This window comes from Hemitrygon akajei, chromosome 16 (genome assembly GCF_048418815.1).
Source record: "Hemitrygon akajei chromosome 16, sHemAka1.3, whole genome shotgun sequence".
Taxonomy (NCBI): domain Eukaryota; kingdom Metazoa; phylum Chordata; class Chondrichthyes; order Myliobatiformes; family Dasyatidae; genus Hemitrygon; species Hemitrygon akajei.
The window spans coordinates 21832955-21939570 of NC_133139.1; the positions used below are offsets into that span (position 1 = coordinate 21832955).

The following is a 106616-nucleotide window of genomic DNA, read 5'->3' on the forward strand; positions in this document are numbered from 1 at the left end:
ATCCAGTTTGGCCTCTCCTCTAGTTAGCCTATTTCTAGTTAGTCAGAAATCCTTCCTGGACACACCTGACAAACTCTGCCCCACCTGAACCTTTTTCACTAAAGAGGTTACTGAATCGCCCTATACTAGGTTAGTTAATCGCCCACGACAACTTGTTTTTGCACCTTTCCAGAATCTGTCTCTCAATCTGTACCTCAGCAGATTAGTTGTTTTTGGTGGAGGGGGGGTCTATAGAATACTGAAATACATCAGGAGCTGATGCAATTAGGAGATCTAAGGAACAAACAGCAGATTCATCAGATACAAGAACTCAAGACTCTACCATCCTCTCATGAAGTTCAGTTTGTAAAGCAGCTGTAGAATTGTACACATAAACACATGAGAATAATTTTCACTAGTTTTCTCCTGTATGAAACTGCATCTCCTGTACTGACCAATTGGGAATCAAAAGGAAAAAAAAAATCAGTCAAATATACTTTATTACCATCATATAATATTTACATTTTGTTACAATCATATCATGAACAAAAAGTCTCAAGTCAATGATGGTGGTTTTCATTCTGTGCTGCTCGTCATCTTCTTGATGTACTGCCAGCCCTTTTCAGTGTATTCATTGAATTTTGTAGGTGCAGATGATAAGAAAGATACAGTCATTTCAATTCCTGCAAAACATCATTCAAATAAAAGCTGGTTCAGTCTTTAACTATGTCCACAACAAATGACACAGGGTACCCAATTCTCCTCAATAATTACATAAACAAAGGTGGACTTGTATGACAAACATGGGTTCCAATGGAACAACAGGGGATTCTTTGAAATATAGTCGAAGTTCATGTGTGATTGTTGATCTGCAATGGGTAACCTGCATCTTCATTTTATTATCTCATCTTTATTTTTAAATCCTTCCTCACTATTCCCATTGAATCTCTTCCAGCTTTTCAAGATATCTACCCTCGTCCAATTCTGCCCTCAGGCAACCGTACCTTCAACTGCCTTGGTTCCAAGCCACTCCCTTCCTCAAACCTCTCTATCCTAATCCAGATGGTACTCCAAAACCCACCTCTGGCAAGGTTCCTGTATTGGTTGATTGGCATCAAATTTTGTTAGATAATGAGCCTACTATTCATTACAAAATGCTTGCTGCAATATATAAATGTTGTTTTAGACTCAGGGTCAACATTATACATATGCCCTTATGGTAGTTTAGTTTTCTTCAGCATGGAGTTACATTGAATGCTCCTAATGTTCACATTCTAACCTGGGTTAGAGCTTTATATAGCCGATGAAAGCTAAAATAAGAGCTATGTAGAGTTGGTAGAAACAATGTGAATCGAGGCCTTCTTGAAAGAATCATTTTCAGTGCTCAATGACTGATAGGATAATTACTGGGAGCTGCATTGACTTAATTAGCCAAATGACCACATTTGATTCATTGTACATACAATCCATGTATATAAACTATCTCACATATTTATAATTATTATGTTCTTTATCTGAATGTGTATTTTTTTCTGTGCTGCATCAGATCTGGAGTAACAATTATTTTGTTCTCCTTGACACTGGTGTACTGGAAAGGACAGTAAACAATTTTGAACCTTTCTGTACAAAACTATCCTATGATTCTAGTTTCTGTACACAATATTCCTATGCTACCAGGATTTTAAACTTTTCAGAGGTCAACAGTTCTGCTGGACATTTACAACATTTCATGCTTTTACTTTACCTTTGTCTTCAAAACCTAGTTTTCTGAATATGTCCTTCACCTGTTGCATACACTAACACTGCAAAATCTCTCACTTCATTAGAGGCTAAATGACCCATTTTGATTATACAGCAGAACTGAAGCAATGCAGAATTTCACTTCCTATATTATTTCTGTCATTTGCCCTTTAATTATACAACACTGAATTTACAGCTCAAGTGTCAGTCAGCCTCTCTGCTTCTGCAAGTTCCTTAATTGAAACAATCCTAATGAACTGTAGCCTGTTATACTCTTCCTTTTAAAACTATCATCCAGCTGCTTTAAATCATGCCATAGTCCCAATGTCACAAGCCAGTTCATGTTCAAATAATGTAGGACTGATTTGTTCCTATTGTGCCACCTACCTTTCAGCTCCACAGTCTCCCACGTTCTGCAATCAAGATTCTTATATGTAACAGTGCTTGATGCTACAAAGCTCTGGGGAAATTTCTGCTTTTACTAAAATGTACTTAAGGAAACAAACTGCAAGCTGTCCCTGGATAACAAATGGGTTTCATTTTCACACTTTTGTCCATAAGTGAGAAAACACAACAAAAATCAGTCCATAGGGTAACCATACCTCCATACTACTGTAATGAATGGCATTATAAACACAAATCATTGATAAAACAATTGCTAAAAGAGAGAGGAAACCAGTTCTGCTGTTCAAAGAAACAAAGGCAAGTATGTTGAACTTTGAAATTTAATAATATGGAAGCTTGTTCACATATACAAGAGTCTATAGGTCAGGCGTTCATGACCCAGGGTTAGCTTGTCCATTGCTTAGACTCTTTCTGTGCAAGTTAAATTTATTTGTGTTTTAATACAGACAGCTTGCTATGAATGGTGCACTCCCTTGGCTCTAACTCACAGACAACAGTGTCGATCAATAGATAAATTATCTAATTATTTAAATTGCTTCAACATACTTGGCTGCAGTTTAGGCTGCCAGAGACCCAGAGGTAAGTCTTTTTACCTCTGCTTTGGGATTTATCTTGTGGCTTGGCCCATGTACACACTTCCCTCTAAGCTATACAGGTGCGCTGCTGCACAGCAACTGAAATGCTCCCGTGAACATAGCCTTGGTTGCTGTGCAGCTGGAATTTTCTTTTATATAATGTTTTATTAAAGTGCTGTGCAGTTCTCAGGCTGTGTAAAAACCTACTGCTCACAGCCATGGGTGGTCTGTGTGGCAATATAAAAAAAAATGAGAGGGAATGTTCCCCGGTTACCAGCTTTTAGGTTACCTGTCCCAGCTGAGTGTCAAAATTTTCTCTTGTGTTCCTGTGAATCACTTTGTTGTATTAGCAGTGACACACTTAAGAGGAATTGAGGGTCAGATGAACAAAATTTAATGATATGATAAAGGAAAGGGGCATAAACACCACCTCATTGGGCCTGTAAAGAAGTTTTGAAATTAAAGGTAGCATAATTATGGATTAATTAAAATGAGAATCAGTTTTCAGGGAATAAAACTTGTTCCCAATTTAATTTCAATTCATTCAAGATTGTTTAATGTCATTTCCAATACACAAGTGTAAAGGAGAACGAAACTTCCAGTGAACACGAGGAAATGTGCAGATGCTGGAAATTCAAGCAACACACACAAAATGCTGGTGGAACACAGCTGGCCAGGCAGCATCTATAGGGAGAAGCAATGTCAACGTTTCGGGCCGAGACCCTTTGTCAGGACACTTCCAGTGAACTCGGTTTACCAAAAGTATGATGTAAAAATTAATTCTGCACACTTCCTCCCAAATATAGTGTTTTCTCTATTGACATGGATGTTGCTGAGGCAACATGTTACAAGTAGTCAAAACACTACAGAGTCTTGCCTTTATCTTTAACATGAGAGCCTTTGTCAGCAGCCGATTCAAATGTAGAGTACTTCACACACACGCCTGGCGCCAATCTTCCATCAGCCTTCTGGGGAGAGTGGTTTGATTTTTACCCTCTTTCCTAGAGCAACCTATTCATAATCCAAGGATGAGTACTGGGGCTTTCCATTAACATTGGCTCAACTCTACCCTGCGGTGTGGTTACTTAAAATCTTTCCATTAACATGTCAAAGCAGAAACCCCAAGAGGAATGTCACACAATGTTATAGTTACAACTTCCAATATTAAGTTTTCCTTGATAACTTTCCCAATGTAACAACTCCAAAATCATGACTGAAAATGCACACTGAGGTAAGAACATCAATCACAAGTTCATTGCAAAGTAGCAAATATGGTTGATGCACACACATCAGTCAGCAAATAGGCCATTTAACCCAACCAGTACATACTGATGCTTATGCCAGAGTCTCCCCCTTTCTATATTACCTTAGCCGCCTTTTCCTCTACCCTTAATTGCACCTAACTGCCTAGATAATCCAAAAGCTGGTACAAGAGAAAGAGTAGACAATCGAGGAAGAAGCAGATTTTCCACTCCTATTTAACACTGCATACTCCTGCATGCACATGAAACTACGTAGTGACACTGCTACTACTTCACAGTCCAAGTGTTTGTTACTCAAAGCTTAGAACAAGAGTCACACAAGAACAGACACTTCGACAAGGACTTAAACACTTGCTGGCATTATTAGACCCACAAATAATCAGTGCCTTCTCCTGAAGTCAATTTATAGATATTTTCAACCATTTACCTGTATTCCAGTATTCAGATATGGGAACATTCAGTTTGGGAATATCTGGTAACTGAAGAAAGAATATAAACTATTAGATACTACAGATCATTCCACAGTTTGCTTCAGAAATAACTTCAATAATTTGCAAATGATACTAAAATCAAAGTTGCTGTAGATGCCATAGAAGGTTATGGAAAATGCAGGGGGATCTTGATCAGCTAGGTATGTGGAATGAGGGGTGGCAAATGGCTTTCAATCCAGAGAAATGTGAGGTATTACATTTTGGGAGATCAAATCAGGGTAGAACTTGCAGGGTTCTGGGGTGTGCTATGGAACATAAAGTCCTAGGAGTGCAAGTCCATAGCATGCTGAAAGCAGATAGAGTGGTAAAGAAAGCATCTGGCACACAGGCCTTCAGTCAGGGAACTGAATAGAGGAGCTTGGAAGTTATATAGTGTTATGTGCTCTGTACAAGACATTAATCAATCTGCACTTGGGAGTACAATGTGCAGTTTTGGTCATGGTTATTTACCTATTGAGATACAGTGCCATGCCGCCCGGCAGCTCCCCAGTTTTTTAATCCTAGCCTAATCACAGAAAAATTTACAATGACCAATTAACCTACCAATCAGTACATCTTTGGGATCTGAGAGGAAACCCAGCAGACGGGGGGAAACGTACAAATTCCTTACATGCCGCGGCAGGAATTGAACCTGGATCACTGGTACAGTAAAGCATTGTGCTAACCACTATGCTACCACGCCAGCCTATAGGAAAGATGTTATTAAGCTAAAAAAGGTTTGCCAGGATGTTTCTGGACATGGAGCCCGTGTTACAAGGAGTGTCTGTGTCGCGTAAGACTTTCTTCCTTGGAATGTAGGAGATTGAGGGGTAACCTGATTGAGGTTTACAAGTCCACAAGGGGCAGGGTGAAAGCACAGAAGCTTTTTCCCAGAATGGAACTAGCTCGCTGGACATCACAGTCAGTGTGGATGAGTTGAGGTGAAGTGCCTGTTTCCATGCTGTTTTACTCTGTGACTCTAATACGATGTACCCAGCAATTCCTGTACAATCGACAAACATCAGTCATGTTTCAAATGGAAGCAGTCACAGTTGTATGAAACATTCAAAGATCTGACCACAAAACTCTAGCTCAACTTTGTGTGTATTACTAAGGCATCTACGCCCAATTTATGTGAGCTATTAAATGAAGATGCTATCTGTTCTGTTGGGTGGGCCTAAAGAAATTCATGGTATTATTGAGTAGTGTCCCCCATCACGAAATCAGCGATTATTCCTTAACTATCATTAAAAGAGATGCAAAGTACTGCAGATGCTGGAATCTGGAGCAACAAACAAAATGTAAGAGGAAGCCAGAGGGTCTAGTAGCATCACTGAGGTTGTGGGGAGATGGTGGGAGAGGGAGAAAGGGCACAGAGGTGGAGGAACTGTCAAAGTTTTAAGCTGGAACTCTGCATCAGGACTAAGGAAGATAGCCAGTATGAAGAGGGGCAAACACAGTGATAGGGCCAGCTGGTGACTGGCTGACCAAGGAGAGGTGAAGATGATGGGCAGATCAAGCCAGGTAGAGGAGAGAGGGATGAAGTTGGGAAACAGAAGCAACTGGATCACACATGGAAGTGGACAAAAAGGGCAGATGGAGTCTTTCCATTACTAGATTACTTGGTCATTATTACACTGGCCTTCATGAGCAACAGGGGTTCACTATTATAATGGTCCAAGTGATAGCATGGTATCCAGAGTGCTGGACTACATAGACAAGTGCGAATACCGCCACTGCAACTGGGGAAATTAAAGTAATTACACAAATCTGGAATTAAAAGAGTAGCAGTGACCTTGAAACCTGCACATAATCATGAAAACCCATCTGGTTCAGTACAGTGCAAATCTGAAATTTTTACCAGTATGACTTGTTTGTGACTCCAAACCCTAAGCAATGTGCTTGAACCTTCAGCATTTCTAGACAATCCCCAATTTCAAGGGAAATCATGGGCTACAAAAATGTTGACTTTGATAGTGATACTTACAGCCTCAAACTGAATATATAAAAAATATATTTGTTGTTATGGAAATTGAACCAAGGAGGGGCAGAGAACAAGTAATTTACTTCACCAATTACCTCCACTCCAATATACTTTGACCATTGATCCACAGCCTCTGGCACTGCAACAGACACCTTGTTCAACACCCGACAGCTTTGCTCACCACTTCCTAATAAGCCCTGGTCATATACAAGGTAAATGCTGCCTCCAAGTATCCCAGTCTTTGTAAAGAACCTTGAAAACAAAATCATAATAGAATGAGTAATTCTTTAGTTTCAGTTCATCAGTTCCAAGAACAGAGAGATTACCTTAAAGCACTGTACATTGCCTAAACCAACCCACTTTATACCAGTGGAACAGTGTTGTGATTATCTTTAATGCTATGGTTCAATAAGTAATATCAACAAACCTAGTAAAAATCATTCAGATGCACAGAATTTCTTCTATGTTTCAAACTACAGATGTAATGGCTATTCTGGTGCAAGTGAGCATCAAATCCCAAAATGCAGAAGATTGGTTTATGTCCCTTCCTGGCCAGCATCTGCAAAACCAGCAGTTCTTTGCTACTCCCAGATAATGGTATGACCATGAAAGCAGCCTTACAATCAATGTATTTAATATGAAGTCCTTTGCACTGTAGCTCAGCTAGAAAAACATTGTTAAATGTAAGTTCTTCCCCTTCTCCCATATTTTGCAGGAATTTGTTAACAAATTTAAACACTTTAATACAGTGAATATAATCAGAATCAGATTTAATATCACTGGCATACGTCCTAAAATTTGTTGCCTTTGTGGCAGCAGTATAACGTAATACATAACAATAGAGAAAAAACATGAATTACAGTAAATATAAATAAATAAATAGTGCCAAAATATAAATAAATTAGTGAGGTAGTGTTCTTGAGTTCAATGTCTATTCAGAGATCAGATGGCAGAGGGGAAGAAGCTGTTTCTAAATTGCCGAGTACGTGCCTTCAGGTTTCTGTACCTCCTTCCTGATGGTAGCAATGAGAACAAGGGATGTCCTGAATGACAGGGGTCCTTAATGATTGATGCAACCTTTCAGAGGTACTGCTCCTTGAAGCTGTCAGAGGCAATTCACTTCAGAAGATTTTTTTTCACTCCTCAGGTGCATGGGTAAGCTGAAGCAACCCTCTGAGGTCACCTGATCCTCTTTAGTGATGCGAGCGATGAGATTTGGGTCTGGCATTCCTCACTGCCAAGATTTAGAATTTCAGAAGGGACATAATTTGCTCTTGAAACCATGTTTTTCATTCTGTGGATAACCTTTTATACTTTGTTTCCCAGTGAGTAGTGATGGCTAGACTTGAACAGAAAGCGTCTTGTGTAATAGAATCAAGCACATTCATAACAAGGACAGAAAATGGTTGAAGAGGATTTTTAAAGTGCTTCTGCCTCTTCATCCTTGATGGGATTGCCTTCTTTCTTGGCACTCAATGTAGATGTCTTTGAGATGAAAATAATTTATTAATCCCACAGCTATCATCCAAATTTTGGTGCACCATCAGACAAAAAAAACCTTTGAAATACTGCCAGTGGATCTTCTTCATCCAAGAGGGAAGCCATCTGATAGTGCAGCAATCCCTCTGTCACACACTGCAACATCTGCTTGGACTCTAGAGCAGTATTTGAATTCACAACCTACTTTCTTGGAACTAGAAAGGTTGTAAAATATTCTACCCTGTACAAACCCAGATGGTCACTGTTAGGGAACATTCAGAAATATGAGTGTCTCTATTCTGGGTATGAAACTCCAACATTCAAGAAATTGGTATTTTGGGTAGTTGATGATAAAGTTACTATTTAATTTTGTAACTTAAAATTGATATTTTGGAGGGGATGGCATGAACAATTGGAGAGTGATCTAAAATATTGCTTAACTTAACAAGAATGTTTTACTGTATCTGGGAGTACAGTTAGACGAGAAGCTTGACTGGACTGCCAACACAGATGCCTTGTGCAGGAAGGCACAGAGTCGAATGTACTTCCTAAGAAGGTTGGCGTCATTCAATGTCTGTAGTGAGATGCTGAAGATGTTCTATAGGTCAGTTGTGGAGAGCGCCCTCTTCTTTGTGGTGGCGTGTTGGGGAGGAAGCATTAAGAAGAGGGACGCCTCACGTCTTAATAAGCTGGTAAGGAAGGCGGGCTCTGTCGTGGGCAAAGTACTGGAGAGTTTAACATCGGTAGCTGAGCGAAGGGCGCTGAGTAGGCTACGGTCAATTATGGATAACTCTGAACATCCTCTACATAGCACCATCCAGAGACAGAGAAGCAGTTTCAGTGACAGGTTACTATCGATGCAATGCTCCTCAGACAGGATGAAGAGGTCAATACTCCCCAATGCCATTAGGCTTTACAATTCTACCGCCAGGACTTAAGAACTTTTTAAAAGCTATTATTAATGCTTTTTGAGATGGTGATTTAGATGCATATCATATTTTTTTACTGAGTTAAGTATTGTATGTAATTAGTTTTGCTACAACAAGTGTATGGGACATTGGAAAAAAAGTTGAATTTCCCCATGGGGATGAATAAAGTATCTATCTATCTATCTATCTATCTACCCAAAAGGTTAAAATACATTGTACATTATCAAAACATTGATTTTAAGCTTTAATTCTTTCAGAAAACTTGTTGTAATGTAATCACACTGTGTGCCTCATAAAATGGAATCACTAACTAGGATTGAGGTCATACTCAAAGTAAATGCATAACATGCTTGAAGAACAGCATGTGTTGCGTATGAGAGTTCAGCTTTGATCAGTGAAGTGAAAGAGCAGCAATCCATTGCTGACCATAAGGAACAAGAATGAGAACACAAATCAAATGAGTCAGTCCACTAAAATCTCAGTACAGGAAACTTTAAAAAAATTAACGCCTCCCATCTTCTTCTGACCACTCCTGACAGAAGCAGACCTACAGATGCAAAGGTATGGAAGTGTGAAAGTGAAGAAACGTGGAGAGAGCATGTCTGCAAACTGTGATGGAAGCCCTGAAATGTACATCAGTTGTAGTTTTGCAAAGGCGGTTGTTTCAATGTGTTAGATGTTCAGTGGAATAGATCAACATAGAAAGGTATTGGGAAAGTAGATGGGAAGGGATCCAAGTTATGGCTAAGACACCAAAGCAGACAAAGCCTAAAGATGAAAGGGTGTCAGAAGGCAGTTACTTCATCCTGGGAGGGGCCAACTATCAAAATGATGCACCAGGAGGGGGTATCATTAGGATAAGTCCCTATAGCCAATAAATATAACCGCCCCAACCCCTCCTATACATGAATCAAGGAGACGTACCAACAGACATAGGATTACTTTGACTCAGACAAAAGGTGACGTCAAATACAAATAGGAATAACAGCATCTCATCTTCCACTTGTGCAGTGGACAAGTGGTCTACTGCACAGGACTGAAAGAAGTTGTAAATCTAGTCAGCTCCATCTTGGGCACTAGCCTACGAAGTACCCAGGACATCTTTAGGGAGCAGTGTCTCAGAAAGGCAGCATCCATTATTAAAGACCTCCAGCATCCAGGGCATGCCCTTTTCTCACTGTTACCATCAGGTAGGAGATACAGAAGCCTGAAGGCACACACTCAGCGATTCAGGAACAGCTTCTTCCCCTCCGCCATCCGATTCCTGAATGGACTTTGAAACTTTGGACACTACCTCGCTTTTTTAATATACAGTATTTCTGTTTTTGCACATTTTTAATAATTTATTCAATATATGTAATTGATTTACTTGTTTATTACTGTTTTATTTATTATTATTTTTCTTTCTCTGCTAGATATGTATTGCATTGAACTGCTGCTGCTAAGTTAACAAATTTCACGTCACATGCCAGTGATAATAAACCTGATTTTTCCCTCTCATTCCTGATCCAGAGTCTCAATTTGAAATCCAGACTTATACCTTTTGCCTCCAAAGATGATGCTCACTACCCTTTTGACTTGCATGACTACTTTAGGGAGCTACAGACTTCGACCCTGAGATCCTTCTGTACAGTTAAGGATCCTGCCTTTAACCATGTTTTTTTCCCCATGATATTTGACTGCCCAAGGTGTAACACCTCACACTTGCCCAAATTGAGCTCCATCTATAATTTCTCCACTAGTTCTGCAGATGATCTATACAACACAGAGGTCTCAGAACAGGTCCCTAGGGAACACGGATCTCCATGCACCTTAACTTTCTGGAACAGCCTACCCATTAAGAACTTGTCAAATGCCTTACCAAAAGCCATGTAGACAACATGCACTGCTCCACCTTTTCTCTTAGGAGTTGAACAAATCGTCAGAAACGATGGGAAGCTGGTCAAGCATGGTAACTGCTGTCCAGCACAGAGGTCAGCCGAAGCTCAGGCCACTGCAGACTGTCTCAACATACACTGGGGCTTGTAATTATTCCATTACAGCAGAGAGTGGGGCGCCTTTACATCGCCATTAGTACAGGCAAATCTCCTCCACCACCTGCATCTGCTTGCTTCACCACCTGTGCCCAGGCCGCTCCTTCCGACAGCCACCAATTGTCCCACCACCAAACCTCCCAAACATCCCCCTCACCTGGCGACAGCCAACGACCGGGACGCCATGAGCAGGCGCGGAGGAAAGCAGCCTCTCCAACTCCCAGCTGCCTCAGCCTGACCTTTCGCACTGACGTAATCGGAAGAAAAGGCTCGTCGAATTTTAATTCTAAAACGCATGGGTTTTAACATCAGACACCCTCAGAAGGAATTGTTTTCTCGCACCTTTATCAAAAGGCGCAGCATAGTCGGGCTGGGACAGCTTGTTTTCCCAATAGTTTAGAAGGTCGCCATGTTTGGTCCTGGCAGGAACGCCGCCAGGACTTTGTGCGCATGCGTTGTTCCCCGCCTTCGTTTGATCTTTGCAGTGAAAGGTTGGGTGAAGGTCGTCACTTGTATAAGATAGCCATTAATGTTTGGTTGCGAGTGGTGAGGAGTCACTTAAACAAATGTATATTGCTTTAATCAGATGTGTCTTTGATTATGGAGGTGTTGCTTTATGGTTCAGCCTCACTAGTGGTTTTACAGCTCAGTTGAAATTATGTTGTAATGCTATGAAATCATCCCCAATTTCGGCATTACTGGTGGAAATGGGTGAAAGACTACACTTAGGTTACATTAATGATCAATGTACTACAGGCTACATTTAGCAATGGTTTATTGGACTGACGTAAGAGTACACAAATTGATCATCCAATATTGGCAAAATTAAAGTATTGGGAACACTTCATTCAAAGGCTCATGTGTTAACGAAGTATTTGTGCATGAAACAACTCTTGAGATGCGTGAGGTCTCCAGTTTTGGTGGATGAGAAATGAATAGGCAAAAAATCTTGGGCTGTTTAATGTGGAATATGGTCCCAGTGTACCACTTTCTGCCTCTCTCCCAAGGTTTTTCCCTTTGCCTGTAGCTGATTAAAGCCTTCAAGAAAAGATCAACATGAAAATTGATTGTATATTAGTTGTACAGGTGATTCAGAGATGATTGCAAGGCTGATATTATTGTTTCTTACTTATCTATACAGATGGTTCAAAATCGAGTGACAAGTCATTCAGGTACTTCTGGTTTTGTTCCAATGGCTGCATTCAGGGTTGAATGACAACTGAACTTGAAAGTGTCAGGTGACTATTAAGGTTATCAGACAAACTATCAGCAGTCAGGTCTGAGATGGCTGTTATCATTTTAGCGTTGAAGAAGTACACCCTGATTACTTACCTGTGCACTCTCGTTCTTGGTCTTGATATCTTCCTAAAACAGGTATTGCAAACTGTAGGTCAGGTGATTGGGCAACATCCGTTGAGGCCACAGGGTCTTGGCTTATGTATCATGGGATTGAAGGAAATGACCTGGCAGAACGTCCAGCTAACCAATCACTAAAATTAAGGGTGTAAATGTAGTGGTGCCTTTGCATAAAGGAGAAACGAAAACTGTAATTAAAAAGTCTATTCACTCACTGTTGCAAGGAAGTTGGGATAAGGAAAAGAAAGAGATGCATTTATATAATATTCAGCGGGTGTTAGTACCTGTGATTGTGTGACTCAATACAGCTCCAATACGATTTAGAGAGTGCACTTGTCAAAAAATAGCAGCCTATATGGTTGGAAAGCAGATCCTTAAACATTGTAAAAAGAACTATCAGGACAGCATTCTGAATGTAATCACTCACTTCAGCAAATACAGATAGTCAGCAAGCATAACCAATAAGCTCAAACAATAAAGCTTTGAATGCTCTATATATGTTGAAATTCAACATTTACTTGTCTACCGAAGAACAATGTTGCAGGAATTGTAAAGACTGTAAAACCTGGCTTCCATGGGTCAAATTATCCCACACGTTTACATTCCTGGGATCGTTGGCCTTTGCTCCTACTAAGGTCTGCACTGCTGGGATTGTGGTAGACGCTGGTACTTTAGGAGCATTTAAGAGAGTCTTAGGCACTAGGATAAAAGTAAAATGGAGGTTTGTGGGCTGAGGAGGAGGGAATATGGTTAGAATGATTGTGGAATAGGTTATAAAATCAGCACAGCATCATGGGTCGTAGGGTCTGAACTACCGTATTGCTCTCTGATCCATGTCTCTGGCCTCTCTTTCGTCCAGTTTTGCTAGATGCCAGGGGGTGCTCAAGAGATCCAGCTGGCATCTTGACCACTCCTGGGATGCCTCACCTTCCTCTGTCTTTTCACAATGTCACTAATATCCCTGCCAGTTACTTCTGAAGCTTGACCTATACCCAACTGATCCCCAACCCCAGACTGCATTCATCAAATGCCCTGAACCTAATCAATCACGTATCTAAATTGAAGGTTACACCAAGGAATGTTGAAAAGTTCTCAAGTAATGTAATACATCCCACAAATATAATATCAATTTTAAAGTTTAAAAGTACTTATGTGTATTTGATGAGATGTCCTGACTCCTCACAAATAATAATAATAGTAATAATAATAAATACTTTATTGATCCTGAGTGGGAAATTCTTTTGTTACAGAAACTTTTAGAAACACACTTAGCAGTGCGCAAACTAAGCTAATAAAGCACAGAATAATAATATAGACTATAACTTACCAATGTGCAATAATAATGTACAAAATAATAAAACAGATCATGATGTGTTCTGTCATGCTCAGATGCTGCCTTTGCAGTATTATCTGGTTTTGTATGTTGCTTTAGATGACTTATGCTGAAAAAAATAATCTATTAACTTTTGAAAATCAGTACAATTACCTAAAGTAAATGTTACTTTTCAACAATTTTCATGGTCTTGTCAGCAACTCAGCTGCAATGGTTGAATGTTCTTTCACACTTTGTAAATCCAGACCTATCCTTTTCTTTATGTACACAAATTCTGGTCACCAACGTAGAATATAGAGTGTGAGGCTGCAGAGAAGACTTACAAAGGTAATACTTAGGAACAGGAAAAGATGAACAGAGTGATTCTTTTTCTCTTTAAAAAATTCTGAGGGATGACAACAGAGATGTTTGAGGTTCTGGTAGATTTTGAATGAGAGAACTGAGAAAGTTCTGCCATATAAAGAAAGAAGTTGTATACATCATGGTGCTCTTCATTGACTGCAGCTCAGCATTCAACACTATTATCTCCTTGAAACCAATCACTGCACTCCCAAGGCTGCCTCAAAACCTCCCTGTGTATTTTGGGAGAGAACATAACTACATGTCACCAAAAAATCCAGTGAGAGATTAAAAAGATTAATGAGGACATGGAACTTCATACTAAAGGGATTTGTTAAGGCAAATAGTAAATATAAATTGAAGAGCAGGCTGGAGAAGCATACAAGAGAGAAGAAAGTAAAGAGCTATGTTGATAAATTTACATGAGGGAGAATGGGAAGGGGCACAAAATAATATAAATGTTGGTATAATATGGTTGGCCAATTCCATGTAATATGTAAATGTGTTGGCACATGCCCATGTAGTTAAGGCATTCGCCTACTTATCTGAAGGTCACTAGTTCGAGCCTTGGCTGAGGCTGCATGTGTGTCCTTGAGCAAGGCACTTAACCACACATTGCTCAGCGATGACACCGGTGCCAAGCTGTATGGGTCCTAATGCCCATCCCTTGGACAATATTGGTGGCGTGGAGAGGGGAGACTTGCAGCTTGGGCAACTGCCGGTCTTCCATAAAAAAAACCTTGCCCAGGCTTGCGCCCTGGAAACTTCCCAAGGTCTATCGAGACTAACGGAGGCCTATACAATATGTACATTTCCTTCTTTTATTGGTCCTGAACATGATCAGCTGCTGCCTGAGAAGCGATCTACATGTGCTTCGATTGTCCTACCCTACCGTCACAACAGGTCAACAGCAGATGCCATTTCATCACCACTTCACTCAGCACTGGACAATGAAGTTGCGTACTTCAGGATGCTCTTCATTGACTACGCCTCAGCATTCAACATTATCATCCCCTTGAAACTAATCACTAAACTCCCCAAGACCTGGGCCTCAAAACCTCCCTGTGCAACTGGATCCTCGATTTCTTCACCTGCAGACTTCCGTCTGTAGAGTTTGGCAACAACGACTCATCCACAACCAGATCAGAACAGGTGCACTACAAAGCTGGTTTAGCCCCCCGCTCTACTCATTTTATACCTGTGATTGTGTGGCTGAAAACAGTTCCAATGCCGTATTTAAGATTGCTGACGACATCACAGTTAGCCAAATCAAATGTGGTGATGTTCCAGCATAAAGAAGAAAGATTGAAAATATGATTGAATGGTGCCACAACCACAACTCTCACTCAACATCAGCCAAAACCAAAGAGCTGATTATCAACTGCAACCAAAGAGCTGATTATCAACTGCTGGAGGAAGAAGCCAAAGGTCCATGAACCAGTTTTCAGGAGATCAGAATGGAGAGGGTCAGTACCTTTGAATTCCTTATGCCTCCCTCTACTTTCTTCGATGTTTGTGTAGATTCAGCACATCACCTAAAAACAGATCCTAAGAGGTGTGAAGGAAACATCTAATTGCTAAGTTTAACATGGGAAGTTTGTTAGAATACTACTACTTACTGTAATGTATATAAGTATGTATTTGAATTTTTAAAAGCATTGGACTTTTTCCTGGGGAGGGGGGTTTAAAGTGGGTGTATTTCCTGTCACTTTGCTCCCACTCCAACTCGGTAGGTGGCAGTAATACACCTCTCGTTGGTCTGCCAACCACAATTAAACATTGTAAAAACTATCAGGACAGCATTCTGAATGTAATCACTCACTTCAGCAAATTCAGATAGTCAGCAAGCGTAACCAATAAGCTCATAAATAGAGCCTTCAAAGTTTTATTGTTTGTAGAAATTGACATTTACTTGTCTACCTAAGAACAATATTGTAGGAATTGAAAAGACTGTAAAACCTGGCTTCCATGGGTCAAATTATCCCACACGTTTATATTCCTGGGATCGTTGGCCTTTGCTCCTACTAAGGTCTGCACTGCTGGGATTGTGGAAGACTGATGCACCATCAATAACTCTCGGAGACGTGAGGCAAGAGATAGGCTTTTATTAGCTGGAAGAAAGCACTGTCAGCAGCAAGAGACCATCACACAACATCCTGGAGACTGAGGGAGGAGCAGTGCCTCCAATCGCCTTTATACCGGGGTCTGTGGGAGGAGCCACAGGAGCAGTCAGCAGGGGGGCGTGTCCAGACAGGTATATGTAGTTCACCACATAGACACTGGTACTTTAGGAGCATTTAAGAGAGTCTTAGGCACTTGGATAAAAGTAAAATGGAGGTTTGTGGGCTGAGGAGGAGGGAATGGTTAGAATGATTGTGGAATAGGTTATAAAATCAGCACAGCATCATGGGTCGTAGGGTCTGAACTGTACCGTATTGCTCGCTGATCCATGTCTCTGGCCTCTCTTTCGTCCAGTTTTGCTAGATACCAGGGGGTGCTCAAGAGATCCAGCTGGCATCTTGACCACTCCTGGGATGCCTCACCTTCCTCTGTCTTTTCACAATGTCACTAGTATCCCTGCCAGTTACTTCTGAAGCTTGACCTATACCCAACTGATCCCCAAACCCAGACTGCATTCAGCAAATGCCCTGAACCAAATCAATCACGTACCTAAATTGAAGGTTACACCAAGGAATGTTGAAAAGTTCTCAAGTAATGTAATACATCCCACAAATATAATATCAATTTTAAAGTTTAAAAGTACTTATGTGTATTTGATGAGATGGCCTGACTCCTCACAAATAATAATAATAGTAATAATAATAAATACTTTATTGATCCTGAGTGGGAAATTCTTTTGTTACAGAAACTTTTAGAAACACACTTAGCAGTACGCAAACTAAGCTAATAAAGCACAGAATAATAATATAGACTATAACTTACCAATGTGCAATAATAATGTACAAAATAATAAAACAGATCATGATGTGTTCTGTCATGCTCAGATGCTGCCTTTGCAGTATTATCTGGTTTTGTATGTTGCTTTAGATGACTTATGCTGAAAAAAATAATCTATTAACTTTTGAAAATCAGTACAATTAACTAAAGTAAATGTTACTTTTCAACAATTTTCATGGTCTTGTCAGCAACTCAGCTGCAATGGTTGAATGTTCTTTCACACTTTGTAAATCCAGACCTATCCTTTTCTTTATGTACACAAATTCTGGTCACCAACTTAGAATATAGAGTGTGAGGCTGCAGAGAAGACTTACAAAGGTAATACTTAGGAACAGGAAAAGATGAACAGAGTGATTCTCTTTTCTCTTTAAAAAATTCTGAGGGATGACAACAGAGATGTTTGAGGTTCTGGTAGATTTTGAATGAGAGAACTGAGAAAGTTCTGCCATTTAAAGAAAGAAGTTGTATACGTCAGGATGCAAGAGAGAAGAAAGTAAAGAGCTATGTTGATAAATTTACATGAGGGAGAATGGGAAGGGGCACAAAATAATATAAATGTTGGTATAATATGCTTGGCCAATTCCATGTAATATGTAAATGTGTTGGCGCGTGCCCAAGTAGTTAAGGCATTCGCCTACTATCTGAAGGTCGCTAGTTCGAGCCTTGGCTGAGGCTGCGTGTGTGTCCTTGAGCAAGGCACTTAACCACACATTGCTCTGCGATGACACCGGTGCCAAGCTGTATGGGTCCTAATGCCCTTCCCTTGGACAATATTGGTGGCGTGGAGCGGGGAGACTTGCAGCTTGGGCAACTGCCGGTCTTCCATAAAAAAACCTTGCCCAGGCTTGCGCCCTGGAAACTTTCCAAGGTCTATCGAGACTAACGGAGGCCTATACAATATGTAAATTGCCTTCTTTTATTGGTCCTGATCATGATCAGCTCCTGCCTGAGAAGTGACTTAGATCCGCACCAATTGTCCTACCCTACCATCACAACAGGTCAACAGCAGATGCCATTTCATCAACACTTCACTTAGCACTGGACAATGAAGTTGCATAATTCAGGATGCTCTTCATTGACTACGCCTCAGCATTCAACATTATCATCACCTTGAAACTAATCACTAAACTCCCCAAGACCTGGGCCTCAAAACCTCCCTGTGCAACTGGATCCTCGATTTCTTCACCTGCAGTCTGTAGAGTTTGGCAACATCGTCTCATCCACAGCCAAATCAGAACAGGTGCACCACAAAGCTGGTTTAGCCCCCTGCTCTACTCATTTTATACCTGTGATTGTGTGGCTGAAAACAGTTCCAATGCCGTATTTAAGATTGCTGACGACGTCACTGTTAGCCAAATCAAATGTGGTGATGTTTCACCATAAAGAAGAAAGATTGAAAATATGATTGAATGGTGCCACAACCACAACTCTCACTCAACATCAGCCAAAACCAAAGAGCTGATTACCAACTGCTGGAGGAAGAAGCCAAAGATCCATGAACCAGTCCTCAGGAGAATAGAATGGGGAGGGTCAATACCTTTGAATTCCTTAAGCCTCCCTCTACTTTCTTAGATGTTTGTGTAGATTCAGCACATCACCTAAAAGTTTGACACTTTTTTATCAATGCACGGTGGAAAGTATCCTAACTGGTTGCATCACACTCCTGGTATGGATGTGCCAATTCCCAGGAATAGAAGATTGTATAGAAAGTGGTAGATACAGCCCAGCACTTCACATTTAAAGCCCTCCCCATCGTTGAGCACTTCTACAAAGAGCACTGCCACAAGACATCAGCTTCCTTCATCAAGGATCCTCACCATCCAGGTCATGCTCTTGTCTCGTTACTACCATTGGATAGGAGCCTTAGGTACCACACTATCAGGTTCAGGAATAGTTGCAGAATAACCCTAAAACAATCAGTCTCCGGAAATGATGTGGTTATCTTCACTCACCTCACCTCTGAACTGATTGCACACAGACAGACTCACTTTCAACCACTTTACAGCTCATGTTCAAAGGTTCGTTTATTATCAAAGTATACAACACTGGAATTCTTCAGTTCTCCAGGTTGCCATGAAACCAAGAAAAGAAAGGCAGCATGATCATCAACCCCCAAATCCCACCTCCCCGCCAAAAAAAAGAACAATAACGGATCAGGCACATCAACCCCCAAATCCCTCCTCCCACACAAAAACAGCAAAACGGAACAGGCACATCAATCCCCAAATCCCTCCTCCTGCAAAAGAAATAAAGTGGATCTGGCATGTTCCCAGTATTTATTATTTATTTATTTGTTTGTTTATTGTTTACACAATTTATCTTCTTTTGCACATTGGTTGTTTGTCCTATGTTTACATACAGTTTTTTGTAAATTCTATGGTGTTTCCTTGTAAAGGCCTCAAGAAAATGAGTCTCAAGGTAGTATATAATGACATATATACTTTGATAATAAATTCACTCTGCCTTTGACTTTGACTCTTTTATATGGCTCCATTATCCTTTTTGTCTCTTAATCTCTTCCACTTTCCACTTTAACACTTTTCTCTTTGCATTCTTAACCTTTACTTTCTCTCTAATCTCTCCCAGAACTGATGAAAAGTCACAAACCTGAGATTTAAACTTGGTTTCTCTCTCCACAGAGGCAGAGGTTGTATGATGTGTTACGTACCCCATAACTGGGTGTCTTACCAGCAAAGATAGAAGAATCCGTTGGAGTCTGGTGTAACTATTTTCAAACAGTGTTTATTAGTAAAATATACAAATCAATATCAACAATGCAAATATATAGATAATAGACGTTAGCAATACTAAACCTAAAAGTGTGGGTATAATAATAATCAATAATAAACAAGCTCTATCGATGTCTAGGGGATAATGAATTGTCATATGTGAATATAAAGTTCAGTTCAGTCCATACGTGCTGAGGTAGATGTTGGTCGTTGTGTTGTAATTATTGGGGAGAGAGAGAGAGCGAGCGAGCAGTAACGGCTACAGACAGGCAAACCTTCCTTTACGTTCTTGATCCGTCGATGTGTTGTGGCCATTCAGGTATGACCCCTCTGTCCTTCAGCTGGACCGCTCTTCTGTGGTGGACTCATCACCCAGGCAAGGGCGGACACACACACAAGCCCCCACCGGTCCTGCTATAACACTGTGAGTTAAACTGACCGATCCCGTGTTCGGTCTCCGATGCCTCACACCTTCACGTGGGTTGCAATACTCAAGCAGTGCTCACTGATGTGTCTCCTGGTGTGTCTGAGGGGTGTCTTCCCAGACCCCACTTTTATCCCCACTCACGGGGTCTCAGGTGTCAATCAGTTTTGAATGGCTTTGTCCATCAAACCAGCCCACTCTGGCTGTCCACTGAGGAATTTTAATGAACAGAATAGTATAAGGTAAACAATCCTCTCAGAAGCCATAAGTCTTTCAGAAGTCATAATATGGTGAGTCAACAAGCCTCTCTCCCCCTTCTTTATCTCTCTCTCAGCTGTAGCAGATGTTCCAATTCCAGCATGTTTTTGTTCCATCTCTCTCTCATTAGCAGATAGCAACAGTAACAGTTTGCGATTCTCCCGGGGGGGGGGGGGGGGGGACATGGGCAACTCTGCACCCTTCTGCCCATCAGAGCTGTTCATCCTTCGTAACAGATGAAATGACAGAGCCCTGGAGTTCATATACTGAAAGATTTGAATATTTTGCACTGGGAAATCAAATTTCAGATGATATTCATGTTCCAACTTTTCCATCTGTGATAGGTGCAAAAGCATTTCATTTATTACGCTGTCTAGTACACCCAGCTAATAGACAATAGACAGTGGGTGCAGGAGTGGGCCATTCAGCCCTTCTAGCCAGCACCGCCATTCACTGTGATCATGGCTGATCATACACAATCAGTACCCTGTTCCTGCCCTCTCCTCATATCCCTTGACCCCGCTATCTATAAGAGCTCTATCTAACTCTCTCTTGAATGCATCCAGAGACTTGGCCTCCACTGCCTTCTGGGGCAGAGCATTCCACATATCCACCACTCTCTGGGTGAAAAAGTTTTTCCGCATCTCTGTTCTAAATGGCCTACCCCTTATTCTTAAACTGTGGCCTCTAGTTCTGGACTCACCCATCAGCGGGAACATGCTTCCTGCCTCCAGCATGTCCAATCCCTTAATAATCTTATATGTTTCAATCAAATCCCCTCTCATCCTTCTAAATTACAGTGTATACAAGCCCAGTCGCTCCAATCTTTCAACATATGACAGTCCCGCCATTCCGGGAATTAACCTTGTGAACCTACGCTGCACTCCCTCAATAGCAAGAATGTCCTTCCTCAAATTTGGAGACCAAAACTGCACACAATACTCCAGGTGGGGTCTCACCAGGGCCCTGTACAGCTGCAGAAGGACTTCTTTACTCCTATATGCAGTTCCTCTTGTTATAAAGGCCAGCATGCCATTAGCTTTCTTCACTGCCTGGTGTCTGGTGATAAGCCTTATGAGGACATAGTTAAAGACATAAAGGACCACTATTCACCTAAACCTTTGATTATTACTGAGAGGTTGCGATTTCATAAAAGGAGGAAGGTGAGTCTATTTCACAGTTGGTGGCGGTGCTGAAGCAATTGTCTGAATGCTGTGATTTCAGACAGTCGCTAAATGACATGTTACATGATAGATTTGTCTGTGGTTTGCAAAGTGAGGCAATTCAGAAAAGTTTGCCTACAGAAGACAAACTAACATTATAGAAGGCATTTGAGATTAGTACATCTATGGAGATGGCAGCTAAAGAAGCAGAGCTATTAAGTGCATCTTCCCAAGTTTATAAAAGTTCTACTGACTTTGAGAGTAAGACACTTATTGGCAATTAATGTAACTCATGGCAAAACTGGGAATTCAGCAAAAGGATGCTGATATAAGGATATAGATTGCGAAAAGGAACATACTGAATGTGCCTGTAAAAGTGAAAAGGCACTACAACCAAAAACACTGTAATAAAGGAAAATGAAACTTGGAAAAACAAATAGAAACATGAACAAGATGGAGCATATTGAGGATGGACTGAGTGACTTTCATTCTGTGGTTGAAGAAGCTTTGCATGTTTTATCTGTTTCAGGACACAAAGACGGCTATTGGGTGATCCCATGGTTGATGGGGCCACAGACAGGGTGCAGGTGGACATGGGTGCTGCAGTATCACTGGTGAGCAGAGAATCGTATACTGAAGAGGAACCTAAATGGCTTTCTGTTAGCCCCACTAGTCAATCAGAAACAATAAAGCTGACAGGCTTTGATGATAAAGTGCTATTGGATGATCCAAGACAGGCAAAGAGGTGGAGGAACCTTTAAAGAAGGTATAGAATGCAATGGTGCTGTCCAAGCAGAGATAACTACTGTTTCTGCATCAAAAGCTGACCAAGAAGTTACCCAGGAAGCAGTCCTGCCTGAACCCTCATTGGGGGACTTTGACCTCAATGAGTTATTCAACATGGATAATAATGTACCTGGACTAGTATCAATGACTGAAGAGGTAATTGGTGAAGGGTCATCCAGTTGGTTCAGTCAATGGTTGTTTAAGTAACTGAAGTAGACCAGGTAGTCACTCCAGTAGCCTGCACTCTACCTCACAAGAAGAACTTGAGAGCAATGTTCTCTCAAATTTGTAATGACCAGTGTGTGCAAAAATCTTGTGCTGTGCAATTCTTTTGCCTAGTGATGATAACGTGCGCACTGAATTTTATATACTGAGGTATTAATTTTAACAGCTAGCAAAACGCTGCCAATAAGAACCTTGATCTCCTGTGGGTTTGATTGTTTTTGCTCTCATCCATCTGCACTCTCACAGAACATATGTAGTAGGCCTGTAGCAGAGTTTTTGCACACCATCCATATGTGATTTGCTTGCTAAATAATGCTTTAAAAAGTCAAGTTTCCAAATATCACTCCTCTTCTCATTTGCAACTTCTCCAGCAACTTTTGCATCATGACAATACACACAGATAACACCAGTTCCTGTACTGTACATAAATATTTCTCGTAGCTGCACATTCCTGACCTCATGAGCTTTCTGTATAGCAGTTTCTACTGTTTCATTAAGCCATTCTGCTTTAAATAAACTAGCAGTTCTTTTGCACTTCACACCCTCTGCTTCTTTGGAATTTGGCATAGTGAATCAATCATTTCTTCAAAAAAAAAGTATAAATGAGCCAGTTCTAAAGTCTGCAGACAATTCATCGCAAACTCCATGTTGTCAACGCTGTCCGCATCAGAAACCGGAAAAGGAAATGTGATTGCGTGTGATCATAAAATATGCTGTGCTCGCTTCGGCAGCACATATACTAAAATTGGAACGATACAGAGAAGATTAGCATGCCCCCTGCGCAAGGATGACTCGCAAATTCGTGAAGCGTTTTTTTTTAAAAATGCCTAACATGCCAATGAGGCAGAAGGTGACAACTTTTTGTGCACAGTTTAAATTCCTTTGTGGGCTGGTAGCAAAGGATGTGTGTGCATGCACACCTTAAAGGGAACATTGCTTGAGTGACTCGCTAGTCTGGAGCAGAGATTGCCAGTCCTTTTTCACAGCTTGGAAACTACTTTGCTTTCATTCCATCACAAGAAGATAATAAAGAGATTAATAAAAAGGTTCATATTTTAGAAATGCTGTATAAAGCAAATATGGATGTGAAACCACTGCTGACCATTCTCACTGCCAACAAAGAGAAACTAAAGTTCTCAGACGGGAGTGCTTTTGTCTGCAGAAGAGGTGGAAGCAGAACTGAAAGGTTTCAAAATGGAATTTGAGAGGAACCTTGCCACCCCATCCATGGTAGAACAGACTCTAACTGCATCATCTGGTCCTAAACAAACTCAATAAAAAAGACGCTGATACGACTGCTTTCAATAAGCCAGTGAACTAGCTTACAGCCTTTGCATAGTAGGGGAATTAAGGGTTATGGGGAAAAGGCAGATAGGTGGAGATGAGTCCATGATCAGATCAGAATGGCGGAGCAGGCTCGATGGACCAGATGGCATCCTCCTGCTCCTATTTCTTATGTTCTTATGAACAGTACGAAGGCAAGTGAAACCTTGCCTTTGTAATCAAATCCCCCTGAAATGTACTGCTCCTGCAATGCAGCCTCCATCCCCAGATATTCTAGGTGTCAGTCAGTGCATGGCAGTCAGACTCATCACACGCCAGTTCTTAATCGGCAAGACTATTCGTCCTGCATCACCTGTGAGTTTTGTGGTGTCCCCCACTGACAATGCGGTACTCAAGCCAAGATCTATACGTACACCTCCGAGAGATAAAAAGACTTTGGTGCCATTCCCAGGTTGTCAATACCCTCAAGGAACAGATTAAATCTCTAGTTAAGTGACTAAGCATCAGTACATGGGGCAGAATAATCCCTACGGTTATGTCTGGGAATAGAGGCAGTCTGCCATCTTTATATAGTTAAAAAAATAAACTATATTGAATTTAATATTGAATTTGAATGTTAATAGTTCAGCAGCTGGTCTGTGTACGGGAAGGGGTAGAAACCTCTAACATAAGGGGGGGGAAGGGATATGATATGTATTCATGTATGTTTTGACCCTTGCTGTCGAGCTTCCCTGTGTGTTACATATTGAAAGTAATGTGAGAGGGCATTCTGGGTGGATGATTTACAAGTAAAATAAACAGCTGCCCATTTGTTCCTCACCTCTCCATCTCTCATGTGTGTTATTCACGGCCACCCAGCTTCCCAGTACCACAAGCAAAGCATCACCTGTCTTTTATGTACCGTAACTTGTTTGGGAATATGGCAAAAACCTGAACAGGTCTCGGAGTAATAACACGAGCTATTTCCAGCAAAGCATTCTGTGAATGCCAAGTATGTGGGAGGCAAGAACATTGAGAGGATACAACTTTCAAAATTTGACCCATTGATCTGCATTGATTTCTGAAAATTACTGAGGCATTGAGTACATTGATCCAAAGCTCTAGCCGTCCATACAGGGATGCATGTCCACACGTCCATGCAAGGGAACTGTCGATTGCTTTTTGAAAGTGCTGGTTGATCCTGTTACCATCACTGTTACATCAGTAAGTTCCTGATCATAACTACTCTCTGTAATGAAGCTATTTTTCACACCCACTTCATATGTTTTGGCCAAAATTCTAAATCTGTGCCCCCATTATTTAAACAATTCAGCAATGGGACCTGCTTCCCCTGTCATTTTTCATTCAGGAATATATCTCATAAAGTAAAATAATACCTTAGACTGGAAAATTTTGCATGTGGCATTGGTGTATAATAATAGTGAGGGGGGAAAATGAGAAACTAGAAAACTTTGATTAATGTCTGGAGGAATGCAGACCAGCTCATCTGAAGAAAGATTGAAAGGGTTAACAGCACAGAAGAGTAATGGCCAATTGAGTGCTAAATGATGACACTGAGGAAAGACCCCTCTACCCCGAGACACAGGCACCCTGTCTAGCCACAGCCAAAGCGAGGAGGATCCTAGCCAGGGTAAACCCTCACAAATCTGCAGGGCTGGTCAGGGGCTTAGGGACTGTGTGCCCAAGCTAACAGAGGTCTTAATGGACATCGTTAATATCTTTTTAAAACAGTCCACTGTTCCTGGAGGCTTCAAGGTAGCCACCATCATTATGGTGCCCAAGAGAGCAAAGGCAACTGGGCTAAAGGATTACTACCCAGCGGCATTAACTTCAGCAATCATATGGTGCTTTGAGCAACAGGTAATGGATCATATAAAATCATACTTTCCAGCTACATTGGACACTTTCCAGTTCGGCCAGCACTCAAACCAGTCCACTGATGATGCCATAGCCTCGGCCGTCCATGCATCCTAGAAAACCATGCCTGATATGCCAGGACATCGTTCATCAACTTCAACTTGGCGTTTAACACGATCACCCCACCTTAGGCTGGTGGATAAACTGTCCTCATTGGGACCCTTCCTGCCACTGGATCTTGGACTTCTCGACAGAAAGACCCCTGTTAGTCCGAGTTGGCAGCTCCATCACTCTGAGTTCTGGTGCCCCCCCGCCCCCCAGGGCTGTCTGCTCAGTCTGCTGCTGTTCACACTGCTGACTCACAGCTGCACTGCCAGATCCACCTCAAACCGCACCGTCAAGTTTATTGATGGTACAACAGCGTATGGCCTCATCAGCAACAATGATGTGTTGGCATATTACAGAGACACCTGTCAAATGGTGCGAGCACAACATCCTGAGTCTCAACATGGACAAGTCAAAAGAGATTATTGTGGACTTCAGGAAGGTGCAGGTCGACCACTCTCCATTGCACATCAATAGCTCTGCTGTGGAGAGATTGAAGAGCACAAAGTTCATTGATGTGTGCACATAACAGATGATGTATCCTGGACTCGCAACACGGCCTCATTAGTGGAGACGACATAGCAGTATTTACACTTCTTGAGGAGGTTGAGATGTGCAAGGCTCCCGGTTCACCATGGTCCAGAGGAATGTTGTTTCGTTTGGCTGTATACACGTACAGTCAAATGATAATAAACTTGAACTTGAAAGGTCACATGTGCAGTTTAAGGTGAAGCACACAGTAGAGGAGACAGGATATCAGGCAAGAAAATGAAAAAGATTAAACAATCTCTTAACCTATCAGGAGACAACAGCCCTGATAAGTGTGATGACCTATTTGGTGTGATGATGATGATGACATCGACTCATCATCCAGCGTCAGGCATTTTCATGCCTTACAAGGCGCGGAACGAAAGACTGTGTGGCGCGCCCCTCCTCACACAGACATTTCGCAGTATTTTTCTTTATTTTACAAGGTCGAGTGGCGAGCTTGCCACTCAACCCGGCACGGATGAAAAGCGTACTCAGGAACGGCCCGACTGGATTCAAACCTGGGAACCTCCGTTCCAGAGACCGGCGCTGATGTCACTGCGCCACCAGCCGACCTTTGGTGTGGATAGCTGTTATTTTCTGTAAAGTAGCTATGACAACTTGCAACGCAATGGAAAAGTCTGCAAAATGAAACTCCTCATGCAAGGAAGTAAATCACATGCATCTTGAGATCATCTCGTAGAGAACCACAACCTTGTTGTTGGGTTTGGAGGCTTGTGTGCCTCAGTGACCCAGAGAGCTATGCTGGCTGGAGTCAGGGCTATATGCTTTGGCTCTTGGTAGGGTCACCCATGCCAAACAGGTCAAAGGGTAGAGGCCAGCCCAAGAGTGGTACACCGGTCCTCCAGGTGTGGGAGTTCAGCTCAGGGCCAACAACTCTGACTGGTCAAACAAAACCGTTATGGAAACAGCAATGAATTATATCCGAGTGTGACAGTATTCCTGAGTATTCACGTGGGGCTTGTGTAACTGACAATAGTGAAAACCGAGAGGAAGCTATTAACATGATGAAGGAAGTCTTGAACATGGCCAGAGTTGGAAAGAACCTTCATTGCTGCCCTAAATGCCAGTGGTGTGATGGGCGGTAAGTAAGTAAGAGATGTGACTGCTAAGTGTTAATTCTTATAACACTGTCTGCTTAGTTCAACAGTTTGGCAGCATGTTTCAAAGGATATTGGTCATTGAGAGAGATCAAACAAGCTGTGGATGTCTTGTGCAGTATGTTCGTACTGAATTAGGCTTTGTCCCTACTCAAGATGTGTCAGACCCCTGATGGATTAAAGAGCTGAATAGCCCAGGTTTAGGGCAAAGAGAAGTGATGAATATATTTCAGGATGAAACCATTACGTTGATGCAAAATTGTTGTTTTGGTAATATTATTGCTATTTGTTGCAAGTCACAGGTTTGGCCTTGGGAGAGACTAAGTAAGTCTAGATTACAAATGACTAATAAAGTTTAATTGGCCTATCCAGTATGGCCAAGGTAAGAGAACTCGAGCAGGTACCAGATTGGTAATGGAGTAAACAACTAGCTGATAAAAATGAGAAATGTAAGATGATTAAACATGGCTGAATCTGAGTGTTTATGGTGAATTAAATTTAGGAAAATACTTAAGTGAGAAAGCATGGACACTTATATTAAGACATCTGTGGAGATGAATAAATGATTGAATAATATCCTCTGAAGCAAAACACAAGGTTGAGAAAAGCAGCCAGAACACGATGGTAATTCTACAGTTCTGACCACAATAGTGCTAGTCTTACATTGGGATGATGTACAGTATCCTGGGAGCGGTGGGGCAGAGGAAAACTGGACAAGCAATTTCCATTCTAGAACTGAGAAGCACTGTCGACGTTTCGGGCCGAGACCCTTCGTCAGGACTAACTGAAAGGAAAGATAGTAAGAGATTTGAAAGTAGTGGGGGGAGGGGGAAATGCGAAATGATAGGAGAAGACCAGAGGGGGTGGGATGAAGCTAAGAGCTGGAAAGGTGATTGGCGAAAGTGATACAGAGCTGGAGAAGGGAAAGGATCATGGGACGGGAGGCCTCAGGAGAAAGAGAGGAGGGGGGAGCACCAGAGGGAGATGGCGATCAGGCAAACAACTAAATATGTCAGGGAGGGGGTAAGAAGGGGAGGAGGGGCATTAACGGAAGTTAGAGAAGTCAATGTTCATGCCATCAGGTTGGAGGCTACCCAGCCAGTATATAAGGTGTTGTTCCTCCATCCTGAGTTTGGATTCATTTTGACAGTAGAGGAGGCCATGGATAGACATATGGGAATGGGACGTGGAATTAAAATGTGTGGCCACTGGGAGATCCTGCTTTTTCTGGCGGACCGAGCGTAGGTGTTCAGTGAAACGGTCTCCCAGTCTGCGTCGGGTCTCACCAATATATAAGAGGCCACACCGGGAGCTCCGGACGCAGTATACCACACCAGCCGACTCACAGGTGAAGTGTCGCCTCACCTGGAAGGACTGTCTGGGGCCCTGAGTGGTGGTGAGGGAGGAAGTGTAAGGGCAGGTGTAGCACTCATCCCACCCATCCCTTCCCACCGATCTCCCTCCTGGCACTTACCCTTGTAAGCGGAACAAGTGCTACACCTGCCCTTACACTGTATGTTTAGTAGTGTGCCAACGTTATTTTCAAATAGATTGAGGGGAGATTTGATAGAGGTAAACAAAATTATGAGGGGTATAGACAGAGTGAATAATAAGTCTCTTTCCACTGTGGTTGAGTGAGTCTAGAACTAGAGGTCATGGATTAAGAGTGAAAGATGAAATTTTTAAGGGGAATATGAGGAGAAACTTCTTCACTCAGAGACTGGTGAGAGTGTGGAATGAGTTGCCAGCACAAGTGCTGGATGTGATTTTGATTTTCATGTCCAAGAGAAGTTTGGATAGGCACATAGATGGGAGGGCTATGGAGGGTTATGGTGCAGGTGCAGGTGAATGGGACTAGGCAGTTTAAATGGGATCTTCGGGAAGCCCCTCTCAGCTTCACCAGTGTAGTCCAAAGGAAAGCTTATGAAGCAATACATTTGGCACCAGCTTGGTTGCAGGAGCTGTGTGAAGGATGTTCAATGACATCTAGCTGCCTTAGGGGCTGCACTCCAGATTTGCTGTCTAGGTTTACTCCCATAGCCTTCGTCCCTCCCAAGGCTTACCACAAGACAGTGAGGCTATTTACCCTTAGCTCGGGATTTGGCCACGAGCACCGGGGCATGCCCACACACTGGCGGGCCTGTGTGCTTTGCGTACAGGGGCCAGACCTCCTCCCCGTCCTCTGTAGTTCAGCCTGAGTCCGAAAGGAGTCCAGTTGTTGTGTATCGCCAGTGAGGAGGCACTACATGAGGCTTGCTGCTGAAAAGGCTATGTGCTGGCAGGTATCAAAATTGCCATTGTGACGCGTCTAGTGGGGAGTGCTCGTCACTTCCACTTTCAGCTTCCACCGCTGGCTAGCAGTCATGTGAAAAGGACAGCTGAATGTGTGCTTATTTGAGTTACTATCAGCCTGGCCATTTTCCCATTTTTGTCTGCCTGCTCTTATTAACAAGGCATTTTCACCCACATAACTGCCACTCACTAGATTTATTTGTGTTTTCGCACCATTCTCTATAAACTCTAGAGACTGTTGCGCCTGAAAATCCCAGGAGATCAGCTGTTTCTGAGATACTCAAACCACCCTGTCTGGCACCAACAATCAGTCCATGGTCAAAGTCACTGACATAACATTCCTTCCCCATTTCTGATGTTTTGTCTGAACAACAACTTAACTTCTTGACCATATCTGCATGCCTTTATGCATTGAGTTGCTACGAGATGATTGCCTGATTAGATGTTTGCATTAAGGAGCAGGTGTACCTAATAAAGTGGCCACTAAGGACCCACCATTATATGAAATTTCCCCAAATTTTATTTGGTAATGCAAGTTGCGGTCTTGAAAATAATGTAGTGTTTAATGCTGGGGTGTTCAAAGGTTTCAAAGGCACGTTTAATGTAAGAGAAATATATACAATATACATCCTGAAATTCTTTTTCTTTGCAACCATCCACAAAACAGAAGGGTGCCCCAAAGAATGGATGACAGTTAAATGTTAGCACCCCAAAGCCCCCCAGCTCCCCCTCCCATACATAAGCAGCAGCGAAGCAATGACATCCCCCCTCCCCACCAGCAAAAAAAGCATCAGCACCCCCCACCGAACACTCAAGTGTGCAGCAAAGCATCAATAAAGACACAGACTTGCAGTATCCCAAAGATTACTAGTTCACCTGGTAATCTGACATAAAAACAGGTTCTCCCTCTCCCTAATAAGGGAAAAAGAGGTGTCTCCCTTTCAAAGTGAGAGGGAAGATAATATTTTCATTGATATGAGCTCGTGATTGGCTGACGATACTGTATTTGCCAGCACCGCCCACAAATTAGGAAGTAAAGTATGAAAAGATTAGGTCAAACTACACTTGGCAGAAAATAGACTGGTTTAGTCCCGGTCCACTCTTGTTCTTCCCTTGCCTGCCTCTTCAGTTGGTGTTTTAACTTTTGCAGCACTTGCTGCTTGGCAGTAATTATATGAAGACGTGGAAATGGCAAGATTAACAAAAATTATTATTATTATAACAATCTCAGTTGGTATATTAGCTGTGTTATGGAGAGATACCTTTGATCCTGGTAAGTTCTTTAGGATACTTGCTCTTTAAAACACTCATTCTTTAAATTGAAGAGGAGCTTAATAAATTGTGCAATATACTCCTATTAAGTTTCTTTCCGTAAATAATCTTCTATATGTTATCAAGGTATTAGTTAGCTGGTAAAGGATTTTTATTACAGCTTTGTACTGAGTTGTGAACATACTCTGGTTCATATGAAGCTTTCTTGTCTCTATATTTACTGTCAGTTGTACACAGGATAATTTGAAATTTGGTTGTGTTCTAGTACCTTTCTGTGTTGGTGCATGGCCTAGTAGATAAGGCATCGGACTAGTAACCTCAGCTGAGGCAGCGTGTTTGTGTCCTTGAGCAAGGTACTTAACAACACATTGCTCTGCGACGTCACCGGTGCCAAGCTGCATGGGTCCTAGTGCCCTTCCCTTGGACAACATCAGTGGCGTGGAGAGGGGAAGGCTTGCAGCTTGGGCAACTGCCGGTCTCCCATATAACCCTGCACAGGCCTGCGCCCTGGAAAAAACCTTCCAAGGCGCAAATCCATGGTCTCATGAGACTGACAGATGCCTAAGAAGTACCTTTTTGGATGAGATATTGAACATGGGTTCTGACAGCTTGCAGTTTCTTACACCTGATGTTTATTGCTCTTCTGACATTTCTTCTGAGATTACGTAGCAGTATTTCCTGGATCTCCTGCAGTCTCTGCAAGAAGTATCAATTGACTTAATTATTAAGTGATAGCGAAAGATTGTTTTTCCAAGTCAGGGTTGTGTGCAGGAAGCAAGGAGCATGTACATGATTTTCTTGTGCAGTTACTGTAGTTGTCCTTCCCTCTAGTACATACAGCCTGAAGGTTTGGATATGGTCTCACACAAGGCTTGTCATGTTGCTGCTGTGCCCTTTTTAGTTGGAAAAGGCTGCAGTTTTGGTGGACGATTGAACTTAGGGTGGTGGATGAGGTGCTAATCAAATGGACTGCCTTGTTTTGGATGTTGGGAAGCTTCTTGTGTATTGTTGGAGCTGCAGTCCACCGGGTAGGCGGAGAATTTTGTATTGCATTCCTAACTGGTGCCTTGTTGATGGTGGAAGGGTTTTGGGGTATTACAATGTGAATTACTTCCCTAGGATACCCCTTACTTGACCTGCTCTTTTAGTACAGTCTGGTCCAGTTAAGTTTGAAGTCCATAGCTAGTTCATGGTAGGAGATTTGCCATACTAATGCAACTGAATGTGAAGGAACTGTATTTGGACTCCATCGCACTGCAGATGTCCAAGGCAGTTATATTTCACCTCTATAATTTAGCAATACAGAAAATGCTGGAGGAACTCAGCATTTCAAGCAGCATCTATGGAGGGGAATAAACAGTCACCATTTCAGGACGAGACTCCTTATTCCCCTCCATATATTCTGTCTAACATCAGCGAGTTGTTTACCTTTAAATTCCAAAACAAACTGTAATTGATTCACAGGCACCTTGTTAACAAGCCATTGTTCCTTCAACGGTCCCTTCCCCTTTGTCAATCCTTCTAAAACCAATTCAGTCTTTAAATTTTCTTTATTCAATTTAGGAACAACACTTTTCCCTTCTCCTTCAATAATATTCACATCACCAGCTTTTATCTCCTCACTAACTTTTAACACACCTTCTAACACAAACAACTGAGAATTCTCACTTTCTACTGGTACCAAGGTCAACCCTTTCTTCACTGAACCAAGTCCATCTGACCCAAAAGGACTGCATTCCTTTTCAACTAAATCAGACTCTTTCTGAGCTTCAACACTATGTTCAGTACCCTGTGACTCCACAGGTACTTCGACAACCTGAACACAAGCAAATGGGACATCTGCCTCTCCCAGGCTTTTAATACCAGTCCCTTTTTCAAATTCTAAGTTCCCCTAATCCTCCCAGTTACTCTCTGGGCAACTCCCATCCGGAGTAAACTCAACCCTGTGGGTTAAAACAACTTCATCTGCTAACCCAGCAGACTCCTTCAAGGTAATGGCATCCTTTTCATTTAGGACTGCCCTTACATCATTATTGGGAACACATTTAAATTTTTCAACTTCTTCAAACAGTTCTGTCAAGCCAGACAGATCATCCATGTCCAACCCTGGACCTTCTAACTGCCTCGTCTGTTTCTCATCTTTACTCTGTGCCTCTATAAATTCCCTCCTGACTAAGGGTAGGTCTACCTCCTCTCCTTTACTCTCTTTCACCTCCCTATTCTCCGCTTTACCATCCCCTAACCCCCCCTTAGTACAGGGTCGGTAAAAACGTCTCAGCTGGACTCATTTAAACTGGTCTCTTTCTCACCCGCCTTTCTCGACATGCTGCGAGTGATTGCACATGCGGGATAGATCTTAGAAACCGGGGCGGGTCCTCAGCACTCAATGTGCCAAAAGCTTTCCTTATGACTCCATCTACCTGTAATGCCACTTTCAAGGAATTGTGGATCTGTATTCCTAGATCCCTCTGTCCTACTGCACTCCTTAGTGCCCTATCATTGCCCTGCTCTGGTTGGTCCTCCCGAAGTGCCACACCTCACACTTATCTGCATTAACTTCTGTCTGCTGTTTTTCAGATACTGCTGCAAGCTCTGATATCCTTGCTGTCCACCACACCCCTAGTTTTGATGTCATCCACACATTAGCAGATCTAGTTAACCACATTATCATCCAGATAGTTCATATAGACGACAAACAACAGACCCAGCACCGTTAACTATAGCATGCCACACACCACTAGTCACAAGCCTCCAGTCAGAGAGGCAACCATCTATGACCACTCTGGCTTCTTCTGCGAAGCCAGTATTTAATCCAATTTATTATCACATCTTGAATGTCGAGCGACTGGACCTTCTTAAAGGCTTTGGTGAAGTCCATGCAGACAACAGCCACTGCCTTGTCTTCATCAAATTTCCTTCTACAAAACTCGTCAAAAAAACTTGGTTGGACACAACCTACCACACATAAGGCCTTGCTGAGTATCCCTAATCAGTCCCTGTCTATCCAAATACTCATAACCAATCCCTTAGAATACCTTCCAATAACTTTCCCACTACTGATGTCAGTCTCACCAGCCTGTGATTTTCCAGCTTATTCTCAGAGCCTTTCTTAAACAATGGAACAACTGTCACTGTCACTAGCCTCCAATTGTCCAGCACCTCACCCGTGGCTAAGGATGTTTTAAATATCTCTGCTAGGGCCTCTGCAATTTCTGCACTAACCTCCCACAAGGCCTCAGGGAACACATTGTCAGGCCCTGGGGATTCATCCACCTTAATTTGCCTCAAGACAGCAAGCACCTCCTCCTCTGTAATCTGTATAGGGTCCATGACCTTGTTGCTGCTTTGCCCCCCCCCCCGTCCATCTCCCATGTAAATACAGATGCAAAAAATCCATTTAAGATCTCCCCCATCTCTTTCAGTTCCACACATAGATTATCACTTTGATCTTCCAGAGGACCAATTTCATCCCTTGCTATCTTTTTGCTCTTAAGATTTCTATAAAAGCCTTTTGGATTCTCCTTCACCTCGTCTTTTTTTTAACCATCCTGATTTCCTTCTCCTGCATTTCTTATACTCAAGTACCTCATTTGTTCCTGCCTGCCTACACCTGCTAAGAACCTCCTTATTTTTCATAAGCAGGGCCTCAATATCTCAGAAAAAAACAGGGCTCCCCTAATTTTTTTATCCTTGCCTTTATTCCAACAGGAACATACAAAGTCTGTACTCTCAAAATTTCAATTTTGAAGGCCTCCCACTTACTAAGTACACCTTTGCCAGAAAACAATCTGTCCCATTCCACACTTGCCAGATCCTTTCTGATACCATCAAAATTGGCCTTTCTCCTATTTAGGACTAACCTTTTTCCGTAATTACCTTGACATTATGATCACAAGATGTAAAAATGTTCCCCTGCACAAGCTTCTGTCAACTGCCCTGTCTCGTTCCCTAAGAGGAGTTAGGACTTCTGTGTACTGATGAAGGAAACTTTCCTGAACACATTTGACAAACTCTATCCCATCCAGCCCTTTTAAAGTATGGGAGTCCCAGTCAATATGTGGAAAGCTAAAATCATCTACTATCATAACCTTGTGTTTCTTGCAACAAAGTGCAAACTCTCTACAAATTTGCTCCTATAAATCCCATAGACTGGTGGGTGTTCTGTAATATCCCATTAATGTGATCATACCCTTTCTTATTCCTCAGCTCTACCTATAAATCCTCACTAGATGAGCTCTCCAGTCTGTCCTGACTGAGCACTGCCGTGATGTTTTCCCTTACTAGTAATGTCACCCTTCCCACTTTAATCCCTGAAACATTGGACTGCTAATCCTGCAACCAAGTCTCACTAATGGCTGCAATAATTCCACATTCTGATCCATGCCCTAAACTCATCCACCTTTCCAACAATACTCCTTGCATTGAAATATACGCAACTCGGGACATTTGTCCTCCCATGCTCAACCTTTAGATTTCTGACCTTGTATGTAGGCTTAACGACATCTTTCTCCACAACTTCTCCACTATCTGTTCTAGTGCTCCAGTTCCCATCCCCCTGCAACTCTAGTTTAACACCCTGCCCCCACCCCAGTTCAGCATTAACAAATCTTCCTGCTAGGGTATTAGTTCCCCTCCAGTTCAGGTGCAAACCACACCTTCCGTACAGGTCCCACCTTCTCTGGGAAAGCCCAATGATATAAAAAATCTGAAGCCATCCCTCTGCACCAACTCCTTAGCTGGGTGTTAAACTCTATGATATTCATATTTCTGGCATCACCTACGTGTGCCATGAGTAGCAATCCTCGAGGTCCAGTCCTTTAGCACCTAACTCCCTGAACTCACTTTGAGGAACTTGTCACCCCTCCTACCCATGTCATTGGTACCAACATGGAGCATAACCTCTGGCTTAACTTAGAAGCTTTTAACCTAATGCTGTGGACTCGATCCTAACCCTAGCAACCAAAAGGCACCAAACCATCCAGGAATCTTGTTCCTGTGCACAGAACCTCCTTTCTGTTCCCCTAGCCAACAAATCCACTACCACAACAGTTAATTTCTTCTACCCCCCCCCCCCCCCACCCTTCCCTTCTGACTTGGTCTCTGCCACTGTGCACCTCAGACTGTTAAAGTGGGGTCATTCTTCTCACCTGGTTTGTCATCTGGCGATTCAACAGACCCTGCAAATTATAAAGAGATGATTTTGGTGGCCGTCTATTTCCCAGAATGTCCATGACTTCATCTCTGCCTGTCCCACTTGTGCCCAGAGCAAGACATCATGTCAGCATTTTGCTGGTCTGCTCTGCCCACACAGAGTGTGCCTGTGTGCACTGCCTCTAGTCCAACCTCTTGGTGGATTTCATCTCTGATCTGCCTCCGTCAGACAGATACACTACCATTCTTGTCATTGAGGACTGGTTCTCCAAAGCTGCCTACTTCATTGAACTCCCCAAGCTCGTGAGGCTGCTACCCTTATGGCTCAGCATGTGTTCAGGCTACAGGGCTTCCTTCATAAAATATTGTCTGATTGAGGACCACAGTTCACTTCCTGTTTTTGGAAGGCTTTCTGTTCTCTTTTGGGAGCCACACAGCCAGCATCTCATCGGATTTCCACCCCCAAACCCATGGCTAGACTGAGAGAAAGGATTCAAACCTGTGCTGCCTTGTCTCTTTCAACTCCACAGCCTGGAGCTCCCAACTGGTTTGGGCAGAGATTGCCCATAGTAACCTCCATTTTTCCTGCACTGGCACGTCCCCCTTTGAATGCCAAAAGCGATTCCAGCCGCCACTCTTCCCTGACCAAAAGATGGAAGTGTGAGTTCCCGCTGCTGAACAGTTGATCCAATACTACAAGCACACATAGAGTTGGGCCAGGGCTTCTCTGCTGCGTACTGACAAACAACATGCTCGGCAGGCTGATCAACTTAGCCGACAGCTGAGGCCTCTCAAGCAAGGCGAGAAAGTCTGGCCGACACCTAGAGATCTTCCTTTGAAAGTTGAGAGTCGCAAGAAGGCCCCATGCTATGTGGTACCATTTGTAGTGGAAAAGATTACCAACTGAACCTCCTATTGACAGTGCCTACCATCATTGAAGGTTGACCCAGTGTTCCATGTTTGCCAGCTCAAGCCAGTGATTTCCTTCCCCCTTGGTCCAGTCACCGCTCCCCCCATCTTCCTCCCCGTTTGTGGATAGATCCCGGGCATTTTGCCGGATGCGGCACAGGATTCGGTATCTTGAGGATTGGGAGGGGTATGGCCCAGAGGAACGTTCTTTCGTTCTGGCTACTGACATCCTGGGCATACCCATGACTTCCAGCAGACACAGTTCTCTGGTGCCCTTAAAGCTGCATCTAGGGAGGGGGGCCTGTGACAACCACGGAGTCTGGGCGCCCTTGCAGTTGGGTCGTGAAGGGGGTCAGCAATCGAGCTTGTGAGTATGCAAGTTCCAGCCAATTAGGGTTTCTTTGTGGTGGTATTTAACTTCCTTCCTTTCATTTCGTTCTTGTTGAGTCTTGACCAAAGCACTTCTTACCTTCGTCCTCGTTCTGGGGAAGAGGAATACAGTTTAGATTGGCACTGTAAAGGAGCAGAATTTATTTAGTCTTAAGTTACTGCTTCTGAGTTGCAGTGTTGGTGTTAGCTTTTAGTTTGAGAGCTGCCCTGTTGGCCTAATAACCACACACACAAAATGCTGATGGAACACAGCAGGCCAGGCAGCATCTATAGGGAGAAGCGCTGTCGACGTTTCGGGCCGAGACCCTTCGTCAGGACTAACCGAAAGGAAAGATAGCAAGAGATTTGAAAGTAGTGGGGGGAGGAGGAAATGCGAAATGATAGGAGAAGACCGAAGGGGCTGGGCTGAAGCTAAGAGCTGGAAAGGTGACTGGCGAAAGTGATACAGAGCTGGAGAAGGGAAAGGATCATGGGACGGGAGGCCTCAGGAGAAAGAAAGGAGTGGGGGGGAGCACCAGAGGGAGATGGAGAACAGGCAAACAACTAAATATGTCAGGGATGGGGTAAGAAGGGGAGGAGGGGCATTAACGGAAGTTAGAGAAGTCACTCCTTCTGAACGCTCTGCTCTCCGCTCCCTCCGCACCAATCCCAACCTCACTATAAAACTTGCTGATAAGGGGGTAGCTGTTGTTGTCTGGCGTACTGACCTCTACCTGGCCGAGGCACAGCGACAACTCTCTGATACCTCCTCTTATTTACCCCTTGATCATGACCCCACTAAGGAGCACCAGGCCATTGTCTCCTATACCATCACCAACCTTATCAGCTCTGGGGATCTCCCATCCACTGCCACCAACCTCATAGTTCCCACACCCTGCACTTCCCATTTCTACCTCCTACCCAAGATCCACAAACCTGCCTGTCCAGGTAGACCTATTGTCTCAGCTTGTTCCTGCCCCACTGAACTCATTTCTGCATACCTTGACACTGTCTTATTCCCCCTTGTTCAATCTCTTCCCACCTATGTTCATGACACTTCTCATGCTTTGAATTTTTTCAATGGTTTTAAGTTCCCTGGCCCCCACCGTCTTATTTTCACCATGGACGTCCAGTCCCTATATACCTCCATCCCCCACCGAGATGGTCTCAAAGCTCTTCGCTTTTTTTTGGATTCCAGACCTAACCAATTCCCCTCTACCACCACTCTCCTCCGTCTAGCGGAATTAGTTCTTACTCTCAATAATTTCTCCTTTGGCTCCTCCCACTTCCTCCAAACCAGGCGTGTAGCCATGGGCACCCATATGGGTCCCAGTTTTGCCTGCCTTTTTGTTGGTTTTGTGGAACAGTCCATGTTCCAAGTCTATACCGGTATCCATCCCCCTCTTTTCCTTTGCTACATCGACGACTGCATTGGTGCTTCCTCTTGCACGCATGCTGAGCTCGTTGACTTCATTAACTTTGCCTCCAACTTTCACCCTGCCCTCAAATTTACCTGGTCCATTTCCGACACCTCCCTCCCCTTTCTTGATCTTTCTGTCTGCATCTCTGGAGACGGCCTATCTACTGATATCTACTATAAGCCTACAGACTCTCACAGCTACCTGGACTATTCCTCTTCCCACCCTGTCTCTTGCAAAAAGGCTATCCCCTTCTCACAATTCCTCCGTCTCCACTGCATCTGCTCTCAGGATGAGGCTTTTCATTCCAGGACGAAGGAGATGTCTTCCTTTTTTAAACAAAGGAGCTTCCCTTCGTCCACCATCAACTCTGCTCTCAAACGCATCTCTCCCATTTCCTGCACATCTGCCCTCACCCCATCCACCCGTCACCCCACTCGGGATAGGGTTCCCCTTGTCCTTACCTACCACCCCACCAGCCTCCAGGTCCAACGTATAATTCTCCGTAACTTCTGCCACCTCCAACGGGATCCCACTACCAAACACATTTTTCCCTCCCCCCCACTTTCTGCTTTTCGCAGGGATCGCTCCCTACGCAACTCCCTTGTCCACTCATCCCCCCCATCCCCTCCCACTAATTTCCCTCCTGGCACTTATCCTTATAAACGGAACAAGTGCTACACCTGCCCTTACACTTCCTCCCTCACCACCATTCAGGGCCCCAGACAGTCCTTCCAGGTGAGGTGACACTTCACCTGTGAGTCGGCTGGTGTGGTATACTGCGTCCGGTGCTCCCGGTGTGGCCTTCTATATATTGGTGAGACCCAACGCAGACTGGGAAACCATTTCGCTGAACACCTACACTCAGTCCGCCAGAAAAAGCAGGATCTCCCAGTGGCCACACATTTTAATTCCACGTCCCATTCACATTCTGATATGTCTATCCATGGCCTCCTCTATTGTCAAAATGAATCCAAACTCAGGTTGGAGGAACAACACCTTATATACCGGCTGGGTAGCCGCCAACCTGATGGCATGAACATTGGCTTCTCTAACTTCCGTTAATGCCCCTCCTCCCCTTCTTACCCCATCCCTGACATATTTACCGTAGTTGTTTGCCTGTTCTCCATCTCCCTCTGCTGCTCCCCCCTCCTCTCTTTCTCCTGAGGCCTCCCGTCCCATGATCCTTTCCCTTCTCCAGCTCTGTATCACTTTCGCCAATCACCTTTTCAGCTCTTAGCTTCATCCCACCCCCTCCGGTCTTCTCCTATCATTTTGCATTTCCCTCTCCCCCCACTACTTTCGAATCTCTTACTATCTTTCCTTTCGGTTAGTCCTGATGAAGGGTCTCGGCCCGAAACATCGACAGCGCTTCTCCCTATAGATGCTGCCTGGCCTGCTGTGATCCACCAGCATTTTGTGTGTATGGTTGTTTGAATTTCCAGCATCTGCAGATTTCCTCGTGTTTGCTGTTGGCCAAATGTTTATTACTTCTCTTTTTGTTCTGCACAGTTCTTATTAAACTTCAGTGAACTGTTCAACCCGCTTCAATGTCCCTCTCTCTGCACTTGAGCCATCACCACACATCTGTATCAGGTGTACTGACATTTAAACTCTGGGTTTAATCTAATCAGTCTGAGTTCTTGCCAAGAACTAGTTATCTTAATATGTTGCTGTACTATAAAGTCCTATTGTCAAGGAATAACCTTCTTGCATTGTCTAAGCTATCTCTCATATGGGGAGAAATTTCCTGCAATCTCCCCGTCTCTCCCTCTCCTGATTTTATATGCCTTAATCATATTCCCTAGATCCCCAGAGTAAATGGCAGAAGTGTTCAGAGAAAATATCTCCAGGCTGAGTTTTGACAGGAGCTGCATTCACCACCAGTAGAGAAATTAAAGTTAGAGTTGATCAAGAGGCCAGAATTAGAAGAGCACAGAGATCTTGAGAGGTTTGGGCATAGAAAATTGAAAAGATTGTAAGATGTATAAGACTTTGGACAGACTTGAGACCATGGAGTAGAATTTAATGTGTTGCTAAAGATGAAGATGAATGTCATTCAGCAAGAACAGGGATGACAGTGAAAGAGACTAGGTATGGATTAAGATTTGGGCAGTAGAATTTCAAGTGTTGAGAGTAGAATAGGGGAACACAGCTAGGAAAACCTTGAAATAATCAAGCCTACGATTATTAAAGGCATGTACCATCAGGCTTTTGACAACAGATAAGTTTAAAGTGGAGCAGAGTCGTGTTACATGAGAATGATTTTACAAAAAAAGCCATGTTCCAATACAATTGATTTTAGTGATGAAACTCATTATGGATCTGGCATAATACCAAGATTGCAAATAGTCTGGTTTCAACTTCAGACCATTACCTAGGAGAGGTTTTGATCCATGGCCAAAAAAAAACCAGGTTTGGATTGGGTTGAGCTGGGAGCCAAATAACAATGTCAGAGGCTCAGAAACCAGTAACTTGATTATTGAATCGCTGCAGATTATATGCAATTGTTGATTTAGTTTTCACTCTAGGCTTGCGAATTTTTCCAAGTATGAAAAACTAAATAGAATGCAAAATACATACATCTGCAGTATCTTTTCCTCAACTTAAGCAATGTGATACGTGACTTCTTAACCATTTGGTTTATTTTTGAACAGGGGTTCTCTCAGCTGCCCGTATCCTGTTGACTGGAGCCAGTAAAGGAATTGGTGAACAGATGGCATATCACTACGCCAGGTTTGGCGGTGAACTTGTGATAACTGCACGAAATAAAACGCTGCTGAAACAAGTAAGGAACTTGATGAAGGATGGCTAATCATGCGGCACCTTTCTTCATCTCAGCCCGCATCAAAGCATTTTGCTGTCGATGAAATATTTCAAAGTATTATATGGTGGGGCATCATAATTTGCTGCCCAGCAAAGTCACACAAATAGCAGTGACTCTGGTCTTAGTTCAAGTGCAAGAATTCTTTTCCCCCAGAATTATACACTCAGTGACAACTTTTTTAGGCTCATTAATGCAAATATCTTATTAGCCAGTGTGTGGCAGAAACTCAATGCATAACAGCATGCAGACATGCCCAAACGATTCAGGTGTTGTTCAGACCACACATCAAAATGGGGACAAATGGTCTAAGTGACTTTGACCATGGATTGATTGTTGATGCCAGTCCGGATGGTTTGAGTATCTCAGAAACTGCTGATATCCTAGGATTTTCATACACAACAGTCTATGGATTTTACAGAGGATGTAGAAAAAAAACAAAAACAAACAAGCACCTATTGAGTGGTAGTTCTATGGGCAAAAATGCCTTGTTAATGAGGGAGTTTTGAGAAGAATGGCCAAACTGGTTCAAGCTGTCAGGAAGCTGACAGTAATTCAAAAAACCATGTGTTACAACAGTGATATGCAGAAGTGCATCTCTGAACACACAACACATTGAAGCTTGAAATGGATATTCTACAGGAACAGAAGACCACGAACATACACTCAGGGCCACTTTATTAGGTACAGGAGGTAGCTAGTAAAGTGATCACTGAGTGTACTTTATAATATAAGGTAATGTAGTCAAGGACATATCATCAGGATGGCTATGTGGTACAGCTGGTCGAGTGTCATCTGGTGTGGCAATGAAACATTCTGCCAGATGGCTTTGGCAATCTATATAAGGAACTATGCTGTAGGATTTACATCTGCTTTTTCTGTAGGGCCTTCAGGATAACTGTGCAAACTACCATCTGATTGGTATGCTCAAAGCTACTCTTCTATTGAAACTTCTCTTTAAGGGACTGGTGCTATGGTGTGTTCTGTGACTATGAGGTCAATTCATCCTTCAGAACATCAGGGTCAAGTATAATCTTAGCATGCAGTGACACCAGAACGTGTGTGTGTGTGTGTACTCAAACTGCTGAAGCCACACACAAAGGTAGGCATGGTTACGTGGCATATGTTTTCCACAGCCCTTTCTCTTCAGCTCTTTACATCATGTCTCCATGGACATGATCTATTTTGGATTTTTATGCAAAGTAGTTTGAGCCACAAGAGATTCTGCAGATGCTGAAAGTCTTGAGCAATACACACGAATGCTGGTGGAACTCAACAGGTCAGGCAAAACCTATGGAGGGAAATAGATATTCAATAGTTTGGGTGAGAAATTCCATCAGGGCTTATCAAAGTGAAGGGTCTCAGCCATAACCCAAGGGCCATGATTTCATATAATTATTGCAGATATCTGGATTCATAGTTAGGTAACAAATTCTCTAGTCTGATCACATTGCATCCTTCCAGAATTAACAGAGAAACAAAGTTATCCAAAGTTTTTTTTTAATTAGAACTATCCATTCTAATATTGGCTTAATTTTTCTTTCTCTATAACCATGGCCTGGCTAACTAAGCTGTTCCAACACATCTCCCTTTTGCAGCTGTTACATTCCTTTGTGTCCATTCCCTCTCTCTCACTACATTTCTGCAGATTACAATTTCATGGTTATGGATCAGGAGGTGTGACCCATGGACCGATGCTGCCGGGACACAAGCCAGGGCCTGATCAACTCCAGTTGGGTCAACTGGGTGAGTGTATCTGATGTTGAAAGACCAGAAACACCCGATGACCGTAGGTTACATCACTGATGATGTGTCCCAACGCATCCTGGGATGTATCTCTGCATCATTGTTCATGCTCTTTCTCTTTCTGTCTGCCTTCAATCCCACAGCATCCCTGACCTTGACGTGCAGCAGATATCCATCCCATGCTCATCCTCTTTGGTATTTAAAACTAACTTCTATTCTCCCCTTCCCAGTTCCGACACTTGATCAGAACCATGAACACAGATCCTGCCTGATCTGTTGGGCATCTCTATCATTTTCTGTTTTTTACTTCAGACTTCCAGCATTTTGATTTTCACCAAATCCATTGTATTCCTTACAAAAAATACAGCTTCAAAATTGGATTAGTTAGAACCTGGTTTAGGTGGATCTATTAAAGCAGTTTTTTCCCCTATTTGGATCGCACTAGTCATCGTCTCTGAATGAAATTGTGCTCAGTGGCCATTTCATTATGTACTTCTTGTACCTAATAAAGTGACTACTGAGTGTTTGACCATGGTCTACTACAGCTTCCATCCACTTCAAAGTTTCTTTGTTGTGCATTCAGAATGCTCTTCTGCACACCACTGTTGTAACATGGTCATTTGAATTACTATCGCCTGACCGTCAGGTTGAACCTGATTGGCTTATGACCTCTCACCTTTCACTAACAGAGTAGTTTTCACCCACAGAACTGCCGCCCAATGGATGTTTTGTTTGTTTTCCTCATCATTCTCTGTGCTGCTGTGAATGAAAATCCCAGGAGATCAGCTGTTTCTGAGATACTCAAACCACCCTGTCTGGCACCAATAATCATTTTACTGTAAAAGTCACTTGAATCATACTTCTTCCCCATTCTGATGTTTGGTTTGAACCTCCTGACCATGTCTGCATGCTTTTAGATAGATAGATAGATAGATACTTTATTCATCCCCATGGGGAAATTCAACTTTTTTCCAATGTCCCATACACTTGTTGTAGCAAAACTAATTACATTCAATACTTAACTCAGTAAAAAATATGATATGCATCTAAATCACTATCTCATAAAGCATTAATAATAGCTTTTAAAAAGTTCTTAAGTCCTGGCGGTAGAATTGTAAAGCCTAATGGCATAGGGGAGTATTGACCTCTTCATCCTGTCTGAGGAGCATTGTATCGATAGTAACCTGTCGCTGAAACTGCTTCTCTGTCTCTGGATGGTGCTATGTAGAGGATGTTCAGAGTTATCCATAATTGACCGTAGCCTACTCAGCGCCCTTCGCTCAGCTACCAATGTTAAACTCTCCAGTACTTTGCCCACGACAGAGCATGCTGTCACATGACTGGCTGATTTGTGTGCTGCTCACTATAATGCAAATTGGAGTTTTGGATACAGCTGACAACCTTTGTTAAATAGTCACATATTGTGTCGAGTTCACCAGTGAGATGTCGATGAAGGGGTTGCCACTCTGACACTAATGTCCTATGCACAGTATTTGCCAGGTTTAGTTTTCAGTGCTTTGGATGTTTGAAGCTACGTCACTGAAACTTCACCAGCAATACTATACAATGTGCTTTGGAGCTTCATGCGGCAATTTCTATTTGCCACACCCACATCCACCACCCTCTTGATCACACTGCACGTCCCAGGGAAACACCTACTGCATTGTGCAAAGGTCTTAGGCACCCTAGATTTCATAGTATGACCTCCACAGAGCCTTGATCTCAACATTTTTGAAGCTGTCTGGATTTACCTGCAAAGAGAGAAGCAAACAAGGCAATCATAGTCTGCAGGATAACGGTGTCAAGATCTCCAAGATGCTTGGAACAACCTACCAGCTAATTTTCTTATAAAACTGCTCGACAGTGTACCAAAGAGAAATGATGCAGTTTTAAAGGCAAAGGGAGGTCACACCAAAAATTGATTTTTATTACTGTTTACTATCCACAGTAAATTTATTGATATTTAGAAAATGTTCATTATTTTTGAAAGCATCCTCACTTTATAGAATTATTTTACACATGCCTAAGACTTTTGAACAGTAGTGTATTTGCTCGGATTTGATCAGAGCCAATGGTCGTGTAAACAGAAGATGGTGGTGTCCCTTCTTCTCAGTGTTTCTTCCCTCACCACTGTGTTCCTTTCTGTAGGTGGTCTGTGGTTGCTATGGTGGGAGCTCCACCAACATCTGATCCCCTCTCCAGTAATCAGCTCAGGAAGAACACAGTCTGTAATTCAGCTCCAGTCAGGAACTACACAGCACATGATTCTCAATATTTACTGTCACAGCACTGATATTATTTCACCAATTTTCACTGCATTTTGATTAAGCACATCCCATGATTAACATACTAAAAAAAAAAGAAATCCAATTTCTAAGCACTCATTCTTATGCCCACGAAATTGAAACAAGTCACAAATAGTGAAGAATCAAAATCATTATTTTTCATTTCCTTTGCTAAGGTTTCTAACCTTTAGGAAAGTGCCTGAAGCTAGTAGTGCCCTGTTACATCACTGGGCCATTGTGCAAGTGGCTAACAGGATTAGTTGCAGCTTGCACGAGGCACAGGCAGTGAGAGCAGCATTGAGTTGTTGCATTAAAACTATGACTGCCAGTGTCAGAATCAGATTAGGATTCGGATATATTTAACACACATATATGGAAACATACACTGAAATGTGTCATTTGCCTTAACAGTCAATACACCCAAGGATGTGCTGGGGCAGCTCACATTGTTGCCAAAAAGATTTCTATTAGCGCACAGGATCTCTGAATGATTGGGATAAAGCAGGAGGCCATTTGATCCATCAAGTCTGTGCCAACACCATCTGGTACTCCAATTAGCTCCACCACTTTCTCCACTTAGCTCCGCAAATTATTTCCTTTCATAAACTCAGACAGCTCCCTTTATGTTCCAAAGTTGAACCTGCCTCCACTAGCACCCGAAGGGGTGTGTACCAGATCTTACTAACCATCTGTTGTGTAAAATCTCTTCCCGTGTTTTGTTTGGTCCTTTTGCCAGTCACCTTCATTATGTTCCTTAGATCTTGACATTTTCATCCATAGGAATAGATGTGTTCTATCTCCGCTGTTAATAATTTTCTTGGTTTTCACAAGCCTTTTGCAACCAAGAGGAATGATCCCAGCTTTTTCTGGTCTGTCCAGATAAATAAAATCCCTTGTCCCTGGAATTATTTTTATTAATCCCTTTTAGTCTCCTAATGATATTACTATCTTCCATAAAGTGTGATATCTGGATCCAGCACTTTGTAAAGGTTGTTCATGATTTCTTTGTTTTCCATGCCTCGAAGAAGGCTGTCATTCTGTACGTTGTTATCACTTCTATAGAATGTGGGGAAGTTCCTTCTCCTGATAATAATGCTTTACTTTCTCCTGGACAATTTGGATAAAAGGAATGAGTAAATTTGGGAGAAATATGGACCACTGACATTCAGTGAGCCCCAATGTCTGAGTCAACAAAGTCTGTTGGTGTATTGCAATGCATCGTGACGACTTGCTGAGATTGATGGAGTGTGGAAATGAGAAAGGACTGCCACTGGAAAGCTGAGCCCAGTGGTAACAAAGGTACAGGCGGCGGTCTTCAGTAGCAGATGAGCTGAGGAAAGAGTGGAGTTGCTAATGTTACCATGACTCCCTCATGAGTTAAGTTTTCAGTCCATGGCTGCAACTGATAGCTGCCATCCAATAACATCTAACAAGGAGCGTGCTTCATCTAAGGACTGATCTAGCACCAATTCTGATGTTGGGTGGGTTGGTGGTGAAAGTGCAATGAGAAAACCTGATCAGGAATGGGACTAGGGGCTGGTGGCTTCACTAAACTGCTGCCAACACAAGCTCTGCCAGGTAGAACTAAGAGGAGACGGAGCGGCATTATTAATTGGCTGATATCAAAGAATAAAAATACTGTTCTTTGCATTTAAATTATGAAAATTGATTAGATGTCAAGAATAATTTTATTCTTGATTTTCAATAATTCTTAACATTACATATTTTAAAAATGCAATAATTTACCCTTTCTCCTGTTAGTCAGGAGCACGTGTTCTTTTGATTGGTATTTCTATATTGGCATCAGATTTAACTTCCCATTACCCCCTATCTGATATTGGAAGTCTGCAGAAGATCCCATTGCCTGAATGGTCTCCCTCACAGTGAAGGAGCAGCTACTGAGGGTGGGGGCAGGGTGGAAGATGCTCCCACCAGAGTAGTTCCACTCCAGTGATAGAACCAATGGTTCCTGTAGGGATAGCCCCCAGTCATGGCATAGACATGGCAATAGAAATGCTGCCTGCACAGTTTGCCTCCAATAGAAGCATAATCTTACTTTGTGCTTCTATCTCCGGAATCATGCACTACAGATTTTTCTACAGTCCTCCCCACCCAACCCTCTGTTGCAACTGCTTGCCAAACTCAGAACTCAGAAGTTTTGAGGGGTGAGCTCATTGAAACCTTTTGAATGTTGAAAGGACAGAGAGGGTGGGAGAGGATGTTTACTATGGTAGGGGAATCTAAGACCAGAGGTCACAGCCTCAGAATAGAGGGACTTCCATTTAGGAAGGAGATGAGGAGGAATTTCTTTAGCCAGAGAGTGGGGAATCTGTGGAATTTGTTGCCACAGGCAGCTGTGGAAGCCAAGTTATTGGGTATATTTAAGGCAAAACTTGATAGATTCTTGATTGGTCAGGGCATAGATTGATGTAGATAGATAGTTTATTGATCCCGAAGGAAATTACGGTGTCACAATAGCATTGCAAGTGCACAGATATACAAATGTTAGAAGAGAAGTAAGAAAGAATAAAAAATAAATTACCTCGAACAGTCTAACAAGAAGGGGCCATCACTTACCCGACTCATTACAGAGCCTAATGGCCGAGAGTAAGAATGACCTCATATAGCGCTCTTTGAAGCAGTGCAGTTGTCTTAGTTTATTACTGAAAGTCCTCATTTGTTCAGCCAATGTGGCATGCTGAGGGTGAGAAACATTGTCCAGAATTGCCAGGATTTTCCGTAGGGTCCTTTGTAATACCACAGCCTCCAGTGTGTCCAGTTTGACTCCTGTAACAGAGCCGGCCTTTATAATCAGTTATTGAGCCTGTTGGCATCACCCACGTTGATGCCATTGCCCCAGCACACCACCGCATAGAAAATTGCATTGGAAACAACACGTGAAGGTAAGGCCTGCATACTCCAATGGACGTTAGTCTCCTCAGAAAGTAGAGGCGACTCTGGCCCTTCTTGTCCACAACTTCTGGCGCTCCTCTCAAGTCTGAATCCAGGTGCACCACCAGGTACTTTTAGGTCCTCACCACATCCACGTCAATAGTGACAGGGAGCAGTGCAGGCTTAATCTTCCTAAAGTCCATCACCATATCCTTTGTCTTACTGATGTTGAGCTGCAGATGCTTCAACTTGCTACATTTGACAAAGTCCTCCACCAGGAACCTGTATTCATCCTCCCATCCTCCCTTTATACAACCAACTATCGCTGAGTCATCAGAGAATTTCAGCAAATGTCATGGCTCAGTGTTATATCTGAAGTCCAAGGTATACAGGGTAAACTAGAAGGGAAGCTAAACAGTTCGCTGTGGGCCCCAGTACTGCTCATAGCCATGTCTGACACACAGCTCGAAAGTTGCACAAACTGTGGTCTGCCAGTCAGTAGTCCATTATCCAGGATGCAGATGCAATGGAAATGCCAACCTGCATAGAATGCAGTTTCCCCCCAGCAATGAGGGCTGTATGGTATTGAAGGCACTTGAGAGATCAAAAAACCTGATCCTCACAGTGCTGCCCTGCTTATCCAAATAGGAGTAGGCTCTGTTCAGCAGGTCGATGACACCATCGGCGACTCCAGTGTTCTCTTGGTAGGCCGACTGCAGGGGATCGAGGGCTGATCAGCCCAGGGGTTGGAGATGAGCCAGGACCAGCCTCTCTAGGGTCTTCATGATGTGTGAGGTCATGGCCACTGGATGGTGGTCTTTCAATGTTTTCGGCTGGCCCTTTGGTACTGGGACCACTCATGATGGTTTCCACAGTCAGGGCCCTTTCCATGCTGAGACTCAGACTGAAAATGCACTAGAGAACTCCACACAGCTGCTCAGCACACTCCCTCAGGACCTTGGGGTTCACACCGTCTGGTCCCAATGCTTTGCCGTGTCTAAGTTTCCCCAGAGCCCTTCTCACCTGCTCAGTAGTGAAGGTGAGTCCATGATGACTGGGGAGTTGGTGGAAGGTGGGGGCTGGGGAAATGAGAATCTGGACGATAGCCATTGATATGTGGAGAAGTGGGTGGTAGGTACAGGACAAGGAGGGGATGTAGACAGTGGTAGCCTGTGTTGTTCATCTATGTGTCAAACTGGAGGGGGGAGGTGACAGTAGGGGTGGCGTTGGTGCTGAGAGAGCATTGGGTGCCTCAGCATCTGGACTGGTGAACAGGAGGAGCTGGGGAGTAAAAAAGAGGGCATGAAGGGATAAGGGGAGAAAGAAGGAGATTGGGGTCGAGAGGGAAAATGGATCAGCCACGATGAAATGGTGGAGCAGATTTGATGGACCAAATGGCCTAATTCTGATCCTGTATCTTATGGTCTAATGTGCTGAGGTCCATAACTCAACTTGACAAATGAGTACAATTGAGACCGAACTGGTGGTAACCTGATTTGCTTATGTTGTAAGCTTATAGCCGAAATCTTTAACCAGTCTGAACATTTTGTTTGAAAGGTGGAGGAAAAGTGTCTGCAACTAGGTGCTAAGAAAGTCTACTCATTCTCTGCTGATATGTCTGATCCAAAGAGTGCAGATCGAGTGGTGCAATTCGCCCTGGAGAAGCTAGGTAAATGTTTAACTCTAATCCTTGTGAAAGTAGATTAGGAGATCTTTTTTTTCTGCCTCTCTGCAGCAGATTACAGTAAACAGAAAGGAAACAATGTTTGATGCTAACTTTCAAAAGGGGAAATAAAACCAATGAGAGTGTTTTAATGACCTTACACCTATGCCTATGCCCCTGGTTGTAGTTTTTCCTATCCTGGGATCATCCATTCATGACTTCATAGCCCTCAATAAGATCGCTGCTCAGTGTCCTCCATTTCAGGGAAAACAATTCTGGTTCTTCCAGTCTCTCCTAATAACTCTAGACTTTGAATCCCAGACATCCTTGTGAATCTTTCTGCACCCTCACTACCTTAATTATATGCTTCCTGTAGAGTTCTTCCAAAGAACTGCCTTGGACACAATGAAAAGAGTGGATCAACATTTTAGGAACAGCTTTTTCCACTACTTTTCAATTTTAATTTAATATTATATTTTTATATATACTGTATATTTTCAGTACTTTACAGTTTTTTATGTATTGCACAGTACTGATGCTGCAAAACACATTTCACAACATGCAGTACGTCAGTGATAGTAAATCAGATTCTAATCTGATTTTAATAATGTGACTGAAGTGGTAATGAAGTCGTATTTGATGGTAATGTTTAAAATGGAGCTGGATAAGTATGTGAAATGAATGGGGAGTGAGTCTAGGTTTTACAGAACCATTTTGTACTTGATGGGCTTAATGGCTTTATTCTGTGCAGTAACCATTCCGAGATCTTGTGAAGCCATGACATTCTCTGTCACTATGGTCCAGAAACTGGACAATGGGGCTAAACAAGTGTGATGGTGGTAGTGACCTATTGCACTGTTGTCCCCATATTTAAATCCTTTGACTGAAATATGTGGGAATTGTCCTAGTGCACCGATAGCAGTCCCTTCATGCTTTGCGTTATTGCCTTTAATTGGGACAAACACATTTGGCACAAAGCACATGGAGCATGATACACACAGAAAGCCCCAAATTGCTGCAGACCATCCACCCAGATCAAACCGAGACCATTCCAGGGAATGCCAAAATGATGCTGCACAATTAATGCAAAATCACGATCACAAGACAAAGGAGCAGAAGTAGGCCATTTGGCTCATCGAGTCTGCTCTGCCACTCCACCATGAGCTAAACTATTTTCCCACCTAGTTCCAGTTTCTGGCTTTTTCCCCCATGTCCCTTGATACTCTGACTAATTAGATACCTATCAACCTCTTCCTTAAACACCCTCAATGATCGGGCCTCCACAGCTGCATGTGGCAACAAATTCCATAAATCCACGACCCTCTGGCTAAAAAAAAAATCTCCTCATCTCTGTTTTCAAATGGGTACCCTCTAATTCTAAGCTGTGGCTCCTTGTCCTGGACTCACCCACCAGGGGAAACAGCCTTTCCACATCTACTCTGTCCAACCCTTTCAACATTCAAAATGTTTCTATGAGATCCAATGGCCAGGAAACACCAATGGCCAAAGGCAAATTTCTTCGCCCGGGTTGTCCAGATTCCTCCTATTCTGGTTAATTATCTTTGTTTACCTTAAATATGGAAGTAGGAGCTTATGTAAGGTGTTTGTGACAAACATTGATTACATCCAGGGCTGGGGGCATAATTTGGATAGGGTAATTGCAGTGAAAGATGTTGGATGGAGCTTTGAACTTAGCAAGGATTAGGAACAGCGTGCAAGGATTTGGAACCTGGAAAGAAGTGGTTCAGTGGGGCAATGGTCGCAACGGATGAGTTTATTCATTCCCTGTTTTCCCAGGTTCTCTGGACTATTTGGTTTTGAATCACATTGGAAATGATCCTTTCGACATGTGGAATAGGAATGCTGAGCTAACGAGCTGGATGATGCAAGTAAGTGTTTGGCACTGTCGAAAATTAAATTACTTCTGTGAGGGAACTTGCACTGAAATTTGGAAATTGAATTGAATTGACTTTATTTCTTACATCCTTCACATACGCGAGGAGTAAAAATCTTTATGTTACATCTCCATCTAAATGTGCAATGTGCAATTTATGGTAAGCTGTAATAAATAGTATGCACAACAGGACAGTCAATATAGCACAGAAATACAATTGTATCAGCATGTATTAATCAGTCTGATGGTCTGGTGGAAGAAGCTGTCCTGGTGCCTGTTGTTCCTGGTTTTAATGCTACAGTACTGTTTCCTAGAAGGTAGCAGTTGGAATAGTTTGTGGTTGAGGTGACTGGGGTCCCCAATGATCCTTTGGGCCCTTTTTACGCACCTGTCTCTGTAAACATCCTGGATAGTGGGACGTTCACATCTATTGATGTGCTGTGCTGTCCGAACCATTCTCTGCAGAATCCTGCGATTGATCCTTTGCAGAATTGATCAGAGCAAAGGGACAGTGCCTGATGAATTAACATGCTTGCCCGAATATTGAGAATTCTGGACAATTGCAGAAGACTGCACCTTGGTGAAACATGATCCAGTTCCTGACATCCACTACTGTCTCACTCTGAACTGCACCAGTTTTTGAGAACATTCCCTTACTCTCTGAATGAAGGAAGAACCATGTCTATAGTACTTTTTACAGCCTCCCATCATCACAATGAAATGTCAGTATTTTGTCAGGTAGAAAATCAATTGAGTCAACATTCTTCCAACAAGCAGAGATGGATTACTGATGGTATAATTTTATTGGGAGGATTAATATTGGCCAAGACATGAGGTACTGTCCTGTTCTTCAGACAGTGCCACGGGAACACTGAAGCCTTACTAATAGAGGAAAGGAGGAATAGGAAATGAAAATGTACTGTGATATAGTGTTACTTGGATAAGAAGATCCTAAGCCATTGGACCAGCTCATTCCCGAAAGGGAAGTGATGGATAAATGAGGAAGAAAGAAGGAAACTAATCAGATTGAGTTGAATAAAGCAACACACACAGAATGCTGAAGGAGCTCAGCAGGTCAGGCAGCATCTACGGAAATGAATAACAGGGGGCTGGAGAAGAAGGAATCTGATGGGATCTGATAGGAGAGGAAAGTGGATGGGGGAGGGGGAGGGAAGAAGGAGGACACCAGAGGGAGGTGATAGGCAAGAGAAGAGGTAAGAGTCGAGAGTGAGGGATAAAAGCAGAGGGAAGGGGGAGGGGGGAAATTACCAGACAGAGAAGTTAATATTCATGCTATCAGTTTGGAGGGTACATAGACAGAATATAAGGTGTTACTCCTTCATCCTGAGAGAGGCCATGGACTGACATGTCAGAATGGGAATAGGAATAGAAATTAAAATGGCCATTCAGCCCATTGAGTCTTCTCTGCCATTCCATCATGGCTGACTTATTATCCATCTCAACCCCATTCTCCTGCTTTCTCCCCGTAACATTTGATGCCCTTACTAATCAAGAACCTATCAAAGAAGTTGCCCCTTAGGTTTTTACTACCTTATGCACTTTATTGTTTACAAGCACTGCACTGTCTTTTAGACTTTATTTTGCATTCTATTATTGTTTATTGTGTGGTGTAAGGCATGCCTTCCCTCCGCTAACATTCAAGTCACCCTTGGGCAAGGTATTGCACCTCCTTAGCCCTAGATCAGGGTCATGTGAAGCCCTGGGAGCAGGTGATGAATGGTCGTATAAGCAGTGGGTGCGTATCACAAGTCCTGGTTATGCGACCACTGACGCCAAGCTGACAATCTCTGAAGAATATTGACAATGGCTGGGGTCACCCATCTTGTAAAGTCACTGCCCAGAAGAAGGCACTAGCAAGCATCCTTCAGTGATTCAAGTTTGGTTGGAATTACCACTCGACACATGAGATGGTTTTCCGGAGATTGTACCTGGACCTCTTGTACCTTACTTGGTCACAAGACTTGAATACCACTGATGTGGCCCTCAGCAGATTGTGGATCTCATAGTTCATCCACAGCTTCTGACTGGGGAAATCTCTGAATGATTTTGTGGGGACGCACTCATCTACGACTGTTGTTTCATAAGTCTGTGACAACTGTGGTGTATTCATTCAGAACCTCTGAGTCCTTTGAGACAGCTCAGTCTATGAACTCGAAGCATTCCCACGATCCCTGCCCCCTGCGACCACCTCTTTGTTGATTTGATCTCTGGAGCCTTGCTCTTTAGCCTCTGCCTGTATGCAGAGGACTGCCAAGTGATCAGATTTCTTGAAATGTGGTCTAGGCATGGATCAGTAGGTATTATTGTAGAATAGCAGTGGCCAAGTATCTTGGGAACCCCAGTGCTGCAGGTTATATGTTGATGATAATTGGGCAGAGGTTCATTCAAACAAGCCTGATTGATGTCCATGACTATGATTTGAAAGGTTTCGAGATAAGCTGTTTCTTGTTTGGTGATAGCAGGATTTAATATCTCTGGTGCCTGAATAACATCAGCTTTTGGCAGTACATAAACTGCTGTCAGAATCACTGAGGAGCACTCTCTTGGTAAGTAGAATGGTTGGCACGCACTCATCAGATCTTCCAGGTTCAGGGAACAAGAGTGCAATCAAGAGTTTATCATGAAACACCAACCCCAGATTTTTGTCGTCTCCAAATCAGCAGCCCTGGCAAAATTTGGCTGGGGCTTTGGGAAGAAATATCTTCAAAAAAGAGCTTGTCCTGATAAAGTGAATGAGCAGGGGTTTCCAACCTGGGGTCCACAGACCCCTCAGTTAATGGTAGGGGTCCATGGCATAAAAAGGGTTGGGAACCCCTGTTCTAAAGTCTCTACTTAAAGCTACTTTGCATTATACTGCATCTCTCGCTAACCGGCACATCTTCAGTACTTCACTTAGGTTGTCAGTCTGAGGTAAATTTAATGAGGCATGAAGTCACCACCTTTTAACTTAAGTGAGCTCCAATGATGGCATTATCATTGTCCTTTATTTTGGGTGCATGTCTGTTTCTAAAGAGTTCTAATCCACTACCATTACAGAGAAAGAGACAAAGTTCACATGGGCACAACAAGGTAGATTGGGAGATAGAGTCATAGAAAAGTACAGCACAGAATCAGGACCTTCAGCCCATCTAGTCCATGCCTACCCATTTAAACTGCCAACTTCCATTGGCCTGCACTGGGATAGCCCTGCATAACCTTACCATCCCATGTACCTATCCAAACGTCTTGAACTTGTATGCACCACTTGTGCTGGTAGCATGCTCCACACTTTCATGAGTCTCTGAGTGAACAAGTTTCCCCTCATGGTCCCCTTAAACTTTTCACCTTTCACCCATAACTCATGACCTCTGAATGTAGTCCCACCCAACCTGCTTGCATTTACACTATCTATACCCCTCACAATTTTTTGTTCCTCTATCAAATCTCCTCTCGATCTTCTAATTTCCAAGGAATAAAATTCTAACCTATTCAGTCTTTCCTTATAACTCCAGTCCTGGCAACTTCCTTGTAAATTTTCTCTGTACTCTTTCAACCTTATTTACATCTGTCTTGTAGGCAGATGATGGAAACTCCACACAGTACTCCAAATTAGGCCTCAACAATGTCTTGTACTGTACAACTTCAACATAATACCCATATGTTTTCTAACTTGTTTTGTTGGAGTTTAAATTTTGAGTTATTTCTCCTTGAACATTTCAGGTGAATTTTCTGAGCTATGTCCAGATGACAGCTGCTGCACTGCCTACATTAACCAAAACCAATGGATCGATTATTGTCGTCTCCTCCCTTTGCGGTAGGATTTTGGCAGGAATTCTCTTTTCATTACCACATGCACTGCATTTTTTCCCCTGAGAACCCCTACTCTGCCTAAAACCTTCTCACTTGCACTAAAAAGTAAGGAGGCATGGGATCCAAGGGGACATTTCTTTGTGGATCCAGAACTGGCTTGCCCACAGAAGGCAAAGAGTGGTTATAGACGGGTCATATTCTGCATGGAGGTCAGTGACCAGTGGTGTGCCTCAGGGATCTGTTCTGGGACCCTTACTCTTCGTGATTTTCATAAATGACCTGGATTAGGAAGTGGAGAGATGGGTTAGTAAGTTTGCTGATGACACAAAGGTTGGAGGTGTTGTGGATAGTGTGGAGGGCTGTCAGAAGTTACAGTGGTAAATTGATAGGATGCAAAACTGGGCTGATAAGTAACAGATGGAGTTCAACCCAGATAAGTATGAGGTGGTTCATTTTGGTAGGTCAAATATGATGGCAGAATATAGTATTAGTGGTAAGACTATTGACAGTGTGGAGGATCAGAGGGATCTTGGGGTCCAAGTCCATAGGACACTCAAAGCAGCTGCGCAGGTTGACTCTGTGGTTAACAAGGCATATGGTGTATTGGCCTTCATCAATCTTGGAATTGAATTTAGGAGCCGGGAGGTAATGTTGCAGCTATATAGAACCCTGGTCAGACCCCACTTGGAGTACTGTGCTCAGTTCTGGTCGCCTCACTACAGGAAGGACGTGGAAACCATAGAAAGGGTGCAGAGGAGATTTTCAAGGATGTTGCCTGGATTGGGGAGCATGCCTTATGAGAATAGGTTGAGCAAACTTGGCCTTTTCTCCTTGGAACGACGAAGGATGAGAGATGACCTGATAGAGGTGTATAAGATGATGAGAGACATTGATCATGTGGATAGTCAGAGGCTTTTTCCCAGGGCTGAAATGGTTGCCACAAGAGGACACAGGTTTAAGGTACTGGGGAGTAGGTACAGAGGAGATGTCAGGGGTAAGTTTTTTACTCAGAGAGTGGTGAGTGCGTGGAATGGGCTGCCAGCAACGGTGGTGGAGGTGGATACGACAGGGTCTTTCAAGAGACTTTTGGACAGGTACATGGAGGTTAGAAAAATAGAGGGCTATGGGTAAGCCTAGTAATTTCTAAGGTAGGGACATGTTTGGCGCAACTTTGTGGGCTGAAGGGCCTGTATTGTGCTGTAGGTTTTCTATGTTTCCATATCTGTATTTGAGGGATGGCACAATAGCCCAACTCCTGGTGAGTAGTTAGTACAACAGTACCCGTGACCCTGATTCAATTCCTGACCACTGTATGTAAGATTGAACATTGTCCTCATGATCGCATGTGTTTCCTCTGGAGTGCTCCAAAGACAGACAGGGTCGGCAGGGTAATTGGTCATTGTAAATTGCCCCGTCATTAGGCCGGGATTAAATCGGGGGGGTTGCTGTTGGTGCGGTTTGAGGCACCGGAAGGGCCTGTTCAATGCTGTATCTCAACAAGTAAAAATAAATAAATTAGTTCATCTCTAACTTTAATTTTAATGTAATTACTTTGTTGAATGTTATTTTTTGTCACATGTCGCATCAACACGCCACAGTAAATTCCTGATACATGTAAATGTGTGTGGCAATTAAAGTTGATCTTTGATCCGCAAAGTTCTAAGTACATTTATTATCAAAGTACAAACAGAATATGTCACCACATATGTTGCTACTCTGGGGTTAATTTTCTTACAAGCATTCACAGTAGACACAAAGAAACACAATAGAATCAATGAAAAACTGCAGACGTTAAAGATGACCAAACAACCAATGTGCAAAAAGAAGACAAACTGTACAAGTACAAAAAAACTACTACTAACAATAACTAATATAATTAATAAATCATATTAAGAATATGAATTGCAGAGTCCCTGAAAGTGAGTCCATAGGTTGTTGAATTAGTTCGGTGTTGAGGTGAGTGACGTCATCCATACTGATTCAGGAGACTGATGGTTGATGGTAATAACTGTTTCTGAATTCAGTGGTCTGGGTCCTAAGGCTCCTATACCTCCTTCCCAGTGGCATCAGTAAGAAGGGAACATGACCTAGATGGTGCGTTTCCTTGCTAATGGATACTGCCTTCTTGTGTCAGTGCTCCTTGTAGATAGGCTTAATGTTGGAAGGGGTTTTCCATTACTGTATCCATTACTTTTTGTTGACTTTTCCATTATACTTGAATATGGATCTGGGGCTGTACTTAGCCTCCCAGTCATAAGTATAAATAATCATTCCATTCTTGATTCCTGTAGATGTATTTTGTCAAAGTCTATTTATAAGACCATTTCCAGTTGTCCTTGATTTCCCAGTCTGGGAGTCAACTGAATCAATCACGTTGCTGTGAATTTGGAGGCATGCAAAGAGTAGACTGATTAGACACCAAATTTCTCTCCTTAAAGGATAGCTGTAAAGTGAGTGCATTTTCAATAAGCTGGTAGATAACACCCAATAAACTAGCTACTGTTAATGGTTTATCAGGTGCTTCCATTCCAAAATCAATGACTGAATTTGGCAAAGGGAGATGACTAGTTTCGGTAGATTGCTAGTAACATATATACTGTATGCCACTCTGTTGTTGGAAGAATGTTCACATGAATAAATAAATGGCAAGTTCAGCTTTGATGGCTTCTCACCACTCTCATCTCCCTGTGTATTAAGTAGTCACACGCTGTTTAGGTTCCCAGTTTGAGTGGGCCGTTGGCTGGAGGTAGAGGACTAGTAGAATCATTGTATGAAATTGAACTGTGTAACTAACTTACAGTTCTACTTCTCAACAGGCAAGATTGCCATCCCTTATGTAACTTCATACTCGGCCTCTAAGTTTGCTTTGGATGGATTCTTCAACTCCCTGCGCCTCGAGCTCATGATGGAGAAGAAGAATGTATCGATCACTCTGTGCATCCTCGGACTGATTGACACTGAGTCAGCCATGGAGAAAATCAGGTGGGATTGCTAATGAGAGCAAGCAGATGGAAATCACGAATTCACAGACATCTTACAGCAGGGAAGGAGGTTGTATTGGCCACATGTAAAAGCAACCTCTTCCTCCCTACTTTCCACATAACCCAGGATTTTTTATTTCCTTTCAAGTGATGATTCAACTTTTTTGATTGGATCCACATTTGTCTCAACATTCTAGCCTCTAATATCTAGTAGAATTTTAAAAGTATATCCATGTCTCATTTAGTTCTTTTACCAATTACCTTAATTCTACACCCTTGCTTCGCATCTCCTCTGCCAATGAGTTGACAGTATGGAGGGTAATCTCGGGTCATAGGGCAGATTAATGTAAAAGTGAAATGGACTGGGAAATGGCAGATGGAGTTTAATTCTTGTAAGTGCGTGGTGATGGGTTTTGGGAGAATTAGCAAGGCCGGGGGAAGTACAATGAACAATAAGGTCCTAGGGAGTATTGAGGAACAAAGAGACCTTATGTGTCCAAAGATTCTGAAGGTGGCAGCACACATTGTGGTGTTGTTTGCATAAAAGTTTGCAGCATTGGTGACTTGGCTTGAATTCTGCCACTGTCTTTAAGGAACACGTACGCTCTCCCCGTGACTGAGCGTTTCCTCTGGGTGTTCTGGTTTCCTCCCACAGTCCAGAGACGTCCAGGTTAGAATTAGTAAGTTATGGGCATGCTAAGATGGCACTAGAGGCATGACCACACTTGGGAGCTGCCCACAGCAGATCCTCAGATTGTGTGGGTCATTGAAATAAATGCCACATCCCACATTTCCCTGTTTTGATGCACGTGACAAATAAAGCTGATCAGTGTAGGGTGATAACTTGGTTATGAAGACATATAGGATGCTGGCCACTATTTTGGATACTAAGTACATAAGCATGGAGATTATCTTCTATATTTTTAAACATCAGATCTCCACACTATTGGAAAGGTGTGATAACACTGGAAAAGATGCTGCCTGGGTTGAAGCTTTTTAGCTATGAGGAAACACCTGAGAACCCAGGCTTGTTTTCCCTGGAAGAGGTTAAGAGAGGACATGACTGAGGTATATAGAATTGAGAGCAAAGGATCAAGTAGGGTGTGTTGTGTGAACAAAGTCACCAAAGAGAAGTACTGGTAGATATGAAGCGGTCTCTTTACTTGGCAAAATGAGACACAGCAGGCGTCATATTGAGACCCTGTTTGGAGGAATAGGCCTACTCAACCCAATGCTTCATGACATTTTATGTGCTAAAGATCAAAGGACAATTCCATATTTACAATGCATCCACAATCCTTCCTTTGAACTACGCACAACCTTCTCACCTCCCGCTTTGCACCCACACCACAGACACGCAAATTAATTTTAATCAGCATTGCCTGGTCTCCCCATTGAATGTGATTCATGGCTCTCAGAAACCCATTGTTCAGAGCTACATTTAAAATTTAATCTGCTGTCTCATTTTGCCGAATAAAAAGACCACTTCACAGCTACCAGTACTTCTCGCTGGTGACTTTGTTCACGTGACAACACAGTCTACTTGATCTTTTGCTCTCATAATTCTATAGTCATTTCCTTTCTTAATCTCTTCCAGGGAAAACAAGGCTAGGTTCTCAGGAGTTTCCTCGTAGCTAAAATGCTCCAACCCTGGCAGCATCTTCTCTGCATCCTCTCCAGTGTTATGACATCTTTCCAACTATGTGGAGACCTGAATGGCAGAAAATGTTTTAAAATATTGGAGATAATCTCCATGCTCATGTATTTAATACCCAAAATAATGAAGGCCAGCATCTTATATGTCTTCATAACCAAGTTATCAACCCACACTGATTAGCTTTATTACAACAAAACATGGGAATGTGGAATGTGGCGTTTGTTTCAATAACCAGCACAGTCCAAGGATCAGCTGTGGGCAGCTCCCAAGTGTTGCAATGCTTTTGGTGTCATCATTGCATGCCCATTACTTACTAACTCTAACCTGGGCTTCCTGTCAGATTGTTGGCAGGTGCTAAGAGTGGGCTCCCTCATCTCTGCCCCTCTGACCCTCAACACAGGAGCCCCTCAGGGCTGTGTCCGAAGCCCCCTCCTTTATTCTCTGTATACCCATGGTGTCACCACCCACAACTCCAATCTGCTAATCAAATTTGCTGATGATAATACATTGATTGGCCTTATCTCAAATAATAATGAGGCAGCCTTTAGACAGGAAGTCATCATCCTGACACAGTGGTGTCAGGAAAACAACCTCTCCCTCAAAGTCACAAAAACAAAGGAGCTGGATGTGGATTACAGGAGGAATGGAGACAGGCTAAGCCCTATTGACATCAATGGTTCATGGGTTGAGAGGGTGAACAGCTTTAAGTTCCTCGGCATACACATCACTGAGGATCTCACGTGGTCTGTACATACCGGCTGTGTGGTGAAAAAGCACAGCAGCATCTCTTTCACCTCAGATGGTTGAAGAAGTTTGGCATGAGTTCCAAATCCTAAGGACTTTCTACAGGGGCACAGTTGAGAGCATCCTGACTGGCTGCATAACTGCCTGGTATAGGAACTCTGCTTCCCTAATCACAGGGCTCTGTAGAGAGTGGTGCGGACAGCCCAGCGCATCTGTAGATGTGAACTTCCCACTACTCAGGACATTTACAGTGACAGGTATGTAAAAAGAGCCGAAAGGATCATTGGGGACCCCAGTCACCCCAACCATAAACTGTTCCAGCTGCTACTATCCGGGAAATGGTACCGTAGCATAAAAGCCAGGACCAACAGGCTCTGGAACAGCTTCTTTCACCAGGCCATCAGACTGATTAATTCACGCTAACACAATTGTATTTCTATGCTATATTGACTGCCCTGTTGTACATACTATTTATTACAAATTAGTATTGCACGTTTAGTCGAAGATGTAAAGCATTTTACTCCTCATGTATATGAAGGATGTAAAAAATATTCAGTTCAATACAGTTAATATTCAGATTTGAAGATTGGTGGCTGAAGTTAGTTGCTGAAGTTCTTAATGACATGTACTAACCCCAAAAATGCCCTAACAGGCTGCAGGAGTATTTCCCCCTTCTCAGGGGTGAATAAAACTAAAGGACGTACTTTAGATTTAGCGTAAGAGATCTACAGGGGATCTGGGGTACTTTTTCATCTGAAAAGTGGCGAGTACCTAGAAAGCTTTGATAGAGTGGAGATTTTGGAAGCAGAGCCAATAACAGGATCAGAGAGGTTGTCTGGACAAGTATTGGATTGCCTAGGCACTGGAAGCTACAGGCCAAGTGATGGAAGATGTCATTAACATATTGGGGTTTGCCCATTGGTCAATGACGGGGTGAATTGTCCCATTGCTATTCTGTAGTTTTCTATGACTATGTGACTATCTACCTGTATCAAAGTAAACATTATCAACATGTGTATTTGTTACTATATAGTATCTTGCAATTCATATTCTTGCAGGTATATACAGGGGAAAAGAGAAATGCAATAGAATTTTATGAAAATCTATTTACTAAAATCATAAAATCAACAGTCAGAATGTTACATGACTTTATGTCTGAACTAAGAAGTGAATAATGAATCTTTTCAAGGTCTAAGCAGGACATTGAGCATGAGTGGGTGGGGCAACATCTCTCCACCTAAGAAGGACTGCACTTCTGGCCAAAAGAGAGGCAAAAGACAATATACGACATTTAGTCGGACTCAGATGCGTGTTAACTTCTCCCGAGGTGTCGAGAAGATCCATCAGAGGATTAAGTTCCAAATAGCAATTAAGTATATGGGATAAAGTTAAAAAGACATCTCTCCTGAATTACTCCAAGCCAAGACAAGCCCAGTACATATGAATAAGGGAAACCTCGCCCCCTCTACATTTGTCGCAACAGGGACTAATATCACGATAGAACCACGGTGGAGACCTTTTCTTGAATATTTTCATAATTCCCATTTAGATTAAGGGTTCATCCCTCTTTTTCTTTTGCAATTAAATCCCTTACTTCCAGCTTCTTTCGGTTAAGATTTACATGTTTTCTTTTAATGTGTAAACATATTATAGCTCAGGTAGTAGGCAATATACTTTATTTTTATAAATACAGCTCTGTGGTGATAAAAGTTCTGATTAACTTTTCCATTTATCGTAAGGTGGCTTGCAGTTGGGTAGTGGGAGGATGGAGAGGTAACTAACTTTATACAATTCTACCATGGGTGCTTTTCCTTAACTGTTATGAACAGTACATTTGACATGTTTGTTTTGCACTGTATAAACTTCTTTCTTTACTTTTTTTGTTGTTGCATTGTAGAAATTTATTAAAAAAAAGAATGTTTTTTAGTTAACAGACTGTAAGAAGTATAGTGAGGCTGGACGCTTGTTCTACAAAATGTAAACATTTTAAAAATTCTCAGAATACCAGCAGGTCAGGCAGCATCTGTTCAAAGTTCAACAGCAGTAATGGGAGAAACAGAATTAATACTTCAGGTTGATTACTTTACTGTTTTTTTTGTTTCATTTCTAATAGAAGCTGTCCGATGTGATGAATATTACCAACAAATTTGTTTTCTTTGGGATTTCTGGAACATTTTATTTTCGGACCTATTATATGTTCTCTTTTTAGGAATGAAGCAGAGTGAATTGCATATCTTCACACTGATTATCTTCTTCTCTTCTTCATTTAGAGCCCGGGGAATTTTAACAGTCAGTCCTTCTCCTGCCTCAGAAGCAGCGCTGAGCATTATCAAAGGAGGAGCTGTAAGAGCACAGGAGATTTATCACCCATGGTGGATAGTGTCGATAGTGTATACCCGAGATTGGTTCACTGAACTGAGGGACAAGCTGATTTACAATATGTACCCGGTAAAAGATGGACAATAGCTATCACTATTCTGTGTTGCTGAGGAGCCATAGAACCTACCATATGGAAATTAATGGAATTTACAGCAAAAACTAGGGGAAATGACCAGTGTATTCAAGTGTCATGTACACTCATTGCAAACAAATAGCTCGAAACAAATTTCTAATAATCTAATGGCGTGAATGTTTTTATTAAATAGCTTAAACTTATCTATTCGCAATACATTCCCATACTCCACCATGTTATGAACACAGTGGAGGAACATCATTGGGGATGATGCTCATGAAAGTTATAGATTGGAACCCTGTTCCATCTACCGGTATTCTGGTAAATCTCTTGGAAAATCAAGAACTCTGGTTTTATCCACATGTAGTCTCCATGGGATAAATTTGCCCGTACTTCAACATACGAGTCACAGCCAACAAAAACCTATATGGCCACTCATGAAGCAAATAGGATTTCCACTGTGACACAGCAAGGGATGTTTATCTAAGATGAGAATGCATTATGGGACTGTAATTTGCACAGTCCATTTAGAACAGAGATGAGGAGGTATTTCTGTAGTCAGGGAGTAGTGAATCTGTGGAAAACATTGCCTTTTGGAGGCCAAGTCATTGTGTTTATTTAAGGCAGAGTTTGATAGATTCTTGATTAGTCCGGCCATGAAGGGATACGGGAAGAAAGCAGGACTGAGAGGGAATTGGATATGCCATGATGAAATGGTGGAACAGACTTGAAGGGCCAAATGGTTTAATTCTGCTTCTGTATCAGAATCAAGAAGAAGAAGAAGAATAGACCTTAACTTGGCAGTGGGCTTATCGGAGCACCATCATGACGGTGTTTCCGTAGCAAGCTATTCTGGTTTTTACGAGGCTGAGTTGCTAGCTCGACACTCAACCCGACTTGGATTCGAACTCGGGAACCTTCGCTCCGGAGTCCAGCGCTGATATTACTGCGCCACCAAGCGGGACAAGTATGAGAATCAGAATTAGGTTTATTATCACCAGCATGTGACGTGAAATTTGTTAACTTAGCAGCAGCAGTTCAATGCAATACATAATCTAGCAGAGAGAAAGAAAAAAACATAATAATAAAAGGTTTTGGTGAGAAGGTGGGGGAGTGGGACTAAATGGGAGAATGGATCAGCTCATGATAAAACGGCGGAGCAGACTCGATGGGCCGAATGGCCAACTTCTGCTCCTTTGTCATGTCTTATGGTCTAAATAAACAAGTAAATCAATTACTTGTCTTAAGCTCATAACTGCAATGTTTTATGCAAGTACCAGATGGTAGAAGTTAGAATAACTAATTTGCATTGGAACTCTTTCATTCGAGTGATCACTTCACTATAAATAATGTCTTGTAAAAAATTAATCTCTAGATATAAGACTGCAGATGCTGACATCCTGAATCATAGAGTCATAGAGCACTACAGCTCAGAAGCAGGTTGTTCTGCCTGTCTAGTCAGTGCTGACCTGTTTTCCTGCCTAGTCCAATTTACCTGCACCCGGCCCATAGCCCTCTCAAGCATGTACCTATCCAAACCTCTCTTAAATGCTGTAATTGAACCCACATCAGCCACTTCCACTGGCAACTCATCCACACTCTGAGTGAAGAAGATCCCCTTCTGGTTCCTCTTCAATACTTGACCTTTCATGCTAAACCTAGTTCAAGTCTTACCCAACCTCGAGGGTAAAAGCCCTCTCTGTTTATGAAAGCTAAACCATTAGAAAACTCAGCAAGTCATCAAGCATCTGTGGAAGTAAAGGGATGGCCAGCATTTTGGATCAAGACCTTTTCAAATCTGACGGTTTTGTTAGAGGTATGAAGGTTGCTTGTTATGTGGTGTGATGGTAACTCTATGCATGCTGCATGTATTTCAATCAATTCATCTGTAAGCCGATAATGGAAAAAATACATGGATGGGAAAAATAGATAATTTTCCTTTAATATTCTGTGTACCCGAATCTTTAATGCAATGAGTTGCCAGGTGTGTGTAGAAGAGATCAGCCCTATACAGGACTCTTAACATTCCATTGACACCAAAGCGACCTGTGTACTGAGTGTGCTATTCCTCCAGAGAAAGAAATTTGCCACTTCTACCCAGTCTCAAAGTTCAAAGTACGTGTACGGCACCATATACCATGCTAAGATTAATTTTCTTGCAGATATTTACTGTAGATACAAAGAAATACACACAAAGTTTTGGAGTAACTCAGCAAGCCGAGCAGCATCTATGGAAAAGAATAAGCAGTCAAAGTTTTGGGCCGAGACCCTTCATCAGGACCAGAAAAAAGAGATATCAGTGTAAGAAGGTGTGGGGGGAGGGGTGGAATGGAGGAATAAGTACAAGGTATTAGGTGATAGATGAAACGAGGAGAGAGAGGTGTGAAGTAAAGAGCTGGGAATCAATTAGTGAAAGAGATAAAAGGCAGGAGAAGGGGGGAATGTAATAGGAGAGGACAGAAAGAGAAGGGGAAGGAGCACCAGAGCACTGGTGGGAGATGATAGGCAGGTAAGGAGATAAGGTGAGAGAGGGAAGTGGGAATGGATAACTGTGAAGGAGGGGAGAGGCATTACCAGAAGTTTGAAAGTCAATGTTCATGCCATCAGATTGGAGGCTATACAGACAGAACATAAGGTGTTGCTCCTCTAACCTGAGTGTAGTCTCACTGCAGCAGTAGAGAAGGCCATGGACTAGCATTTCAGAATGGGAATGGGAAGTAGAATTGAGATGGGTGGCCACAGGGAGATTCCACTTTTCTGGCGGATGGAGCATAGGTGCTCGATTAGCCCAATCTAATCGGGTTTCACCAAAATACAGGAGGTCACACGGAGCACCAGATACAGTAGATAACCCCAGTAGACTCAAAAGTGAAGTGTTGCCTCACCTGCATGGACAATTTGGGGCCCTGAATGGTAGTGAGGGAGGAGGTGTAGGAGCAGGTGAGGCACTTGTTCCTTTTGCAAATATAAGTGCCAGGAGGGAGGAATGAACAAGGGAGATCCCTGTGAAAAGTGTCGGGGACAGGAGGGACCGATTACTTTGTACTTCTTCTTTCCCCCAACTGACTTATCATCTCTTTTATTCCAGTCCCGGTGAAGGGTCACGCACAAAACTTCCACTGTTTATTCTTTTCCATAGATACTGCCTGGCCCGCTGAGTTCCTCCTGCATTTTGTGTGCTTTGCTTTGATTTGCAGCAACTGCAGATTTTCTCTCGTTTACAAAGAAATACAATAGAATCAATAAAAAACATTACAATTACAAAGGTGGACAAACAAATAATGTGCAAAAGAATATGAACTATGCAAATACAAATAATAATAATAAGTATATAATACTGAGAACATGTGCTGTAGAGTTGTTAAAAGTGAGTCCAGAGATTGTGGAATAAATGCGTTGTTGAGGTGAATGAAGTTATCCATGGTGGTTTAGGAGCCTGATAGTTGAAGAGTAATAACCGTTGCTGAATCTGGTCATATGGGTCCTAAGGCTCTAGTGCCTCCTTCCTGATGGCAGCAATGAGAAGAGAGCGTAGCCTGGACAGCAGGGAGTCCGTTATGATGGATGCTGCTTTCTTCTGGCCTGCGCTCTTTGAAGATGTGCTCTACCGTAAGGAGGGCTTTTCCTGTGATGGACTGAGCTGTATCCAACACTACAGTTTGGCTTCTATGTGACTGCAGATCTATTAATATCGGCCGAGGAGACATTTAGGGTCAGCATTACCAACTTCCATGAACAAATATATATTCAAGAATTTTAAAACACCTGAGATATCATCATAACGTGCGGGATATTATGACACGGGCAAACGTGGTCTTTATGACCATGATTGCTCTTGGCAGTTTGTTCTGCAGAAGTGGTTCGCCTTTGCCTTCTTCTGGACAGTGTCCTTACAAGACGGGTGACACCAGCCATTATCGATACTCTTCAGAGTCTGTCTGCCTGGTGTCAGGGGTCGCATAACCAGGACTTGTGATGTGCACCAACTGCCCCCATGGCTTCACATGACCCTGATTTGGGGTTCTAAGCAGGTGCTACACCTGGCCCAAGGGTGCCCTGTAGGCTAATGGAGGGAAAGAGCTCCTTGTGCCTTCTTTGGAAGAAACGCACCCTTCCACCCAAAGTGAGATACACACTATAATAACTTAGGTAGGACTTTCCCAAGGATAACAGAATAACCCAGATCTTCGAGACCAGGATGGAATAACCCAGGTTTACAGAGCTCAGCACAGAGTGACCTAGAATGCTAAGCCAGTTTGCCACATTTCTGATGAAGCTTCAAACCAAATCTAAATTATATGTCACTATTCAATGGTTATTGAATCAATGATGAGCATTGATTTTTATCTGGTTATTAGTATCCCTCAAGCAACATTACTCTCTGAAACAATTTTCCATCTATCAATATCATTCTTGGCTTTTGAAAGTTGTTACATAAAAAGGGATTGCTGACATTTTACACTGTTATGTAGTAATTCTTTTTGCATTAGAGTGCTTCAGGCTTCCCCTGGTGGTGTGACACACTCTATAAATGTCAATTTCCTCATGTAGGACAAAAACTGGTGAGCTGGTTAAGAGAAGGAGAGAAGCTGGGAGTCTTTCTCAGACCATCAATCAATCTGTTGGAAGAACTCAGTGAAGCTAAAGAAATTGTTGATGTTTTGGGCAAAAGCCTCTATCAGGACCTGAGACACTGATAATTTCTTTCCTCACACTGATGCTACTCGACCCACTGACTTCCTCCAGCAGATTGTATGTTGCTCCAGATTTCAACATCTGCAGTCTCTTGTCTCTTATTTGTGTGTCTGCTGACAGGCTGTTAATGCAAGGCCGCTCTGAGCCACACAGTCCAAATTAATCCTTCAAAAAGGAACCTAGGGGAAAGAAGCAAACATGTTGATAAGCAATGACTAGGGATAGCGGGGGCTGCGGGTTGGTGGCAAAAGAAGAAAACACTGGAAATCCAAAGCAACAGACACAAAATGTTGGATGAGCTCAGCAGGTCAGGCAGCATCTATGCAGAAGAGTGAACAGTCGACATTTCGGGCTGAGGCCCTTCTTCAGGACTGAGAAGGAAGGGGGAAGATGCCTGAATAAAAAGGTGGGGGCAGGGGAAGGGGGCTAGCTAGAAGGTGATAGGTGAACGTGGGTGGGAAAGGTCAAGGACTGGAGAAGAAGGAATCTGATAGGAGAGGAGAGTGGACCATTGGAGAAAGGGAAGGAGGAGGGGACCCTGCAGGAAGATATAGGCAGGTGAGAAGAAGGAAAGGTCAGAGTGAGGAATAGTGGAATGGGGGGGGGGGGGAGCTGGGGGAATTTGTTGAAATACTTGGCCAGTTATACAGCATCTGTGGAAAGTGAAACTGAGTCAACGTTTTAGATCCCCTCATCAACACCAGGAAAGAGAGACCCATGTAAGATCCTGTCACTGTAAATCATTCCTGGTGTGTCGGTGTGTGGAAATATCTAGGGACAGTAGGTGGGAATGTAGGAGCAACAAAGTGGGATCAGTAGAGATTGATGTTTAAGGATTAGGATAGACTCCGTGGCCTGAAGAGCCTGATTTCCATCCCTTGAACCAATGCTATTTTAAACTTTAGAGTGGGATGGACATGATGAAGGGAAGGTCTGAGTTTGCAGAGGCCTCACAAGCAACAATCTGTTTTCTTTCTTCAAATCAAAGTTTTAGTCATGGGCTTTGCTTTGCCCCATAACTAGGTCGGCAGCTTAAAAGGAGAGCTTTGCGCTCGTTCGGTGCCATTAATCAGTGGGGAGGGGGGAGGGAGCAGCTGAGAAAGGAGTAAACAAAAGTACTAGAGGGATATGGACCAACCATTGTTGGAAGTGGGCCAGTGGTAAGAGTGGGAGTGTCAGGATTTGGCTCAGAAGGGGTGTTGGCTGTGGGTAAGTTGTCTGGTTAAGTTTCTCATTTTGCTTGCTGTGTCAGGGGTAGTTAGTGCAGTTTAAATGGACATTGTGTGTTCTTCATGCCAGTAGTGGAGTCCTGGGAGACCAGTGCATCCAGGTACAGCTCCTTGAAGACCACATTAGGGATCTGGAGCAGTAGCTGGATGACCTTCGGCTTGTGAGATCATCAGTCGGAGTTACAGGGAACTAGTCACCCCAAAGTTGCAGGACGTAGGTAGCTGGGTGACTGTCAGGGGAAGGAATGGGATGGTGAATAGGCAGTTAGCACAGAGCACCCCTGTGGTCATTCCCCTCAATAATGAATATACCATTTTGGATACTGTTGTGGGGAATGACCTCCCAGGGGAACGCCACAGAGTCCAGGTTACTGGCACTGAGCATGGGTTCATGGTGGAGGAGGGAAAGAGGGAGAAGACGGGAGCAGTGGGGATAGGGGACTCAATAGTGAGAGAAACAGACAAGAGACTCTGTGGAGATGAACAGGACATCCGGTTGGTATGTTGCCTCCCAAGTCATGGATATCTCAGATGACATCCACAGTAGTTTGGAGAGGGAGGAGAGCAGCCAAATGTCTTGGTACATATTGCTACCAATGACATAGGAAGGAAACGCAAAGAGGTCCTGAAGAGAGAATTTAGGGAGCTAGGTAGAAAGTTGAGAAGCAGGACCTCCAGGGCAGTAGTTTCTGGATTGCAACCTGTGCTACACACCATTGAGGGTAGAAGCAGGATGACTTGGAAAATTAATACATGGCTGAGAAGCTGGTGCAGTGGGCAGGGCTTCAGGTTCTTGGATCATTGGGATCTCTTCTGGGGGAGGTATCACCTGTAAAAAAGGGATGGCTGGCAGCTGAATCCAAGGGAGACCAATATTCTCTCGGGCAGGTTTATTAGAGCTATTGGGGAGGGTTTAAACTAATTTGACAGGGGGATGGGAACCAGAGTGAAGGGACTCAGGATAGGACGGATGTTAAAAAAGCAAAGATAGCCTGCAGTCAGATAATAGGATAAAATTGCAGCCCACAGGGTGAGTATCAGTGCATTAGGAATGTAGAATCAAAAAGGGTAGCAAATACAGTACTCAGAGTGTTATATCTCAAGGCATGGAGGATAAGAAATAAGGTGGATGATCTTGTGCACGTTTACAGATTGTCGAGTATGATGCTGTGGCGATCACTGAATCCTGGCTGAAGGATGGCTGCAGTTGGGAGCTGAGTGTCCAAGGTTACACATTGTATTGGAGGAATAGGAAGGTGGGCAGAGGGGGTGGTGTGGCTCTGCTGGCAAAGAATGGCATCAAATCAATAGGAAGATGTGATGTAGGATCAAAGGATGTTGAGCCCTTATGGGATGAATTAAGAAACTGCAAGGGTAAAAGTACCCTGATGGCAGTTATATAGAGGCATCCAAACAGTAGCTGGGATGTGGACTACAGATTACAATGGTAAATAGAAGAGGCATGTCAAAAGGGCAATGTTATGATAGTCATGGAAGATTTTAACATGCAGGTAGATTGGGAAAATCAGGTTGGTAATGGATCTTAAGAGAGTGAATTTGTTGAATGCCTAAGAGATGGCTTTTTAGAGCAGCTTGTCATTGAGCCTACTAGAGAATCAGCTAAACTGGATTGGGAGTTATGAAATGAATCAGGGGCAATTAGAGAGCTTAACGTAAAGGAACCCTTAGGAGGTGGCAGGGATCACAATATGATTGAGTTCAGCTTGAAATTTGATACGGAGAAAGTAAAGTCTGACACAGCATAAAGGAAATTACCGTAGTATGAGAGTGGAGTTGGCCGAAGTTGGAGATGCTGTCAGGTATGATTGTGGCAGCAGAGTAGCAATGGCATGATTTTCTGAGAAAAAAATGAGGAAGGTGCAGGATAAATGTATTCTAAAGACAAATAAATACTCAAATGATGAAATAGTACAACCATGGCTGACAAAGGAAGTCAAAGCTAAAGTAAAAGCAAGAGAGGGCATACAACAACCAAAAACTAGTGGGAGGATAGAGGATTGGGAAGCTTTTAAAAAACCTACAGAAAGAAAACAAAAATAATTAGGAAGGAAAAGATGAAATACGAAAGCATGCTAGCAAACAATATCAAGGTGGATAGTAAAAGCTTTTTCAAGTATGTAAAAAATAAAAGAGAGATGAGAGTGGATATAGGACTGATAGAAAATGAGGCCAGAGAAATATTAACTGTGGCCTAGGAGATGGCAGATGAACTAAATGAGTATTTTGAATCAGTCTTCGCTGTGGAAGGCACTAGCAGTGTGCCAGGGGTTGAAGGGTGTGAGGGAAGAGAAGTGGGTGCAGTTACTATTACAAGACAGAAGGTGCTCAAAAAGCTGAAAGACCCAAAGGTGTTTAAGTCCCCTGGACCAGATGAACTGCATCCTAAGGTTCTGAAAGAGGTAGCAGTAGAAATTGTGGAGGCATTAATATGATCTAACAAGAATCGTTGGACTCTGGTATGTTTCCAGAGTACTGGAAAATTTCAAATGTCACTCCACTCTTTAAAAAAGGAGGAAGGCAGCTGAAAGGAAGTTATAGAGCAGTTAGCCTGACCTCAGTAGTTGGGAAGATGTTGGAGTCAACTGTTAAGGATGAGGTTATGGAGTACTTGGTGACACAGGACAATTTAAGACAAAGTCGGCATGGTTTCCTTAAGGGAAAAGCTTTCCGGACAAACCTGTTGGAATTCTTTGAGGAGATTACAAGTAGGATAGACAAAGGGGATGCAGTGGATATTGTATATTTGGATTTCCCCAGGTTTGAATATCTAGACAGCTAGGATGCAACATTTATGGTTGACCTTGACCAATTGAAGCCTAGTAATTGATAATGGCTCGGGTTACCCATATTGCAAAGACACTGCCCAGAAGAAGGCAATGGCAAACAACTTCTGTGGAAAATTTGCCAAGAACAATCATGGTCATGGAAAGACCATGATCAGCCATGTCATTTAACACAGAACATAACAAAGAAACAAATGTATCAGCAAATAAACTCTTCTTGGGCTTTCAACTGTGTACAGGTGTCAATTATAACCGACGTTTCGATGGCAAGCTCTGCCATTTTCATCAGGGATGATGCCAGGCGTATGTCTTGTCAGGTGGTATTTATACCTCCGTTGCCAGTCCCTCCTGATTGGTTAGTCCTCATCTAATTAGGTTTCCGCTCTCCCACCTTGCTTACAATCGAATTCCAGTTCTTACTTAGAGTGAGACCTTCATCATCCTTGTTTTATTTCAATGGCTTCCAGGTGGTCTCAAAAGCCATTGGTGTGGCACAGTAGTTTTGTACCGTCGAAGTCAATCCTTCAGCCATTGCGAATGCAATGTTCTGCTACCACCGATTTCTCCGGGTAACCCAAACAGATACACCTCCTGTGTTCCTTGATGTGGGTTTCCACCTTACGTCTCATCTGGCTAGCATACATTATTCTGCGTTCACAAGGAATCCTGTAATCGCCAGCTGACCTGAGTCTCGGGTTACCTGTGACCCCAATAAGCTGTGATTTGAGCTTCCATACAGGTTTATGCTTGGTACTAATCTGGTATATCTTCCGGATCCTGGTGATCCTTCCAGAAACCATGAAAATATAGGGAAGACAGGAGGTAGCGACAGATTCCACCTTGTTGTTAGAATTTCCTGTTTTTTCTGGTTTTGAATGAATCAGCTTCTACCACCACCCTCAGCCATTCATTCCAAGCACGTCTTTGTGCCATTAAGTGGTGACTGTTTGCATGCAGTTCCAATGGGAATCATCAAATATTCCCATTTAGGATTACTGTAGCTGAAATCCACAGTCACAGTCATTGATACTTGCACTGCTTATTTTATATATATATATACATACACATACATACATACATCCACATACAGTATAAATATTTGTATTGCAATTTATAGTTTTTATTATTATGCATTGCAATATTCTGCTGCCTCAAAACAACAGATTTCACAACGTACAAAAAAGCTGGATGAACTCAGCAGGTCGGGCAGCATCCGTTGAAAGGAGCAGTCAACGCTTCGGGTCGAGACCCTTCGTCAGGACTAAAGAAGGAGGGTCTTGACCCGAAACGTTGACTGCTCCTTTCAACGGATGTTGCCCGACCTGCTGAGTTCATCCAGCTTTTTTGTACGTCTTGATTTGACCACAGCATCTGCAGTGTACTTTGTGTTTAGATTTCACAACGTATGCCAATTGTATTAAATATGATTCTGATACCACTCTGTGTAAAAAAAAACAGTCTCTGAATTCTTTCCTAAAATTTCCTCCACACTCCTGAAAGGATGTCCTCTGGTATTGGCTGTTGCCACCCTGGGAAAAGGGTGCTGGCTTTTCCCTCTATCTCTGCCTCTTATAATGTCAAGTCACCTCTCATCTTTCTTCACTCAAAAGCATCAACTCACTCAGCTCTCAGAGAAAAGAGAGCTGACATTTTGGAGCAAAGGAAGAATAGAGCTCTGTCTTTGGTCCAGGGAGCTGTCCATTTCTCACCACTGATGCTGCCTGATTCCCTCTAGAACGTTGTGTATCTCACCGATTCCTCGCTGAAAATGAAAGCCGTTCAAACCCACTAGTTTTGAAACTGCAAGAACGAGCTTGTGGTTTGGATTTAGATAGATAGATAGATAGATAGATACTTTATTCATCCCCATGGGGAAATTCCAACTTTTTTCCAATGTCCCATACACTTGTTGTAGCAAAGCTAATTACATACAATACTTAACTCAGTAAAAAAAAATATGATATGCATCTAAATCACTATCTCAAAAGCATTAATAATAGCTTTTAAAAAGTTCTTAAGTCCTGGCGGTAGAATTGTAAAGCCTAATGGCATTGGGGAGTATTGACCTCTTCATCCTGTCTGAGGAGCATTGCATCGATAGTAACCTGTCGCTGAAACTGCTTCTCTGTCTCTGGATGGTGCTATGTAGAGGATGTTCAGAGTTATCCATAATTGACCATAGCCTACTCAGCGCCCTTCGCTCAGCTACCGATGTTAAACTCTCCAGTCCTTTGCCCACGACAGAGCCCGCCTTCCTTACCAGCTTATTAAGACGTGAGGCATCCCTCTTCTTAATGCTTCCTCCCCAACACGCCACCACAAAGAAGAGGGCGCTCTCCACAACTGACCTATAGAACATCTTCAGCATCTCACCACAGACATTGAATGACGCCAACCTTCTTAGGAAGTACAGTCGCCTCTGTGCCTTCCTGCACAAGGCATCTGTGTTGGCAGTCCAGTCTAGCTTCTCATCTAACTGTACTCCCAGATACTTGTAGGTCTTAACCTGCTCCACACATTCTCCATTAATGATCACTGGCTCCATATGAGGCCTAGATCTCCTAAAGTCCACCACCATCTCCTTGGTCTTGGTGATATTGAGACGCAGGTAGTTTGAGTTGCACCATATCACAAAGTCCTGTATCAGTTTCCTATACTCCTCCTCCTGTCCATTCCTGACACACCCCACTATGGCCGTGTCATCAGCGAACTTCTGCACATGGCAGGACTCCGAGTTATATTGGAAGTCTGATGTGTACAGGGTGAACAGGACCGGAGAGAGTACGGTTCCCTGCGGCGCCCCTGTGCTGCTGACCACCGTGTCAGACCTCCAGTCTCCCAACCGCACATACTGAGGTCTATCTGTCAAGTAGTCCACTATCCAATCCACCATGTGAGAGTCTACTCCCATCTCCGTTAGTTTGTGCCTTAAAATCTTGGGCTGGATGGTGTTAAAGGCACTAGAGAAGTCAAGGAATGTAATCCTCACAGCACAACTGACCCCCTCTAGGTGAGAGAGTGATTTGTGCAGCAAATACGTGATAGCATCCTCCACTCCCACCTTCTCCTTACACGCAAACTGAAGAGGATCCTGGGCGTGCCTGGTTTGTGGCCTCAGATTCTGTATTATCAGCCGCTCCATGGTCTTCATCACGTGCGACGTCAAGGCAACAGGTCTGAAGTCATTCAACTCCTTTGGTTGTGGTTTCTTCGGTACCGGGACAATACAGGATGTTTTCCACTGTCTGGGTACTCTTCTCTGCTCCAGGCTCATGTTGAAGATGCGCTGTAGTGGTTCTCCCAGCTCAGTCGCACAGGCCCTCAGTAATCGTGGGGAAACTCCATCCGGTCCAGCCGCCTTGCTGGTACAGATCTTCCTCAGTTGACCTTCCACCTGTGCAGCCGTAATCCTGGGCGTGGGCAAGGTCTCCTGTGAGTGAAGTAAGCCTGGTGTGGATTCCTGCGGTGAGGATGAGATTGAGCTGTCGAACCTGTTGAAGAAGTTGTTCAGCTGGTTCGCTTTCTCCACACCTCCACTTATGTTCGCCCCCCGCTTTGCACCGCATCCGGTGATGATCTTCATCCCATCCCACACCTCCTTCATGCTTTTTTTCTGCAGCTTTTGTTCTAGCTTCCTCCTATACTGCTCCTTTGCCCCCCTTATCTGTACTCTGAGTTCCTTCTGAACTCTTTTAAGCTCCAACCGATCACCATCTTTAAAGGCCCTCTTCTTCTGGTTTAGGAGGCCTTTGATGTGACTAGTGATCCAGGGCTTATTATTGGGATAGCAGCGAACAGTTCTAACAGGGACAACTGCATCCACACAAAAGTTAATATAGTCCGTTGTGCATTCAGTGACCTCCTCAACGCCCCCACAGAGCCCCCCTTGCAGTACATCCCAGTTAGTAGTACCGAAGCAGTCTCTCAGGGCCACACAATTATGATTTCAGGAAGACTCTTGCATGCTTCAAAATAAAAATGAAAGTACCGTTTTCACAGTTGCACAATTGTTCTTGCAAATGACAAGAAGGCAAGATCTAACAAACGTGAGACTAAGAGGCAACAAGTTTTAATAAAGCACTGATAATCTGGCATCCAATTGTTCAGAGACCCGGATGGTTTGGCATCTGGTTCACACAGTAATCCGGATCTTGTTTTGGAAGTTGATAGTGCAGTTGGGGTGTGCAGCTCGTCAGTTGGTAAACTGGCTTGATATCATTGTCACAGGTACCAAGCTGCAGTGAAAAAACTTCGTTTGCATGCTATCGATAAAGATCATTTCATCACATCAGTATATTGAATTAGTACAACGATCAAGCAATGAATAAAGTGTTACAGTTACAGCAAAATTGCAATGCAGGTGGACAATAAGGTGCAAGTCCACGAGGAGGTAGATTGCAACGTCAAAAATCTATCTTATTGTACTATGGAACCATTCACCTGTCTTATAACAGCAGGGTAGAAACTTTTCTTGAACCTGCTGTTGTGTTCTTTCAGGATTTTGTATCTTCTCCCTGATGGGAAGGGTGAGAAGCAGTAATGTCCATGGGATCTTTCATTATGTTAACTGCTTTACTGAGGCAGTGAGGTGTAGACAGAGTTCACAGAAGGGAGGCTGGTTTCCATGATGAGATGGGCTGTTGTCCACAGCTTATACCATGCAACAGGAACATTACAGAACAGCATAGTCCCTTCTGCCCATGATGTTGTACTGACCCTGTAACCTACTCTAAAATCAAACCAACCCTTTCCTCCCACACAGCCCTTTATTTTTCTTTCATCTATGTACCTATCTAAAAGTCTTTTAAATATTTCTAGTGTACCTGCCTCTACCACCAACCCTGCACCTACCACTCTCTGTGTAAAAAAACTACCTTTGACATCCTCCCCTGTACCTTAAAACTATGCCATTGGCACCTTGGGGTTTCTAGTAGTCCTGGGCAGACCAGTTTCCATACCAAGGCATGGTGCACCTGGAGAGGATTCTGTCTATGACACAGAAAATTCGGTGAGGGTCAATGAGTACTTGCCTCCTGAGAAAGCAGAGGTGTTGGCGAGCTTTACTGGCCACGGCATCTACTCTCCTGCTTGGTGGATGGGTCTCTGGTCTATTCTGTGTGGTGCATCTTGGTGTCTCAGCAGGTATGGGGCAGGATCCAGTATCTCGTGGACTGGGAGGTGTATGGCCCTGTGAGATGTTCTTGGGGTTCTGGCCCATGACATCCTGGACAAGTCTCTCATCCAGGACTTTCAGCAGACACAGGTCACTGGCACCTCGGAAGCTGTGCCTAAGGAGAAGGTTCCTGGTACAACCACGGACTCGGCCATACAGTCTGGGCGCCGTTGCAGGTGGGCACCAGATCAGGGTTGGCAATCACACTCATGGGTATACAGGTTCCAGCCAGTTAGTGTTTCATTCTGGTTGTATATAACTCCCTTCCTTTCATTTCAGTTTTATCAGGCCTTGAGCAAATCACAGCGATGGTAACACTCCCTACTTACCTTAGTCCTCATTCCAAGGAAGAAGACCCTGCAAAGGAGTGGAATTTATTTAATAATAATAACAACAACAACTTTATTTAAATAACACCTTTCATACATCAAGATGTAGGTTCAAAGTGTTTTATGCAGTCTGTAAAAATAAATCAATATAGCTATCAAAATATGAGACAAAATTAAAAAACATAAGTAAAGACAAACTTTATATAGAATAAAATGTAATTGAATATACCAAATTATATAAACGTAATCAACTTCAATAGGCAGTAAGTAATCCTGTAAGTAGGGCAAGTTTAAAAAGTAGGTTTTTAGAAATGTTTTGAAATGTTCCATGGTACCAGCCCGGTGACTCTCAGTCAGTATTCCGAGTATTCCTGATTTTTGGTGAATAAGAGCAAAAGGCTGAATCACCAAGTTTTTTTATGCTCTTACTAAATACCATTACTTAGTATTAAGTTACTGCTTCTGAGCTGCAGTGTCAATGTTAGCTTTCAGTTTGAGAGTTTTCGTTCACGGCCCTGTTGTCCTAGCATTTATTATTTTCCTTTGCCTTGCACAGCTCTTATTAAACTTCAGTGAGCTGTTCAGACTTCAGTGTCTCTCCCTCCGCACGTGGGACATCACCGTACATTCCTGGGGTTAAGATCGGGAGCTGGCTCGCTGGTTGGCAGCACTGGCACGCTGCTCAGGACCCCACGCTTGCGCCAGAATGTCACATTGAAGATGTTGGGGGGGGTTTAGGACGCCGTGCCAGTCCGCGAATTCACGAGGAAACATGTTGTGGACTGAGGGGTGGGCTGTAGGGTTTGCATGAGACGGCATTGAAGGAGATTGCGAGTCTCGTCAGGGGTCTGGTCATCGGCTGACTGGTGTTGATGGACCTGGACTTCTAGTGCTGTTCAGGGGAACTCAGGTCATACTCAGTAGTGCCACTCCATTCCAAAGCAAAAAATCCTGAAGATCTCAAAGATCAGTAATAAAAAGGAAGAAAATGCTGCCAATACTGCGCTCAAGGAATCGCCTTCTATTTGTAAATGTCATGATTCATTTAAACGCCCAAAATAGCCTGCGCTATTTTCAGTAAAGGGCTCAAACATTTCTCTGTTGAATATTGATCCCTGCAGAAATATCACCATATCAAACAAATCTCCATTTATCTATCATCTTGCCATTTCTGGGAGCTTACTGTGCATAAAGTCATCGCTGACATTCCCTTCTGACATAGAAAGAATTGATTTACCATCGGAATGACTTGAACTTAACAGCCTTACGTAATAATGCAGTGTAAATAGCAATTTTCTCATCTTCAAGTTGTGCTGGCTGCTAAAGGGGGTTCTGTTCTTCAAGACACCAACTGGAATAATTCCGAGGCCTCTCCTTACTGATCGCAGAAGGTCAGAGATCTAGTTGCAGAGGGAGGTGTTGACTCCCAGGCTCTGGAGTTAGGTGATGAGCTTACTTGGAATTACAGTACTGATGCCAGAACTGTATATTGAAGGCCTGGGCCTGTTCACACCAGGATGATGATGGGCTGGTTCCATCGGGCTCCATAACATCAGCTCTCCTCAGCATGAGCCCTCTTGTCTAGTCAGAAGATCTTCAGCTGCACTCAGGATTGAAGTACAGAGCTGCAATTGGCAGATGCTGTGATTTTTGTGCAATGGAAATCTCCTGCTTCTCTTTTTCAGTTGCGCGTACTGTTAATTCTCTATTATGCACCTACAGCTTCCTTCTGTTCTTTTCCAGTTCAATACGACTGTGCTCAGTCATGGCGGGTCTGATAAATAAACATCATTATTTAGATTAAACTTTAATCCTAACCTTGAACTAAACATGTTTGCTCTATGGAATGAAGACCTCATCTTCTCTCTGGTTAATATTTATCTCCAGCGTTTTGTGTATGTTGCAAGTAAACAATGTCAGGCTGTCAAAACAACTGACAGGCATAATGGCAAAAATAAAATGTTTCAACTAGATGGTGTCAGCATTTAGTAGGCTGGCAGTTTATTAACAATGAACTACCGACTTCCATTCTGTGCTGCTTGTTGCAGTGTTGTAACAACACTGACAAGGTAAAGACATTGAAGCTTGAAATGTTTCAAGGTAAAGGTTATGTTACATTTATTATTTAGAAAATGTATGGATTGTATTCGTTAGCAGTATCATAAATTTCAAAATAATGTTAGCATAATTTCAAAATTATATTAGCATTATATAAAAGGAATTTCAGCTGAGCAGCAACAAAGTCAACGTGAGTGGGAGCATTTCAGTTCCTGCGCAACTGCGCACCCGTGCATCTTAGTGGATGCAGTGGTAGCGAAACTGAAAATCTCCGCCCCCGTGGGTGTTTGCGGCCAGATCATTAGATATGGTTAAGATGGATGTAGATAAATTTCAGGAAGATCAATGAATGAGTGTTAAGGCGGACTGGCACAGAAGAAGTTGTGCAGCCAGCATCGATCAGCCATGATCATATTGAACGGCAGGTCAGGTATGAGGGGCTGAATGGCCCACTCCTGCTCCTGTTTTTCACTGTTCAACCTTTCAGGTCTGTTCCCCCGGCAGACGGCTTGCTGCTCCAGATTGCTGTCTCTCGTGTCTCAGCTGTACTGAGCTAATCGATCCACAAGGCCACTTTACAGAGAGAGCTGCACGAGCCAAACCATGGTGCCACTGTTGACGCTGTTATTAACATCGCCCGTGATATAACTCTCCGGTGTGACATCCCTAATACACACATCTTGGTTTGCAGTAACTGTAATGAGTCATCTGGTGCACATGAGGGCGATATGATCACTTTCTTCATTAACGTTACTGAGGCCAATTTATTTAGCAATACAGCCTGGAGTAGGCCCTTCTGGGCTTTCGATCCATGCGTTCCCAGCAACCTCCCTTCCCCCAAACCTGATCAATCCTAACCTAATTATGGGATAATTTACAATGACCAATTAACCTACCCAATGCGTCTTTGGAACGTTGGAGGGGACTGGAGGACCCAGAGAAAACCCAGGCATTCCACAGGGACGATGTTCACACTCTTCGCAGAATGGTGGCGGAGTTGAACTCCGAACTCTAGAACGCCCGGAGTTGCAGAGCCTCGCGCTAACCTCCACGCGATTGTGGTGTCCCTCCCCAAAGTACGGGGCGTGTCAAAATGAAGTTCAATGTCATATGGACAAGCACCTGCATGCGCAGGTGCAATGAAGTAGTCACTTGCAGCACCATCACGAGCGCAATCATCGCATAAGCAGCACTCGCAAGGAAATAGGGCCGCCATGGAAGCATGGCGGTTAGCGCGACGCCTGTACAGCTCGGGGTGTCGGAGTTCGGAGTTCAATTCCGGCGTCCCCCTGTGCACAGTTTGTACGTTCAACCTGTGATCGCGTGTGAGGTACTGCAGTCTCTCACACAGTCCAAAGACCTACCGGTTAGTAGGGTAATTGATCATTGTAAATTGTCCTCTAATGAGGCTAGGGTTAAATAGGTGGGTTGCTTGGCAATGGGATAGAAGGGCCTGTATCCCTAAATAATCAAAGCAGGCACATTATACAACACACACAAAATGCTGGTGGAACACAACAGGCCAGGCAGCATCTATCAGAAGAAGCACAGTCGACGTTTCGGGCCGAGACCCTTCGTCAGGACTAACTGAAAGAAGAGATGGTAAGAGATTTGAAAGTGGGAGGGGGAGGGGGAAATCTGAAATGATAGGAGTAGACTGGAGGGATAGGGTGAATCTGAGAGCCGGAAAGGTGATTAGCGAAAGTGATACAGAGCTGGAGAAGGGAAAGGATCATGGGACGGGAGGCCTAGGGAGAAAGAAAGGGGGAGGGGAGCACCAGAGTGAAATGTAGAACAGGCAAAGAATGATTGTGAGAGGGGCAGAGAGAGAAAAAAAGGAGAGGGGGAATAAATAAATAAATAAATAAATAAGGGATGGGGTAAGAAGGGGAAGAGGGGCATTAATGGAAGTTAGAGAAATCAATGTTCATGCCATCAGGTTGGAGGCTACCCAGATGGAATATAAGTTGTTGCTCCTCCAACCTGAGTGTGGCTTCATCTTGACAATAGAGGAGGCCATGGATAGACATATCAGAATGGGAATGGGACGTGGAATTAAAACGTGTGGCCACTGGGAGATCCTGCTTTCTCTGGCGGACAGAGCGTAGGTGTCCAATTATACACAATCTTTACTAGGAAGCATAATTAAAACAAAGACGACCAAGTCCACTTTAATGCAAAATGACGAAGTGATCATAGCGATGTTAAACTGCAGTGATTAGGATTTTGCAGGTTGGTTCAAGAACCAAATGGTTGAAGGGAAGCAGCTGATCTTGTGATGTGGGACTTCAAGCTTCCCTGTCTTCTGCCTGATGGCAGCTGTGAGAAGGTGGCCTGGCCTGGATAGTGGGGATCTGTGTTGATAGATACTGCCTTCCTGAGGCAGCACGTCCTGTAGATATTATTGATGATGGGGAGGCAAGCAACAGTGATGCACTGGGCAGTGTCCACTTTTTTCTGCAGCTTCTTATGTTCCTGGGCATTTGAACTGTCGTACCAGACCGTGATGCAGCCAGCCAGGATACCTTCATTAGTATATCTTGAAGTGTGTTAGAGTGTCCGATGAAAACCCAAAGCACCTTAACTTTTTCAGATTATATCCATGTGCTCAGCCCATTCATCCCAATATTATTATTATTATTATTATTATTATTATCATCATTGAGACAGGCTCTTCCGGCCCTTCAAGCTGTGCTGCCCAGCAACCCCCAATTTAACCCTAGCCTAAACATGGAACAATTTATCATGAATAATTCACCTACCGACCGATACACCTTTGGACTGTGGGAGGAAACCGGAACACCAGTGGAAACCCACATGGCCACAAAGAGAATGTACAAGCCTTCTACAGACAAGGCTGGAATTGAACCCATTTTGCTGTTACTGTAAAGCGCAGTGCTGACCGCCACACTACTGTACTGCCCAAGATATTAATACCCAAGCTGCTGACTCTCTCCACTGCCAGATCCCCGATTTACACCAGTGTATGCTTGCCCTTCCTGAAGTCAATGGTCAGTTTTTTAAAGTTTCGCTGATTTTTTAAGTTTTGCTGATTTTTGTTGTGGCAACACTGAACCAGGCGACCTATCTCACTCTGGCTGGCTGACTCATCACCACCTGTGATTCGTCCAACAACAGTAGTGTCATCGGTGGATTTGAAGATGGCACTGGAGATGTGCTGTGTCACGTGTGTATGGGAAGTCGAGCAGGGGGCCAAGCATGCAGCCTTGAGGTGAACCTGCGTGTTGAGGTCAGTGAGGGGGAGATGTTATTACCAACCCTCACTCATTGGCACAGAGTGGTGGGCCAGCACAGAGATGATGGGCTCAATGCTCCCCTTATTTGTTGGGAAAATCTACAGGTGATTCATCACCCCTGAAAGAGCTTCAGCTTTACACTCGTGTAAGGAAGACAGTTCTGCCAGTGCACCCACTGGAGTGCCAGATTATAATTTAGCTCAAGTCTCTAGACTGGATCCTGAATCTGGAGCTGAACCAGAGGTATAACTACCACCCACAGGGACAATTTCAATAAACTAATGGCACAGAGTCACTGCGTCATTAAGATGTACAGCAAAAACTTTATTTAATGAGGTGGGTTTGATGGAGAAGTTTCCATCTGCACCTCAGCATGAGTCTTTGGGATAACAGGGGTAGCCCAGAGGAAGAAGGGACTGCGACTGAGTAACTGCTGCTTTGTTTCCAGGTTGCCAAGAAACCCTGGGAACTTGTCTCCAAACTGATCAACAGAGTGTTTTTGTTGTGAACAATTGCTATTAGTCCCATGTGTACTCCAGATGTGGAGACGGCTAATATGGTTGGCTAATTTTCCTGTCAGTCCTATGTAGTTGCGGGTATCTACCAGAAAGAGGCGCTGCTGCGCCACGTTGAGCCTCAGAGATTGCGGAAATCGGGGCACAGTGACACCTAGTGGCAGACCGAGGGACTGTGTCCAACTCCAGCCTGGTGTCAAATTGGGATAGGCGATCGGGAAAGTAGTAATTGCGTTTCCAAAATGCCTTTCCAAGGCGTCCTAAAGTATTTTACAACTAATGAGGTACTTATGAAGTGTTGAGCTCGTGTTAGGTAGATGTATATGTGATAAAACTAATATTTTCTTATCACTGTAGAATCTATCCGGGCAAATTTGACTTAAAAAATTTTTCAGTTCTTCCACGTAACGCTTGTGTTGGTTAGGTAGAAATATTTAGCCATATTGGGTTTTTTTTGCACTGAGAGTTAGAAACAAAAGGCAGAGAGAGTTGAGGAAGTTAACTGATTTTGTCGAGCAAGGTTTCGTGACAAACCATCACTGAAAACAGTTGAGGCAATGTTTAACAAATAATCATAGAGCAATACCCTGCAGATACAAGCCCTTCGACCCAACCATTCCATGCTGACCACAGTGCCCACCCAGCATGTTCTAATTTCCTGTGTTTGGCCCAAATCTCTCTAAGCCCCGCCCCTCCATGTATCTATTGAAATGTGTCTTAAGTGTTACCACTGTACCTGAGTCAACCACTTCCTCTGGCAGCTCGTTCCATATAATCAACACTCGCTGCATAGAAGGTTGCCTCTCAGGTTCCTTCTAGGCCTATCGCTCTCACCCTAAACCGATGCTTCCTAGTTTTGGGCTCTCTTAGTCTGAGGGAAGACTATTACCATTCACCTCTCGACGTGTAAAACTATCTTAAGGACCACTTTATTTATTGAGAATGGTGATTTCTGATGCTGCTTTAGGCCCCCTTGTGATCCCAGCACAGGTCCAAGCACTTGCACCAAAGGAAATGCTTTCCACATGAACAATTGCAAATCCTCACCAGGGCCATGAAGTCATTAGAATCGAAGTCCTGGTGAGGGGTCTCAGCATGAAACATTCACTATTTATTCCTCTCCATAGATGCTGCCTGGCTTGCTGAGTTCATCATTTTCATTGTCAATCTTTTTTATTGATTTCCCAGTAAAGAAAAAATTACAAATCAGAGAAGTTTAAACACACACATAATACAAAAGACGTATTAAACAGCAAAAAAAAGTATATATTGTCAAAGTCAATTAAGTATAGTATTACGCTGTTGTATTTATAATATAAGCAAGAAACCACAACTTCGCTTGATAAATCATAATGGAAATTTTATTATATAAGAAGAAAAAAAACCCCGCTGAACTAACCTAAAACAAAAAAAAAGAAAGATTGGGCGATCCATTTGAGGATAAAATCAGAAGAAAAAAGAAGAAAGAAAACATCCTTCCAGTCTACTCCGAACCTTTGCGGATAAGGAAAAAAATTTCCCTTCTAAACAATTTTAAAATAAATAAATAAATAAATCATATGAAAATATTGAATAAAGGGTCGCCAGGCTTGCTCAAAATTAAAAGGTGTATCAAAGGTCCGACTTCTAATTTTTCTCCAAACTTAAACAGGACATAATAGAGGAGAGCCGGTTACAAACAGTGGGCGGATTAGAATCTTTCCAGTATAACAAGATAGCTCTCCTGGCCAGCAAAGTTGAAAAGGCTGTCACATGTTGAGTGGAAGCAGAAACTCTTCCTGTTTCCTCTGGAATAATCCCAAAATTTGCCCTGAGTGAGTTGGGTTGTAAATCCACACCTATAACTTTTGATAATATTCTAAACACATCCCTCCAAAAATTATTCAAGTTCACACAGGACCAAAACATACGAGTTAGAGTAGCCCCCTCTGCGTTGCATCTGTCACAAATAAGGCTTATATTAGAAAAAATATGCGCTAATTTATCTTTGGACATATGGGCCCTGTGTACTACCTTAAACTGAATTAAGAAATGACGTGCACAGATAGATGAATTATTGACTAGATAATAAATTTAACTCCATTGATCGTCTGAAAGTGAATGTTGAAGTTCTATTGAGTTCACCCAGCATTTTTGCTCTGGATTTCCAGCATCTGCTGAACCTCTTGTGTTTATGATTTGCTGTGAAGTTTCTGTGAGTTACAACTACACTGAAAAAGTTTAATCACCAACAAGAACAAATCCGCAGATGCTGCAAGTCCAAGCAACACACAAGAAGCCTCCCATCTACGTCGGGTCTCACAAGAGGCCACACCGGGAAGCACCAGACACAGTAGATGACCCCATTCTGAAGAAGTTTAAATCATCTTTTCGACGGGGGTTCAGTGCACTCTCTCTCCTTGCTGCCCACCCCACCCCCGTGGTCTCTGCTGCTCTCTGATTCTTCGACCTATCACCTACAGTTTGTACTCTTGCCCCCCACCTTCTTCCTCTAGCTTCTGCCCCTTTCCATTCCAGTCCTGCTGAAGGGGCTCGGCCTGAAACATCAACTGTTTTACTCTTTTCCATCGATGCTGCCTGATCTGCTGAGTTCCTCCAGCATTTTGTGTGTGTTGCTGTGGATTTCCAGTATCTTTTTGTGCTTTTGAAGCAGGGTTGGCCATGTGTGCCTGTACTGCTATTCAATAAAATCAGGGCTGGGACTTTTACCTCAGTGCCACATTCTTTCACTAACCTCACATTCTTGCCCTTTCTCTTAAATTACCTTTAACTCCGAAAATATCTTTGACATCTCCTCACTGCCGCCCAGCTTTGTATCATCAGGAAACATGGGCCACCTACACTTGATCCTAAACGCAAGAGATTCTGCAGACGTTGGAAATCTAGAATAACATACAAAATGCCGGAGGAACTCAGCAGGTCAGGCAGCCTCCATGGAAAGGAATAAACAGTTGATGCTCTGGGCCGAGACCCTTCATCAGGACTGGAAATGAAAATGGAAGAAACCTGAACACTTGACCCTCTTGTCCAAATTACTGATCTAGATTGATTAAAGATAAAGATTAGCTTTATTTGTACATCAGAAAAGCAAAACATACAGAGAAATGCATCATTTGCATCAATGACCAACACAGCCCGAAGGTCATCAAATACTGCTGTTTAGGATGACTACAGCTGAAATTCACAGTTATAGCCATGGGTACTTCAGTAAACACCACCGTTTTAAAAAATAGTTCATCATGGTGCAGAAATGTGGTGGTTCTGTCTCAGCCCTGCTCACCCCACCTGGGAATTTCATCCTTTTTATCTGCTGAGGGAGTCTTCTGCCATCATCCAAGCAGTGGTGTACATCCCACCTCAGGCCACTGTCCGGCAGGCACTGGAGGAGCTGAGCCCGTGATCAGCAGTCGAGAAACAGTGAAATATGACGTCCTCCCTATCGTTCTGGGGGATTTCAAGCAGGCTAGTTTGAAGAAGTCTCTGAACAACTATCACCTACGTATCACCTGTGGAACCAGAGGAGTCAACATACGACACAGTGGTGCCGTTCAACACCACCACTGTCGAACGACTAAAGACCGTAATACCAGTGGTCAAGGGTAAACAGTTTCAAGTTCCTGGACGTCGACATCTCTGAAGATCCATCCTGAGCCCAACATACTGGTACAATTAGAAAGAAGGCAAAGCAGTGGCTATATTTCATGAGGAGTTTGAGGAGAATTGGTATGCCGCCAAAGATTACATTATTACCGTGTAATAATGGAGAAGCTTCACTCATTCATATGTTTTGGTCGTGTCTGAGTCTTGGAAAATATTGGAAAGGAGTATTTCAAACTTTCTCGATACTTTTCAAAGTAAACTTTAAGCCTAATCCTTTGGCCACTTTATTTGGTATTGTTGGAGGAAAGGATATTATTTTGGAGTCATCTGACCTGCACACTTTGGCTTTTATTTCTCTTATGGCCAGAAGGACGCTCTTGCTTAAATGGAAAGATGCGGCCCCTCCTATTCACACCCAATGGTTACGTGATGTGATGTCATGTTTAAATTTAGAGAAGATTCAATGTTCAATCTCTGAATCTGGGGACCTTTTCTGAATTATTTTCAAACCTTTGATTGCTGTTAAAGCACAGATAACGACTAATAATTTCTTTTTCCTTTTTTTCTTTACTAATCAGCTTCGGTCTTGGTAGTGGGTTAGATTTTTTTATATAATAAAATTACTATATTTCAATGTTACGAGTTAATCAATCTGTATGAATATAGGGTAAGGAGTCTTTATATGCAATGTAGTATAATGTATTGATAACAACACACACAAAATGCTGGTGGAACACAGCTGGTCAGGCAGCATCTATAGGAAGAAGCTTCTCCCTGTGTGTGTTGTTTGAATTTCCAGCATCTGCAGATTTCCTTGTGTTTGCTCTAATGCAGGGGTGTCAAACTCATTTTAGGTCACGGGCCGGATTGAGCAAAATGCAGCTTCATGCGGGCCGGATCAGTCGGACGCGTGCGAACGCAGCTTTCGTTGCCTCCGTTTTTTCAGCCTGCTCTCATGTGTCTCAGTCTCTGCTATAACTACAAAGTGTTTCACTTTACAAATTCCGTTTCTTATGAAGAAGACTGCCAAGCAAGACTGCCGAATAAACACTAAAAACCCTGAAAACCTGGTACCTGAATAAACTCAGCATTAGCCATATCATACGCCATAGGCGCTTCGATTACTGGGGCCAGCTTTAATAGTAATTAGATATTATCTCGCGGGCCAAAGATAATTCCACCGCAGGCCGGATTTGGCCCGCGGGCCTTGAGTTTGACATATATGATCTAATGTATTGATATATATTTTTTTCTTGTACTCTGTATTCTTATATGTGAATTAATAAAAATATTGGAAAAGGAAGATACTCGCAAATTTCTACAGCTGTACTATGGCGAGCATTCTAACCGGTTGCATCACTGTCTGGTGTGGAGGGGCCACTGCAGGATGGACAAAGCTGCAGCAAATTGAAAATTCAGCCAGCTTCATCGTGGGCACGAAGCTTCCCAGCAACAAGGACACCTTCAAAAGGCAATGCCTCAAAAAGGCAATATCCATCACTAAGCACCCAAATCACCCAGGACGTGCCATCTCCTCATTGCTACCATCAAGGAGGAAGTCGAGGAGCTTAAAGGCTCACACTGAACGTTTCAGGAACAGCTTCTTCCCCTCTGCCATCAGATTTCTGAATGGACAATGAACCCATGAACACTAACTCATTATATTTTTTAAAAAGCAAACACAAGGCAATCTGCAGAAGCTGGAAATTCAAGCAACACACACAAAATGCTGGTGGAACACAACAGGCCGGGCAGCATCTATAGGAAGAAGCACTGTTGACGTTTCGGGCCAAGACCCTTCTTCCTATAGATGCTGCCTGGCCTGCTGTGCTCCACCAGCATTTTGTGTGTGTTGTTCCATTATATTTTTTGCTCCCTTTTTGCACTATTTATTTAATTTAATTTTTAACATAATCTTATTGTAATTCAGAGATTTTTAAAATTATTATGCATTGCAATGTACTGCTGCAGCAAAACAACAAATTTCACAAGGTATGCCAGTGATGTCAGACCTGATTCTGATTCTCCCACAGCCACTTCACACCCCATTCCTTCATAGATTGCATTTTTTTTTCCAGATTCCTGACTTTGGTAAACTGACATTTCCTGTAAATGCCTGAGAGAAAATGGATTTCAAGGTGGTATGTGGTGACATACATGTACTTTGATAATAAATTTACTTTGAACGTTGAACTTTAGTTTCAGATTGAATTTAATCACTTGCAAATTTTAAAAGTTCTATCATATTATGAATGGTATTGTTCAAAAGCCTCTTATCCTCCAGATAGACATTTCTTTCTATTACAGAACATTTGGTTTAAGGTAACTTGTCCCCAATGGATTTCTCAAGTTGAAGAAACTCATCTTTCATCCAGACCATGAATTCATCCTCCATTTATTACTGCCAGCTTGCACTTCCCTCGCTGCAGCTGGTTAATGTTCACGAGTTAATACTCCAGACACGTTAGACTCATCAATCAATTTTCCTTATTCCCATTCCACAATCCCAGTAAACGATTGGGTGAATCTGCATGGCACTATAACATCTTGTTCTATGTTGGCTGTGTGTCGTTCTGCTCAATGTTGTGGGCCTGCTACGTTGGAATGCGTTGTGACACTTGCGGGCTGCCCACAGCACAGCTGCAGATTGTGTTTGGTTTTAACGCAAACGATGCAATTTTCTGTATGTTTTAATGTAGATGTGATCCATAAGTAAATCTAATCTAATTCTAAGATGTAGGGTCTGGACCCAAAGCATTGACTGTTCATTTCCCTCCACAGATGCTGCCCGACGTGCTGAGCTTCTTCATTAGTTTTCTTTTGCTAATGTACAGTACCCCCATGAGTTTTGTCCAGGCTGGAGTCAGTGCTGCCCCCTAGTGTTAGCCCAGCAGAAGACAAGCTCTATTGTGATCGCCTGTGGCTTTCTGTGGCTCAAGTCTGGACTTTCTTATTGCATGGCTGTATCTTGCTGATACATTTATGTGCGTGCTATCTGTATGTTCTACGTGTGCTTTGCGCTGTGTGTGACTGTTGGTATTGTGTTCTGTACCTTGGCCCCAGAGTAACATTCCCGTTTGGCTGTATTCATGGGTATTCATGTATGGTGGAATGACAATTAAACTTGAGTTGAATTGAATTACTGTGTTTATTTTTATTGCATACACCTCTTATTTTCTAATATATGCAATGCCCTGCATTACCACAGCAGTACGAGACCTATCTGCGCCTCCCAACAGTGTTTCCTGTGCCGCCAGCTCCTACTGGACTGATTCTTCTTCGTTTTGCAAGCTCAGCCCATCTCTCCACTGACCTTATCCCCCTCCCATTTTGCCCTGAGCTGCCAGCAGCTGCCTTACTGCTTGGTTTATTGGTTTGCCTCTGTTTATATTCGCCACACGTAAACAGTGAGCAGCTGTATTTAGTTCCCGTCTTGCTGACTGTATTTGGTAATAAACGTAACACTTTATGGAGCATATGAATCTACACAAACCACGGCCATCTAATGACACTTGTATTTACATTAAATGAGATTTACTTGAGATGCATTTCTCTGGGATTATGTCTCTTAAACATATGTGCAGACTGACACCTCCCCCCATCCAACACACATATACAGTTTTCCATGCAAACACACCCACATGTACATGCACACATACACACACTTGTGTGATTATACAGTCCATCACAGGCACAACCATTGAAAGCATCCATGTGGGGCACACACGCACAATATCCTGGAGGAACTCTGCATCCGTGGAGGAGAATAAACAGACGTCAGAATCTAATGAGGGGTCTCCGCCCAAAACGTCGACTGCTTATCCTCCTCCACGGATGCTGCCTGACTTGCCGAGTCTGCCCAGCGTTTTGTGTGCGTTGCTCAAGATTTCTGTGGATTCTCTTGTACTCGTGATCCAACTGAGGCGCTGTCCCAGCAAGGTGAAGCCTATCATCAAGTTTCCCATCTGGGTCATGCCCTCTGCTCACCGCTCCCATCAGGCAGGAGGTATAGGAGCCATGCCACCAGGTTCAGGAATAGCTGTTTTCCCTCCGCCATCATTCCTGCACAGTCTTAATCCCTACCTCAGTGTGGCAACACTTTGCACTAGAATTGCTTTTATTTGATCTACAATACTATGCAAAAGTCTTAGGCTCATATATATTAGATTAGATTCAACTTTATTGTCATTGTGCCGAGTACAGATACAAAGCCAACGAAACGCAGTTAGCATCTAACCAGAGATGCAAAGAATAGTGTTATTTACAAAATAACTGTGAATAAAAAGTAAGTGCTACAGCACCCAAATATAAAAGTACTGAGACAGTTCAATATGGGTGCAATACTGCTTAGCATTGTGATGGGAGGTTCAGCAGGGTCACAGCCTCAGGGAAGAAGCTCTTCCTGTGCCTGCTGGTGTGGGAGTGGAGGCTCCTGTAGCGCCTACCGGATGGGAGGAGAGTAAAAAGTCCATGGTTAGGGTGAGATGCATCCTTGATAATGCTTTTCACCCTGCCCAGGCAGCGTTTATGGTAGATGTTCTCAATGGTGGGCAATTGGGTGCCGATAATCCGCTGGGCAGTTTTCACCACCCGCTGGAGTGCTTTGCGGTCTGATGAGGGTGTCTAGGACTTTTGCACAGTACTGTATAGTGGTTAGAATAGGAAGGTGGTTGGGAAACAAATAAGAGTACTTAGCTTTGTATTAGCTTATTAGAATTAAGTGTTATTTGGTAACTGAAAAAAATGGTATATAATTTATGTTTTCTTTTGAATGCTGCCTTTCCGATGCTATGCACTTTGTTCAAAGTTCAAAGTAAGTTTATTATCAAAGTACATATATGTCACCATATACAACCCTGAGATTCATTTTCTTGTGGGCATTCCCAATAACTCCATAATAGATAACAACTATAATAGAATCAATGAAAGACCACACCAACTTGGGTGTTCAACCAGTGTGCAAAAGACAACAAAATGAAAATACAAAGAAGATACACAAGTAATAAATATCAAGAACATGAGATGAAGATTATCCTCAGTGGTGGTGCCCAATGATGGACGTCTCATCCCTTGACAACACTTCATGGAGACGTACTTAATGCTGGGGAGGGGTTTACCCGTGATGGACTGGGCCGTACCCATTATTTTTTATAGGATTTTCCATTCAAGGGCATTGGTGATTCCATACCAGGCTGTGGGGTAGCCAGTTAACATACTCTCCATTACACCTATATAGAAGTTTGTCAAAGTTTTAGAAGCCATGCCGAATCTTCGCAAACTCCTAAGGAAGTAAAGGCACTACCATATTTTCGTCGTACTTATAACCATATAACCATATAACAATTACAGCACGGAAACAGGCCATCTCGGCCCTTCTAGTCCGTGCTGAACGCTTACTCTCACCTAGTCCCACTGACCCGCACTCAGCCCATAAGTATAACTTGTGTCGTGTTGGGTGCAGGTCATCTCTTCTGAAATAGCAACACCAAGGAATCTAAAGCTGCTAACCCTCTCCACTCTGATCCTTCGATGAGCACTGGCTCGTGGACCCCTGGTCTCCTCCTCCTGCAGTCAATTATCGGCTCTTTGGTCTTGCTGACGTTGGGTAAGAGGTTGTTGTTGTTGTGGCATCTCTCAGCCAGATTTTTAATCTCCCTCCTACATGCTGATTCATTTCCACCTTTGGTTCCACCTACGACAGTGGTGTCATCAGCAATCTTTAATATGACATTGGGCTGTGCTTAGCCAACAGTCATAAGTATAAAGCGAGTAGAGAAGGGGGCTAAGCGCACAGCCTTGTGGTGAATCTATGCTGATGGAGATTGTGGAGGAGATGTTGTTGCCAAACTGACTGGGGTCTACAAGTGAGGAAATTGAGGATCCAGTTGCACAAGGAGGTATTGAGGCCAAGGTTTTGAAGCTTAATGATTAATTTTGAGGGGATGATGGTATTGAATGCTGAGCTGCAGTTGATGAAGAGCAAAGTGTATGTATCTTTGCTGTCCAGATGTTTCAGGGTTGCATGAAGAGCCAATGAGATAGCATCTATCTGCTGTGGACTTATTGCTCTGGTAGGCAAACTGGAGTAGATCCAAGTTGCTTCTCAGGTAGGAGTTGAGATGTTTCATCACAAACCTCTCAAAACACTTAATCACTGTGGATGAAGGTGCAACAAGAGAACAGCCATTGAAGCACGTTACCACGTGATTCTTAGTCAGTGGGATAAGTGAAATCTGCTTAAAGCAGGTGGGTACCTCAGACTGCCAAAGTGAGAGGTTAAAGATCTCAACCGACACTCCAACAAGTTGATCAGCACAGGTTTTTCGTTTTTGTGCAGGTATCCTGACTGGGCCAAATGCTTTTTGTGCTTTCACCCTCCTGAAGGCAGCATGCAGGTCAGCAGAGACTAAACTCACAGGACCATCGGTGGCTGTGGGAGTCCATGATGGTTCCTCCATGTTTTGACAGTTGAAGCGAGCGTAGAAGACACTGAGCTCACCTGGAAGCAAAATGGAAGTTTTTCATTACATTTGTGGAAATATCAACTGTACATATGGCAACAAACTTGTCTTTGATTGTTGGTTTTATCATTGATGTCTGTGTTCGCTGAGAGATGGTTTCTGGGAGGTGAGCCATGTCTTTCAGAGTCATACTTTCAAACAGATACCAGAGTCACTTTGTCAGAAGGAGGCAGTCTACACTGGGGAAAAGTTTGCAGAGGATTAGAGGATGACCAGTTTAACGTCCATTCTCCTACGTACTCTAGTGAAAGATTTAATGATAACTTGGACTTATCCTTCAAGTGTGTATCAATGCAAGTGTGGTCGCTGTACTCTCTGGTGACTGAAGTTAGGGTGGCCTGACTTCCGGCTTTGAGGCCACAGTGTTCGAACGTTCTCCCTCTTGTTCTTTAGCTTCACTCCTGCATTTCTTTTTGAGGTGATAGTGATTCAGGTTACAAAGCGTTCTTGATCAGTTAGGGAGATAACTTGAGGACTATCAAATGGATTTCAACTTGGATAAGTGTGAGGTGATGCATTTTGGACAGTCTTTTTTATATCAAAATAAACTTAATTCATAATTTTAAAAATATCAAAAAATAAACCAACACACACAAAATGCTGGTGGAACACTGCAGGCCAGGCAGCATCTATAGGAAGAAGCACTGTCGACGTTTCGGGCCGAGACCCTTCGTCAGGACTAACCAAAAGGAAAGATAGTAAGGGATTTGAAAGTAGTGGGGGGGGGGGGGGGAGGGGGAAATGCGAAATGATAGGAGAAGACCAGAGGGGGTGGGATGAAGCTAAGAGCTGGAAAGGTGATTGGCGAAAGTGGAGAAGGGAAAGGATCATGGGACGGGAGGCCTCGGGAGAAGGAAAGGGGAAGTGGGGAGCACCAGAGGGAGATGGAGAACAGGCAGAGTGATGAGCAGAGAGAGAAAAAAAACAAATGACTAAATATGTCAGGGATGGGGTAAGAAGAGGAGGACGGGTATTAACAGAAGTTAGAGAAGTCAATGTTCATGCCATCAGGTTGGAGGCTCTGTATCACTTTCGCCAATCACCTTTCCGGCTCTCAGCTTCATCCCACCCCCTCCGGTCTTCTCCTATCATTTCACATTTCCCCCTCCCCCCACTACTTTCAAATCTCTTACTATCTTTCCTTTCGGTTAATCCTGACAAAGGGTCTCGGCCCGAAACGTCGACAGTGCTTCTTCCTATAGATGCTGCCTGGCCTGCTGTGTTCCACCAGCATTTTGTGTGTGTTGTTGTTTGAATTTCCAGCATCAGCAGATTTCCTCGTGTTTGCTCAAAAAATAAACCATCATTTTTACATTCATAGTTAATGCTTTCAGTACTGTTCTTTTACATTCCTACTCAATAGGACTGTTGCCACTCAGAGTTCAAAGCTCAGAGTACATTTATTATCAAAGTCTGTATACATTATACAACTTAGAGATTCATCTCCTAACAGGCAATCACAAAACAAAGAAGCCCAAAAAAACACATATTGAAAAAAATGGAGACTGTCGTACACCCAACGTGCATGAAAAAAAACACAAGCAAGCAGTGTTCTGAACTGAAGATCACAAGAGAGCCTTGTAGTTCAGCCAAGTTCAGTGCAGGGACGAGTAAACCTCATGGAGCATCAATCCGGACGGGCCCATCCCACATCTCTGGCCTCGACACCCTGACCCTTTCAGTCTGGCCCAGCACCTGAATCGACGATGAAACATCGGGTTTCAATACGCTCTGAGACCTGGAATTCACTGCCTCAATTCAGCTTGTGACCAACCTTTTACAATTCGGCACAATGCTTAAGTCTCTGTTGAAACAGTGAGGTCAGTCGAATCAGTGCGCTCTGGTGCCTGAACTTTGCCGCCTCAATTCAACCTTCGGCAGGACACTTAAATCGATCCAGCCTCAGGTTCTCCTCGCTCTTGGCGATGGGCCCGCCTCCTCACCTCGCTTCTGCCACATCCGGTTACCTTCAAGTCCAAAGGGAAGTTACAGACCATTACTTGCGATGATTCTTTGCCAGAAAAAGTGTGATTAACAAAGTATTTAGTTGCTTTCCTTGTTTCGTTAGTCACCAGCCAGAAGTCGCTGAGATTCACCAGCGCCATCTTAAAGCAGAAAGTTCACGCATGTGGCCCCCTGGGGTGGTGCGCTTCATTCGTTCATTATGTGCTGCGTCATAGGACGTGGGCGATCCCGACCATGATTGATCTTGGCAAATTTTTCTACGGAAGTGATTTATCATTGTCTGGGCAGTGTCATTACAAGACTGGTGACCCCAGCCATTACCAATACTCTTCAGAGATGGGCTGCCTGATGTCAGTGATAAGCAGGACTTGTGATATGCACTAGCTGCTCACATGACCAACCACCACCTGCTCCCACAGATTCATGTGACCCTGATCGGGGTCTAAACAGGTGCCACACCTTGCCCAAGGGTGACCTACAGGCTAGCGGAGGGAAGTAGTGCCTTACACCTCCTTAGATAGAGATGTATCTCCACCATGCCACCCTGGAGGTACAATACTGCAATAATTGAGGGGTTTCTTCACTCAACCCAGCCTCTCCCTCTCCATTAGCAGAAGAACCCTATGCTGTAGTCCTTCCCCACCAAGCCCACAGTCATACCAGGGAAGATCCATACAGTGAACGATAGGGCACTGATGTATGTTGCTGCACCTGGGAGTACAGGTGCACAGTTTGCACAAAGCAGCCACGCACGTCAAGAGGGTAGAGGAGAAAATGTTAGCATGCTGGTCTTCATCAGTCAGAGCACTGAGTTCAGAAGTAGGGATATTATGTGGCAATTATACAAGTCATTGGTGAGACCACACTTGGAGTATCATGCGCAGTTTTGGTCAACCTGTTATAGGACATTCTGCAGATGTGGAAATCTTGAGCAACACCACACAAAATGCTGGAGGAGCTCAGCAAGTCAGGCAGCATGTATGGACCGGAATAGATCATTAGCCCTCACAGACCTGATGAAGGGTCTCAGCCCAAAACTTTGACTGTTCATTCCTCTCCGGAAGAAAGATGTTGTCCATCTGGAGAGGGTGTTAAAGAGATTTACAAGGACACTGGCTAGACTAGAGGGCCAGAAGTTGGTCACACTGGACCTTCATCCTTTGTAGTGTAGGAGAATGAGAGGTGACATTAAAGAGCTCAGAAAATTATGAGGAGTATGGAGAAGATGGCTGGTCACAGGCTTTTCCCCAGGTTTGGGGGTCCAGAACTGAAGGGCACAGATGTAAAAGGGGAGAGATTTGAAAGAGAGCTAAGATGCTACTTCTTTACACAGAGCGTATGAGTATCTGGAATGAGGTGGGAACAATTGCAACATTTAAGAGTCATTTGGATAGGTACAAGGAATAGAGCAGCTCGGAGGGTTATGGGCTGAACACGGGCAACTGGGACTAGCAGATAAGATGCTGTGGTTGGCATGAGCAGTTGGGCCAAATGGCCTGCTTCCATACAGTATGAGTCTGTGACTCTGTGACATGCAGTGAAGATCGTATCCACTCTGGATCAACATGGGCTGCAGGTGCTGAAATCTAGAACAACAAACAAAATGCAGGAGGAACTCAGAGAACAGGCAGAGAAATGTTCATCAGGACAAATTCACCCTGCCTGGAGATGTTCAGAATCCATTCTGGGGTTTGGGGCACAGTTTATTGGCTAAGGGGAAAAGGTTATTGAAAAGACTCCTGAGAATGAGTTTCCCTGGATTGCTTAAATACTACATGCTCACAGACACAATCTCCCTCTCTCTCCCTCCCCCTCTCTCTCTCCCCTCTTTCTCCCTCTCTCTCTCTCCCTCTTTCTCCCTTTTTCTCCCTCTCTCCCTCTTTCTCCCTCTCTCTCTCTCCCCCTCTCTCTCTCTCCCCCCCTCTCTCTCTCCCTCTCTCTCCCTCTTTCTCCCTCTCTCCCTCCTTCTCACTCTCTCTCTCCCTTCCCCCTCTCTCTCTCCCCCTTTTTCTCCCTCTCTCCCTCTCTTCCTCTCTCTCTCTCTCTTCCCCCTTCTTTCTCCCTCTCTCTTTCTGTCCCCTTTTTCTGCCTCTCTCACTCTCTCTCACACACACACACACACGCTGCTGCAAGTAAGTTTGTTGTTGCACTTGTGCAGATAATAAACTCATCTTGAGACGTGCCACCACGGAGGTTTCATCGTTCGGACAGCGAGCTGGTTACTGTTTACTGTACTAATCATCGTTTACTGTTTACCTGGTCTGCATACTACATGTTTTTTGAATTATATTTTATTAACTTATTTATGGTAATATTCTGGTTTATGTGTGGGTGCACCATGGTCTGGAGGGACGTTATTTCGTTCAGCTGATAATAAACTTGAACTTGACTTAACGTACACGGAGACAAAAGCACATGGGCAAACACAAATATACCACATACATTAACTTTCTCCTCTTTTTAAGTAGTCCCTTGAGATTGAGCTCAGATTACGCAGCTTCAGAGGTGACAGATGAAGACTATACGAGAATCACAGACTCTTCCACGGGTGGGGCAGAGGGTGTCTGATAGGACGGGTGGGTAAGTCGTTCAGGAGATGGTATGCCTTTGCTGTTGCATGTGCAGTACATTATGTACTCTTGATGCATGGCCTTGAGGTTCTGAGTGCCATCCCACATGCATCTCCACTCTGACTGGTTATTGACCAGAGGTTCAGTGAGGATGTTGCATTTTTACAGTGAGAAAAGGAATTGCCGACATTTTGGGTTCAAACCTTGCATCAGGACCTGAAGCGATGTCAGTTCCTTTCCTCCCACAGACACCGCTCAACTCACTGAGTTCCTCCAGCAATTGCCCGTTGCTCCGGATTGCAGCATCTGCACTCCCCTGAGTCTCCTCTGCTCAGATCAGCACATCTGTCTCAGGGGTCTGATGTCAGGCACGGTCTGCCCAGTGCTGCCAGACCCACTGAGTATTCCCAGCAGTCTGCTGATTTATTATTTCAGATTTGCAGAATCTGCAGAATTTTGATTCTAGTTGGAGTATCCCATCAGCTCCAGAAGGTCTGGCCCATCATTACTCCTTCCCAGTGTGAGGTCTGGGAGCCAGTAACATGGGAATAGGACTATGTTGTGATAATAGACCTCAGTTCCTCAGCCCTGTGTCAAATCCCACCCTCAGTACCATGTTCACTCTGGCCGTCTTATTAAAGGAAGGAATGTGGAAGCTTCTATGAGGGTGCAGAGGAGACTTACCAGGACGTTGTCTGTACTAGGGGGGCATGTCTTATGAGGATAGGTTGAACGAGTTATGGCTTTTCTCTTTGGAGTGAAAGAGTATGGGGTGGGGGGGGTGACTTGATAAAGGTGTACAAGATAATAAGAGACACATGGCAGATGGCCAGTGCCTTTTTCCCAGGGTGAAATTGGCTAAAACAAGAGGGCACAATTCTAAGCAGATTGGAGAAAGGTATAGGGGATTAGGATCACTCGCAAACTATCCGCGACTTTAAGGAAGCTTGTCTCAAGAACCAAGTTACCAGTAAAGGCAGCTGACAAAAGCAACGCAGCGGACGCTACTTGGGCCAGACAGGACGTAAACTCTCAACTCGTTTACAGGAGGACAAACTGGCGGTAGGGACGCATGATCCACTGTCTCGGTGATTCACATGAAGACCGAGGAGGACACTACTTTACTGGGTTACTGCAGAGGTTCTGGTGCAGGCACGAGAGATTTTAGAAGTGTAGCTCTCTCCCAATAACTCCGTAAGCCAACCGATTGAAATCGACGCCATCTACGAACCACTAAGAGCCAAAGAAATGCGAGCCAATAGAATTCAAGTATCAAATGAAGGGATAGCCAATCAGGTCCGAGTCAAGTGAACGGGGAGCCTAAATAAATGCTAGAACTCCCAGAGAGAAACACCAACAACTGCGCACTGAGGATGTCACCCTGACCTGTGATGGAACATTTGCAAGCCAAGCTCGGCGTACAACGCAACATCGAGTATAGGGAATGTCAGAGGAATCTTTTTTTTATATACAGAGCAAGTAACTGATCGTAGACGTCAGGAGAGGGAAATCAGAGGTCCAATAATCATTGAAGGATCAGAGGAGGAGAGGATCAGAATCTCAGAGGACCTGTCCTGGACCAATCATAAAAATCTTTCTTTTCAAATCTTTTTATTATTATTATTATCCAAAATACAAGAGTACATCAAAGTAAGTAACACTTACAATGTCTCAAAAGAGAAACTAAACAATATTAAGGATTGAAAAATATGGTGACACAAAAAAAGAGAAGAAAAGAAAAAAAAACCCTACTAAAGCAAGAAAAAAGTGAGGGAAAAAAAGACCCATTAGGTGTTCAACCCCAGAGCCACGCATCATACAAAAAGCTTCTAAAGATAAACATCGAACCGCCAGCAAAAAAAACTATACCAAAATTTACAATTAGATCATGGAGGAAATCTGTCAATTAACTCAAATGGTAGTAACGAGCAAATGAACCCCATCTTTTCTCAAAATCAAACATAGGTTCAAAGGTTCGACTTCTAATTTTCTCCAAATTAAGACATAACATCACTTGAGAGAACCATTGTGACAGAGTGGGAGCCAACGTATCCTTCCACTTCATAAAAATCTTATTGCAAAGAAAGCATGACAATGCCTTTACTTCCCCAGGAGTCTGCGGAGGTCTGGCATGCCATCAAAAACCTTGGCGGATTTCTGATCTGTAGAGGAAAGTGTGCTGACTGGCTGCATTCCAGCCTGGTATGGGAACACCAATTGGAGTGGAAAATCCCACAGAAGGTAGTGGATTCGACCCAGTACATCATGGGTAAAGCCCTCCCCACCACTGAGCACATCTACATGAAACATTTGCCATAGAAAAACAACATCCATCGTCACCACCCAGGCCAAGCTCTTTTCTTGCTGCTGCCATCAGGTAGAAGGTACAAATGCCTCAGGACTCGCACTGTCAGGTCCAAGAACAGTTACTACCCTTCAACTAATAGGCCCTTGAACAAAGGGGATAATTACACTCATTTAAGGACTCTTTTGTTATTTCTTGCTCATTATTCATTACTATTGATTTATATCTGCATTTGCACAGTTTGAGGTCCATCGATTCTGTTTACAGTTACTGTTCTTTGGATTTGCTGACTATGCCCACAGAAAAAGAATTCCTGGGTTGTGTGTGGTAACATGTGTGTACACTGATAATAAATTTTACTTTGAACTTTGAACTTTTGAGTGGCGGGTGCATGGAACACCCTGCCAGGGGTGGCGTTAGATAGATTGATCTCAGAATAGGTTAAAAGGTCAGGACAACTTCTTGGGCTGAAGGGCCTGTACTGTTCCATGCTCTGATTTTCTTGTCTCAGAGAGACTTACCCACTCCCTCTGCTGCCTTGTTATTGCATTACACCTTTAAACCCTTCACCAGGGACTGTCTTCCCCCTGGGCCCAAGATCGGGGCACTCAGATCTAACTTTAGCTTTCTGTGAGGGTGTGGGTAGGGGCAGGAGTTTGGAAAACAGGCCAAAGGCAAAAAAACATGTCTATTATGAAAGAAAAAGAAATGTAATTAGCCAGTGCATTTAATTTGAAAGCGGATATAATTAGATGATAATTACTGGCGTTGAGCCCTGTGTTGAAACAAAGCATTGTTTGGATACCTCTAATGCAAGCAGCCTCTCACCTCTGAATCCTCAGGGATAGACTCAGGGCCCTTTGAAACTTTACACCAGACTTTCAAGTCCACTGTTATTGATTAATGACATACTCGGCCGTATAATTGAACAGATACTTGAGAGAAGTCGTTTTATTCCCAATCCAACCAGGCCAAAACATGTTTTACTGCATGGGAAGATCCCAGGAAGGAGGGAGGCCGGAGGCCTGTGTGCGCAGAAGGGCTTGCATTTCCGTGACAGCTGTCACACACACGCTCAGGGCTCTCGAAAGTGTTCCACCGTCAATTTTGTCCTTTCCAAAGTGGGGTCAACGTAATCTGAAATGTGTGGCAGATCATACGTGCATAACAATCTCCCACAAAGCAACGGGCAGATTTTTTCGTTTGTGATTAATACTTGTCCGGACTCTTGGGATAGCTCCCCTGTTTAAATTCTCATTGAAGAGCCTTTTGCACCTTCCCATAAGTGCTGGACAATCATCATGAGGAAACGCTGGAGATGGATCGGGCGTGTGAGGAGAAGAGAGGCCAACTTCATCATCACAACAGCACTTCACTGGGCCCCTGAAGGTCGGAGGTAACGCAGGAGACTAATAAGGCGCCACACTGTAGAGGCAGAAATGAGCAGCCTGAGCCACAATAGAGAAGATGGCCAAGGACAGACAGAGATGATCTTCACTGCTGCCCTAACGCCAGCTGTGTAACAGGCAGTAACTATATGTGCTGATAAGGGTCAGTTCAGAGGCCTAGAGTTATACAGCACAGACACGGGCCCTCCAGTCCAACTTGCCTTCCTGAGCTAGTCCCTTTTTCTCATATTTGGCCTGTGTCCCTCTAAACCTTCCCTATTCATGAACCTGTCCAAAGTGTTTTCTAAATGGAATTGTATAAGCCTCGACCACTTCTGGCAGCTCGTTCCATATATTCAACACTCTCTAGGTGTAAAACCTATCCCTAGGTCCCCTTCAAAACTGTTCCCCTCTCATTTTAAATCTACATGCTCTAGTCTGGAAAAAAGACTGTGACTATCCATCTTATTTACACCCCTCACAATTTTATAATCCTCCATAAAGAAAACACTCAGCCTCTTACACTCTAGGGAACACAGTCCCAATCTATCCATTCTCTTCCTATAACTCAGGCCCTCCAGTACTGGTAGCATCCTTGTGAATTGTTTTTGCATCACCCCTAAGTCCTTAGATATTTTAAATGTCTTAAAATTATGCTTCTTATTGAAGTACCCATGGCTGTGACCGGATTTCAGCTGTAGTAGACTGAAATGGAAATATCTGGTGATTGCCATTGGAGCCGCTTGAAAAGAGTCACCACTTAATGGTGCTACCTTACCAAGGAAGGTGGGTTGAAACCAGAGTAAGAAGATGGGAGGAGGGGGAAGGTGTACACATTGGCAGGAAATAGGTGAGACCAGATGAGGTGGGTGGGTGGGAGTCAGGGGATGAAATGAGAAGCTGGGTGGTGATAGGTGGAAGGAATGAAGGGGCTGAAGAGGAAGGTATCTGATAGGAGAGGACAGTGGCCAATGGGAGAAAAGGAAGGAGGAGGAAAGGAGAGGGAGGAGATGGGCAAGGGAGGAAGAGAAAAGAGAAGGGGGAAGAGGGGAGCCCGAATGGGGAATGGAAAAGAGTGAAGTGGGAGGGAGTTTAGAGAAATCGATGTTCATGCCATCAGGTTGGAAGATACCAAAATAGAATATGAGGTGTTGCTCCTCCAACTTGAGTCTGCCACTGTGTGAAGAAGTTGCCCCGTTTAAGTCTCCCCCCCCCCCCAACATTGAATGTATGACCTCTAGGTTTTGGTTCCCTTCTCTGGAAAAAAGACTGTCTATGCTCCTCAGGCTCCTCTATAAACTCACCTCTCAGCAACTCACACCAAGGAATAAAATCCTAACCTGCCCATCCTCTCGCTAAAATCCTTGTGAAATGTCTTGAGATATTCGGGATATCCTTTGCTGCAGTAAGAATCCTATAGTTCAAGTTTAATTGTCGTTCAACCATATATGAATACAGCCAAATGAAACAGCATTACCCTGGGGCCAAGGTGCAAAATTCAGTGCCAAAAGTCACATACAAGATCGCAGGCAAATAGAAGGTATCAGTGAATACAGTCACACACAAAAAATATATTGTCCAAGACCCTGAGTCCTGAGTATATGGATGGAAGTTGTTGTTTCAGTCCAATGCAGTACTGAGCGAGAATGCTGTTCTTATCTACTACTTAGATAAGATGTTAAACTAAGGGCAGTTCAGCTCTTGAATAGACGATATCCCATTGCAGTCCACCAACACAGTTCTGGAAAGAATGTGGAAGAGTGGCTTGGAGATCTTGGGATACAAACGAGTCATTAAATATTATTGCGATGCGTGAAAGTGGTAGAAACATGCGTGCAATTTTGTGAACAGAAAAAATTGAAATTGCTTTGGCTCTCAGTTGTCTAGATAATGGGGTAAAACTTAAAGCTTCATTAAAACTGCCATAACCTCACTGACGCTTAAGGATCTTGTGATCATTCAGCATTTGGAATCAGAAGCAGGTTTAATATCACTGGCAAATTTGTTGTTTTGCAGGAGCAGTACATTGCAATACATAATAATAAACAAAACTATAAATGACAATATTTTAAAACTTTAATTCAAATTAATTTAATTTTTAGGAATTTGTATGTTCTCCCCATGACCGCATTGGTTTTCTCTGGTTAGTAGGTTAATTGGTCATTGTAAATTGTCCCATGTTTAGATTAGGATTAAATCAGGGGATTGCTGGGTAGCACGACTCGAGAGGCCAGAGGGACCTATTGTATCTCAATAAATAAACATAAGCTGTGTAAAAAGAGAGCAAAAAAGGAACAAAAATATTGAGGTAGATTACATGGATTCATTATCCTTTCAGAAATCTGATGACACGGGGGAGAAGCTGTTCATAAAATGTTGATTGTGCACCTTTAGGCCCTTGGACCTCTTCTCTGATGGTAGCAATGAAAAGAGGGTACATCCTGAGTGATAGGAGTCCTCAATGATGGATGCCACCTTTTGAATATGTCCTTGATGTTGAGGAGGCTAGTGTCTATGATGGAGCAAACACGAGGAAATCTGCAGATGCTGGAAATTCAAACAACAACACACACAAAATGCTGGTAGAACACAGCAGGCTAGGCAGCATCTATAGGGAGAAGCGATGTCGACGTTTCGGGCCGAGACCCTTCGTCAGGACTAACCGAAAGGAAAGATAGTAAGAGATTCTCGGCCCGAAACGTCGACATAGCTTCTCCCTATAGATGCTGCCTAGCCTGCTGTGTTCTACCAGCATTTTGTGTGTGTCTATGATGGAGCTGTGTTTGCAACCCTCTGCAGCTCTTTCTGATCCAGTGCAGTGGCCCCTCCATACCAAATGGTGATGCAACCAGCTACTATATACATCTGTAGAAAATTGCAAGAGTCTTTGGTGTCTTGCAAAATCTCCTCAGACTCCTGATGAAATATAGCCACAATTGATGATATTGAGAATGTGGAGTCCATGAATTGCATTATTGTAGGGAGTGACTCATAGAGCATATTTCAAAAACAGATAATACAAAACAGATTAAAAATGTTAACAGTATTACATTATTACAAGGGAGACACAAGAGTCTGCAGATGCTGGAATGTGGAGCAAGAATTAATCTGCTGGAGGAACCCAGCAGCATCTTTGGGGGATAAGAATTGTCAAAATCTCAGATTAATGCACTACATCAGGACTAGTGCAAGACCTCAACCCAAGATGTCAACAATACCTTTCCTTCCACAGATGCTGTCCGAACCGCTGTGTTTCTCCAGCAGATTATTTGTTACTTTACCTAGCTGTAGTGTGACCCCCCCCCCGAGTCGAGTATGATGTTCTCCCAGGGGGTTATCTGTTGGTGGATCCTCAGTTGGCTGGAGAGGTCGATCCAGGCGTCACATGTTCTGGTGCAGTGTGGGCAATAGTAATTGGTTAATGGTAATGTGGTTAGTGGTTGGGTCTTTTGGTTGTTCACTCCCTCATTTTCAGCTACTTGTTCTCTACGGCACAGCAGAAGCTGTCCTCATGTAGCACGGCTTCCTTTTGAAGAGATTTCCTCCAGGTGTATCTGTTGAGTGCAATTTCTTCCCAGCTTATAGATGTAATGTTGAAGCTATTATTGATTTTGAATATTGATTTTGTTGTTATCTTTGAAATGTCTCTTTGCCCACCAGGGGCTCACTGACATTTCTTCAACTGGGAGAAAAGGTTCTGTATGGGGAGATGTGAGTTAGGCATTCAGGTGCCATAACTGATCCATCAGAGATGGTATTGCTCTATTGTGGTGGAGATCCTGTACATATTGACCTCCCCCCAACATGTCCACCACAATCTGATGCTCTATTGGTCATGTTACTCGGAGTTTACTTCATTGTTTGATGTCTAAGCAATGTTGTTCAAAGAGGTTGCTGGTCTGAGAACAGCTCACCACGTATAGATGTAAAGTAATTCAGCATGCTTCTGCCAAAGAGGCTGAAGGAGGCTTGAACTGGGAGAGTGAGTCCCTGGGCCATTGGCTCCAGCCTTCAGAGTAACTGAATTTGACTCCAGTAAAGAGAGTGGCTGTTTTCTCAGAGAACAGAGAATGGTTACCAACCACAGGGCTCTTGCTGTGGGAGTAACTGCCTTCCTCGGGCCCGTTTGTGGAAGTAGCTCTTCCACTGAGGCTCCAGTGGAGGGAGGACATCCCACCTGGTGCACTAATTGGGAGAGCATCCTGCAGGGCCATTTGGAGATCAGGTCAGGAGCAATGCCTCGAATGGGCAGTGTTTAGGCAGTATGCTGCATCCTGTTACGTACCCCGTAACTGGGTCACTTACCAACAAAGATAGAGAGGTCCGTTGAAGTCTGATGGTACTATTTTTAAAAGTATTTATTGATAAAAATACACAAAAATAATATCAATGCAAACATACAGATAATATACGTCGTCAATACGAAATCTAAAAGCGCGGGTATAATAATAATCAATAAGAAATAGCTCTATCGTTGTCTAGGGGATAATGTATTGTCCGCTGGAAATATAAAAGTCACTTTAGTT

The 106616-nt window shown here is 43.3% G+C and overlaps 2 protein-coding genes and 1 non-coding gene across 4 annotated transcripts; 2 read left to right on the forward strand and 1 right to left on the reverse strand.

Annotated features, from left to right (window-relative positions):
• Positions 1–462: 462 nt before the first annotated feature.
• On the reverse strand, positions 463–11232 carry micos13 (mitochondrial contact site and cristae organizing system subunit 13). Its single transcript, XM_073068367.1, has 4 exons — positions 11014–11232; positions 6511–6667; positions 4389–4440; positions 463–662 (listed from the first exon to the last, which is right to left on the reverse strand). Exons 1-4 carry the CDS (start codon positions 11163–11165, stop codon positions 556–558), a joined length of 468 nt encoding a protein of 155 aa, XP_072924468.1. The 5' UTR covers positions 11166–11232; the 3' UTR covers positions 463–555.
• Positions 11233–11349: 117 nt separating this feature from the next.
• On the forward strand, positions 11350–63884 carry LOC140739814 (hydroxysteroid 11-beta-dehydrogenase 1-like protein). 2 transcript variants are annotated; one of them, XM_073068366.1, is made up of 8 exons: positions 11350–11402; positions 11998–12028; positions 41391–41521; positions 50038–50149; positions 51941–52032; positions 55758–55851; positions 58664–58829; positions 63500–63884. In XM_073068366.1, exons 2-8 carry the CDS (start codon positions 11998–12000, stop codon positions 63693–63695), a joined length of 822 nt encoding a protein of 273 aa, XP_072924467.1. In that variant the 5' UTR covers positions 11350–11402; the 3' UTR covers positions 63696–63884. The 2 variants fall into 2 exon arrangements, with proteins under 2 accessions (XP_072924467.1, XP_072924466.1); XM_073068365.1 differs by lacking the exons at positions 11350–11402; positions 11998–12028 and adding an exon at positions 30669–30887.
• Positions 23143–23246, forward strand: LOC140740432 (U6 spliceosomal RNA). The gene has a single exon (XR_012101863.1). It is a non-coding gene; the product is annotated as a U6 spliceosomal RNA (small nuclear RNA).
• Positions 63885–106616: the final 42732 nt, after the last annotated feature.

Coding starts and splice junctions, on each gene's coding strand:
- LOC140739814 (XM_073068365.1), top strand. CDS start 30,803: ATGGCAAGATTAACAAAAATTATTATTATTATAACAATCTCAGTTGGT. Junction 30,888..41,390: donor GAGAGATACCTTTGATCCTG/GTAAGTTCTTTA, acceptor ATTTTTGAACAG/GGGTTCTCTCAGCTGCCCGT. Junction 52,033..55,757: donor TAACGAGCTGGATGATGCAA/GTAAGTGTTTGG, acceptor TGAACATTTCAG/GTGAATTTTCTGAGCTATGT.
- micos13 (XM_073068367.1), bottom strand. CDS start 11,165: ATGTTAAAACCCATGCGTTTTAGAATTAAAATTCGACGAGCCTTTTCT. Junction 4,441..6,510: donor CAAAGTATATTGGAGTGGAG/GTAATTGGTGAA, acceptor TTCTTTCTTCAG/TTACCAGATATTCCCAAACT. Junction 663..4,388: donor ATCTGAATACTGGAATACAG/GTAAATGGTTGA, acceptor GATGTTTTGCAG/GAATTGAAATGACTGTATCT.